Raw genomic sequence first — 144,179 nt, forward strand, 5'->3', positions numbered from 1 at the left:
GGGTTCCATGACCACCACTCCCAAGAGAGGGAAGTGGGTGGTGGTGGTCGGGGACTCTCTCCTCAAGGGGACTGAGTCATCTATCTGCCGCCCCGACCGGGAAAACTGAGAAGTCTGCTGCTTGCCCGGAGCTAAGATTTGCAATGTGACGGAGAGACTGCCGAGACTCATCAAGCCCTCGGATCGCTACCCCTTCCTGCTTCTCCACGTGGGCACCAATGATACTGCCAAGAATGACCTTGAGCGGATCACCGCAGACTACGTGGCTCTGGGAAGAAGGATAAAGGAGTTTGAGGCGCAAGTGGTGTTCTCGTCCATCCTCCCCTTGGAAGGAAAAGGCCTGGGTAGAGACCGTCGAATTGTGGAAGTCAACGAATGGCTACACAGGTGGTGTAGGAGAGAAGGCCTTGGATTCTTTGACCATGGGATATTGTTCCAAGAAGGAGGAGTGCTAGGCAAAGACGGGCTCCACCTAACGAAGAGAGGGAAGAGCATCTTCGCAAGCAGGCTGGCTAACCTAGTGAGGAGGGCTTTAAACTAGGTTTTAAACTGCTCAGAGCTCCGGTATGAAACAGCAGAAAAACCTGAGAGTCTCTGGATTAAGTTTAGAAGTGTGAGCACCAAGGGTGATGTCGTGGTGGGAGTCTGCTATGGACCACCGGACCAGGGGGATGAGGTGGACGAGGCTTTCTTCCGGCAACTCGCAGAAGCTACTAGATCGCAGGCCCTGGTTCTCATGGGAGACTTCAATCACCCTGATATCTGCTGGGAGAGCAATACAGCGGTGCACAGACAATCCAGGAAGTTTTTGGAAAATGTAGGGGACAATTTCCTGGTGCAAGTGCTGGAGGAACCAACTAGGGGCAGAGCTCTTCTTGACCTGCTGCTCACAAACCGGGAAGAATTAGTAGGGGAAGCAAAAGTGGATGGGAACCTGGGAGGCAGTGACCATGAGATGGTCGAGTTCAGGATCCTGACACAAGGAGGAAAGGAAAGTAGCAGAATACGGACCCTGGACTTCAGAAAAGCAGACTTTGACTCCCTCAGGGAACTGATGGGCAAGATCCCCTGGGAGAATAACATGAGGGGGAAAGGAGTCCAGGAGAGCTGGCTGTATTTTAAAGAATCCTTATTGAGGTTACAGGGGCAAACCATCCCGATGTGTAGAAAGAATAGTAAATATGGCAGGCGGCCAGCTTGGCTTAACAGTGAAATCCTTGCTGATCTTAAACACAAAAAAGAAGCTTACAAGAAGTGGAAAATTGGACAAATGACCAGGGATGAGTATAAAAATATTGCTCCGGCATGCAGGAGTGAAATCAGGAAGGCCAAATCACACCTGGAGTTGCAGGTAGCAAGAGATGTTAAAAGTAACAAGAAGGGTTTCTTCAGGTATGTTGGCAACAAGAAGAAAGTCAAGGAAAGTGTGGGCCCCTTACTGAATGAGGGAGGCAACCTAGTGACAGAGGATGTGGAAAAAGCTAATGTACTCAATGCTTTTTTTGCCTCTGTCTTCACGAACAAGGTCAGCTCCCAGACTACTGCACTGGGCAGCACAGCATGGGGAGAAGGTGACCAACCCTCTGTGGAGAAATAAGTGGTTTGGAACTATTTAGAAAAGCTGGACGTGCACAAGTCCATGGGGCTGGATGCGTTGCATCCGAGAGTGCTAAAGGAGTTGGCGGATGTGATTGCAGAGCCATTGGCCATTATCTTTGAAAACTCATGGCAATCGGGAGAAGTCCCGGACGACTGGAAAAAGTCTAATGTAGTGCCCATCTTTAAAAAAGGGAAGAAGGAGGATCCTGGGAACTACAGGCCAGTCAGCCTCACCTCAGTCCCTGGAAAAATCATGGAGCAGGTCCTCAAGGAGTCAATTCTAAAGCACTTAGAGGAGAGGAAAGTGATCAGGAACAGTCAGCATGGATTCACCAAGGGCAAGTCATGCCTGACTAATCTAATTGCCTTCTATGACGAGATAACTGGTTCTGTGGATGAAGGGAAAGCAGTGGACATGTTGTTCCTTGACTTTAGCAAAGCTTTTGACACTGTCTCCCACAGTATTCTTGTCAGCAAGTTAAAGAAGTATGGGCTGGATGAATGCACTATAAGGTGGGTAGAAAATTGGCTAGATTTTCAGGCTCAACGGGTAGTGATCAATGGCTCCATGTCTAGTTGGCAGCCAGTATCAAGCAGAGTGCCCCAAGGGTCGGTCCTGGGGCCGGTTTTGTTCAATATGTTCATTAATGATCTGGAGGATGGTGTGGATTGCACCCTCAGCAAGTTTGCAGAAGACACTAAACTGGGAGGAGTGGTAGATATGCTGGAGGGTAGGGATAGGATACAGAGGGACCTTGACAAATTGGAGGATTGGGCCAAAAGAAATCTGATGAGGTTCCACAAGGACAAGTGCAGAGTCCTGCACTTAGGAAGGAAGAATCCAATGCACTGCTACAGACTAGGGACCGAATGGCTCAGCAGCAGTTCTGCAGAAAAGGACCTAGGGGTTACAGTGGACGAGAAGCTGGATATGAGTCAACAGTGTGCCCTTATTGCCAAGAAGGCCAATGGCATTTTGGGATGTATAAGTAGGGGCATTGCCAGCAGATTGAGGGACGTGATCGTTCCCCTCTATTCGACATTGGTGAGGCCTCATCTGGAGTACTGTGTCCAGTTTTGGGCCCCACACTACAAGAAGGATGTGGATAAATTGGAGAGAGTCCAGCGAAGGGCAACAAAAATGATTAGGGGTCTAGAACACATGACTTATGAGGAGAGGCTGAGGGAGCTGAGATTGTTTAGCCTGCAGAAGAGAAGAATGAGGGGGGATTTGATAGCTGCTTTCAACTACCTGAAAGGGGGTTCCAAAGAGGATGGCTCTAGACTGTTCTCAATGGTAGCAGATGACAGAACGAGGAGTAATGGTCTCAAGTTGCAGTGGGGGAGGTTTAGATTGGATATTAGGAAAAACTTTTTCACTAGGAGGGTGGTGAAACACTGGAATGCGTTACCTAGGGAGGTGGTAGAATCTCCTTCCTTAGAGGTTTTTAAGGTCAGGCTTGACAAAGCCCTGGCTGGGATGATTTAACTGGGAATTGGTCCTGCTTCGAGCAGGGGGTTGGACTAGATGACCTTCAGGGGTCCCTTCCAACCCTGATATTCTATGATTCTATGATTCTATGATTCAGCTCGAGGGACGTGATCGTTCCTCTCTATTCAATATTGGTGAGGCCTCATCTGGAGTACTGTGTCCAGTTTTGAGCCCCACACTACAAGAAGGATGTGGAAAAATTGGAGAGAGTCCAGCGGAGGGCAACAAAAATGATTAGGGGACTGGAACACATGACTTATGAGGAGCGGCTGAGGGAACTGGGATTGGTTAGTCTACAGAAGAGAAGAATGAGGGGAGATTTGATAGCTGCTTTCAACTACCTGAAAGGTGGTTCCGAAGAGGATGGATCTCGACTATTCTCAGTGGTAGCGGATGACAGGACAAGGAGTAATGGTCTCAAGTTGCAGTGAGGGAGGTTTAGGTTGGATACTAGGAAAAACTTTTTCACTAGGAGGGTGGTGAAACACTGGAATGCGTTACTTAGGGAGGTGGTGGAATCTCCTTAGAAGTTTTTAAGGTCAGGCTTGACAAAGCCCTGGCTGGGATGATTTAATTGGGGATCAGTCCTGTTTTGAGCAGGGGGTTGGAGTAGATGACCTCCTGAGGTCCCTTCCAACCCTGATATTCTATGATTCTATGATAAACCCAGCTGGTGATGAAGGGGCTAAAAATCTGCTGTGGGCAAGGCTGGCCCCACCCCTCAGGCATGGACTGGTGGAATAAGGGCTTAAACGGAAGTAGTTCCCAGCAGTTGCTGTACAGCTCCCAAAGGAGACTCCAGGAAGCCTTGAGCAGAACTGCCCTCTTGAAGGCCACTTATCACACACCCCACCCCACCTCTCTAAAAGGAGACAGTGACCCTGGTATACTAGCTGGGTATGATAGGTTTGGCCAGCCTTAAGTTGAATCATTAGGCAGAGCGTACCACTAACCTATACCCATTTAGGGGTTAGGGAATATGGGGCTATACAAAAGGGACTAGGGGAATGGGAGTCAAGAACCCCATCTCCTTCAGCAGCCCGAGAAGTGTGACAGGGGCACAGAGACACGCTTGGGAGTGTGTGTAAGGGGCAGTTGGAGATGCAAGGGGTTGGGGAGGGAAAGAGAGAAAGGCATGCAGAAAGTGTGCATGGGAGAGAGAAGTGCAGAAAGGGTCAGAGCCCCATCCCTCTGGTGGGGAGGAGAAGAGTTTCTCCAATAAATCAGCTATTGACCCCTTTGAATCATATTGGCTCTGGCCTTCCCCTCCCACAAATAGTCATTTCTCCCTCATCTCACTGAGGCTCACTCTGTTCCCTTTTTGTTCCACCTCCCCAGTCTTTGGCAGCTCTCCCTGGTCTTCATCTCCCTTTTTCTTATTCCCTTCTGAATCTGTCTCTTATCCCCTCCTCCATCTTCACTGGCAATTATGCAATATATTTTGCACAATATTGGAAGGGGCAAAAATTATGCAAATTTTAGATCCGCTAGTTATTATTCTGGTGATGTTCCCCTATATGCTACCATAATAATTTGAATGTGGGTGCCATGAACAGGCTGGAGTCCATTATGGCTTTGAATTAGCATGGTACAGAAGTTGTCGTATGCCAATGAATAACAAGGAGTGTGGAACCTTATGCCATTCTGCTGCCACTAGTGTCAATGATAAAGCTCCCATTAACTTCAGTGGGAGCAGATTCTGGCTCAAAAGCTTTATTCTATTGTTTTAATATAAAAAAATAAAATTCAGGGTTACTTTGAAAAAAGAAATGAAAAGGTTAGGAGCCGAACTGACAGCACTGTGCCTTCAAGAGCACCAGGTGACCGTGAGGGTGCCCACATACTTTTCAAGAGCAGAATAGGTTGCTATAAGGGTGCAGGTCCATTGACTTAAAAGGATCTGGCCCCATGTGTCTAATGAGGCCAATGTCCTCTTCATCTTTTGTCTGCACCTGAATTTCTTTTCAGAGGTTTGTGAACAGAGATGACCATAGCAGACTGGTGATGCCAAATGAATTCCTGCAGCCCTGGAACTCCACAAGACCCAGCTAATATGTACCTGCTTATAACTACATAGGTGGGTGATTTCAGACAATAGAACTGCTTTCCTAAGAACATACGTGTCATCCCATACGGCAGTCTGTGGGATCAGAACAAGCCGGTGAGCGTCAGGCACTGATGGCAGTAAAACTTGAAGTACAAGGAGGGTAAATGGTGAATGACAACCTATTCCATGGTGCTGGGACAGTGACTCCGAACTGGCCTAATCCCTGTTGTGTGTCTGTGTAGCAGATCGCTCACGGCACCTCCTGCTGGTCAGTCTCAGAGCGCCCTCTGCGGCCAGTGTCTCAGCTGCCGCAGGCCCCCTGTCCCTCCCGGACCCTGGTGCCCTCTCACCCTGTGGTGCTGCCTCACAGCAGTGCCCCCACACTCCTCCCAGGGGAACCCCAACCCCCGATACCCACCTTGCCTCAGTGGCTACTGCCAGCCATCATCTAGCCTCCTACCGTCACTTAAAGTCACATAGAATTGTGCATATGCGGCCATGGTGATTTGCATGTCAAATGACCTGCCTGACTAATTGCATATGCAATTACAGTGTCAGCCTGTGCAGCTGTTACTGCACATGTAAATTATGTGTCGGTTTTTATGTACACTGTTATAAAAATATAGGCTCAGCTTTTTAGCTGTTATAAATCAGCATTGCTCCACTAAGGTCATTGAGTCTCTAGCCCCTGGTCCTGAGGCTGGAGGTGCTCGGGCAGCCAGGGGCCATGGGGGGATGGGGAGGAGGGGCTGGCAGCCATGGGGGGATGACTTTGGGCTTCCACGGGGGAAGTAGGCAGGAGGCGCAGGACTTCAGGGGGAAGGGGTGGGCTGGGCCGGGAGCTAGCCTCCCCAAGCCTGTGGTTCATCCACCACCCATGCACGGAAGACTGTGCTAAGAGAATGGTTCCCATTGGAGATGGATGTAACAGAGAATAAGGAATTTATTAGGAGCTATGTACCAATTCTACCTTTTTCCTTAGTTGGAGTAACCAACTAACATGCCTTGAAATCCACACACTTCACAGTCTCTCCAAGATACAAGGTCCTAATGCATTTCAATACCTACGGATGTCGTATACAGCCACCATTTTAAATGGCCACCATTTTTGATTGCACACATCATTTATTCCAGACACAGGCACATTTATACAAGATTTCTGTTGAACTTCTGTCAGTACTCTTACAACAAATTACAATAAAACAGCTGGATCTCAACTGCCACGTGAAAGAGGGAGGCATATGGCTCAGACACTGAAGAGCTTTACAGATCACAACCTACATCTAGCACTGTACCCAGGTATCTACTGGAAGCCAATGTCATCTGTGGTATAAGGTGCTCCCTCTGAGAACTGTATTCTGTCCCAGCTAATGCTTCCAGGCTGGCCCCATGTAGAGGGCACCAAGACAATTTTAGAGATAACAGAGGCATGGATCTTGGGCAGAGGAGGAGGATAGTCCCTGTGCCTCTTTGCATTCTCCCCCCACAATGAAAATATTTACAGAACTGTGGAAGAAGGGTTGAGGGGTGGCATGTGGTAAATGCTTGGACTCCCACAGTTCTGTGGTGAATAGAGGCCTTCTCTCCCCAGTGCTGCCAGTCTGACCACTTTGTGGATTATAGAGCTGGTTGAAAATAGTCCATCAAAACTTCTTTTTTTAAAATGGAAAATTTGATTTGTAATGAAAAAAATGTTCACAGAAAGTGTCTGCTTCCCTCTATGCTTTTTTTTTTTTTTCCCAAGGGAAACCTGTAAACTGAGGGTTTGGGTTTGGGCAGTTTGCAGTTTTGGTTGCCAAAAGCGAAACAATTTTTGTTTTTTTGAAGAAAAGGTGATACTTTACCCTGAAAATTTTGATGAAAACAAAAATGTTTGGTATTATCAAAATGCTCCCAGGGAAAAATACCCATTTTCTGACCCTCTCTAGTGATCTATCCATTCAGGCTGCAGACCTGTGAGCATCCAATCAGTGATGCCTCCATTCTTAGCAGCCAGGTTTTTCCTTATGCCAGAATGGGGACTGGAGAGTACGTGGAATGGAAAAAAAGAGTGAGCTTATCCTGAAGAATTTGGAGCACTATTAAATAACCCTCTTTGGCTCTGATTACTACAAAGGTTCATAAAATTAGGGATGGTTATGAAATGAGAAGGCAGCTTAACCAGTAAGTTGGTTTATGGCTGCATCTGATACAACAAGAACCCAATTTTCTGTACAAAGTGCAGTACTTTTGAAGTTTACTAGTGTTTTCTGAGACCATCATTGACAGCGTGGTATACCAGCGTATACAAAACCAGCTGATCTTTTACAATGGATTCCTTTAGGCTGTTGTGTCTGGCAGTTGTGGCTACCTGCACCTCCATCTTTATGGTATTCTTATCCTTTTGTCTATTTTCAGGCTCAAGGTCAGGGCAAGATTTCACTGTTGTCCGTGATTTTGAAATTGACTTTTTATGTTGCAGATCAGAAACTTCACTGAAGATAAGGGTAATAATGAAATGGTTATGCATCTAGGCCTAAAGGAAAATGGATGAGTTTTACTTACTAGGCTGGGAGTAGTGCAAGCAGTATCATACTGCAAAGGTTCACTGACATCTTGATAGTAACATACATATGTTGATTCATTTGCAACACAGCTGAAAGGCAATATCCCGGAAATAAATGCAGGTAAGCAAAAAAGAGGGGTGTTGCCGGCACCCAGTGCCGAGAGGCAAAACAACAGCAGAGGTTCGTTACCCGGCGTGTTTCACTCAATAATCACAACAGGGTGGAGAAGCAGAAAAGTTTATTTGAAGCTTCAAAAAAAAGGTACAGGGAGAATAAAATCTCAAATCCTGCACACCAGAGCAGGTCATTACACACACTTTTATATTCCTTAATGCTACTGCACTACACATCAGCCAATTAAAACTTTGCACAAATACTCTGCCTTCCTTATATGGGTTACAACAATGTTTATTTCCTGCAACCTCTTACAAGCATTCCTAGCAACTTAAACAACCAGCACATCCTGCCTGGCCTTGTAACTATCTCCTATTATTTTTAACTTGGAGTCAGCAAACCTTACACTATAAGGCATTATCTGCAGCTGCAACATTGTTTTAAGAGCAAAAGAGCTTACTCAAACCAGCCAGGCCTGAATTCTATTAAGGGGGGTTAAGAAGAAGCCCTTAGGCCTTCAGCAGGGAGACTTCCTCAACCCTTATGGCCTTCCAGCCCCTCGACTTAACTAGTGGCCATGCCCTGGGGTCTCCAACAGGGGGAAATAAAAATAATACGGCAGTGTGATGAAAACTAACATTAGATCAGAGCTTGCTTTTGGGACCTGCAAAACCTGCAGCCAGGAGGAGGACAGACAGCTCCTCCAATATGTTGGAAAATCCCACATTTAACACAGATGAAGTAGGTCCTGCAAAGGAGATGAAAATGTGTGTGATGTTTATTGGCTGCTTCCGTGGAGAAAGGAGAAGATCTGACCTTTCAGTCATGGTAAAGGAGAGCCAGTAAGGACGATGTAGAGCTAAGAGAAGAGGAGGAAGGAGAGGTTGACAGGGAGACGTTGGTTTAAAGGCAATCGGAAGCCCTCCAAGGATAACCATGCAGGGAGCCCATCACATCGTAAAGTTTGCTTCTCTAAGAGTACTCCTGGGCAATTAGTGGTCTGCAGAGCCTGTTCATAGATGTCCACAGAATGAAACCGCAGCCTGAGGATTGGAGAAATAGTCATGTGGGTAGTCCAAGCATGGGGTCTGTTCTAAAGTGTCCTGCAGAATGAAATGGTAGGGGAACCTTGTGGGGTGAATCTAATTTAACATCTATTTAGTTCATGAATTTTACACTTACATGTATCTTAAGTAAGTTACTTGGTATTGGACTCTCCTTTGACAGAGATATAGGCATGAATCTTTCTGCAGCTTAAATATCTTCAGCCCTGCACTGGGACTTTGCTCACACTCTTATTGTGAGAGAGATTTTCCATTTCCTGCCATCGCTTACTATCTATCTTTTGTGGTGTGCCTGGCTTCCTTACTGATGGAGGATGTTGTGCTAGTTCTTACAGTCTTCTCTTGTGATATTTTGTTTATCAATGTGAACATTTTAAAAGTAGGGCTGTTAACTAAGAACATAAGAATGGCCATACTGGGTCAGACCAAAGGTCCATCCAGCCCAGTATCCTGTCTACCGACAGTGGCCAATGCCGGGTGCCCCAGAGGGAGTGAACCTAACAGGTAATGATCAAGTGATCTCTCTCCTGCCATCCGTCTCCACCCTCTGACAAACAGAGCCTAGGGACACCATTCCGTACCCATCATGGCTAATAGCCATTAATGGACTTAACTTCCATGAATTTATCCAGTTCTCCTTTAAACCCTGTTATAGTCCTAGCCTTCACAACCTCCTCAGGCAAGGAGTTCCACAGGTTGACTGTGCGCTGTGTTAAGAACTTCCTTTTATTTGTTTTAAACCTGCTACCCATTAATTTCATTTGGTGGCCCCTAGTTCTTATATTATGGGAACAAGGAAATAACTTTTCCCTATTCACTTTTTCCACACCACTCATGTTTTTATATACCTCTATCATATCCCCCCTTAGTTTCCTCTTTTCCAAGCTGAAAAGTTCTAGCCTCTTTAATCTCTCCTCATATAGGACCCATTCCAAACCCCTAATCATTTTAGTTGCCCTTTTCTGAACCTTTTCTAATGCCAGTATCTTTTTTGAGATGAGGGGACCACATCTGTAAGCAGTATTCAAGGTGTGGGCATACCCTGGATTCATATAAGGGCAATAAGATATTCTCCATCTTTTTCTCTATCCCTTTCTTAATGATTCCTAACATCCTGCTTGCTTTTATGATTGCTGCTGCACACTGCGTGAACTATCCACGATGACTCCAAGATCTTTCTCCTGATTAGTTGTAGCTAAATTAGCCCCCATCATATTGTATGTATAGTTGGGGTTATTTTTTCTAATGTGCATTACTTTACATTTATCCACATTAAATTTCATTTGCCATTTTGTTTTCCAATCACTTAGTTTTGTGAAATCTTTTTGAAGTTCTTCACAGTCTGCTTTGGTCTTAACTATCTTGAGCAGTTAAGTATCATCTGCAAACTTTGCCACCTCGTTGTTTACCCCTTTCTCCAGATCATTTATGAATAAGTTGAATAGGATTGGTCCTAGGACTGACCTTTTGGGAACACCACTAGTTACCCCTCTCCATTCTGAAAATTTACCATTTATTCCTACCCTTTGTTCCCTGTCTTTAACCAGTTCTCAATCCATGAAAGGATCTTCCCTCTTATCCCATGACAACTTAATTTACATAAGAGCCTTTGGTGAGGGATCTTGTCAAAGGCTTTCTGGAAATCTTAGTACACTATGTCCACTGGATCCCCCTTGTCCACATGTTTGTTGACCCCTTCAAAGAACTCTAATAGATTAGTAAGACTAAGACATGATTTCCCTTTACAGAAACCATGCTGACTTTTGCCCAACTATTTATGTTCTTCTATGTGTCTGACAATTTTATTCTTTACTATTGTTTCAACTAATTTGCCCGATACTGACGTTAGACTTACCGGTCTGTAATTGCTGGGGTCACCTCTAGAGCCCCTTTTAAATATTGGTGTTACATTAGCTATCTTCCAGTCATTGGGTACAGAAGCTGATTTAAAGACAGGTTACAAACCATAGTTAATAGTTCCGCAATTTCACATTTGAGTTCTTTCAGAACTCTTGGGTGAATGCCATCTGGTCCCAGTGACATGTTACTGTTAAGTTTCTCAATTAATTCCAAAACCTGTTATAGTTACCTCTTGGACCAGATCCTGCGCCCCACTCAGGACTAAATCGAGAGTTGCCTCTCCCCTTGTGGGTTCCTGTATCAGCTGCTCCAAGAAGCAGTCATTTAAAGTATTGAGAAATTTTGTCTCTGCATTTCGCCCTGAGGTGACATGTACCCAGTCAATATGGGGATAATTGAAATCCCCAGAGTTCTTTATTTTGATAGCCTCTTAATCTCCCTTAGCATTTCATAGTTACTATCACTGTCCTGGTCAGGTGGTCAATAATAGTTATACTTATAAGAAGCACACGGGATCTTTATAGGGGAGAAGGCAGCATGCTGCATTTATTGAGAATACAACAGTTAGCATATGCTTTTCAACCACACACACACACACACACAATGCACACAGTCCTGCCAACTGATGTTTATAGTTACCAGTCCAGAGTCTGGATCAATCTAATGGCCAGCCAGAATGGTCGCAGGGGGGAGCAGGGCTCTGTCAGTCACGATCCGATGCTCCTGGAGTGTGGCAAGATGAACCCAAAGTCCCATGGCCAAGCATCCTGTTCTTATAGTCTTTTTTCTCTGTTGAAGTCTATGGATTTTGCTGTGTCAGTTTGTTACCGGTTACTTCTTAATTGGTGTTTCTTTTGATGTTAACATTCCAAAACACCTCTGAGAGGGTCATCCTGTCCTGGTTTCAATTTAATCAATTGTCTTGTCTTTAGGGGTGCCAGCTTCCACCTCAGGGTCGTCAATCTGCCCTTCCTTCATTATGGATGCATGTTGATGGTTCTCTGATGTCAAGTCTCTTCACTCCTTCTTCCTTGACCATCTAGCTATAACAATGACCTTCACGCCTTATCTTTTCCTGATGCATGCATTCCTCATTCACACAAACAGTCTTTTACAGAGACCTTTGAGAATACAAACAGTGTCAGTTTATACTGAGCAAAAGACATTGTAAATTAAGCCTTCCTAAATCTTATAATCAAAACAATTCACATTGGGGCCCAGGCCTTCAATGTTCCTCTAAGCTCCTTAATATAGACACAATATAAGATCCTGTCTCTTACTTACTAAATCTTAAAACAAAGAAATGTATATTTAACTAGAGTGCCTAATTTATAATACATGTAGGAAACCATAGTAGACATTATAACTTATCCTAAAACAAAAGGGTGACCATAATCAGTCATAAGGATTGTTCTGGTCTGTCCCTGCCTTAACATCAGTACAGACACTGGCAGTCTGTCAGAAGCATTTCTACCAATGTCCCAGAGGGTCATTCCTTTCTGCTATTCAAAAAAGGTGGCTGGCAGGATGATCAAATCATACATTAATTCTTATAGTACAAATATAAAATCCTGCTCCTACATATATCCCTACTGTTATATTGTTGTACCAATAAATTAAAAACCAGCAGGATCTTATTAAAGGGAAAAAGGCAAAATACCACATTTATTGTGAATACAGAAAGAATCATAGTAAGCAGTTAGTTATAGCTAGAACATTCCATTCAATCTCATATTTATTCACACATTCATTCATACACACACACACACACACACACACACACACACACACACACACACACACACACACACATACAGGTTCTGCAAGGTTGTTATCATAGTTACCAGCCTTAAAGTTGCTCATGCCAAGCCACTGGCCAGGTGGCCTGGACATGAGGAGGGAGCAGGGCCTTGTCAGATGCTCATCTGATGCTCCTGGAAGTTGATTTGCAGAATCAGACCCCAAAATTCTCACTTTTTAGAGTCTCTTTTTATAGGAATTTCTTCCTATGCCAGTCTATGAATCAATCAGCAGATAGCACATTCCTGACGGCTCCATGCAGCTAGATGTTATCTTGTTCTTTGGTTCTCCCATTCTTGAGGCTGTTGGGTGGATTCCAGTCTGCCCTCTGGGGGGGGGGGGTCCTCTGGTTATTTCCACTTGACGCCTTCTTCAGCCGATGGACACTGGATTCTTAGGCTGGCACCTCCCTGATCATTCAGTTATTATCCACACCAAGCATCCATCCACATACATCCTCTATTTCTATTTTAATCACAATTGTTAATACAACAAAAGGGCGGGGAGTCTCTGGGTGCTGTTTCTGTTGTTAGAGTATTGCTTTGAGTCTCTCTCTCTGTGAATTGCTTTGAGAACAGACTCTGTCTTGGAATGTACTAACACAATTAGCAGCTTGCAAGTTTCACACAGAGAGGGAGAGAAACAGCACCCAAAACCAAGAGACCTCTTAATTAGTAATAGCCTGGAATTGAAACTCTGGGGAATCAAACTCATTTGTGATTTTAATACAGAACTTCTTTAATATGATCCAACAACAACGGATTTCGATTTCACTGTAAAAAGTGCACAGAGCAAGAAGTGGCCAGTGTGGCTTCTTCAGGGACTTGCTCCAAGATTTTGTTTGAAATATTTTTTATTGGTTTTCAGTAAAAAGGAAACTTTTAACCAAGTTTAAATAAATGTGTTTGCCAGGCCCTAAGACAAGTTTGCCAGACCCTTAAATTCCATAAGAAGTCAACACATAAAGAGAACCTCACGGAACCTGAGTCTCCGTTCACTTACCCCAATTCTATACCATCTAACACCACTGATTTAAACTGAGTTGTTTTTGGCTCAGTGTGAATGACAGGAGAATCAGAGAAACCTGAAGAAGAGCTCTGTGAAGGTTGGTCCTTTCCACCAACAGAAGTTAGTGCCATAAAAAATATTACCTCACCCACCTGCTCTCTCTTAGGAGAATCAGACACATTTATTTCAATTCACCCTCACTCGGAAATCAGACCTGGAAAAATTCAATTCGGAAGGTTGAAAGCTTCAGAAAGCCGTGAGAAAATGAAAAAGTGTTAGAATGTACACATTTAGGGAACCTTAACTATAGCTATCACTGATTCTTTGGCTATAATAGACACATTAATTGACAAGTACAGAGCAAAGAGTCTGCAAGAAGAAGAAAGAGGTAGCTTGGGAAGCTAACCACTGTTGTATGAAGTTTGAGCCAGGAGCTCATCATACATACATTTTCCACTGTTTGTGTGCAGACTGTCTGAAAACAAGGCTGTTGTTATGTTACAGGTATATTATATCATCCAGTGGTAAAACCTATAGGGAGAGACAGAAGGACCCTATAGGGGAGGGATAGCTCAGTGGTTTGAGCATTGGCCTGCTAAACCCAGGGTGGTGAGTTCAATCCTTGAGGGGGCCATTTGGGGCAAAAACTGGGGATTGGTCCTGCTTTGAGCAGGCGGTTGGACTAGATGACCTCCTGAGGTCCTTTCCAACCCTAGCATTCTATGACCAGGAAATGCCACAAAGTTCACCTTGCCGAGTTTACAGTGCATGTTTCTTGAGCATAAAGCAAATGGAGCTAAACTGGATTTTTGCTAGAGTAACTGAGATTAGAATTGGTCCATAATGTTGACAGAGTGAACTGCAGTCAGCAACGAGATAACTTCCTTAATCTCTGGGCTGAATTCAGACCTGGAAGCCGTACTTGAGATCGGAGTCTGGCCCTTCAGCTTTTGGAATGAAGACAGAAAGATATCAGGCTGCTCAGTTACGTGTTCTTGCAAATAGACTTAGGTGAACAATGATCATGACACCATCTCATGTCACTGAAAAAATCTTTACTATTTTAATAATTCTCCTGGTGAAAAGGATGGGTTCAAAGTTTCTTTCCTGATGATAAGTGCAAAGTTCAAGGAACTGCTCTATAAAATGTGAGAGTTGTAAATTGTAAATACTCTGTTTTCTCTCTCTGCTGCAAGAATGGTTTCCACTTACTTTTCCTCATGCCTATGTCTCATATTATGCTTTGCCTATTGCAGTACATTCTCGGTAAGTCTAACTCTTGTATTGCCAGATCCTCTCTTTCAGCACATGTTACACAACTTCTACAACATGTACTTTACTCTCTTTCAGGTTAGACACCTTCCGAAGGGAGAAGGTAAGGACTCGGTAAACTATTTCTAGGGTTGAGATATTTTCTTTTATTTTTTGTGGGTGGAGCGGGGGATGCATAATGTTTTCTTCTTAATTTGCTTTTCTTACAGCACGCGATGCTGATGCTGGTGAACTGAGGGAGGACATTCCAGCAATAAACTTAGGTGGGTTGCATTTCTAATTCCTATGCAGTCCTTTTGAGATGGTTGTAAGCAAAATGCTGGTGCAACCTTCTAATATTTAGAAGCTTTAATTTTTTTTTAGTCTTTTTTTTTTTAAACTGGGTGACATGGTCAGGCAGGGCAGGCAGTCAGATCAATGGACATAAACAGACATAATGAGGGCAGGATGGGACTGACCATCCTCCTGCACACCAGTGTTCCTGCATCTTAGCCTTGCCACAATCCTGCTGTCCAAACCTTGGGCTTCTCCTGCACGAAAACCAGAGGTCATACTGACCTGTGTGGTAATTCTGTGATGTTAATGAACAGCCACTAGGGCTGAGAGCCTTTCTCTCCTGAAGACTCAGAGCTATTGGGCCAGATCTATAGCTGAGGGGAATTTACATTGAAGTGAATGATACTATTCCAATTAACAGTATAGCCCAGAGTGGGGTGCCAATTAGGAATGGCTTTAGAAGCCAGTTAGCACTCCCCCCCACCCGCCATAACAGCTGGTTCTAGAGAGTCAGCAGTAATTTAGTGGTTTACTGTGTTTCTGTCTGAACTGTATAGAAATTACATGGAAAAACACGTAGCAAAATGAACCCACCTCATTTAATTTTCTATTTTTTGTAATCTGATTTTGATTATATATATATAAAATCTATTCTATTCTTATCATTGCAGCAGCTTACCGAAGGACATAGTGGATTCTCCATCATTTAAAGTCTTTATATCAGAACTGGATCTCTTTCTAAAAGAGATGCTCTAGCTCAGACACAAGTTCTGAGCTTGATGCAGGAATCAGGGGGTGAAATCCTATGGCCAGTGTTATGAAGGAGGTCAGACTTGATGATCGGAATAATTAGAATAGTTTCCTCTAAACTTAAAATCTATGAAGCTATGATTATAGTGAAGCAAAGACATTGGAGCATAGACAGCCATAAGGCAGAGTAAACCTCTCGTAACATGTTTTTTAGAAACCTGTCAAATCAGGTAGCAGCATCTGCTGTTAATTTAGGGACAGAGCCATTACTTCAGTGAGACTAGAAACAGGCCCTTCATAATTATCCATAAATGTCACTTGTGGACTTCAAACTTCCATGATTCTATAAACTCAGCATTTTTCGGGATATAAGATACAGTATTTGAGATTCCATTTAAATAATCTGTTCCTAAATTGCTTTTCAGCTGCTGGCCTGAACCTATTTCAGGGGGATATCTTACTGCCAGTAAGTATTTTGTAAATGCATGGATGTAATTCGTACGCATCATATTTGCAGTACTACTATTATCCCTCTTCCCTATTCCAAGGGATGCACCACTGACTGTTAATCTTTCCCTCTTGTTTCAACAGAATGAGCGTAATGCACTGAGAAATGAGGCCTACAGATGGAAGTTCCCCATTCCCTATATTCTGGGTGATGACTTAGGTAAAGCAGACTATATTTTATTCTTCAAATTTTACGGCCAAATGCTGGTCTCATTGGAGTTAACATGATACCAGAATTTGACCCTAAGAGAAATGACATTATGACATTCAAAGCTTTAAAAAATACACTAATAAGCAGGCCCATCAATTACACTTAAGATCAAATTCCACAGCATCACAAAGATATAGCAAAAAATGTAATTTAAAGTGTTTGTCTCTGACTGCGATATAGCATAATTCAGTGGCTTTCAAATTGTGGGTCGCGACCCAGTACTGGGTTGCGGAATGTAAGGCTCTGGTCAGCACCGCTGACTGGGCACTTAAAAGTCCTGTCAGCCGTGCTGCCCAGCTAAGGGAGGCTAGTTCCTACCTCTTCTGATACCGGAAGCAGCCAGCAGCAGGTCCGGCTCTTAGGCAGGGGCCGATAGGGGGGCTCCACACGCTACTCCCACCCTGAGCACCGGCTCCACACTCCCATTGGCCGGTTCCTGGACAATGGGAACTGGTGGGAGGATGGGGGGGTCTGTGCCTGTGGGCGAGAGCCACGCGGAGCTTCTTGCACGCCTCCGCTTAGGATCCAGACCTGCTGCTGGCTGCTTCCAGGGTGCAGTGCGGTCCGCGGTGCTAGGACAGACAAGAAGCCTGTCTTAGCATCCCGGCTGTGCTGCTGACTGGGAGCTGCCAGAGGTAACCCTCCGCCCCAACCCTGTGCCCCAATCCCCTGTCCCAGCCCTGAGCCCCTCCCCAAACCGAGAGCCCCTTCCTGCACCCCAAACCTCTCATCCATGGCCCCACCCTAGATCCTGCACCCCGAACCCAGAGCCCTGACCCCCTCACACCCTCACCCCTGCACCCCAACCCTCTGCCCTATCCCTGAGCCCCTCCCACACCCCAGACCCCTCATCCCCAGATCCATTGGGTCACAGGCATCAAGAATTTTCTTCTACTGGGTCACCAGAAAAAAAGTTTGAAAACCACTGGCATAATGTATGTACAGCATATAGCTTATCTCCACAGACAAGTGATCTACAATATATTAACGGTACTTTTTGAAATATATTTTCCAGATCTGAATGCCAAGGGTGTCATACTTGAAGTGTTTGAAATGTTCCGTCTTAAGTCTTGTGTGGATTTCAAGCCATATGAAGGAGAGCGCTCCTATATACGATTTCAAAAATCTAATGGGCAAGTATTATGATAACCTCCTAGATTCTTGTTTAATTTTCTTTGGGTAGATTTGCTGCACACCCTTAAACAGTCGCCACCTTCTTCCCCAGAGATGTTTTCATTTCAGTGCTGGGTGAAGTGACCCCTATGTACGCTCCTTACCTATTTTGCAGGGGTGTTGGGAGGCAGAATTTGGGCTTTGAAATCTTTAGAAGAAAAGATGCCATGAAAGCTCAAGTTATTGAAACACAGTTTTTATTTCCTGTGTATAAACTATCTCCAGATCACTGAGTACAAAGGAGGCAGCTAGAAAAAGATAAGAATCTTATCCAGTATATCACTTATGTATGTTTCTTTTATCTCATGGTTTCTTAAAGGACTTTTCAGAGTCAAAAAGATTATTATATTTTCCCCTGTCCTCCACTCTGCCTTGGCTCATTTATCCTCCAGACTGAAGAGACTTTTTCTGGATCCCATCAGGGCCAATTCTGAGTCATCCAGAGAAGTCACCAGTGAATGACATAAAGTGTTCCCTTCCCTTAAATGCTGAGCATGCTGCCTCTGCAACACTCTTAACTCCTGCTGGCCCAATCAATAGCTCAGATCCCAGCACATTACATACTCCCTCATAAGATGCCTAAGTGCCTCTCATCCTAAATCCCACTAGTGACAAATTCTTTAGCACAAGAGGTGGAAGGTTCAGTTTTCACTGATGAGGATGGTGTCTGTATGTGTAATCCAGTCTGGCCATGTGTTTCATGGCAAAATGGCACCCATAATGGGACTATAGGAGGAGAGATTAAAAAGATTCAGACTGTTCATTTTAGGAAGGAGACAACTAAGCATTATGTGTGTGTGTGTGTGGGGGTATGATAGAGGCCTATACAATCAGGAATGGTGTGGAGAAAGTGAATAGGAGAGCGTCATTTACACCTTTGTCATAACACAAGAACTAGGGGTCACTTGATTAAATTAATAGGCAGTAGCAATAAAACAAACATAAGGAAGTACTTCTTCACACAGCACACAGCCAACCTGTGGATCTCGTTGCCAGGGGATGTTGTGAAGGCCAAAAGCATAACTGGGTTAAAAAAAGAATTAGATAAGTTCATGGAGGATACATCCATCAGTGGGTAGTAGCCAAGGTGGTCAGTGACACAACCCTATTCTCAGGGTGTCCTTAAACTTTCAACTGCTAGAAGCACCTGGCATTGGCCACTATTGGAAGACAGGACACTGGGATAGATGGACCATTGGTCTGACCTAGTATGTCCGTTCTTATGTTTTTAACTCTCGTAGACCTAAGACAGGTTTCAGAGTAACAGCCGTGTTAGTCTGTATTCGCAAAAAGAAAAGGAGTACTTGTGGCACCTTAGAGACTAACCAATTTATTTGAGCATAAGCTTTCGTGAGCTAAAGCTCACTTCATCAGATGCATACTGTGGAAAGTGTAGAAGATCTTTTTATATACACACAAAGCATGAAAAAATACCTCCTCCCACCCCATTCTCCTGCTGGTAATAGCTTATCTAAAGTGATCACTCTCCTTACAATGTGTATGATAATCAAGGTGGGCCATTTCCAGCACAAATCCAGGGTTTAACAAGAACATCTGAGGGGGGGGGGGTAGGAAAAAACAAGGGGAAATAGTAAGGAGAGTGGTCACTTTAGATAAGCTATTATCAGCAGGAGAGTGGGTTTGTGTGTGGCGGGGGGGGGGTGAGAAAACCTGGATTTGTGCTGGAAATGGCCCAACTTGATTATCATACACATTGTAAGGAGAGTGATCACTTTAGATAAGCTATTACCAGCAGGAGAGTGGGGTGGGAGGAGGTATTTTTTCATGCTTTATGTGTATATAAAAAGATCTTCTACACTTTCGACAGTATGCATCCGATGAAGTGAGCTGTAGCTCACGAAAGCTTATGCTCAAATAAATTGGTTAGTCTCTAAGGTGCCACAAGTAGACCTAAGACATTGTGAATGAGCTTGTCTAACAGGCATAACTTGTCATATACTGGCCTCCTGTGATAATGTCTTCAGAGCCAGGGACTGCCTTTATTCTGTGTGTTGGTCAACACTGAGCACATTGTCAGCACTGTAACAAATAATAAATAATAACATTGGTTATTTAGTTTATTTGAGCATAAGCTTTCATGAGCTACAGCTCACTTCATCGGATGCAGTCAGTGAATGCATCCACTAAATGCATCCGATGAAGTGAGCTGTAGCTCACAAAAGCTTATGCTCAAATAAATTGGTTAGTCTCTAAGATGCCACAAGTCCTCCTTTTCTTTTTGCGAATACAGACTAACACGGCTTCTACTCTGAAACCTGTCATTAGTTATTTAAATATTTATGTGAACATTTTTTTCAACATCATTTTGGATAAAGTAAGTAAATTGAGTCCTTAAATACAGACCTCCAAACTCTTCTCAAGTGACAGCAACAAAAATGATTAAAGGTCTAGAAAACATTACCTGTGAGGAAAGATTGAGAAAATTGGGTTTGTTTAGTCTGGAGGAGAGAAGACTGCAGCAGGACTTGATAACAGTTTTCAAGTACATAAAAGGTTGTTACAAGGAGGAGGGTGAAAAATTGTTCTTCTTAACCTCTGAGGATAGGACAAGAAGCAATGGACTTAAATTGTAGAAAGGGTAGTTTAGGTTGGACATTATGAAAAACTTCCTAATTGTCACGGTAGTTAAGCACTGGAACAAATTACCCAGGCAGGTTATGGAATCTTCATCATTGGAGGTTTTTAAGAGCAGGTTAGACAAACACCTGTCAGGAATGGTCTAGTTATTACTTAGTCCTGCCTTGAGTGCAGGGACTGGACTATATGACCTCTTGAGGTGCCTTCCAGTCTTACACTTCTATGGTTATATGACTGTGCACTCTCTCTCTTTCTCAGGTGCTGGTCTATGGTCGGTGATCGGCAGACAGGACAAAACCTTTCCATTGGGCAGTGGTGTGACCATAAAGCTATTGTAGAACACGAGCTCTTACATGCGATGGGATTTTATCATGAACAGTCGAGGACAGATCGGGATGATTACGTGAACATCTGGTGGGATGAAATTCTTTCAGGTCAGTTTTAAATATCAATACAGATTTTGGGAAGTACAGAGAGTATTTTATTTTTCTCACTAATACACTAAGATTTTAAAGCCTCTTGACATGGAATTTTAGAGCCAGATGAGAGTCAAGGGTGCAGCATCAGACATCTCTAAAAGCTGATACTCGTGCAAGTTTAGATGTAGTAGATAGTCCGACATCATTTTATCTCAGCTCTGCTTCCCCCCCACCCCCGAGGGATAACACAGATCAGAGAGGCAGCATTGCCTAGTGGATAGGGGACTGGCCTAGATGTCAGGAGTCTTGGGTTCTGCTCCTGGCTCTGCCAGTAACCTGCTGTGTGACCTTAAGCAAGTCATTTTACCTCTGTTTTCCCTCTCCCTATTTCTCTGTATTCTCTTTTTGAATTAGAAGCTCTTTGGGGCCGGGGCAGTGTTTTACTATGGAGTTATACAGTACTTAGCACATTGTGGTCCTAGTGCTAGAGGTTAATGTGATATAAATAATAATAAGGAAAGGAGAACGCACACATAAAAGTAGAAGAATGGAAGAATTGAGGTTCAACAATAACCTGTCCCATGTGACCATGTAACAAATATCACCTCCATTGGCATCCTTATTGCTAGTCTCAGCATCAAGACCATGAGCCACTCTTTTACTCTTAGAGGAGGTTCTTTTTGCTCAGTGTTGAGGTACATTGGTGGGACTGTATAGGGAAGCTTGCGGTGTTGTTGCCCATGGTATATGTGATAAACAGATGACTTCAATGTTCAGGGCTATCCACTCACCACCTTTCACAAACACTAAATAAATGCAAGACAAACAGAAAGAAAATGTACCAAAATAATTCAGTTATCTAATTAACTGATGGTAAAAATACTCTCTTCTGTCCTCCAAACCGAATAGCTGTCATTTTGTACTAAACGGATAACAGTAGTATATGCATGCTCTCTCAGCTCTGCCCCAACATGTGTCTGACCCGTGTGGTGGCAGAAGGGTCTCTAGAAGCGAGAGAGGAGTTGAACATCCATGCCAATTCCTTCCTTAATGTCTGTGTTGGGACTGCCAACATGGCATGACTGGGATGGGCAACTCTTGATGTGGGCTTTACATACCATGTTTTTCATCATTAAACTGAACTAGGAACAACTCGCCTCACTTAGATCACCAGTCAGTCATCAGATGGCAATAATTTTCAGACGATATTAACTTGAGCTGGATTTAAATATAAAATACAATAATAATATTAAATGTAGGGCCTACATGCCTCAGCTGAGTTTGGGGTTCCACTGTGCCAGGTGCTGAACAAATACATAGTAAGAAACAGTCTCTGGTCCTTACAATAGATAAGACAGACCAGAGAGTATAATTATCCCCATTTTTCAGATGTGTTGAAAGGCTCCACAACCCATTACCAATAGTAGAATCATAGAAAGGCTGGGCTGGAAGGGACCTTGAGAAGTCCTTTAGTGCAGTCCCCTGTGCTGAGGCAGGACCAGGTCCTAGACCATCCCTGGCAGGTGTTTGTTAAACCTGTTCTTAAACACCGCAAGTGATGGGAATTCCACAGCCTGCCTTGGAATTCCACAGCCTCCCTATTTCAAACTGAAATATCCTTATAGTTAGAAAGTTTTTCCTAATATCTAACCTAAATATTTCTTGGTGCAGATTAAGCCCATTGCTTCTTGTCCTACCATTAGTGAACATGGAGAACAACTGATCACCATCCTTTTTATAACAGACTTTAACATATTTGAACCTTAGTCTTCTTTTCTCAAGAGTAAACATGCCCAGTTCTTTTACTCTTTCCTCATAGGTCAGGTTTTCTAAACCTTTTATCATTTTTGTTGCTGTTCTCTGGATTTTTCCAATTTATCCACATCTTTCCTAAAGTGTGGCACTCAGAATTGGACCCTACTCCACCTGAGGCCTCACCAGTGTCACACAGAGCAGGACAATTACTTCCCTTGTCTTACATATGACCCTTCTGTTAATAGACCCCGGAATGATATTAGCCTTTTTGACAACTGCATTACACTGACTCACATTCATAGAATCATAGAACCATAGAAGATTAGGGTTGGAAGAGACCTCAGGAGGTCATCTAGTCCAACCCCCTGCCCAAAGCAATTTGAAATCCACTATAACCTCCAGATCCTTTTCATCAGTACTGACATCTGTGTACCATTTTGTGCATGTGCATAACAATATCCTAGTTATTTCTCATTTTGTAGTTTACATTTGAATTTTCCTTCCTAAGTGTAGTACTTTGCACTTGTCTTTATTGAATTTCATCTTGTTTCATTCAGACCAATTCTCCAATTTGTCAAGGTCATTTTGAATTCTAATCCTGTCCTTTAAAGTGTGTGCAACCCCTCCCATCTTGGTGTCAGCCACAAATTTTATAAGCATACTCTCCACTCCATTATCCAAGTCATTAAAGAAAATATTGAACCACACAGGACCCAGGACTGAATCCTGTGGGACCCCACTAGATATGCCCTCCCAGTTTGACAGCACACCAGAGATAGCTCACTTTGACTATGGTCTTCAATTGGTTGTGCACCCATTTTATGCTAATTTAATCTAGATCACATTTCCCTATTTTGTTTATGAGAATATCATGTGGGATTGTGTCAAAAACCTTTCTAAAATCAAGAGATGTCATAGCTACTGCTTCCCCCCTAGGCCAGTAACCCCATCAAAGAAGGAAATTAGGTTGGTTTGGCATGATTTATTTTTGAGAAATCCATTATGGCTATCCCTTATAACCCTATTCTTCTCCAGGTGCTTACAAATTTATTGATTAATAATTTGTTCCAGTATCTTTCCAGGTATCAAAGTTAGGCCGACTAGTCCATAATTTCCTGGGTCCTCTTTGTTCCCCTTTTTAAAGACAAATGCTGTGTTTGCCCTTCTCCAGTCCTCTGGGACCTCATCAATTCATGAGCTCTTGAAGGTAATTGCTAATGGTTCTGAGACGGCTTCAGCCAATTCCTTAAGTACTTTAGGGTGAGTGTCATAAGTCCCTGCTTACTTGAATACATCTGATTTATCTGATATTATTAACCTGTTCTTTCCCTAATTTGGCTTGCATTCCTTCCCTCTTGTTGTCACTATTAATTGTGTTGAGTATCTGAATGCCATTAACCTTTTTAGTGAAGACTGAAGCAAAATAGACATTAAACACATCAGCCTTCTTGATCCCTGGAGCCAGCCAGTCATCAGTTTTCTTTATTCTTTTCACATGATCAATAACACCCCTCTCTGCCTCCTCTCAGCCCAAATATGACACATGCAATAAAATGGTAATTGACTGGGAGCATTATAACATTCTCCTGCCTAACGCAAAAAAGGAAAAAATATAGCAAGTGCATGTTAGCGTAACTTTACTGCAGGTACGATGTTCTGCAGGTGTCATTACAAGCTATAGATCCCACTTCCCGCTGGGATAAATCCTGCAGGCCTTACTGAGGGAAAACACTTCTTAAAGTTTCTTAGGGGAGTTGAGAGACTGCAACTCTAGCTGGGCACTGCATGGGGGATACAGTGGAAGGTTCTGCATGCCCTCCTCATATCTTGCATCTGCATAAAGACTGGATAATCTCTGGCTCTGAATCACTGGCAATATTTGTGCAACCTGCCAGCTGCTTCTTCTATTGGCAGCTAGTGCCATGCTCGTCTTAGAACGGATCTTCATCTAAAAGTTAGAACTGATCTTCTCGTAGACTACCTGCCTCCAAGCTATAAGAAGCTATAGTGCTACCCTGGGAGGAGTGACATCCTTTCTGATAATTAATCCAGTCAAAGTCTCAATTCAAATCTCTAAAAGGAAATAAACATAAACTTTCAGATAATCCTCAGCCTTGAATCACAGACCATTGTGTTGAGCATGTAGCTGCTTACCCCAGTAAGCTACACTGGGAAATAGTACAACTGAGGCTATTTAGTAATAATTGTTCATTCAGTGCGGCCACATGCTATTTCTAATTAAGAAGAATAAGAAATTTCATAGCAGTGAGAAGCAGCCAAAACATTCACAGTATAGTTTGAAATGTTAATTTTTTCCCTCTCTTTCCCTCAAACTCTGCAAGCTTGAAACTGGTCCCTTTTGTGAATTATTTGCACTAAATAGAGACTATTTTCATTGAAAAAATAGGTCTTTCCTTTTTTTATAGCAACATTGTTTTTAGGAAAATGATGGAAATGTTACGATTTCATGTGCTTCTGCAGCCAAATTAACGTTTTAGTGTCATAGGGATGTGAAAATGGATAAAATTGCAGCAAATGTTATATCTAGTGTGGCAAAACTGCATTTTCACTCAGCTCTAAATGGAAGATGTAATTTGTCCCACAGGCTAGCGGGGGCTGGGAGCACTCTACAGACTAAGGGTGCATGTTGCATCCATCCCCCTCCTGAGAAGAAGTACCCCTGGTTGTTCTACAGTGAACCGAATACCCAGGCAAACATTTGCATCAGTAATTAAAGACTCCAGAATGAGGCATGCTCATCATTCCTTAGGGCTTAATCCTGCGAGGTGCTGAGCACTCTGGCCCCAATTCTCGCAAAGCACTTAAGCTTGGGCTTAACTTTTAAGTGTGTGAGTAGTCCCACTGAGGTCAACAGATTTACTCACATGAGTAAAATGGAGCAGTTACCTGCATGCTTTGCTGGATTGAAGCCAGAGAGTTTCACACTTTGCAGGGTCAAGGCCATAGCTAGAAGAAGACTAGCTGTAATGTGAGGCATAAAGGAGGCAGAGAAGGGAAGCAAATTAGACAGAAACAAGGAGATGCCTGAGGACCTTCAGAAAAGGAAAAAACATTCAGAACCACTTTTTCAAAATGTGGCCTTATATATACGTGCACCATTTCTGAGCACTGTTACTAGTGCATGCCATCTCATGTGCACAAGTCCAGACTCTGCTCTCACTGAACTAGTTTACATAAGTGTGAGTTAGGGAGAAGTTGGCTCTTACGATCTATTTACAGGTGCAAGCTGAGTGACCGTCAAGCACAAATATAGTTCGTGCATGAAAATTCCATCATTTGCCTTCACAAGTGAAAGCTCTCAAAAGCTGAATCTGGCAGTTATTTAAATGTGCACAAGCAGAAGACACGTGAAATGAAAATTGGGATCTAAAATATGAGGACTTTGTTGTCAAAATTGCTTCATAAACCAATAATGTAAGATTCTAATTCTAACCATATGGTATTTGTCTTTGAATCCACCATATCTGCTCTGCATTAATATGTTGTAACTTTTGAGCTTTAGTATGTCCATCCCAGGGACATTTTTGCCTTGGGAAAGATTCTGACCATTTTAAAAATGAATCACTCATTTGTTCTTTCACCAGGCCAATCTCACAACTTTGTGAAGTACGACGACATGTTAATCTCCGACTTGAACACCCCCTACGATTATGACTCAGTAATGCATTATGAGCCGTTATCCTTTAACAAAAACGAGAGTGTCCCAACAATCACTGCGAAGATACCAGCATTTAATGACATTATTGGGCAGCGCTTGGATTTCAGCCCCATTGACTTAGAAAGACTCAATCGCATGTACAACTGCAGTAAGTCCATACTGAGCCATTATCAAGTGCTCCACATTTTTGGACTTTAACAGGATTTCTTTGCTCCCCCTTCATTTTTATGTCTAAATAAATAAATAAAAAGACGAGAGAGCCAAATTGGGAGGAGCTATAGAAAACTTGTCCTCAGTTTACCTTACTGTGGGGATGAGTGATGTGTGGAGCAGGTTATTTTCCCCATCCCAATCCCTTTCTAGGTCTCTGCTAGCCATTACTGCTTTTGAAGCAGTCCAGCAAGTGAATGAAAGACTTACACTCATCCAATTCTATGCCTCCTTTCATGTGTGCTTTATTCAGGGATCCCCCTCAATGAATTAACCTCTTCCTCCTTCAGATCCTTGCAGTTGTGATAACTCCAAGAAATCAGCCAATTGTCAGGCTGTGCATCAGTCAGGGATAGCTGATTTTATTTGCTACCTTCAGGAACCAACAAGTTGTGTAATAGCTCCCTAAGGAATGATTTTGACTACTCAGGGAGGGTAAAGGTTGCAGGATTGTATATGGGCCGTATGATGTGTTGCATAGAAATGTATCCCTCAGGAAAAGCGTACAGAAGGGAAAAATAATTTGAACAGCATTATCCCAGTCTTCCTTAAAACACATTTTATTTACTAGAGTCTTCTTTGGATTTCACCATATGCATGTTCTTTCAGCTTCAACTCACACCCTTTTGGACCAGTGTGCTTTTGAGTTTGCCAATATCTGTGGCATGGTTCAGGGCACCGGAGATGATGCAGACTGGGTCCATAAGAAGAGCAGCCTCATGGGACAAGAAGACCACACGCTCCTCGGACGCTGCAAAGGTAAAATAAAAAATAAATACAGACCTGAGTACAAGTTAGGGACCCCAAAGGTCACTTTGTTCATGCCTTAGCGAGGGTGACAGCTGTGTTTTAAAGACAGCTTCAGACTGATGGTAACATTGCAGCCAACACTTGGAAAAACTTCGCAGCTGATCAAACTGAAAGGTACTTCAAAGCCAGGAAAAGCATGACTATCTTGGAGGATCCTGTTCTAAAGAAGGCTTGTTTGTTATGACCCTGGCCATGCTAGCACCCTTTTCCCAGCACCTTGGCAATGTGCTTCCTTTTGATAATGAGGAACAAAGGTGCTGATATTACCAGTGCCAAATCAGAAGCTTTTTGCAACATACACTGCATTCTCTAGACCATATCAGCAATATCAAAGAGGACAAAGAACACGTATTATGGTTTATGGTATTAGAGGCATAATAAATATATGCTGGAATGTGACCTACACTATCTACCTCTGTTTGATTAACAGTGATTTTAGCACAACATAAGAGTGAAGAGTTGCACGCAAATCTCTGATAACTGTTACATTTGAAACATAAACGAAGTGTGAGGTGTGTTGAGGCTGGTACAGTCTCAGGTCAATATTTGGTTTCCTAAAGAATCAAACAACAATGATTTTTAAGGTCCTTCTATTCATGTGTTGAATGACAATTTTACACAAAATCCCCAGTTTTCTGTTTTTCAAACGAGTGGCATCACAAAAAAATGCAAAGTCAGTCCCTAGCATGAGCCAGTCACAGAGCCCAGCAGTGTCAGTCCAGGAAGAATTTGCTCACACATTAAAGTAAAGAAAAATTCTCAAAGGCTTGTTTGACAACTAAGGACCTGATTTTCCACTACGTAGTCAGGCAGAACTCCCTCAGACTTTGGGAAAATATGACTTCAGCGGGAATTTTGCCTAAGTAAGAAGTGCAGGTGTAATGACCCTAAGCATGAGCCGCTATCATTTGAGCTAAAGGAGCAATTCCATTTGCTGGCAGCTGTGGTACACTCTTATCCCCTAATGTGGACCAGCCACAAAAGTGAAGAAGACACGGAGACTCACACTCTCTCAGGAATGGTTACACAGGATCAGATACAATTTAAACAAGGAATGGGAAATGATACTTGGAAGCAATCTAAGGGTCACCAATAAAACAGCCTGCAGGCTTTCTTTGAATTCTTTCCCCTCCTGTGACAATCAATGTCCAGACACCCCCAGGAGAGAACAGGGGGCTCTGAACCCCAAGGGATAAGCAATTGAATCAGCGGGTTCTACACAATGTTACAGAGTAGAACTGTAGGTTAAGTAAGGTCTTTCATGAAAAGCATGTAATGTCCGAAACTTGATGGTCATTAGGAGGTCAGCGAGGAGTCCAGTGGCACCTTAAAGACTAACAGATTTATTTGGGCATAAGCTTTCACGGGTAAAAAACCCGCTTCTTCAGATGTGAGAGGTGTAGCCATGTTAGTCTGGATCTGTAAAAGCGGCAAAGAGTCCTGTGGCACCTTAGAGACTAACGGATGTATTGGAGCATGAGCTTTCATGGGTGAATACCCACTTTGTTGGATGCCACAAGTACTCCTTTTCTTTTTCCGACCAACTGGTTATTCACCCAGGAAAGCTTATGCTCCCGTACGTCTGTTAGTCTATGAGGTGCCACAGGACTCTTTGCCACTTCTTCAGATGGTTATGAATGTATGCGTGGATATATGTGTAGAACATTGTCCTAGTAACGAGGGTGCAGCTGCCGTGTCGCCTCCCACCAGGCAGGCAGGCAGGGCACCTCCCAGGCTAGCTGTTTACATTAAACTAACTCCAAGATGATGGTTGGTGGACTAAGGCAACCTGGAGGGAGTTTCCCCACTCTCTGTAACCATGAATTCTCATAGCCTGAAAGGAAGAGGAAAAAACTGCAAACCCCCCAGTTAAAAGGGAAGGAGTTTGAAGTGCAGGCTATGCAGAAACTCAGGGCCAGCATCTCAGCAGGGTGCTGTTCCTTAAAAACTGGATCCCCTCTAGGACAGAGAGCATGCTGGGAAACTGTTCAGCGGCAATAGGTAACTTGTGTTAGAGAAGGGGATTTCGCTAATATTGAAGTGTAAAGTCTGAGGTTGTGTCTCTATGGTTAAGTTCTGTGTAACTCGTTATGTGTTTTCTTTTCCTTGTGATTTCATCTCTGAATCTGTGATTTTTCTATTAAATAAACTTTTTATTTATTTTTACCCTGAGCAGTTATCTGTTGACTGGGTCAGGTTGCGCTCCTTCTGGGATGATGATCCCAATGGAAAAAGTCCAAGTGTCTGGTTGTTAAGAACTCAGGGGATGGATATGGGGAGGCTCGGGAGCAGACGGGCTATTGGGGTCACCCTACAAGGAGTAACTAGGTGCGTGGAAGCCCTTTATGCTTGAAGGCTGGCTGCTGGTATCGGAGTGCTGAGCTATTGCAGCATAGCATTAAGGCACCCAAAGTTATAAGGCAGGCAGTGACAGAACCCTTTTCCTGTCTGTGTGATCCCCAAAATGTCACACCCCTATTTTTTATTTCACAGGTGTAACTAAAGGGACTTTGGCTGTGTGACAGTACAGTCTAGTGACTAGAGAAAGTATCCAGGGGCTTGACCCCAGTCTATTCCTGGGTCTTCTGTGTAGCCTCTCTGTGCCTCAGTTTCCCTGTTGGTGACATGGGGATATGAGATAATACCTAAAAAGATGATGGCACTGTGAGGCTTAAGAAAAGCACCACTAACTGTACATGCAGCTGTTTTATCTGCACTGCACGTACATTTATGCAATCACAAGTCATATGCAGCAGGCAGAAAGATTAAGAAGAGGCAATAATTAATAATTAATTTATTATGATTATGTGTTAATTAATAACTAATTAATTAATAATTAATAATACTTAATACTCACTTTCTCTGTAGATGCTGGTTCTTTCATGTACTTCAGCACTAGCTCTGGCCAGGCAGAAGATATGGCTCTCCTAGAATCCCGGATCCTTTACCCAAAGAGAACTCAGCAGTGTCTCCAGTTCTTCTATAAGATCTCCGGAAGCCCCTTGGACAAGCTTGTCATCTGGGTTAGAAAGGATAATGGCACCGGGACTGTTAACATGCTGGTTAAAGTCAAAACATTTCAAGGTATTTTTGAAAATATTAGACTACAAAAAATTGGGGTGGGTGAGGGATACCATAGTGTGTTCAGAAATGAGACAAACTGGTTCAGAAACACAAGAGTTTTCCTAAACCAATCAGGTCAGCATCTTGCTATCCAGGTAGGTATTCTGGTATCTGAGCACAACATACCTACTACGTGGATGGCTGTATGTAAGCCCTGGATGGTGAAATTCTGATGGTCCCAAACAATATAGGACACCATTTTAATGCTTTGGGTAAGAGCAAAGCAGGACTGTAAAAGATTTACATTTGCACCATGAGGGGTAATTAATCACTGTTCTCATGCAAATAGGAGCAATGATCCTCGGCATTGTTAATGCAAATAAGACCTTTCATTCCTGACAAGTTGCACATGTATTTGCTTCTAGAGCATTTTCCATGCAGAAAATTCATTAACTCCTTATTGCTTGCCAGTAGAACATGGTTCCAATGATTCACTGAATTTAAGTGGTTTCAGAGTAGCAGCCGTGTTAGCCTGTATTCGCAAAAAGAAAAGGAGGACTTGTGGCACCTTAGAGACTAACTAAGTTATTTGAGCATAAGCTTTTGTGAGCTACAGCTCACTTCATCGGATGCAGTGAGCTGTAGCTCATGAAAGCTTATGCTCAAATAAATTTGTTAGTCTCTAAGGTGCCACAAGTCCTCCTTTTCTCTTTGTGAATTTAAGTGGCACCATCTAATACAAGTGCTTTGACATCAAACTTTAAACTTGTGTCTGAACAGAGAACACTTAGAGCATCCTGGGGTCAGCCTGGAATAATAGGGAAGGGTGAAGGGTTAGCTAACGAATGGTCTCAGAATGGACCACACAAAGTCAGAGACCTAGTAGTCCATATTCTGATAGTATGTCAGTCATACTAAATAACACCTGACTTCATGAGCAATCCTGCTGATTTCAATGCACCTGACACGTAGAATTGGACTTCCCAAGGAGTCTTGTGCTTCTCAGTGTGAGTAAAGGTATCAGAATCCGGCTTTCCTACAACAGAAAGGGCAACATTCAGCCCTTGTGTCACTCTAACGACTGCCATAGAGTCACCTTGAGAAAGGATCTGACCCTGATGGTTTATTTTGAGATCACTTTAGACCAAGTTAAAAAAATGCAAACCCAAACATTGTTGAGAGTTGCCACTTTTTGTGAGTTTGCTCAACAGCACAAACTCAGCTATCGTGAAATGGTGCTGTTGTGGTGGCAATACCCAGGGAGTTTGGGGGACCTAGGAATATCCTGCAGGTGGGATTTTCAGGATGAAGGATTGTACCTTGGCAAAATCAGGGTGATATTGGGACAGCTGGTGCCAGCCTCCCTGAGCCTCTTGTTTGTCTCATTGACTTCTTATCTCTTGTCTTTCAAAGTGTAAGCTCTTTGGGTTAGAGACTACCATTTACTAAATATTTGTATGGCACCTAGCACAATGGGCCCCTGGCCTAGCTGAGCTCTGGTGATACTGAAATATAAATGTATAATAGCAACAACCTGAGATCTCCACCCTGAGGGGTTATGGGGGAATCCACATGTCTTAGTATGCGGTTTAAATAAGTGGTTGGAGAACAATAAATGTGCTACTAAAGACTTGTCCATGCTACAAAATTAAGTCGACTCAAATCACTGTATAGATACCACTGTAATTCACGTCCACACTTCTTCTGTCGGTGGTGCGCGTCCTCACCAGGAGCGTCCACTGACTGAAGTGGGGCATTGTGGAACACTGTCAGCTGGAGTCTGGCAGCCCCGCATGGGGATAATATCTGTTCCCTGCCCCCCACATCACCTTGGTGCTGATAGCCCAAGCTGTCAGCTGGATGCCAGGCTCACAGCTGGGTCCCCTCCCTCACTCCAGCACTGACAGCTGCCTTGGCACTGACAGCCCGAGTTGTTAGCCGGGGACCAGGTGAGCCACGTGCTTGGCTGACAGCTCAGGCTGTCACGCCAGGGTGTGGGAGGAGGCGACTGACACTTTGGGCGGTCAGTGGTAGGGCAGGGGTGGGGCCCTAACTACATCGACATAAGCACTGTGCCTCTTCTGGAGGTGGAGTCATGATGTTGGCATAGTGGGCCACTTACTTTGGCGGAAGCAGCATTCTAGTGTAGACACTGACATTAGTAGGTCAATGTAAGCCACCTTGTGCTGACCTAACTCTTTAATGTAGACCACGCCTAAGGTATATTGTTATTAATTGTGTCCCTTTTTCTCATTTCTTCCGGTAGGAGATAGCGACTACAATTGGAAAATTGCCCATGTGACCCTCAATGTTCAAGAGAAGTTTAGATACGTCTTCCAAGGACTCAGGGGCAATCCCAGCAACTCATCTGGTGGAATTTTTATTGATGATGTCACCCTAACTGAGACACCATGCCCCCATGCCGTGTGGCTCATTCGGAACTTCACCCATATTCTCCAGACTTCTGTTTCAGGCTCTGTGATGCGTAGTCCCCGGTTTTATAGCCCTGAGGGTTATGGTTATGGTATATCTTTGTATCCTCGTGGCACATCTAATTCCTACTTTCCAGATTACACCCGCATTTCTTTTCACTTGTGCAGTGGAGAGAATGATGATGCTCTGCAATGGCCTGCTGAGAACAGACAAGCTATTTTAACGGTGCTAGACCAGTACCCTGACATCAGGAACAGGATGTCCTCAAGCAGGACCTTCACAACAGACAAGAGCCAAGTTTTGCCAGGTAAGTGGCTTTTGCATGAAAATGACTGAAACAGCATGCACAAGAGAAAGGGAGTGTGATTCAGTGGAGAGGGCATGGGACTTGGAGTCAGGAGGCCTACTTTCAATTCCCAGCTGTTCTATTACTTGGTCAGGTGACCTTGGGCAAGTCCCTTCCCCTTTTCTGAGCCTCAGACTCCTTATCTGTAAAATGGGAATAGTGATACAAGCTCACCTGGGATAACAATGTGCTCTATAAGTGTTAGGTGTTTATTAATAATTATTATTTATTATTATAGGGGCGAATGAGCCCAGAGATATATGAGTTTGACTCTAAATATAAAGTTCTTCAAAGCCAAGTCAAGACCCAGAATTCTGCCTGTGTTCTTAGAATGGGCTCAGGGAGATCAGAATACTTCCAAGCTAGTGACAGGATCTGATGAGTGGTGTGTCAAAATGTGACATTGCAACACCACAAGAGCATCACCTTCCCGCGATGCACCTGACCAACTGAACATGCAGATTTTGCGGTTTGGCAAACTTGAATACAGACAGCTTGGTTGCATTTAGATTGTCATCCAAAAACCGTCATGCAAAGCATCCAAAACATTTTATTTAACGAATAAAGTAGTTGGAAATCTGTGGGAGTTCTGAGTTACCATCATCCAGAGCACATCCAGTAATCCCCCGCCCCATCCATATCTCTGTCTCCATCAATTGCCTCTTGCCTTACACTTAGATTATAAACTCTTTGGGGAAGAGTAACAGCCGTGTTAGTCTGTATTCGCAAAAAGAAAAGGAGTACTTGTGTACTCCACAAGTACTCCTTTTCTTTGGGGAAGAGGCAGTCTTTCTGTTCTATGTTTGTACAACACCCAGCTGGTCCATGACTAGAACGTCTATGTGATATTGTAATAAAATTAATAATAAGAACAATAAAGAGTTTGATGGTAAAGTAAAACCGCAACAGCTGAGTCCCCATCTCTCCATACCTTTCTCAGTATGATCTTTTCTATATTAATGTTTTTAATTACAAAGATTTTTCACAGAACAATAATGATGGATAAAATCCAGAACCTCTAAACTCTCACACCTCTAAACCTCTAAACTTTCAAAATCTGAATCTTACTTTGTGGCATGACTTCACCACTAGTTTTTTAATGCAGAAAAAGTCCTTGTAATGCTTTAACATCTATCGCTGAATAACATTTGGTTCTAGGCTTTTTGCTGATTAAAAACAAGTCATGCATAATTCTATTATTTTGCAGATAAAAATGATACTTCAATGTGGGATAAACCATCTGTTGTCGGAACATTCGACCCTTCATGCAACTGTAATAGAAGCTTAGACTGGGGGTGGAGTAATTTCATCTCTCACAAACATCTGAGACAGAGGAATTTCCTGAAAAATGATGATCTCATTATTTTTGCAGAATTTAAAGGTGCAGAATCTTTTCTTTCTCTTTATAGAATCATAGAATATCAGGGTTGGAAGAGACCTCAGGAGGTTATCTAGTCCAACCCCCTGCTCAAAGTAGGACCAACCCCAACTAAATCAAACTGAACAGGCTCTTCCTTCAATGTCAGTTCAGATGGCTATTCCAATAATGATTGTCATCAATCTCTGAGCCCCTTCTATTTTGCAGGGCCAGATTTTTAATGGTGTTTAGGTACCTAAAGATGCAGGTAGGCACCTTGTGTGATTTTTCAAGAGCTCCTAGGTGTCTAACTCCCATTGATTTCAATAAGAGTTAGGCACCTAGGCATTTTTGAAAATCCCAGTGGGTGCTTATCTGCATCTTTAGGTGCCTAAATACCTTTAAAAATCTGGCCTGCTGTGTCTGTTTGGAAAAGGATGTCTGGAATTGAACACAGTATTCCAAGTAAGGATGTATAATTGATTGATGTAATGAGCTAGTATATTTTCAATAATCACCCCTGCTCCTAATTTCCGTTTTATGTCTTGATTGCTTATTTTTGGCTTGGGTGTCCATTTTTGGAAGGATATCTCTTTGATTGAATAACCTCTTGAACTTTGCCATTTAATCTTCTGGGGTAACATTTTCAGAATAGCTTAAGTGATTTAGGAGTCTAAATTTCATTTTCGAAAGTGACGGCATTTTAGATCCAAAGTCCCATTGACTTTCAATGGAAAGGAAATCAAAATCCTTAGAAGACAAAATCATTGACTTTCAATGGGACGTAGGCTCCTAGGCCCCGGATCCTCAAAGGTATTTAGGCACCTAATGCCTACCAATTTCTGTGGGAGTTGGGTGTCTAAATGCCTTTGAGGTTCTGGGCCCAAGAGTTCTAATTTTCTTGAAAATGAGATTTAGTCTCCTATTTTGCTTGGACACTTGAAAATTTCATCCCCAATCTTCTCTTACATGCCTGCATGCTTCCTTTTCTGTTGAGGGGTATGCTTTCCTTCTGGGACACTCTGCGCAGGTTGCTTGAATAGCCTCCATCATGAGTCTAAAGTTTTTAATTTCCATTCTTTTGTCTTGGGGGTCAGCTAACTTCTTTACCCATCTCCAGTGTATTACTAAGGGCTTGTCTACACTTGAACGCTACAGTGCACCGCTGCAGTGTTTTAAGTGTAGACACACCCTAAGATGAAACTAGCCTATCCGCCTCTGTTCTTGTCCATTCTCTTTCCAAGAAGCAATCATTTAATATGTCGAGAAATTGCCACTCTAAACCTTGTTCCATCAGGACATTTGATCTGTTTATACCCAGCTAACTGAAAACACCATTGATTACTGTTTATTAGAATTCATTGCTTCTGTGACCTCCCTCAGCATTGTGCACTCCATTATAACCTTTCCCGCATCTGGAAGTTGGTAGAACAATTCTGTTAATATCTTTCTATTGTTATTACGTGGGACTTGTATCCATACAGATTTGATGTTTGTCACTCCACCCTGTTTCAGCAAAGCCCTTTATATTCTAATTCACCTATTTCTGCTTTAAGATCTTCCTTTAAAACTTCATCAACTTTCTGTGCCAGCAGTCTGGTTACACTTTGGTTAATGTGGAGCCTGAAAATTCCCCAGTGCCTAATAAAATGAAACTCCTCCTGCTTATGCCATCTTGGCATCCATGTATTAAAACCTTGAAGTTTCCCCCTTTTAGCTAGCCCCATGTGAGGGCATTTCAGAGAAAGCTACCATAGCAGCCTTGCACTGAAGTCATTTGCCAAGTAATCTCTATTATTGGTGAAGTGATTCCTATATGTGTTAGTGGTGGGTTCAGACTGTAAAATGTGGATCTGGATTTCAAGCATCCCAGGCTGTAAGGTTTTAGTTTGGTCCATTCTATAATATATATATACAAATATACATATAGAAAGTATATGTATATATACATGGATATATATTATACGTATTAATGTATATAGCAGGGGCATGTTCTCCTCTTTTTATACATGCAGAGCTTCCTCCAATACAAGTGAGAGCTCCCTGTGTGGAGCAAGGAGAGATAATATGCCATTGCTGAGATCCTTTCGGATGAAAAGTGCAATGTATAATAATGTCAGTCGCTATTAATCACTGTCTCTCTTTTTTTCCTTTTCAAAAGATCTCACCTATCTCAAAAAGACTGAAGTCCCTATTAAACCTGCTCAATCCATCACCAAAGACCTTATTCTTGAAAGGCAAAGGAGATCAGCTCTGAACACTGGCTCCCTTGAAGACTGGCCATCCTACATGAGAGACCCGTGTGACCCAAATCCTTGCCAAAATGATGGCGTCTGTGTGAATGTGAAAGGGAAAGCAAGCTGCAGGTACCACAGGCCCCTTTCATGCCAGCCGCAGATTTCTCATGCACTAGCTGATGCATCTAATAGACATTCAGCTCATGAGAAGATAAGACTCTCCGTTCACTGCTACAGACATTAGTATCAAATCCTCCACATTGTCAGGCACAGTGATAGGAACACAGCACTCCTTTGCTCAGCTTTTGGGAATTCTCTTACTAGCAGTCCTCAGGGCAGTGCAGGGACTGCTCCCTTTGTGGGTGCTCCCAGGGGACATAAATTACCCTAAAGGAAGTGGGGATGATGTGGGAGACTTGGCCTGAACCCCTCTACTGGGAACTGCCCCATGCAACCCAGCCATCTTGATGGGGAAGGAGCCTCCTTGAGCTCCCTCTCCTTCTCAGCTCTGGGAGGGGATGGTTCCCCATAGGACCCTGCTCAAGGCTGTGTCTAGATGGAACATCCTCTCTCAAACCAAACAGTCCTCAATCCACAGCAGACAGGCCCCTTAGTTCTTTCAGGAGTTCTGAATGTAGATGGATGATCTTGCAATGTCCCTGCAGGGCAGGAAAATACACACCAAGCCTTTACATTTGTTGCCTTTTATTCCCAGGTGTCCCTCAGGCAACACCTTCTTCTATACAGGTGAGAGATGCCAGGCTGCACAGGTCCATGGGAATCTCCTTGGAATGATGGTTGGTGGAGCCGCCGGAACAATAGTATTAATTATCGTAATTGTTTCCATGCTAACTAGAAGATAAATGCTTCAGCGTGATTTTTTTCCTGGAGCTTGAGAGCATTTGGTTTTTAATTAAAACAGATGCAGGAATAAAATATGTAGAAACTCTCAAGATATGGATATAGAAATGTTCAACTAAAATCTCAGTGACAATGCGTTTGCTCTGCAGGGCATAGCATTTAAAGATCCTTCACCTAGAACTTCTGTTTAATAAAGGTTTATAACATGAGAACAACCTGGAGAATCTTTTCTGCATGTTCTTTTATCAGATTGTTGTTTCTTCTCAGACAAGCAGGAATGAGGAGATCCCATGTATTTGATCTACCCAGTGGAAAATAGCCAATGTTCAAACTCAGGTAAAGTAACTGGAAGAACTTTTGAAATGACTGAGATAAATTCCCTTGTGGAAAAAGCCCATAGAATTCAACAGGAACAGACCCAATGGGCTTCTTTAGAAATATAATGAACCTCTATAGCAATTACTCTAAAAACTTATTGGCCTAAATCCTCAGCTGATGTAGCTCCACTGATTTCTATGGAGCTATGCTGCTTGAAACCAGCTGAGAAGCTGGCAAACAGCATGTAATACAACATAAGCTCCTTTCTATGAATCTTTGAACCATTCTATGGATTCTATATCAGGGATGTAATTTTATATTAAATTCTATAGGACCCTTCCATATGGAGTTATCAAATATTTCAGTGCTGGTCTGCTCTGTGGGCCCAATCCAATGCCCCTTGAAGGCAAAGGAAAACTCTCAATGACTTCAGGGGGCATGGGATCAGGCCTTAACGAGCAAAACACAGCATTAAAACATCAACAGAATGGCAATAGGGATGGATTTGGCCAGGGTCTCCAGCAGGGGGCCTCAAAGGGTCAGGTATACCCCATCACATTTCCCCTTAGCTACAGTTACTCTGTCGGGTGTCCGATAAATATTAGGTGGTGTCATTCCGATTGCTGTTGTCTGAGCTTCCATTGTCTTCAAAAGTTCTGTATTCTGCCTACATGAAATTGCTCTCGGATGAAACTCGGGAAATAAAGTCTCAGATGTAGAAAATAACTGGAACCCCGCCTGATAATATATGATCCTAGTTGTTACTGAACACTTCCTACCACCATCAATAGGAACTAAGGGTGCTCAGCATTCACCAGATTCACTCAGCACCTCCCAATATCAGGACCCACAGTCTCCTTTATAAAACATTCCCACCCCTCTTCCATGAGTTCCATGAGACAGTGACTTTGTTGTGTATTTCCATGTGCATTTGAATTTAGCACTAAGCGTTGAAAGGCCAAATCCATCCCTATTGCCATTCTGTTGATGTTTTAATGCTGTGTTTTGCTCGTTAAGGCCTGATCCAATGCCCACTGAAGTCATTGAGTGATGTTGCTCTAGGGATCCTCTTCCTCCGCAAAGATCTCTTTTCTCTTGTTATTCCCTCACTTTCTCCTACCTCCCTGATCAATACACTCAGGTGAAATTCACCCCATGCAGAGAGCCAGCATAAAGGCCTATGAAGTACCACTAGTGATGTTCCACCAAAGTAAGGCCATGAGTATGATTTCATTGGTACCTTGGCCTTATGCTGGGCTTCTACACAGGGAGGAATTTCACCCTCAGTCAGTAACAGGCACCAAGTTTCCATATTGGAAAGCACTGTCATTGGCTGATTACACACAGAGGGCATGATGCTGCTGCTAGCTATGGGTGGGAGCCACAGCCTTACAAAAATTAATCCTTTCAAGGATGTTATGTGTACCATAACTTACAAAATTCCCAGTACGATGATGTGACCAAAAGGGCTAACCCCGTGATCATTGGATGTACAAACAGGGGAATCACTAGTAGGAATGGAGAGGTTATTTTACTTCTGTATTTGGCACTGGTGAGACTACTAGTGGAATACTGTGAGTTCTGCTGGCCACAATTCAAGAAGGATGTTGATTAAATTGGAGAGGGTTCAGAGAAGAACCATGAGAATGACTAAAGGGTTGGAAAGCCTGTCTCAGTTATAGACTCAAGAAGCTTAATTTATTTAGCTTATCAAAGAGAAAGTTAAAGGGTGACTTGACCACAGTCTGTAAGTACCTACATGGGAAGAAAAAATTGACAATAGAGGGCTCTTCAAACTAGCAGACAAAGATCCAGTGGCTAGTAGTTGAAAGCTAGACAAATTAAGACAAGAAATAAGTGCAGATTTTTAATAGTGAGGGAAATTAACCATTGAAACAACCTACCAAGGGTTATGGTGGATTCTCTATCACTGAACATTTTAAAATCAAGTTTGGATTTTTTTTAAAGTTATACTCTGGTTCAACCACAGCTACTGGACTTGAAACACGAATTAATTTCGGGGAGCTGTGTTAAACAGGATGTAAGACTAGATGATCACAGTGGGCCCCTTCTGGCCTTAAAACTCTATGAATCTATGAAAAATGGACTTGTAACTTAGCACTGGCAGATAACAATCAGTTACTTCGCTATGATGGGTTAAGTGGGAAACAGTAAACAGGGACTAGTGCACATCAAGTTGTCAATTTCATGCCATCAGCATTCCTGTCGGAACATCCTTTTTTAAAATGAAATTCATGCTGTAGGGCAGAAACTCTCCTGTGGACCATATGGAATTTTATGGCTCCCTCACTGTATGTACAGGAGGAATTTCAGATCTGTGCCTTATTGGTTGACTTAGGGTGAGTTGACTAAACAAAAAATAACCTATGGTGCTGAGCAGCTAGGAATGGGTTCAATAGATAGAGGAAAAGAAATTAACATTGTAGACTAGGGGAAGGAATGTGTTTCGAGGGAGGGGGTGAGAACTGCTCTGCCAGTCCGGGGCTGAGGAGCAGTAACATGAGAATTTTGTTCTCAGTCCATAGAAATTTAGTGCTGGCATGACAGAGCTGGAGGCCAAAGTCTTCTACTGAGCCAGAAACTGACTAAAGCAGAGAGGGGGGGTCACACTGGTTTTCCCCACAAAGTCCCTGATTGCAGGGACTACCTCTAGGAAAGAGACTGTAGTTCAGTCTCCAAATACTGATACCTAGTTGTTATATAGTTCTTTTAATCAGTAGATCTCAATGTGTGTTACAAAGGAAGGTCACCATCATTGCCCCCATTTTACAGATGGGGAAACTGAGGCACAGAGAGGGAAAGTGACTTGCCCAAGGTCACCCAGCAGAGCAGCGGCCAAGGCAGGAATAGAATCAGGTCTCCTAAGTTCCCGTACAGCATGATCAGCCCTGCTGAGTCTGCCAACAATCGCGCCCAGTCATTGTGGAGGCTTCTGTGATATTGCCATGTGTCCATTGGGAACTGGACGGAGACCACTACGCTGGTTGGAGTTGGAAGGAGGCAGTGCGGCAGGCTTGCTTGCTTGTTTTCTCTGGTAGGCAAAGTGTAATTTGACTGGTAACCATAGAAGGAAATGTGAGGCTCCCCTATGCTTTGCATTCTGTCCCATTTTCGTAAGAGGGGAGGTGAAATGTGTCAGGTCACACTCCAGGCCTGCAATACCCTTTGGAATCACTCTGGCAATGCAGAGGTGCTCTAACTTATTCAGCACTGCACCACCCTCTTCCAGGCTCCTCATCTAGGGAGCAAGTGAGGGATATGTTGGGGTGGGAACTTGGCCAGACTGCACTGTGTTCCAGCAGTTCCTTGAGGGCCATTACAAGATGGAGTCAGAGCAGCCTGTGGAGGGTTTGATTTAAATTATAGATCAATAAGCCATCAGATGACTCAGCTCAATCAGTTTATTAACGCCAAATAGATCAGCACTATACAGAAAGGGATAATACTTGACCTAATCTGGGAACAGGTTTGCAGCTTACATTTTCACTGTTCCAAAGGTATGAGCTCATTTTGGCTCATGTTTATACCAGATTTCACTGTCTTATTACAGACCTTTATTTTCCTTTCTCTTATCTAGTTCCCCAATGATTTCTAGTACCTGCACCAATTGTTTGTTTCCTACAGAAACCAGGAACAGAGGTCATGCACAGTTTACTATAAGCCTGGCATGCGTTCAAAACACACTGGGAGTTTGGTTTATAGTTAGCATAAAGCCTTCTAGAAATTTGGATAACAAGCCCCAAGGATGCTTGTGACATACCAAGGTACGATCCAGCTTAATGAGCAGCTGTGTCACTCCTGCCCTGCAACGTTGGGTGCTTTACAGTGCCTTGCTGAAGTAGCTCCCACCTGGGCTGCTCACAAACAGCCTTCCAGCATGCCAGCCACTCCCAGAGTTCTGTGGGTAATGGCAACCTGCCAGCCACACACAGGTTACACTCTGTTCTCACCAGGTTCTCACCAGCCTGGGTTATACTGCAGGGTGACCCCAACACAAACCCAGTCCTAGATCCCCCCCCCCCCCAAAGAAATGTATGTCCTGCAATGCCCAGCTCTCTCCTGGACAGTACAAAATATTTTGAGTCCGTTATTCTTTAAAGGGAATAATATGCCATTTTATCTCAAATAACTATTGAGATGCTTCAATTTAAATACACTGGATTAGATAAAACAGTAAATCAAGTTTATTAACCATGAAGAGATTTTAAATGAGTACAAGGAATGAGGCCTAAGTCAGAAATGATTACAAGAAAAAAAAGGACAAGACATTTACTAATACCTAACTTAAACTACAGTGGAGCTGATCCATTTATCTGATCAAACTGGGACCAGGGCCAGATCGGATCATCAAAAATGTGGATAATCAGGAGAATGGGTGGGGCTCAGGCTGTCAGTCTGAGCCCGGCTGCCTGGTTCGGTTAATAGGGAGAGCTGGATAATGAAGGCTCAGATAAACTAGGTTCTACCGTATATTAGAGTCAAGCAAAGGTTCTCCCCACATGCTTTGAGCAGTCTTACTAACCAAACCCTCTAGGTTAGGACCCAACCCCTAAAGTCCAATGAATGCTTCCTTTGCCACATCATGAGCAGTGAATGCGATGGGCGTGATGTGGGGGAGAGGGATACCTGGGGTGCTTGTCCTGCTTTTTTATAGTTTCTTTCCCTCTCTTGGAAAGACATTTCCAGCTGGGCACTAGGAATCTATGTGAAAGGACGTTTCCTGCTGGATTTTTCTCACCTGTTTGGCTTTTGTTTGTTTCCCTTCATGCTTGATGACTCTGTCTAGTGATTAAATGCCAATAAGCAGAGCGCACATTCCTTTGTTTAGGACAGACCTGTTTGCCAGCCTCTGTTTGGACAGGGCTGTGGGGTTTGGAATGTGTGTTACTAACACCAGACATTGGCATGTTATAACTTCACATATAATGTTGCCACACACATTTTGCCAGGACAGTACCAGCAAATTATGTGTTTTCCAATTATACTTTACAAGGCATACTTTGTACAAAGATTATTATAATAGTGTGTAGGGTGAGGATCCAGGGGTACATTCTGTCACAGTGCTCTAATTTATACTGGGGGCCAAATTATCCCCTGATATCCGAAGAGCTCATGGGGAGGACAAAAGTGGCATTCAGCCACCTTTGCCACCCCTCTTCAGGTCCTACATCAAGAGCAGCTCAGCCCCACTTGAGGATCAGGACCTGTGCTGTGAACTCTGCCTTTTGATTCAGCTGCTGAACTGGGAGGCACTTGTTACCATCAACATTCAGAGCCCCAAAGTGAAATGTTTAGTGCGGAGCAATGTGCATGAACTAATAACCATTTGGCTAAGAGCAAGGGCATTTCATGACATTAACCTGCTTTATTCTGGTACCCTTATGTTAATGAATATATCCATGGACACTCCCTTGAGAAAGGGCCTGGAAACCTAATGAGGAGCCTATAACCAAGGTGATTTGGCCTCTGTTTTCATTCCTTTTAACTGTTTCTTCCACACTGATACAAGTCACGGTAAAGTCAAAAGTTCCCCCCGTTGCTATCAATGGCTCTGCTGCAGTGGGGGAAGCATTTTTATAGGTAAGCTTTTTAACCAGTATGTCATGTAGACCTGCTCTGAGGCTTACGATGCCGGTGGCTGCCTGGAGACTTGTTTACGTGGGTGCTCCCACTGTTGCTAGCACCAATGCAGTGATAGCTGTGGTGGGAAATTTTTGCTGTGTAAGCCAAATACAGAGACCCCCCCGATAGTATGCAGTCCTGGTGGTTAGCCTGAGATAGAATTTTGGGTTTGATTTTTTTTTATACTCGTACATCCTTACTAATATGTGTGAGCAAAGAACAAAGACACTGTGTGTTGCTTCTGGCCAAGCAGATGGGTTTGTTAGTATAATCAGAAAAGAGAAGGACTAGAGCTAAAGTGTTGCTGGGTAGAGTGGGAGTTTAATAGACGAGAGTATACCTGAAGGACGGTCCTGTCTCAACTCCTCTCCCACGATAAGGTCAAGCAACCAGTCGGGAGGGGTGAGGAGGATGTGGGGGAAGGCATAAGAAACACCAAAAGCCAAAGAAAGGCCAGTCCCTGACCAAAGCACAATCTCACTCATTATCCCTCCCGTGGGATACAAAAGAGGTGGTACCAAAGGATCCAGACTCGCGAGCCTCCAAAATGGAGCATGACCATAAATGGTTAGGGGTGGGACCGGGGCATGCATTACAGGTATAGTTATGCCTGCTAAGAAGGAGGAGGTGGGAACGGGGACCCCGATAAAGACTCTGTGGCATCAGAGCTATGGATAGGCTTGCTTGAAACTAACCCAGTAAACATCACATTGCCTGCACTTTGCAGTTCCAGGCTTCTGATCTCTGTCTGCGTGACAAGAACCAGGGGAGGGGTGAAGAGAAAGCCCCTAACAAGGATCTGATCCCCTGAAGTTTAGGAAGGCTAAGGCAAAAATTAACACACAGGGAAGTGAGACAGAGAACTACTGCTTCAGACCAATAGTTCACCGAGTTGTGGGAAGACACTCTTCAGTAATGTTGCTAAATCTTGTTTAATTGAAATGGTGATGGGAAAAATCATAGAATCATAGAATCATAGAATATCAGGGTTGGAAGGGACCCCAGAAGGTCATCTAGTCCAACCCCCTGCTCGAAGCAGGACCAATTCCCAGTTAAATCATCCCAGCCAGGGCTTTGTCAAGCCTGACCTTAAAAACCTCTAAGGAAGGAGATTCTACCACCTCCCTAGGTAACGCATTCCAGTGTTTCACCACCCTCTTAGTGAAAAAGTTTTTCCTAATATCCAATCTAAACCTCCCCCACTGCAACTTGAGACCATTACTCCTCGTTCTGTCATCTGCTACCATTGAGAACAGTCTAGAGCCATCCTCTTTGGAACCCCCTTTCAGGTAGTTGAAAGCAGCTATCAAATCCCCCCTCATTCTTCTCTTCTGCAGGCTAAACAATCCCAGCTCCCTCAGCCTCTCCTCATAACTCATGTGTTCCAGACCCCTAATCATTTTTGTTGCCCTTCGCTGGACTCTCTCCAATTTATCCACATCCTTCTTGAAGTGTGGGGCCCAAAACTGCACACAGTACTCCAGATGAGGCCTCACCAATGTCGAATAGAGGGGAACGATCACGTCCCTCGATCTGCTCGCTATGCCCCTACTTATACATCCCAAAATGCCATTGGCCTTCTTGGCAACAAGGGCACACTGCTGACTCATATCCAGCTTCTCGTCCACTGTCACCCCTAGGTCCTTTTCTGCAGAACTGCTGCCTAGCCATTCGGTCCCTAGTCTGTAGCTGTGCATTGGGTTCTTCCGTCCTAAGTGCAGGACCCTGCACTTATCCTTATTGAACCTCATCAGATTCATTTTGGCCCAATCTTCCAATTGGTCTAGGTCCTTCTGTATCCTATCCCTCCCCTCCAGCGTATCTACCACTCCTCCCAGTTTAGTATCATCCGCAAATTTGCTGACAGTGCAATCCACACCATCCTCCAGATCATTTATGAAGATATTGAATAAAACCGGCCCCAAGACCGACCCTTGGGGCACTCCACTTGATACCGGCTGCCAACTAGACATGGAGCCATTGATCACTACCCGTTGAGCCCGACAATTTAGCCAGCTTTCTACCCACCTTATAGTGCATTCATCCAGCCCATACTTCCTTAACTTGCTGACAAGAATACTATGGGAGACCGTGTCAAAAGCTTTGCTAAAGTCAAGAAACAATACATCCACTGCTTTCCCTTCATCCACAGAACCAGTAATCTCATCATAAAAGGCGATTAGATTAGTCAGGCATGACCTTCCCTTGGTGAATCCATGCTGGCTGTTCCTGATCACTTTCCTCTCATGCAAGTGCTTCAGGATTGATTCTTTGAGGACCTGCTCCATGATTTTTCCAGGGACTGAGGTGAGTTCTTGCTGTTACACTATCAGCCTTAATAATGCAGGTGTGACCTATGATAACTTTTAAAGCAGCTGAAGGAGATAAGCTATGTAGAAAGTTCTACTGTGGACAAAGTCTACGTGATCAGTCACTTCCTGATATCTCACATACAGCTGCTGATCAGACAGGATATTACATGTGGCTCAGAGAGATAGGATCCCAGCTGTAACCTGATTTAGCACCTACTTGGTCTTAGGTCATGGCTACACTACAAATCAAGGCTGACACAAGTTATATGGGAATATAGCTGCCACTTGGGCACATGCATACTTGGTGGCTTCAGTTGGAACCACATACTCACCAGGTGTCAATTTAAAGCATGGTGCACCACACCTAGGTATCTCAGTGGGCCACACACCAGCTTCGGGTGCAATACCTTTTGGGACACTTTCACAGTGTTTTATGGGACAGTAATGACTCGCCCTGGGATCTCTGAGAGCTAGGAGTCAAGTTCCCAGTATGTAACTTTGTCCATCCCATAAAACCATCCATATCCCATAACTGTCATGCCATTTTTTAAAAACACCCATAAACCCGCATGGTGCTTTTCAGTCTCTGTCACATCTGGCAGAAGCATGGCGTATGCAGAGGTATGCACTGTTCTCATGAATGTTGCAAACACAGGACACATGATTCTCCTGTATTTGCAGACCCTCAAGAAGAACTGCAACAACTAGGGCCATGAGGATATCTTCGAGGACAGTTTGCTGAGAGGCATAGTGGAAAAACAACTCAAGGTTGTTAGTGGTGTTCACGGAACAGTTGCAGCTGGTTGAGCGCTGCTTCTGGGCCTGAGAAGTGAGCACTGACTGGTAGCCTTGCATCGCAATGCAGGTTTGGGATGACGAGCAGTGGCTGCAGACATTTCAGATGCAAAAGGCCTCATTCCTGGACCTGTGTGTTGAGCTTGCTCCAACCCTCCAGCGCAGGGACACCAGAATGAGATCTGCATTGATGGGAGAAGTGCGTGGTGACTGCACTCTAGAAGCTTACAATGCCAGATTGCTTCTGGTTAGTGGGAAATCATTTTGGAGTTGGAAGGAAGAGCCATATTGGGGGCTGTTGTCATGCAAATACAGGGCCATTAATTGTCTTCTTCTATGGAAAACTGTGACTCTTGGCAATGGGCAAGTAATAGTGGATGGATTTGCAGCAATGGAATTCTCATACAGCATTGCGGTGACAGCTGGCACACACCTTTTGGCACCAGCCCACCTTATCATGGAGTATATTAACAGAAAGGGCTAGTTTTCTATGAGAGCGACAAGGTAGGTGAGGTAATATCTTTTACTGGACCAACATCTGCTGGTGGAAGGTACAAGCTTTGGAACTACACAGAGCTCTTCTTCAGGTCTGGGGAAGGAAGCAGAGTGTCTCTTCTAAATGGAAGTAGAGACAGATTGTTAAGCAGAAAGGGTATTACATGTTGGAGGTGGTCAACTGAAACAAAGTGGGCAACTGGGGACAGATTGTTATGCATAAAGGGTTTGAAGTTGGTAAATATAGGTAGCAGGCAGTGTGATGTGTTAAATTGTTGTAATGAGCCAGAAAACCAGTGTCTCTGTGAAGTCCATTGGTTTGTTATGTTATGAATGTAAGTTCCCAAGCTCACCTTTGAAAGCTGCACAACACCTGTTCTCCCTCCTCTTCCTGCTCTTTGTTGTTCATCCAGGCATTTCTGTCTCAGGTGCCTCCGAGACACTCATGGTGGTCTGCATAGGCAGCGTGTGAGTCTTCTGTTTGGAGAGGCTTACACGCGAGTGCCAGAAGCTCCCTAGAAGTAGGGGGGCACCAGTACCTGGACCATAGCCCCATCCCCTGGACCATGGCTCCATCTCCTCCCCTGAGACCCCCCACTGCCGCCGCTCCGCCTCTTCCCCTGAGGTGGAGAGGAGCGAGTGGTGGGTGGAGGGTGCCTCGGGGGAAGATGCCGAGCAGGAGGGGGGGCCTCGGGGTGGAGCACGGGCGGGGCTGGTATCCTCCTCACTTCTGGGGAGCTTCGCTTCCTGCGCTCCAAAGGGAGGTCACACATACATAAATAGGTCGATGTGAGGTACCTTGCATCAACCTAACCTTGTAGTGCTTTGTAGACCAGGCCTTACTTTGTAGACCAGGCCTTAGTTACAGCCTTTGCTGTTTTCTCACAGTAGCTATTTCTGCATCTACCGGCTCACAGAAGCACAAGTCTGTTCCATCAATCCGTTCAGGGGCCAGATTTTCAAGTGCTCAGCACCCACCACTGGGACGTGTTCAAAAGAGCTAAGCTCCCATTTCAAAACCTAAGCAATGTTCAGCATTTTTGATTGTCTTCCCTGTTCTCTACTTTCATTTTCCCACAAGGTGGCAGTAGAAAGCCACAGCTGAAATATTCAGGTCATGTGTCTGAGATCCTAGGCTTGTTCCAGATGCTCCCTGAGATGCTCATCCATCTGGCTTTCACTGCCATATATTTCTGCACTGCAATATATAGTGAAGAGATATTAACAGGCTGAGACCCTAACCGCTGCCTCTTGCATAGTTTTCTGTTTTTGTCAGAACTGACCTGGAATAGGGTGACCAGATGTCCTGATTTTATAGGGACAGTCCCAATATTTGCGGCTTTTTGTTATATAGGCGCCTATTACCCCTTACACTCTTTCCTGATTTTTCATACTTGCTATCTGGGCACCCTAACCTGAAACCACTAGAATCCTGCATCCAAACCCCTTTATTATGAAGTATTAATATTGCCCTAGAGCGCCGGGATCCATTCCTTCTCCTGTGGTTCTGAGTCCAGCTCAGATCCAAGACTCAGAAGGATCCGATTGTCCAGTTTATTTTGGAGGGGGCAGAATCTTTTGAGCTAGCTGTGCTGTTGGATCTGAACTGCAGCCCTGATTCAGGACCCGCAACCTCATTTTAACCCTATTCCAGAGCTGAAAGCTTCCTTTACAGCCCATCTCTAGAGGAAGCTGCTCTGTGCAAACTCAGATGCCCCTCCCCCAATCCGCCAGGCAAGCATTATGGTATCAGCCCAAACAATTCTGGGGCAGGGTGGTTCTTACGAGCCACGCGCTATACCTGTTGTTATGTACACTAGCATCAGTCATTAACCACCCACACTGGAAAGGCTCCAACGTGGTCTCAATTTAATATGCCTTTGTCAGAGGGTACAGGAGTGATACAAAGTCTCCAGTAAACAAAGGGTTAACTCTGGCTGCCATCCCCTTGCTTAGGATCAGGCTGCTGTGAGAGGGAGAGGCAAAATGGCTGTGGGACAGCAGGGTCCACGCACAGGTCCTCCCAGTATGGATTAATCTCAGGCTTGGAAGGGGTTTCTTGGTTATATTTGTCTGGCTTAAGGTAGACCCTGCTGCAAACTGCTGAGTTATCTCATCAGCTTACATCACTCTGCGGAGCTGGATTTATAGCCTGTCTTCGTAGAGAGACCGATTCAAAGATCTCTGTGTGTTTCCCATCCCTACCTACTAGGATCCTACCTATGCAGCATGAGGAATAGGACTCAAGCCTTCCATCAAACCCCTAGAAAGGGCCCTGGGTCAAAACCCTGGATCCAGACTCCCCTGCACTGTATATTTCAGTATTGTGGACCAGGAACGTTAGACACAGTGGTGGAGAATGAGGGCGTTATATGTAGTATTTTTGATAAGGTGTCTATGCCCTTCAGGTTATGTTTCATACTCACCTGCCTGAATGCCAGGAGTTAAATCACAGGAGACTGTTGAGTGAGAAGCCCACTGAAAAGGAAACAATGACACAGATGGGTGTCCTGGAGGAAACAACGGAAGAACAGTTTACTGGGCAATATCCCCCATCCAGCTCCATCCAGGCTGGTGTGATCTGCGCTTTCCAAGGCTGAGTTTGGGATCAAAGGACCCTAAATCTACAAAATGCTGGCCTTGAGGAGGAGGAGAGGAAGGTGAGGTATCAGTAAATGAAAGCTGACACCTTCCTTGAAACACGGGGAGCATGTTGTGAGCAGGAGAGGCTGGCTCTCCCAGCTCAGAGATGGGAATAAACTGGACCTCCCTGAGCTATGGATAGAGAGAGGCTAAGCTTAGGAAAGGAAATCTGTGTCTAAGCCTTTTCTTGAATTGACCCAATTTCCTAAATGCTTTGTACCTTTGAGGAATGAATAAATAATGCTTTGGTTTGATTATGCTGTTTCATTGTCACTGCAAATGGATGTTGTAGCGGACTCCTGAAGGGAAACTCTTACAGGGGCCAAAACTGAGTTGGGCCTGGTTCATTAACAGGGTTGGGAACCAGAGGGGCTGCAGCCCAGAGATCCAGTCTGAGAGTGATTGGACAGTGTGGTTCCACCCAGAGAGAGATACAGGGAGCCAAGTCTGTCACCTATGGGGCACACTCAAGAGGGACTAAAAGGGGTCTAAGGCACAGTTCACCTAGTAGCCCTGACAGCTGTCATCTTTAAATAACACCCATCTTTCCTTGAGTTACAAACATGGGACCAGTGCTTTCCTGACACTAGTTTACTTTTATGATGCTGAACGTTCCAAGACAACACACGCCAGTCTCCTTTGAGCTATATGCAAACAGATTTTATTAACAATTAACAGTGAAAGATATAGATGTGCACAGTAAGCATGCATGCTTTTGCGTTCTTTCACACTTTTGAGATATAAACTGTAAACAGTAACGCCTCGCTTAACACTGTAGTTATTATAAAACAGTGTAAGTTTTAAACAATCTAATACTGTACACAGCAGTGATGATTGTGAAGCTTGGTTGAGGTGGTGAAGTCAGAGGGTGGGATGAACTAGCCCTCAAAGGTGAACATGTTAATGTAGCCTGACACTCTACAATGCGTTGCCTAGGGAGGTGGTGGAATCTCCTTCCTTAGAGGTTTTTAAGGTCAGGATTGACAAAGCCCTGGCTGGGATGATTTAATTGGGGATGGGTCCTGCTTTTGAGCAGGGGGTTGGACTACATGACCTCCTGAGGTCCCTTCCAACCCTGATAGTCTATGATTCTAAGGCAGCACGAATGGAGGGAGGGGAGACAGCATGGCAGAGAGAGACAGAGACGCGCATTGCCCCTTTAAGTATGCTGACCCCAAGCTAAGTACATTGCCTTTTTAAGTAGATTATCAAATTGAGACAGCAGCTGCTGCCAGCAAGCACCCTCCGTCCTGAGCCCTGTAGAGTCGTGTCCCCTCCCCGCCCCCCAGGGGAGATACGGTACAGAAGATGGGGGTACAGGAGTGAAGGAAGGGGGGCCACCCTGACATTAGTATCCCTCTTCATCCTCACTCTGCAAGAAAGCAGGAGGCTCCGGGGAGCAGCTCCAAGGCAGAGGGCAGGAGCAGCACATGGCAGTGGGGGGCAGGGACAGCTGAATTGCCCCGCAATTAATAGCCTGCTGGGTGGGGAGCTGATAGGGGGGCTGCCAGTCCACCCTGGTTCCAAGCCCCACCAGCTAGCTCCAACCGGCTGCTCTTTCTGTAAGCAGTGGACAAAGCAGGCGGCTGCCAAATGACGTTAAAAGGGAGCATTGTGCAACTTTAAACAAGCATGTTCCCTAATTGATCAGCAACATAACAACGAAACAATGTTAACCGGGACGACTTTAAGTGAGGAGTTACTGTATTAGGAAGAAAATCATAGTACAAAAATAAAGTGCTTTCATTTGTAAAGTACTATAGACGTTATCCTACAAATGGAAGACATTAACAATCACTTCTTCTAAAAAGGAAGGGTTGTAAAATAACACTGAAAGAAGCTGCATAGAAATTATCAGAATTTGCCCCAAAGAAAAATCTTTTAAGCAATAGAATGGGAAGTGGTTAAGGGAAATTCCCCTAGATTTTGAATACACTTTATTGTACGTTTTTGAATTCCGAATCCCCATCTAGGGAAAGAAGACTGGATTATCCAGACAGATGTCAGATAATTTTGTTTAGATAACCCGTTAGCTTATGTCAATCCTTAAGAGACTGTGTGACTGTTAAACATGGGGTTTATTTTTCTTGACAAACTTACCTTTCTAAAATGCAGCTGTTGCATAAATGTATCTTCCTTGGGGCAATGTAACAAGCCTACTCTAAGCTGTGATGGCTAGCACATGACAGAGTCATGAAAAAATCATGGCACAACAGTTTTCGTAGTTCACAGAAATGAAATGTGAATTTTACAGTGTATAAACTCCAGAATTGTTGAGCAATTACTAATTCTGCAAGTCAATTCTATGTAGGGAAATGTCAGCAATCACAGTTATAAGGCTTACATTTATCATATGTGATGTAGCGCCTTTGGAGGATCTCAAAGCATTTTACAGATATAGGCTAAATCTGCACTTTAGGCATACGCAGGTAGCACTGGGGAACACAAAGGATACCCCTCTGAGTCACAATTCCCTCCTTTGCCACCCTTCATGTGCTGGCTCTGCTACTGTGGCCAGCAAGTTGGAGCGGTAGAACCAAGGCTCTGAGCATTCGAGGCCACCTGCTCCAGAAAAGGAGGGAGAGTGTAATACTGCTTGCGCTTATGCATTTGGACCCAGACTGCAATCAGCCCATGTGCAGGCCAAAGGGAGTTCTCACGACCCCTTTCTCCCTTGCACAGCCATGTAGTGCAAATCAGAATTGTTCCCTCCACTCCACCTTCCCAAAGGTCCTGGACCATTAATCAGTGAAAAAGCATTTTGATCCCATGCTTAACCAGGCACATGCAGCTGCTCTTGCACACTCAGATTGATGAGGGCATCGGGATCTGCTATAAAGTCCCATTCCCAGTGGACAGAAAACCCGTATTACACAATCCACCTTGCAGAGAGGCTGCGGGGGAACTGGCGAGGGGCACATCTCGAGGTGGATGTGGTTATTGACAGCCGTTCAGTGTCAAAAATTTAGCACCACAGGGCAGGGTTGATGCTTTCACTAGGGCCACACCTTGGCACTGCTCTTGCATAGGGCAAGTGCTCAGCTGCCCGTTTGAGACAGCTTTAGGGAACTTAGGCAGGGCTGAGAATCTTGACTGCAGTCTTATCGCACATCCTTGTGCTGGGTGTTAGGATATAGATTGTCAGGCCTGTCTGTAAAGGCCTATACTCTAAGAATTTAGGTGTATTCTTATCACTTAGCTAGTTATAGAGGTATAAAAAAAAGAATCAAAATCACTGTCTGCCGGTGTAAGGGCCTTCTCTTACTGTGACAGACTGAGGCCCTGTTTTTAGGCTAAGCAGCAGAGGCAGCCCTAAGCTGGGAAGCGACCAGTCACATCCTCACATTTCAAACTAGTCACATTGAAATCAGGTGCTATTGGGCTGCTAGGACTACAATCCTGTCCTGATACTGCCTATCACCTCCAGAGAAAGGGAAGAGCCTAGAAGATGTAAAAGGAAACTTAGTTTGATAGCATCCTGTCTGGCAAGAACTCACTTATCAATAGCTGGGATGTGAAATCCTCACTTCTGTATTGTTTTGTCATTATAATTCCCACTTTGCTGTTGTTTATTTGCATGGTCTCTGTCTGGTTCTGTGATTGTTTCTGTCTGCTGTATAATTAATTTTGCTGGGTGTAAACTAATTAAGGTGGTGGGATATAATTGGTTAGCTAATCATGTTACAATATGTTAGGATTGGTTAGTTAAATTTCAGGAAAATGATTGGTTAAGGTATAGCTAAGCAGAACTCAAGTTTTACTATATAGTCTGCAGTCAATCAGGAAGTAAGGGGGGGAAATGGGAACAGGGAATGGGGGTGGGGAAATTGGAATCATGTTTTGCTAAGGGGGAGAATGGGAACAGGGACATAGGTAAGGCTCTGCGTTGGAAAGGGGGACACTAAGGAAGGAAACTGGAATCATGCTTGCTGGAAGTTCACCCCAATAAACATCAAATTGTTTGCACCTTTGGACTTCGGGTATTGTTGCTCTCTGTTCACGTGAGAAGGACCAGGGAAGTAAGTGGGTGAAGGAAAAAGCCCCCTAACACTGGGGATGTGCTTGTTACGTATTCCCCATTAGGTCTCTTTTCAGCAAAGCACTTAAGCACGTATTTAAATCTGTCCCTGCTCAGCAAAGTCCTGAAACACTTTGATATCAATGAGACTGAAGAAAGCCCCTGAAATGAAGCACATGCTTTGTGCTTTAGCAGCATAGGGATGGACTCCTCTGAAGTAGGATCTTTGTCCTCATTCTGAGGCCGGAGTCATTCGGCAAGCACACCACAGTGCTCTCATTACTGCAGGATCCATTTCCTGTTAGCCATTGAAGCTACAACCCATTTACAATATCTCACACCTATCCTAAGCTCTGAGAATAAGGAGGTCATTTCAAAGAAGAACTTTCACACTGGAGGAGACTTTAAAGCAAAAATAAATTGCTGGCGGTATAAAGAATTTGCTTGACCAATACTTCTCTATTTCCCTTCTGCTACCATCCCACACCCTTGTAACAGTGACATCTCTCTCCCCACAACACAGGTTTCATCCTACAGTGCAGTCACAGGACCAAATTTGCCCCATGCACACGTGGGCCTAATTCCACTGAGGCCAAATGGAGTTGCACCCATTGATAATGGTGGTGAATCTGGCCCCTAATCCAGAACTGGGTGAATTTGTGAAATACCTTATGCCAAATTTTGCATGAAGAGTTCCTTTGATTGCAAACAATGTTGTCTTTGGCCATGACTGTTTTGCAGGCAACTCTCATAATCCTGTGCTTAAGACATCAAAATCTGCAGCCCTGGAAACAATTGTGAAGCTACAAATTCAGCACTGTAATAATAATTTACAAACCTTTCATCCTGCCTGGCACTCAAAGTGTTTGATGGTAGTACTGATCCTGCAAGCCCTCCGAGTTTGGGCCTACCATTGTTGTCAATGGAAGATCTCTGAGCGCTTACATGATGGGACCTTATATACATAAACCACAGGAATGCAGCCACCTGTAGGGTGGAGTGCAGCAACCAACCATCTCTAATACATAATATACCAGTGAGAAAGGGGGAATTTTAGCTAAGGATATAAGGTAAGCCATCATGTTCTTACAAAAGTCCCATAGAGGCCCTTCAGTGTTAAACCAGAGCAAGAAACACTTAGGTTGTTAAGTCACATCTGACAGACCTCCCTGTAGTAATCATCAGGGTACTCCAGGTCTCAGAAGGTCAGCACTCTGAGCTAACCCATCTGGGGTTTGAACCTGTCATTCCAGGAAGTCTAGATAGCTCAAGCAAGAAATGTAAACTACTAAACCATCTGCCCCCTACACGAGCAAGTAAGAGAGAGAGGGCTTGGATGTATATATGCATGCATTTGACATCATTCAGAAAATTGGCAAAGCGAAACTATTAAGACCATGTGAAGTTTAGTGTAGTCTTATGGCTCAATCCTGTACAGTGCCAAGCACCTCCTCGTTGATGCTGACCGCCTTCAACTGTCACTGAGATTAGGGGGAGCCCATCATAGAATTGGACCCTATGTGGAATATTTTTAAATTTCTTTTAGCATTAGTGGTCTCTTTAACATTCCACATCATGAACTTTCCATACATGTTAAATAGAAGGGATGCTTGTTAAAAAACACGCCAAGGCACAGTGCAATCTGGGTGATGTCCACTTCTCTATGATTCAGAGTATTTTTTCATTCTTTTGATGTATGGCTTGCAAAAAGACGCAGGTCCTTTCTCACATTCTTGGTTCAACATTTGCAACACATCAGTGAAGCAGAGAATATGTGTTGGAGGTGGGTTCACTAAATGAACCTGTTGTTTCTGTGGAAGAAATTTTGTATTTTCCTGAAAAGAAAAAAAACATGTTTTGGAGCTGAACACACAATAGCCTTGAACTGGTTGATTCCATCTGGACTGTGGCTACATCACGGACCACAAAAACAACATGACTTGTGATTTGTATCACATGCTAACACATATAGATTATGTTGACTTGCATTAGATTAGATTGTTTGACAGTGACCCCTGACTTCCATTACAGAGTTCCAGATGCTGATGTAAATTCTGTTCTCCGTTATGCCTCTGCAAACCAACTGAGGCCTGGATTCTAAAGTCCGTGCTCAATGATAAACTCGTACATTCATATTCAGGTAGGTCTAGATGATCTAATTGTTCCGTCTGGCCTTAAAATATATGAATACTTAGGTAGCTAAAGAAGTGACTCGATTTTCAACGTGCTGAGCACCCAGCAGCTCCCATAGCAAGCAATCAGGCTACTTATTGAGGGGCCTGAATACGAATGTGGGAGTATGACTTTAAACACCCATTTGGGAAAATCACGGCCTGGCTTTTTAAAAATATCGGACAAATTCTTTTCGGTTGTCCTGATGCAATCTTTTTGGTTTCAGTAGGTTCTGGCACTAGATTTTGCCCCAATATGTGGTTAAAAAGACACTTTTAAAGCATAATTGTTTGCTATCTATTAAGATCCCTCATTTGCTGCTTTCAGCCCAAACCTTTCCTCATCTCCTCTGAGCTATAGTTGGATTAAAAAGACCACAGTTATAGGGACCAATTTATTCTGAGTTTAATTTAGAATGATACCTCCCTAAGTATCAATTAATAAGTTAGCCTTAGTAAAACAGCTACCCTGTGCCAACAGGTGCTGCTTTCAAGCAACAGCTCAGATCTTCTCACTCCTAGGTGGTACAGTGTAGCTCAGAACTATACTAATTGTGCCATGTCATGAGCATAAGAATGGCCATGCTGGGTCAGACCAATGGTCCATCTAGCCCCATATCCTGTCGATGATTTTGTGTCATCTACAAACTTTGCCACCTCAGTGTTCAGCCCTTTTTCCAGATCATTTATGAATATGTTGAACAGCACTGGTTCCAGTACAGATCTTTGGGGGGCCCTGTTATTTACCTATCTCCACTGTGAAAACTAACGATTTATTCCCACTCTTTGTTTCCTGTCTTTTAATCAGTTACTGATCCATGAGAGGACCTTCCCTCTTATCCCATGACTGCTTACTTTGCTTAAGAGCCTTTGGTGAGGGACCTTGTCAAAGGGTTTCTCAAAGTCCAAGAACACTCTGTCCACTGGATCATCCATGTCCACTTTTGTTGACCCGCAAAAGAATTGTAATAGATCGGTGAGGCATGATTCCCTTTACAAAAGTTGTGTTGACTTTTCCCCAACATATCGTATTCATCTATGACTGATAATTCTGTTCTTAACTATAGTTTCAACCCATTTGCCTGGTACTGAAGTTAGGCTTACTGGCCTGTAATTGCCAGGATCACCTTTTTTAAAAATTCAGTGTCACATTAGCTATCCACCATCATCTGTTGCAGAGGCTGATTTAAGCAATAGGTTACATACCACAATTAGTAGTTCTGCAATTTCAGATTAGAGTTCCTTCAGAACTCTTGGGTGAATACCATCTAGTCCTGGTGAATTATTACTGTTTAATTTATCAGTTTGTTCATGTATTGACACCTGAATCTGGCACAGTTCCTCAGATTTGTCACCTAAAAAGAATGGTTTAGGTGTGGGAATCTCCCTCACATCCTCTGCAGTGAAGACCGATGCAAAGAATTCATTTAACTTCTCTGCAATGGCCTTGTCTTCCTTGAGTGCTCCTTTAGCACTTCGATTATCCAGTGGCTGTATTGACCGTTTGGCAGGCTGTTATCATGTACTTAAAAAAATTCTTGCGGTTAGTGTTCGTGTCCTTTGCTTGTTGCTCTCAAATTGTTTTTTGGTCTACCTAATTATATTTTTACACTTGACTTGCCGGAGTTTATGCTCCTTTCCAGTTTCTTCAGTAGGGTTTGACTTCCAACTTTTTTAAAGGATGTCTTTTTGTCTCTAACCACCTCTTTTACTCTCTTGTTTACACATGGTGACATTTTTTGGTACTCTTACTGTTTGTTTTTTTATTTGGGGTAATAAATTTAATTTAAGTCTCTATTATGGTGTTTTTTAAAAGTTTCCATGCAGCTTGCAGGTATTTCACTCTTGCAACTGTTCCTTTTAATATCTGTTTAACTAACCTCCTTGTTTTTGTGTAATTCCCCTTTTTGAAGTAAGATACTACTGTGGTGGTTTTCTTTGGTATTTCCCTCCTATAAGGAGGTTAAATTTAATGACATTAGGGTTGATATTACCAAACAGTTCAGCTACATTCACCTCTTGGATCAGATACTGTGAGTCATGTAGGACTAAATCAAGAATTGCCTCTCCCCTTGTGTGTTCCTGGAATAGATGCTTGAAGAAGCAGTCATTAACGGTGTCTAGAAATTTTATCTCTGCATCCCATGCTGAGGTAACACACACAGTGTGACATTATCTGATTACAATATGATCATATAGATCATTGTTGCAACCACCGTTATATATTTGCAGTAACTATTGTACAAAGTTTGTCAAGTAAGGTGACTGTGAAAAGGTTCTGATTTGCTGGTTATGATTATGCTATCTGTATGCACGCATCATTTTTGTATGTGAAGTTATAAGTATTGGCTCTATACTTGGATTTCAAATATTTGCCCCTGGGGTAACACCCATGAAGTAATTAGCCAGCAATTCTTGGAGGAACTATTCAAATTGACAGGTTTCAGAGTAGCAGCCGTGTTAGTCTGTATTCGCAAAAAGCAAAGGAGTGTTTGTGGCACCTTAGAGACTAACAAATTTATTTGAGCATAAGCTTTCGTGAGCTACAGCTCACTTCATCAGATGCAAAAACCTTTAACTGACAATGACCATGGAAGATGCCTTTCTACAGGTAATGGAATTCCCTGCTGTGACTAGGCGAAATGCATGAACATGTGACTTGCCCATGTGACTCTGAACTCCATCTTGTTGTTGTAATTTTTCACAGTAAGAACAACGGGGTGCCCTTCACAGGGCAAAAGCCATAAAAGGCCCTGGAAACACCTCCATTTTGTCTTCAATACTGCTTCTGACCTCTAGAGGAATTTTGCTACAAACTGAAACTCTGAACAATGGACTGAATGACCCATCCAAGCTGTGGATGTATTCCAGAGGCTTGACTTACGCCAGCAGTTTATTCCATCACTTTTATAAGCCTAAACCAAGAACTTTGCCATTACTGTATGTAATTGATTCCTTTAACCAATTTTAACTCTCATCTTTCTTTCTTTCTTTTTATGAATAAACCTTCAGATTTTAGATACTAAAGGATTGGCACAAACGTGATTTTCGGGACAATCTAAGTTATATATTGACCTGGGTGTGTGGCTGATCCTTTGGGATCAGAAGAACCTATTATTTGATGAGACTGGTTGAAAAGACCCACTCATCTCTGAATCCAGTGTTTCTAGTGGTGATATAAGAACTGGACTGCCTGAGGAAACTGCCTTTATGTTTTCTTGTTAGCCAGTGTGGTGAAATAGGAGTTTAATTTTGTGGCTGGTTTGGCATATCTTATAAAAGAATAGCCACCAGTTCTGGGTTGTGTTTGCCCTATTCCTCAGAAGTTTGCCCTGAATTTGGCTTTCTCAGTTATGATCCACTAAGGCACGGTTACACACAGACAAATGGGAATAGTTGAAATCCTCAATATTATTGGGTTTTCTGTTTTTGTAGCCTCTCTAATCTCCCTGAGCACTTCACAATCACTATCACCATCCTGGTTAGGTGGTTGGTAGTACATTCCTACTGCTATACTCTTATTATTCAAGCATGGAATTTCTATCCATAGAGATTCTATGATACTGTTTGGTTCATTTAAAATTTTTACTATGTTTGACTCTGTTTTTTCACATATAGTGCCACTCCCCCAGCAGTGCAACCTACTCTGTCATTCCTAAATATTTTGTACCTTGGTATTACCATATCCCATTGATTATCATCATTCCTCCAAGTTTCTGTGATGCCTGTTTATATCAATATCCTCATTTAATACCAGGCACTCAAGTTTACTCATCTTAGTATTTAGACTTCTTGCATATGTACACAAGCACTTATAAAATTTAGCAGTAGTTAGTTGTCGGGCTTCATGTGATGTAATTGAATGAGACTGTTTTTCATTTGACTGTTTCTCTTCAGTTTCTACCTTTATTTTATCAACTTCTATCCTCTCCTCTTATCTAGGATATAGAGCATCCCCTTTAATAAATCCTCCCCTAAGGGATGTGTCTGTCTGAACCATGTGCTTCTCTGCACCTGTCGGCTTTCCCTCAGGCCTTACTGTAAAAACTTCTCTATGACCTTTTTAATTTTACATGCCAGCAATTGGTTTGAGTGGAGCCCATCATTCCTGTATGGGCTCCTCCTTTCCCAAAAGGTTCTCCAGTTCCTAATAAACCTAAATTCCTTCTCCAAACAATTGAGACCCTGCAGTTCTGCCTGTCTAAGTGGCCTTATGCATAGAACTGGAAGCATTTCAGAGAATGTTTCCATGGAAGATCTAGACTTTAATCTCTTACCTAGCAGCCTAAATTTGTCCCCATTACCTTTCTCTTACTTTCCCTATATCATTTGTACCTACCTTTTCCACAGCCACGGGCTCCTCCCCAGCACTGCACATAAGTCTGTCTATACGTGTTGAGAGGACTGCAACCTTCACACCTGGCAGGCAATTCACCATGAGGTTCTCCCAGTCACCACATACCCAACTACCTATATTTCTAAAATCAAATCCCCCATTACTATTGCCTGTCTCTTCCTAATAACGGAGGTCCCCTCCCCGGAAGGGGTATCCTCGGTGTGAGAGGATACCATGGCTTCATCTGGAAGGATGGTCCCAGCTACAGGATCAATTCTCTCTTCTGCAGCTTGATGTTCTCCTTCCATAAGAATTTCATTCTCCTTAACAGCATAGACACTGTCAGACTGGGGGTGGGACTGTTCTACTGTCTCCCACAAAGTCTCCTCTATGTACTTCTCTGTTTCCTTAACTTCTCGAGTTCAGTCACTCTGGTTTCAAGAGCCCGTACTCGGTCTCTGAGGGCCACGAACTGCTTGAGATGACTGAGTTTTTTAGAAAAACCTAATCTAATGAATTTTTAAACAAACTTAATAGGCCAGCTCTAGCTCCCAGTTATACTGCTGTAAATCTAGTCATTCCACTGCCTTCAGCTACTGGAAAATGGAACTACCATTTTAGAGAGAGAGACACTATTTGAAAAGGATTTGAAAGGACACAAAAATCCTGTCTGTTGTCCTTGATATCATGTAGCCATTGTCACATACCTGTTTTGCCAAATAAGTTGTTTAGTGCTCCTGAGACTTGAGAGCTCATGGAGAACACGGGGGCAGAATCACCCAGGGACATTGACTGTAAGATAGAAACTGGTTTTAGTTAAAAGTCAGGAACATTTTCTGCAGCTACATTTTAAAAGAGATTGTGTGAACAGAATGCTGTTCAGTGGAGCACACAGGAGGCATATAAATGGGGTGTTGGGCAGGCTAGATAAAGGAGCTTTTTAAATCAGTGGTTCTCAACCAAGGGTACACTATCCCTATGGGTTCACAGGGGTCTTCTAGGGTTTACAGCAATTCATCTAGATACTTGCCTAGCTTGACACCAGGCTACATAAAAAGTACTAGCGAAGTCAGTACAAACTAAAATTTTGTACAGACACTGACTTGTTTATACTGTTTTACATGTTATACACTGAAATGTAAGTATAATATTTATATTCCAATCAATTTATTTTACAATTATTTTGGTAAAATGAGAAAGTCAGCAGTTTGTCAGTTACAGTGTGCTGTGACACTTTTGTATTTTTATGTTTGATTTTGTAAGCAAGTCGTTTTTAAGTGAGGTGAAGCTCGGGGGTACGCAAGACAAATCAGGCTCCTGAAATGGGTACAGTAGTCTGGAAAAGTTGAGAACCACTGCTTTAAAGCAATCTATTGCAGAGGGAATAATGATGCTATTGAGGCATCCAGTAGCATTCAACCTATCAGCGCAAATTAGAGCCTTCACTTCTCTCTGCGTGTGCTTTCTTGTGGCTTGCTCTGTTTGGACTGGATTGTGGTTTTAGATTGAATTTTTTTTATGTGTGCTGTCACTCTATTACTTGTCTGGCATATTCTCCAGCCAGGAATATGTACATTTATGGTAATGATCGTGGACAAGAGAGAAGCAGACAGATTAAACTTAAAATAAAGTACAAGACACAGCCACAAACAGCCTCTGCTTAAATAGCGCATATGATATATGGGGTTAGACTACAGGACCTTTCACTCCAGACAGCACAGGGCTTCTGCCACTTGTGCTCAAGGAGAATTCCCATTAGCATGGCCAGTAACACTAAGGCTGACATCCTCTTTAGGTTTCAGAGTAACAGCCGTGTTAGTCTGTATTCGCAAAAAGAAAAGGAGGACTTGTGGCACCTTAGAGACTAACCAATTTATTTGAGCATGAGCTTTCGTGAGCTACAGCTCACTTCATCGGATGCTCTTTAGGTCAGTCCTCAGCAGATGAGATTACACAAGCATTTCAGCAAATCTGATTCCATCCACCAGAGGGTAGGTGGAACACAAACTATAAAATGATGATGTAGCTCACGAAAGCTCATGCTCAAATAAATTGGTTAGTCTCTAAGGTGCCACAAGTACTCCTTTTCTTTTTGCCAATACAGACTAACACGGCTGCTACTCTGAAACCTATAAAGCAATTGGTACTTTACACAGGGGCAGGGAGAGAATGAGTTTATCTTGCTGGAGACGAAGGAAATTTCCTTTATGGAAAAGTCCCATAGAATTCTATAGGGCTGGAACCAACAGGGTTCTCCAGAAATAAAGAGGGGTTCAATAGAAATACTTTAAAAGCCTATAGAATTTAATGAGATCTCTGCAATAGATCGGTTTAAACTTTCTATAGCAGGGTCCTCATTCCCTATTAAATGTGATAGTGTTTTTATAAGGTTTGTCAGACTGAGTCACTATGGAAAAAAGGGTGCAATTTAATAGATGTGAAACACAAGTTCATAAAGTGATCAAGGAAGAAGATGAACGTGAATTAATTATTTTTAAGAAGGATGATCACACAGGGCCCGATCTGCTCTGCTTACTCTCTGCTTACTAGGCAAAACTCCCTTTGAAAGAGGCCAAAATCTTGAAGGGTGCAACTTCCACTGATGTTGCTGGGCATTTGTGTTGGCCCAATGGGGGCTTTACCTGAATAAGGAGTGAGTAAGGAGTGTATAATTTTAGTTAGGCTAGTCATTTCTGATTGGAGTGGCTCACTGGATGAGTTTCAGATCGAACGCTATTACCCAGTCGTAACAACAACCCAACCAGAGGCTGCAGATTAGCAGGCACCAGATGAACAATGACATATTTTCATGGAAATGTTCCCAGTCTGACAGGAGGCTGACAAACGCTGTTTGCAAAGAGTCTGTAGTGAAGGTGTGTTGGTGAAGTCCTCTGTCAAGCCACGGAATAAGTCCAGCACAGGGAGGCACAGCACAAGCTTTCCTGTACTGTCTGGACAAAGTGCCTTAACCCTTTATGTGGCGGCATCAGCTCTGGGACGGCAAGTGTATTTCATCCTGGGATTCTAACGTGCCCGCCAGTAAGGGTGCTAATCTGTATCAATTGCAGCAGTGGCTTCACGACAGATATAAATCATTCTTCTGTGCATAAACTCCATTGTCTCTCATAGGCCCATATTTCTATGAATTTAACCATTTAAAAACATCAGGGCCACAGGAATGGCCATACTGGATCAGACCCATGGTCCGTCTAGCCCAGTATCCAGATGGTACAGAGAGAAGTGGAGGAAACCCTGCAGTAGGACATTATGGGATAAACCTGCCTCCAGAGGAAGTCCCTCCCGACCCCCAATAGTCAGGGCATGTCTACATTGCATCTGGGAGTGAGCCTCCCAGCCCAGGCACACAGATTCATGCTAGTGGGGTTCTCATAGTTCTGTAGACCTCACAGCTTGGGCTGGAGCAAAGGCTCTCAAGCTTGAAGGGGAGGAGGTTGGAAGGGGTGGGCACGAGAACCTGAGCTCCAGCCTGAGCTGCACTGTCAAAGCAACATCTACACAGCTGTTTTTAGCATGCTAATGCGAGCCCCGCTAACACGTGCCCTTCGAAGCTGTCTTATGCCCAGAAGCACGTGGCTTTCTATCCCTTCCTGTTTGTAGTCAGTGGGCACTCCCCCCAGAATCAGGCAACCCATTTGTTTCTGTGGTCCTGTGTGTGTCAATAGTAGAGCTGGTTGAAATGTTTTGAATTTCAAAAATATCAACCAAATTTCAAAGTTTCAAAGAAATTTTGAATATAATTTTTAAAAGTAAAAATATTGATTAAATTTACGTAACTCCACCTCCCACATTTTTGACCAACTATAGATCAAAATATTTTGAATTTTGAAAAAAGGAGGAGATTTAAAAAAAATAATAATTAATTTCTCCCAGCTCTTTTCTTTTTTGAGTAGTTCTAGTAAATAAGTAGGAATATAAAATATGATTAATGATTAACATTGATTAAAAATACATCTGAGGCACTGCAGAGTATTAATAAAGTAACTATGAAATCCGTTCTTAGAGAGGATTAACCTTTGTTTGCTGCATACTCCATCTTGTAAATGAATATTTGTTCAGCAAGGCTTCTAATACCTGTGGTTTGCAAACAAAGTAAATCAGTAAATCCATGCAGTCAATTCAAATAATAAGCATATCTTTGTATCAGGTGTAAGACATTATCTGAATTCTTACCTTCTTGTCCCGGAGAGTTCCAAACACCAGAATGAATAATCCCTATAAAAATATGATATTTAAATATAAACAATATATGCATTTGTCCACATTCAACCACACTAGAGCATTCCCCTACACCATTTGTCTGTCTTGACTATTTAAATCATAAGCTCTTTAGGGCAGGAACCGTTTCTTGCTATATGTTTGTAAAGAACCTAGCACAATGAGGTCTTGATCTTGTTTGAGGTCTCTAGGCATTGCTGTAATATAGATAGCAATAATAGTTCAGCTCACAGAGGTGACACAAACCAACACAGACAAGGAATTTCCAGGTTATGGATGTCATTGTGTCTTTAAATCATCCCATTGTTCCTTGGTACTGCATGAGAAGATGGCGAGCAGTTAAATGCCCTGTTCTATAATGCAGTAGTGCTTATTCAGTGTTTCCACAATATTAACTACCATTCTTTTCCAGGCTGTTACCGTGTGGTTAACATGTTGCTATCAAAAAGTAATATGCAAAGTGACTAGGCATGTACAATTTAGAAGACGGGGGGAAAAAAAGCATTTTTTTCTCTTTTTGTTTCAGAAAAGAAATGAAATTTTGTGAAAAATTGAAATATCTGCAGTAGTTACTTGCTTATCAAAACTAAACTTGATTGACTTCTTTAAGAATGAGAAACGTATTATGTATACTTTAGTTAGCCTATAAAAAGTACTGTTTGGTATACTGATGAAATAAAGAAGTATACAGTTTATTGTTTTGATTCAGATAATAAGAACAAATACATCTAGCATTAAGGATGAGCTGCAGCTGTACACTTAGGTACTTAGGTGCATTTTTTTGCCTAGAGAAACATTTTGTTAATGTAAAATACTTATTAGTTATTATTAGAAAATATTTTGAAGGCAAGAAAGGCAGCAGTAACATTATTTTAACATTACTCTACAAATTATTTCACTGAAATGTTTCATATAACAGTTCCTTTTCAATTGTCCCCCCAAAATTGACAATTTTTCCATACCGGGCAAAAAAATGGACCCTCCTCCCTCAAATATCTTTTCCAAATGTTTCCTTTCCCTCCCAGACCTGCACCTTAGTGACACAATAATTCTGATAGTTATTTTCAATTTTATAAAGCATTTCACCCAGGAAACCTGAGTGGTTTACACATGTGAATTATTATTTGTTAACAGAGCTGGGTAGAGAAAGGTAATTCCATTTTATGGAGAATTTGATATTTCAGAATTTGTTGGGTGTTTTTCTCAACTGCAAAGAAACCAAAAATTTCAACATTCTCAGTGAAAGGGAATATGGTTCCAGCTCTAGAGCCGTCTGCCTGATGGGATGCCATGGAGCTATAGAACCTGAAAGCCCTGGGCAGAATGAAAAGCAGAGAGAGGACTAGAACCCAGGAGTCCATACTGCCAGGTTACTTCATTAACTGTTAGAACTCATTCTGCAAGTAAAAATCTTAGCTCATGATTGGCAGAAAACAGGGTTGGTCCATTTCAGTTGTTTACTTCCCACTTATTATTATTATAAATTGATGAGCAATTATTAGTATTGCTCATCAATGTATTGTGTCTTTGATGCCTTAGACCTGGACTGCTGTCCTACAATCCCTAATTATTTGGAAGTGATAACCTGCTAAAATAACACTGGAGGAGACAGAATCTGATGGTATCTCAGGCTGTGTAATAAATGGGAATACATCCTTCACCATAGTGAATCTTGATTCCATGCACAAAGTACAGCTGTTTGCGCAATTTGGGGAAAGAATTGCCTCACAACTTATTGGCAGAGACGTTGGGAGTAGGGGTGTCACCTGCATCTGTGACCAGTCAGTAAGAAACACAATCTATTTCCTGTAACTTCGGGAGCATGAGCATCTTTAGTCCTTCCTGTCTTCTTTTTCTATGAGTCTGTGTTAAGTGGTCATGAAAAATAAAGCAGTGCATACATGATACTCACTTGGAAAGCATTGAGGAGAGTAAATAGTATATGGAATACTATTGAGCTGTCTTTGCTAAGGGTTGCGAGTCCAAATCCCCAGGTAAGGCCTAATAGTGGCGTCAGAGTGGCAACATTTTTGATGGCTTGAATCAAGGAGCTCCTCTCCTGCTTGCTTGGCTTCTCTCCAATGGCAGGCCTTAGTATTCTGACTAGGATTACAACCGCAATGATTGAATTCACAGCCACAATGATCAGCGCGGGTACAACGAAGGCAAGGAGAGCTTTGCTTTTCTCCCAGTTGAGCCAGCAGGCATTTTCCCTTCTGTAAGCATCATGCGGCTGAGTGACAGCTATGGTGATGACTGATATAATAAGAGGGGACCCATATCCCAAAGAGAATGCTACAGCTTTCTGGATGGTCTTGCTAGTGTCATGTAAAATGAAGACCAGGCGATAGAAGATCATGAGGCCCAGGGCAAGCATCCAGAAAAAGACACTGAGGTAGAACAAGTGGATGAAAAAGGTGGCAGCTATGCAGACATTCCCATTCACTAGCTTCTTTGTGTCTTGTAGGGAGGCAGTGACAATGAACCAGATGTCTGCAATCAGAAGAGACACAGCTATGTTCAATATACAGATGTGACGCATGTAGGAGGTTCTGTTTTTGGTCACATATTTCCATACCAGGGATTCAATTAATATGCAGATCATCAAGCTCGCTATGGAAATGCTCAGGCCGATGTAGGTAATGTAATCTAGTGGGGTTCCAGGATGGGTCAGCTTCAGGTTGGGCGACATCAGAATTGAGAACGAAGTCAAGTGACTGCAGGTGCAAATGATATTGTCTCCTTCATCCTTCAGGTGACAACCGGTGTCATCCCATCCTCCTGCATTACCAGAGAGAGAGAAGTTCCAAAAGACACACTGGGGCTTTTCCAGGGAAGAATTGCTTTTGGCAAATGTCAGAGAGATCTGGAAGTCCGGAGAGAGCGTGCTGTTCATTGTTGTTGTCATCATCACCAAACCATTCACAACCTTACCTGTCTCGTTGGGTTTGGGCAGAATATCTTTGAGGGTTGAGAAAGCCACGGTGATGATGGTCGAGTTTGGTTTCAAGTTCTCAGTTTCATTTCTTCTAATTAGCACATTACCGCTGAGGTTTGCTGAACTGGGGAAAGTAAAGTTCTTATTATAGTCCAACATGCTATTTTCTGTGATAATGATACCTTGCAGCTGAAGGTTGGTGTTGGTGATAGAAGGAATGATATTATTAGCTGGCTGGAGGGACTGGGAAAATCTCTCCACTGATTTCAGTAACAGAGAACTTTTCTCTGTCTGCTGATTGTTCAGATCTTTCCAGGCAGGTATTGTGGAACTGTTGACAATAATGTCCACTGTAGAGAGGAAATTCTGTAATAAAGACAAACATCTGGTATTAAGTTCTTTACGATCATTGCTACTATCAATAATAACATCTGAAATTTATCTTTCTAGCCTGGCCTCTCTCCTTTTGCCCAGTCTCAAGCAATCCCTCAGACCTTTCCCCCAGGATGTCCCGTCTCCAGTCAGGGTCACTGAAAGCAGAGGTGCTCATCTTTCCTTCTAATACTGCTACACTTTTGCCTGGCTCCAGTCCTGGCTCCCAGGTTTGCATCCTCTGTGTTATCTCTGACTCCAGTCTGCCTGCTGCTCAAACATCCAGTCCATTTAGCTCGTGTAAATCAGCAAGTCTCTTGTTGAAACTTGCCATTTCTTCCAGCTAGATCTATTACTAAAAATCAGCCCTGTCCTCTCTAACTCCACTTCCTGACTATTCCTTGTTCATCTCTTGCACTTCACCTGTTTTATTGCCAATTCGTTTCCCTTGCCTGATCACAACCCCTCCACATTTATCTGCTTCATTTTTCTCGTACCTGCTCCTAACCTGTCATTCCTCAACACCCACCTCTGCCATTCACACATGCTCTTCACCTCAGCTGCCTCCCCCGTTTCCATCATCTCGGTTTCACTCACGCCCCAGATAACTCATAACCTCTCTATAAACACCATAATTTATTAAAGAAACAATATCCCAAGTCCTTCCTTTATAAATCTAGGGGAACCATCTTGATTTGAGTAACTCTGTGACCATACCACCGTAACCTCTGTACTCCTCCTTTTCTCCACTATCCCTACTATTTATCAGACTCACTTGTGTATCATGTCTAAAATGAAGACCAGAAGCTCTGTGGCAGAGACTGTCTTCTATGTTCTGTAAAGTTCCTAGCACACTTCTAGATGCTGTACAGATAATAATCTGTTGTTCCAAACATGTCACCCTTTCATGAATCCTTTCATGTAAAAGCAAAGCTCCTGGTCCTCACCTTCAAGGCCTTTCATAATCTTGCCTTCATCTGTATCTTTGTTCTTATTTCTTCTTACCTTATCATTCCCTCAACTCCTCCCTAATCCACGTACTAACCAATCAGGGAGTATATTCCCATCTGATGCAAAGGCCAAAGAGCCAATCAGCTTCTATACGGCTTAACTGTAACTTACTGTCATTGTGTGTGGATCTGCATCTGTTGGGATGGTTGAAACCAAATCCAGAATGGTAATTACTGCCCCCAGGTTTGCAGATGAATTGTTTATTTCTTGTTGTTCCTTTATTGTAATATTATGAAGAGTCTCAAGATATGTGGCTAGCTGTTCTGCTGGCTGGGGACCAGACACCAAAGACTAGAAGGGAAATTAAACACGATGTTACATATATGCAATGCACCTTCAGTCAAGATACACAATGAGTCCATGGGGAAAGACGTGTAACTCCTGCACTGGTCTAGTTGAACGAGGAATATGGTGACTGCAGGTGATTTCTAGAAGGGAAGACAAAGGATGCAGCAGCAGGACTGTTGTTGTATCCAATGGACAGTGCAGATTAGAAAGGGGGTTATGACAAAAGCAAAAATGGGAGTGGTCCTACCAACCGCTCAGCCAGGCACCATGCTGTGGGAATTATTCCAAGCTGGGGACTAGCTGACAGCAAGGGATGGCTTGTGCTCTGGAGCTACCTGTGAAGCGATGCCATATGCGTGGGGTGTGTCTGCAAATAGAGGGCCACCGTTATTGAGCAGTGTAAAGGCTATGGCAGGACAGAGTCGTGGTCACCATCCGGCCATTGAAATATGAACAGGGGGCAGGAGCATGCTCATGGGAGTTGCAAGCCAACGATGCTCACCGGCAGCGCTACAGGAGAACCAGAGGCAAGAAGCAAATGTTGTGCTAGTATTGGACAGCTCTGGAGAGAGGCTTGACTTGGTCCTCATTTCCCTCCTCGCTTCCTGTGAAGGCTCTGTGTTGTGGTGACCCTCCCTCTGGCTGTGGAGTGCCATGAATGCTCCCTTCAGAGCTAGTCATGGTATGTGTACTATATACACTCACCTACGGCAGACAAAAGCCCTACTACGTCTAACAGCTAAGGGTTATTCACCTTTAAGGCAAGTGGTAGAAGCCTGTGCTTATGGTCCCAAGGTTGGTTATGTGTGATATAGCACACACATTGTGATGATGAGCATGGGATAAAGCCTTGATTCAGGACAGCACTTAAACACATGCTTACCTCTAAGGATGTGCTTAAGTCTCATTGACTTCAGTGGGACTTAAACACATGCATACTTTTAAGCACACACTTAAGTGCTGTCCTGAGTGAGGAATGCTAGTGAGAGAGCTGGACAGTAATGTCTGCACAGTAGGTAAGTATCATGCAGACTAAGCCAATGTTTTCAGGTTGGTGACCCCTTATTCAGCATCACATATTTGCACTACCCCCTTATATTTACTAGGGAAACAAGCACAAAAAGTGCATCTACAATAACAGCGCTCAGACTCTATAATTTATTTGTGTGTGTGTTTCGAGAGGTTGTCAGAGAACAGTGGACCCTGCAAGCTAAGGGTGTGTGGAGAGTGGGGGAGTGAGATTTTCTTTGCTTTAGACTGTAATAGAATTTTCAGTGCCTCACAACCCTGTTCCTTCGGTTGGCTTGATAAGCACTGCAATTACTCTGCCGCACTCATAACTCCCCGTAGCCCATGGAACAGGGGGTTTATTACCTAGCTTTAAAAGAACTTTTAATTGAACAGTTGCATTTTTCCAGTATTGAATGTCTTTTTAAATGGGTAAAGCATTTTGAGCAATAGAAACAAGTTTTGAAAGCACCTTCTAGTCTTTATTTAAAACTACTGAAAAAACATGAGAGGAACACAAAGTTGTTACCTCAGCACTACTGAGCAGTGTGTTTATTCGGTCAGATATGCAGCTCTTTCTAGCAACTTCCCAGTTGGAGTTGTTACACACATAGATTATAGTCCCTCTGACAGGGCTGCTCGTGCCATTCACATCTTTAGAGTCTGGGCATGGTTTTATTATCTGTGCTCCTTGCTGTCCCACACCAATGCTGTTTGAGCACGTAACTTTATTTTCTGTATTAAGAAAAAGAAATAAATGGATGACAGGGAATAGAATTCTCTAATTTCTCTGTATTTTCCTTATTACAGATAATTTTCCTTCTGGATACATATATATATTTTATATATATGGATGTACATACATATTTCCCTAGCATTCCTCACTGTAGTGTTGTATCTGCATGCCTCACAAGCATTAATGAATGAAACCTTGCAACGCTTGAGAGGCAGAAAAGTTGTCTTATCTCCAGGATGGAAAAATCAGCATTGAGTAATTTACCCAAGGTAATTTACAAGACTCCTGTGGCAAAAATGAAAATAGAGCCAAGATCTTCAACCTAGACCTAGGACCTTAACCACAAGATCATCCTTCTTCCTAAAACAATCACACAATTTTCAAAGCACTGTGCAAGCAAGGACAAATTTATTAGCAGACATGGGCTCAGGTTTGAAATGTTTGTATCCACAGCTGACCTATCCCAACTTAAGAGGTGTTTGGATGCAGCATTTTGGTTTGGGTTTATCCTTAATTATAACCCACCCTTAGATATAAGTTTTGGGCAGCTGTTTGCCTGCAAAAGCATGCAAAGATTTGCTGTTGTAGTGGATAAGAATAAATCACAAGGATGGGTGAATCTCTCCAACCTTTCTTCTGAAGCCTGAACAGAAGTTTTTCTGAGGTTCAGCAAGATTTGGTTTAGGACCCGATCCACTCATGTTATTAATTTATTTTATTTTCATTTTCATCTACCTCAGCACTTGTGGGTTCCAGGTGGGAGCAGAAATGGAAGAGCTGAAATTCAACAGTTCTCATAGATTTCAAGGCCAGAAGCGACAATCGTGATCATCTAGTCTGGCCTCCTGTAGAACACTGGCCACAGAACTTTCTCAAAATAATTCCTGGAGTATATCTTTTAGAAAAACATCTGATTTTGATCTAAAAATTGTCAGTGATGGAGGATCCACCGGGACCCTTGCTCAGTTCTTCCAGTGGTTAATTATTCTCACAGTTAAAAATTTACACCTTATTTCCAGTCTGAATTTGTCTAGCTGCACCTTCCCGCCATTGGGTCATGTTATACTTTTCTCTGCTACATTATATTTGAACCCCATGTAGGTTCTGATAGACTGTAATCAAGTCACCCCTTAGCCTTCTCTTTGTTAAACTAAATAGACTGAGCTTCTGGAATCTGTCCAGAACTATAAGGCATGTGTTACAATCCCTCAATCATTCTCGTGGCTCTTCTCTGAACCCTCTCCAATTTATCAACATCCTTCCTGAATAGTGGACACCAGAACCGGACTCAGTATTCCAGCAGCTGTTGCACCAGTGCCAAATACAGAGGTAAAATAACCTCTCTACTCCTACTCATGAGTCCCCTGTTTATGCATTCAAGGATTGCATTAACCCTTTTGGCTACAGCATTTCACTGGGAGCTCATGTTCAGCTGATTATCCACTGTGACTGCACACATCTTTTTCAGAGTCTCTGCTTGCCATCATGCAAACTTGGCCTATATTCTTTGTTGCAAGATCACATTTAGCCATGTTAAAATGCACATTGTTTGCTTGTGCCCAGTTTACCAAGAGATCCAGATCACGAGTCTATATCAGTGACCTGTCCTCTTCATTATTTACCACTCCCCAATTTTTGTGTCAGCTGCAAACTTTACTGGTGATGAAGTATTTCTAGCTCAAATGAAAGTAGGAAGTACCAAAAGTCTTATGGAAAAACACATCTTTTGAATTTCCAGCCCAATTTTGCAGACTCCTGAAAGTTTAGAAGGTTTGAATAATCATCCAAGCCCCCAATTTTTAAAATTTGTCTGGGGAGGAGAACATCTCTGAATATGTGTTTGTACAACATCTAGCTGATGATGGTGTCTAAATGCTACCGGAACACAAACCGTAAATAGTAATAAGGGCTTGATTGTGAACCTTTTACTCGCACTGGGAAGCAGTTACTCTCACAAATAGTCTCATTGACTTTGATAGGATCACTTGTGTGAGTAACTATTCACCAGTGTGAGTCAGAGTTCACAGTCTTCCTCGAAAGCTGTTTAAATACATGCTATATTAACAGAAGAAGAGGGGACTGAAATTTCTACTGTAATGCACAGGTTTAGTGGTAGGCAGTGCAGCTACAGCTGATCAAACAATGGAATTTCCATCCCAGGGGAAAGTCCATATGTCAACATTTGCTTACGTTCCAAATGAGAATAAAAATTCAAAATATCAAAACTTTCTGTCAAACAAAAAATTGCATAAAAACTCGATTTGGAAATGTTGAAAGTTTAATTTCAGGTTAACATTAATCTGTGTCTGCCTGACCTGCTGCGAGTTGTAATTTTGGTATCTCAAGTCACCATTCTCCTGTATAGGCTGGGCTCCTAGGCCAGACTACATTTCCTACCTGTGTCCTTCTGGGTGAGCTGCTGTGGTGCATCATGGGAGTCCCATGACCATGATGCATCACGGGTGATGTAGTCTAGCCAGGGAGTCCCGCCTGTGGGGAATATTGGGGGCATGAAGCACCGGAGCTATAATTCCTATGAGGCACCAAGGCAGCTCAGATGGCTGCAGAGATCAATGTGAAACTGAGCCAAAACAAAACACCTTGTTTTGGTTTTCAAAATTTCAGCAAAATTGACATTTTCTTATGACAACCATATTTTCTATCAAAAAACATTTAGATAGAAAATTACCAACCAGATTTAACCAAAGCACATGCTGCTGCATTTAAGCAACCTCACTGATACAATACATGTCCTTTGATTTGGCAAATACGTCAGGATTATACATGCAATTGCTGTATATAATTACCAAGATTTCTTCTTACCTGGTATAATACTTAGGTTCATAGGTAAACTTTCGACCTTATCTTGAATGCGGTTGACAAAGGTACAATATGCTACGACATCTGACGGCGGGTTGCACCTTTCTGTGTAATTGTATGTGTAGCACACTTGGTTTCCTTGTGTTTTTCTCACTACAAAGAAAGATTTTAGGTGTGTTAATGTAATCATGGGCAGCACGTATTGAAGGCCAGTGGAGGCTAAGCCTCCCCTAACCCAGGCCATGGCCCCACCCATGCTCCATCCCGAGACCCTGATCTCACTTCCCCCTCTCCCCTGAAGCTGGCGGGGGTTCAGTTCCAGTTGGTGGCCTGGAGCTCGGGGATCAGGCTGGTGGCCAAGGGCTGTGGTGGCCAGAGATGGCTCGGGCCAGCCCGGGGGTTGGGCCAGCTGGGGCTCCTCCAGCCCCATGTGGGGGTGGAGGCACGTGTGTGGTCAGGGCTCTGGCAGGTGGGGCTTCGGGCAGAAAGGGCAGGGCCTGGGGACTAGCCTCCCTGAAGGGGGGGCAGGTTCACCCACTTCCCGTGAATGCAATAGTTTGGTTCTGTAGCTAGAGTAGAACAGGAAGTGCTTGTGAAAACCTCCTTTCTCAGCCTCTTAAAGAACAGCTCTCTCAGCCCTTCTAAGGATTGTCTCCTACTGTTGGAGCTCATGATCTTCTGCTGCTTATGCTCATTCCTTGCTACCTTCTTATGCTGTCTCTTCTGTTTACAGACTGAGACATATAGTTTAAGCATCCTTCTGGGCTTCCACTATGAGAGCAACTTTCCCCCAAAGTCCTTTATGGTGCAGCAACAGTGGCAGGGGTAGCCACTTTAGTGCACCTCTTTCATTTCTGCTCTCCCTGCTTCTGCTGAAGCCTTTCAGTTTAGGTTAGGATTTTTAACTCTTCATCTGGTGACTCTCAGGTTCTGCACTGTTCTCAGTTTATCTTTCAGTCATCCCAAGGGTCTTCAACAGTAACCTCTCCTGTGTTGTTCTCTGCATCCTACTCACAAGCCTAATGATCCCCCACCCACAGTCTCCTCCTGCTTTACATGCCCTCCCAGAAACCTCAGGCCAGCACATTGTATCCTTTAGCAGTCTTCTAGTCAAGGAAGGTTAGATGCAATTCCCCTCAGAGCCTATCCACAGCGATGCTAAATTAATCTAAATGTCAGTCTCCAATAACTGTTTAGCTGAATTGCTGAGGGTGTATGTAATTTCTGGGAATATTTTTAGTCAAATTAATTAAACCTTTGACTTTATTACATTTCTGTTCTTGCTTATTTTAGCTACAAGCAGAGTACAAATTCATGGCAATTGCTGACTGATGCAAACAGGATGCTCTGTATCTGCATAATTAGATGGTTATTCCTCTCTCTTTTCTAATCTCATGATATTTGTTAATTTTTTGAGCCACTCGGGAACTTCGACTGTACACAATGTGCTAAATAATTGGTAGAATGTATAACTGCACTAAATTCAAAGACCTAGAACCACAGACATTTACACTGGAAAAGTCCTTTCGTCCATATGCTTGGTGAATATGGGATAGTTCCTTACATTGTATTCTTGAAAGTTTTGTCCCATTTGGTTTGGTTTGCGGAGTTTTCACCACTAGCTTTGAGAGGCTGTTCCATCGTCTAGTAGACATTACTAACAGGAAATGTTTCCTCTTACTCATCTTAAATATGCTTTTGCTTAGTTTCATGGCTATTACCCCTACACACTTGAGCCACCCTTAACGATGTCTCTTTCCTTGGAGTTTATGCATTTTAAATGCTTGGGGATGGCTATCATATCAACCTGAATCATAGCTATGCATCCAGTTACATGGACCCACATGAAAAATATGATCCTAAATTTTGAATGTAAAATAAAATAAATGGCTAGAAAATGTTGGCAAACTGATGAAACCTGATATGAAAGTCACTGGTACAGAGTAAAGGCAGAATCCCTGTGGCCCGCCACTTCCCGCAGCTCCCATTGGCCAGGAACGGTGAACTGCGACCACTGGGAGCTGCGGCGGGGGGCAGGGCCTGTGGACAGTCTATGTAAACAAAATGTCTCGTGGCCCACCAGCGGATTACCCTGATGAGCTGCGTGCCAAAGGTTGCCGATTCCTGCTGTAGGACTTTAACATAACCACATTTTTGATTTGATCCTACACTCATGGAAGTAAATGGCAAAACTTCCATTAACTCCAATAGAATCAGGGTCAGACCTTTTCAGACTAAATTATGAGAGTGTGCGACCTGTACTATGGCATGAACAGAGAAATCTTGGGTTCAAAATGGTGACAATCCCAAATTAGACATGATGTAATGATTAAGGGGAACAAAGCACAAGGATAAGAAGAGGCCAGATTACAGTAATGAGACTGCACATTTTAAAAAAATACTTATAATTATTTGCTCACTAATTGTGGGCATCATAGAAGAAATGAATCTTAAGGGGGGATGTCCACAATTATCCACACATTCAATACTATTTTCAGAGTAAAGTGTCAACTTCCTTACCACCCTTAAATTCCATTTGTCGGACTGTGAACATAACAACATAGTTTTCCATTCCATCTATGCAGCACTTTAGGATCTGAGGTACATTGCATTGGATAAATCCTTGAATGGGATCCCGTACAATATTCTGGCTCAGAGGCAGAGGAACAATCTCAACTGTTGTACTAGCAGAACTTGACAAAAACTTCTGAAAGAACGTGCAAGTGTAGGTGCCTGAAAGCAATGAAACAAAACTAGGCCTCAGTTGAAAGCCACGGAATGCAGACTGTGATGTGATGAATGGTAAAATAGCTGCATGACATTTTTATGAATATGGTATATGTCTCTGTGTGGTTGTTTATGGAGGCTTACTTGCTATGGAGATAGATCAAAAAGGATTGCTAAAGACACCGAGCAGGAAAGGTAAAACAACGACCCAGATCAGGAGCATCCCTGCAAACACTCAAGCACAACAGCCAGGTTAGTAGATGCCTACTGGATTGTGCACTGCTCAAAACACAGCTGGAGAAGGAGCTGATGGTGCTCCCTTTATATGCAATAGCTGGAGTACTCATGAAGGATGTGAAAGACAGATTCTAATCCCCACTCTGCCTGCTTTGGAGGAGGAACTTGGACCCAGGTCTCCTACCTCTCAGTTGAGCATCCTAACCTCTGGGGTTGGTTCTCTCCATCTCTCTCCTTGAAGCTGTTCCACTTTGTATGAAATACTTAAATATTAATTGTGCCGGAGACAGACCATGAGACTGACAATATAGCCTGCTGGTTAAGGCATCCACCTGGGAGATGCCAAGTTCTAGCCCTTGTTCCATTGATTTCAATGGGAGCACTTGTGTGATCAAAGCTGTGCACGTGTTTAAGTGTCTTGCAGGATGGGGACTTAGGTGAAGTTCTAATTTTCAAATGATTGGTAATGTCACCTATCTTGTCATTCTGACCGAAACACACAGTGATGTGACGCCTTCACTTACCATTCCAGGCCTGAGTGGCAGCCTTCACTGTGAGCACGGACCTCACATTGCTTGGGGATTCCAAGTTACAGAGGTACAGCCCCGAGTCTATAATTTGAGACTGGATTTGCCAGGTGACATTATTGCAATTGCTCACTTTGCTGGTGCATGTTAGAGAAAAACTGTGTCCCTGAGAAACTTGAGCTTTTGTGTTTGAAGATATTTCTACATTTGCTGAAAAATATAAGATAAATGACACATTATTGTTATTTGTCATTTGCATGTGGCCCAATAGGTAGGCAGGGTGCCGTATGGAGAGAACAGAGATACAGTCCCTGCCCAAGGCACTTACACTCAGCAATGTGCAATCAGATTCTATCAGCATTCTGCAAAGGCTCCTTACCTCCTCGTAAATATGTCACTTTGATGGCTTTGCTTCTGAGGGCGCCATGCCCTGTGCTCAGATCACATGTGTACGTTATCTCAGGGTCAGACTTGTTTGGGCACTGAGACTGATTGGCTTGGAGAGTGTACTCAGCACAGTTTGGAGTGAAACTGATGGTTCCTGTATTGAAATAAACAATCCCAGAGCTGTCAGTCTACCTCAACCACAAGTAAAGCCTGTAGATACAGGACTTGTCCTACCTATACAAACCCTAGGTGTAGGCACAAGTTTTGACAGTGAGACATTTTAAACTCACCCACCCTGAAGTCCACATTCAGCCTTTACTTGGGCAAAACTCACAGTGGCCTCGTAAGGACTTCAGGATTGGGCCAAAGTGCCCATATGGAAGTGGCTCTTAATACTTGCCAATTACCTAAGACACCCATTGGCCCAGTTCTACAATCCTTACTCATGCTGAGCAGCACATACTCCCACGAGTAATCCCACTGAGTCCAATAGCACTGTTTGGGTGAGTGAGGACAAGTCACTGTGAATAACGGTTTCAGATTCAGGCCTGAGAGAAGTATTTGGAGTCAGATACTCTCAGTATTGGCAGATTCAAGGTGTTTCTTACAGTAAGCAGTGGAAAGTACAAAGAGATACTGCAAATATTAAACTCATCTATTTATCTTAGGGGAAACTAACATTTTTAAGGGCCACCCTGTAACTGTATTTTGGATGTCAAGAGAAGAGGGTTAGACATAATGGGGCAAATTTACCAAAACTGCCTGTCTAAATCACATGCACAGAATCTGAGTGCGTATCTATTGTGCAGGCAAAACTCATGGTCGAAATGTCCCATTGACTTCAGTGGGCCAGGATTTCACTCTGTATGTCTGAGTAATTCACAAGCGCATAAATCCCTGGGTCCAAGTGCAATTCTTTGAGGAGGTCAACAAGCATGTGGACAAGGGGATCCAGTGGATATAGTGTATTTAGATTTTCAGAAAGCCTTTGACAAGGTCCCTCACCAAAGGCTATTAAGCAAAGTAAGCAGTCATGAGATAAGAGGGAAGGACCTCTCATGGATTTGGAACTGGTTAAAAGATAGGAAACAAAGGGTAGGAATAAACGGTCAGTTTTCAGAATGGAGAGAGGTAAATAGTGGTCTCCCCCTGGGGTCTGTACTGGGCCCAGTCTTATTCAACATATTCATAAATGATCTGGAAAAAGGGGTAAACAGTGAGGTGGCAAAATTTGCAGATGATACAAAACTACTCAAGATAGTTAAGTCCCAGGCAGACTGCAAAAAGCTACAAAAGGATCTCTCAAAACTGGGTGACTGGGCAACAAAATGGCAGATGAAATTTCATGTTGATAAATGCAAAGTAAAACTTTGGAAAACATAATCCCAACTATACATATAAAATGACAGGGTCTAAATTAGCTGTTACCATTCAAGAAAGAGATCTTGGAATCACTGTGGATAGTTCTCTGAAAACATCCACTCAATGTGCAGCAGCAGTCAAAAAAGCTAACAGAATGTTGGGAATCATTACGAAAGGGATGGATAATAAGTCAGAATATATCATATTGCCTCTATATAAATCCATGGTATGCCCACATCTTGAATAGTGCATGGAGATGTGGTCACCCCATCTCAAAAAAGATACATTGGAATTGGAAAAGGTTCAGAAAATTGCAACCAACAATGAGTAGGGGTATGGACCATCTGCCATATGAGGAGAGATTAATAAGACTGGGACTTTTCAGCTTGGAAAAAAGACGACTAAGGGAGGAGATGATAGATGTCTATAAAATCATGACTGGTGTGGAGAAAGTAAATAAGGAAGTGTTATTTAGTCCTTCTCATAACACAAGAACTAGGGGTCACCAAATGAAATTAATAGGCAGCAGGTTTAAAACAAACAAAAGGAAGTATTTTTCATACAATACATAGTCAACCGGTGGAACTCCTTGCCAGAGGATGTTGTGAAGGCCAAGACTATAACAGGGTTCAAAAAAGAACTAGTTTAGTTCATGGAGGATAGGTTCATCAGTGGCTATTAGGCAGGATGGACAGGGATGGTGTCCCTAGTCTCTGTTTGCCAGAAGCTGGGAATGGGCGACAGGGAATGGATCACTTGATGATCACTGTTCTGTTCATTCCCTCTGGGGCACCTGGCATTAGCCACTGTCAGAAGACAGGATACTGGGTCAGATGGACCTTTGGTCTGACCCAGTATGGATGTTCTTATGTACCTTTGTGCATTTACAGTTACTTAGTTTGCCGTCATACTTCATATTAAAGTTCCATTTCTATACAGTTACTAAAAGGCTAGTAAATGATTAATAGGTGTTTTAATAAATGGTTACTCCTTTGCTATAGGTTGTTATAGAGTCCAAAAGGGCAACTGGTTGCTTAAGACTTACAACCATTTATAACACCACCTACTGATGTGCTTATAAAAATCTATACCATGTTCTGCTGGTGTCTGTAGCATGTTTATGCTATACACGTCTATTCATTATTTATAAATCCATTTGAAATGGAACTTTAATATCAAGCATGATTCATTTTGCACAGGACAGTTCACACTTGCATGTGGGGTTTTGGCCCCAATCTTTAGCTGTGCTGCAGCTGTTTTGTGCCACACCGTTTGCTTGCCAAAGCTGAGTACATGGCCCATGGAAGGTACTCTCAGTATAAGGGTGACCCTGAAGTTGTGGACAACCAATAAAGGGACTTCTACACCTCATACCCACCTTGCTGTCAACAAAGCAGGAAAAGGGGGAGATGCACTTTCTGAAAGATGACTAGATATCAGCAGGCTGCACTGTCCTGGGATAGGTTTCCAGCCCTCTGTGGCAGTTATGGGGTGGCAGAAGTTAGAGCAGCCCTCACGCGGCTCTAACAGTGCACAGCAATGGCTACAGTGGCACTAAGACAATGCAAGTGGGAACTTCATCTTGGCTTGGCACAGCACCCACTGACTTGTGGTCTAAGCATCTGGGGAGTCCCCGAGGATATGGCCCTTCTGTGCATGAAACAGCTGCATGTGCCTCTTTTTAGCTGCAAATTAGGAGGAGAGATTTAGGAAAAAACTGGCCTATAGTATGTGAGACTGAATATTTTCTGTCTTACCCAAAATATTTGTTGCTCTATTTGGTCTCCAGTTAGTAGTAAAGTATTGTATATTTCCATCAACGCAGCAGCTCAGCGTTACTTTGGTACCGTCACATACAACTTCAGTGTCTCCTGATTGTACAACGTTTATTGGAGCTACTGTTATATTTTGTGTTTCTTTAAATGACAATGTGTAGTCCGCACTGCTGCTCATGAAAACACAAGTATAAGGACCTGTAAAGGAAATACAATATTACTGCTGAGAACTCATTCTGCCTTAATCCCCTAAAGCAATGAAAAATAGATTCAGCTATTCACCCACTAGACCTAACCTCCCAGTCCAGTCCATGTTACCTGGCTCCTTAATACTGAGCTCTAATATATCACCTCTTTTCAAAGGGGTCTCCAAACATTAACAATTTAATTTGCTATGGAACTCTAAGCTGTTACTTTTTATTATAATATAATAAATGCACTATGCTGGCATCACCATTCAGAAGCTAATTCATTAAAGAAAGTCATAGGAAAATGATGGGGGGAAAGGTGCATTTGCCCTTCTGTTTTAAATAAATAGAATCATTGCATTCTTCTTTGTTCCTTTGCCTATTGCAAACAATACACTTCCATATACAGATTTTGCAAGAGGGACACAATCGTACCAGTATCATGCTGTGTAACACTGGTAATTTCCAGAACTGACTTTGTAATTTCTTCTATAGTTATTGTACGTATTGAATGCCGGATGCTATTCAAGATTTCATGTCCAGAATGATACCAGGTCACGTTCCCTGTATCCACCCATGTCTTACAATTCATTATTACTGTATCCCCCTGGAAAATGTCCTCAGGGGACACAGAGATGTTGGTTTGACCTGGAAAGGCAAAGAGAAACCTGTAGTAGTATTTATTTATTTATTTTATTACTTCAGCTGACATTTACCTAGTGCCTCCCATCTCAAAGCATTTCACAAATTATACACATTCGGTGTCAATGATATGCAGCCACCTCTGGGGTGCAGGGCATCAGCTATGCCGATGACTGGTGCATAACACGCTGCCCAATAGCAGAGTGGAAATTCTAGCCAAGAACACTAGTGCAAACCTCAGCTCTCATTACAGGAGCTGTGAGATTTGCAATGTGCAAAGAGTGGACAGGTGCTTGGGGCCTGAGATGTTGAGCAGCCTCAATTCCGATGGGCCTTGGTTTGTAACGTCTTGCCTCATTGATCCCTTGCAATGAACAATACAATGTTCAATTTATCTCTCTGGGAGAGGCTAGCTTGGGCTTCATTGCTGTGGTGACAGGGTTCTTGTTGTCAATAGGAGATGCGGTGCAGCACAATGTAGGACAACTGGCTCGTTCATTTCCTCCATGGGAGCTGAGCTGTTTTGAAAGTCTGGTCTCAAGTGTTCAGTAGTGTTAGGCAGCTCTACAAATGGTTGTTACTGTTATTGTTTGTATTACAAACGATTGTTCACAAACTTTAAAGCAAATTCATAGCATGCATAATAGAGCTTAAATCTTACCTGTTATTTCTAATGAATCAGGGATTAACATATATGATGCATCTAGCGAGTGTTGAATGTTTCTGCTGGCACTTTTGATTTGGGAGACTGTTGCTGGGGCAGCTTTGATCTCATAGTCCACAGTAACACTTCCAGCCCTAAACAGAGCCAAGAATTTAAAAAAGAGTTTTGATTCAAGAATGTACTAATACCTGGCACTGTATGGATGAATTTGGCCCTATTTTGAGAGCTAAAAGTGCTGCACAGACATACGCACAGGGATGAATTTCACCCACATGCTTCATATTCACACTCATTTAGGGGAATTCCATTTGTTTGTGTTTTAGTGGGCCTGTCATACTATTATCCCAATGCTGTGTATGGATTCCAACCACAGTAACTGTGGGCCATCTCATTCCTATGCCTCGTTTTGTGTCTCCTGAAAGGGGGAAAAACAACAAGAAGAAAGAAGGGCTCACATCTTCTGAAAAAGAAAAACAACCCAAAGGCGGTTTCCTTACCTGAAACTGGTGACTCTTGCTGATACGAAGCCAGGCAAAGATCTGTAGCTAGCTGTAAACTGAAAAGGAAGAAATATATTGTGCCATGTGAACCCTCTGGACATTTTTGCTGGAAGTCATTTGTTGGTAACTGAAGAGCGGGCTTGATTTCAGCAAATAGGAACGCGGAATATAAGCTCTGACACAGTGGGCCCGAGACTCTTTTCACTTACACTCTGTGATGGAGATTAGCATGAGGACAAATAATCTGACATTTTTAGTCCCCGTTATCCTGAAAGATCCCTATAACCACTTTACTGTAGATCTGCATAAATGAAGTCGATAGGAATTTTGCCATAGATTCCCAATGGGAGCAGGAACTGGCCTTCTCTATCTGCCTTATGTGTTTATGCGGCCTGCATTACTGTCGTATCAGAGTCTTTAATGTATTTATCCTCAGAGCAACCCCAGGAGGTAGCAAGGGCTATTATCTCCATTGGACAGACAGGAAACTGAGGCACAGAGAAGCTAAAGGCCAGACCTTTACAGGTATTTAGGTTCCTCAAGGTGCAGATAGGTGCCTAATGGTCTTTCCAAAAGCACTGATTTCAATGGGAATTGGGCACCTAAGTGCTTCTGAAAATCACACCAGGTGCCTAGCTGCATTTTTAGGAGCCTAAATACCTTTAAAAAATCAGGTGCTAAGTGACTTGCCCAAGGTCACACAGGCAGTCTGTGGAAGAGCAGGGACTTGAAGCCCGGTTCAGGATAGCGCCCTAATCACTGGGCCGTGCTTCCTGGCCCTATACGAATAATTTGACATTCTATTAAATGCCATCACTTGGCACCAGCAACACTATACCAAGCTTTTCAGGAGGAGAAGGGAAGAGCAACTTCTCCAACTGAAACTGTCGGCCACCATTGTAGGTAGGCTGAAGGTACCTGCCCAGACTGGAATTTGACTCGAATTAATAGTTCTACTCTTGTGAAAAGTTTCATTAGACCTTTCATTCACTGGGACCTCCATTTTATCTCTCTTCTGGAAGGTGGCACCTCTGGCTGTGCAGTGTTTCCTCGCACCATGCCGGGGCACTGGCTCAGTGCTGACTTCGGATATTTCTACACGGCAATCCGAGACATGACTGCAGCTTTGGTAGGCACACCTGCTAGCTTTACCAGAAGTGCTGTCTTTCTAAGCTGCGGGGAGGGGGAGGGGTGGGGGGTTCTCAACCCCCCGCACTGCCCCAGCCCCTGCACTCCACCCCTTCCCACAAGCCCCCACCTGGCCCCACCTCTTCCCAGCCCTGCTTTGCCCCATTCCGTCCCCTCCCCTGAGAGCGCCCCACTCTCACGCCTCCTTCTCCCCCCAGCGCCTCCTGCATGCCACTGAACAGCTGACAGCAGCGGGCGAGAGGCACTGGGAGGGAGGGGGGAGTGCTGATCAGCAGGGCCGCTGGTGGGTGGGAGGCACTGGAGGGAGGAGCTGATCGGGGGACTGCTGGTGTGTGCTGAGCACCCACTGTTTTTTTCCATGGGTGCTCCAGCCCCAGAGCACCCACAGAGTCGGTGCCTATGAGCTTTACCCATGCTGCCATGCCTAAAACTAGCAGCACAGAGGTGGAGACATGGGCCTCCCCGATGAGAGACCATTAACTGACTTCTATAAGCCACTAAACAACATTCAGTCCCTGCACCAAATAAAACTCTGGATCCAAACACACCCAAACCATTGGGCTGTTTGAAATGCAAATGCGGATTTGGAGCTGAATGTTTCAAATGGCCTTTGTCTTCATAAGGGGTTGGAAGAAAGCCCTGGCTCTGAACTCTTTCAAACTTTGTGTTATTCTGGATTGGGACATTGGGACTTGGCCCTCGTCTCTGCCACTGGACCAAGCTAGGGATCATCCAAACCAGCAGAATACATCAAATGTGAAAGGCGCTGTCATCCATTACCAGTCACCATGCATATGTCAAGGGCAGATAGAGTGGCTTAGCTGATAGAACACTGGACTAGGTTTCAGGAGACCTAATTTCTATTCCTAGCTCTGCTTCAGTGTGACTTTGGCCAAGACGCCTCATCTCTCTATGCTTCACTTTCCCTATCTGTAAAATGGTCATAATGACTCTGACCTCCTTTGTGAAGTGCTCTGAGATCTACAGATGAAAAGGGTCGGATAAGAGCTAGGTTTCACTATTATTATGTCTGACCAAAGCCAGAGTATGTTCCCTGATTGCTGGTCTTTTGTACATCTTACAGATTTGTTGTGAACTCCCTTAGCATCAACCAGTGCAGTAGTGTCTTCCTTCTTTCCCACCTACCTACGAAAGATGTTCCCATCACTCATCCCACAAGCAACCCACACTCATTTGGACATGAACAGCCCACAGATTGTATAGACAATGGTTCTGCAAATTAGATTGTTTTTAAAAGCCAAAGACGTACTGCATTCTCCAAGTCTTGTTCGTATGTCTTATACAGTTCAGAAGAGGAATTCTTGAGAGCATCCTGGAAAACTACACCAAGTCTGACTGATAATTTTAATGTGATGGTAGCAATGCCTGCAGCAAGAAAACAAAACTACTTTGAACAAGAAAATATTCACAATCAAATTCTTTCAAAGTGAGGTCTGCCCCAAACAGAACTCTGGATCCAGACACATCTGAACCTTTGGAATGTTTGAAATTCAGACCTATGGATTGTCTACATGGGATGTTTCCGCATAGCAAGCTTGGGTGTGAAGCTACCGCACATTAGCTTGCTGTATAGCAATGTCTTGTGTGGACACTGCTACAGTGCACTGAGATGCACTTTGGCTACTACGACGTGTAAAGCATAGTAAGTCAACGTGTCCTCCAGGGTTTGTAGTGTGCTGTAGCAGTATACACATGAGAAGTAGGGCAAGCTGGCACACCGTAGATTTACACCTTGGCTTGCAGTACAGTAATGTCCCACATAGACAAGCCCTTAGATATAGCTCCATATATCTCAAATAGCTCCTGTTTTCATAAGGGATTGAACCACACCCTGGATCTGAACATTTCCAAACTTTGGGGTTATTCTGGATCTGGAGATGAGATTGGCTTACAAATCATGAAATTGAAAAAGATTCATAGATTCATAGATATTTAGGTCAGAAGGGACCATTATGATCATCTAGTCTGACCTCCTGCACAACGCAGGCCACAGAATCTCACCCACCCACTCCTGCGAAAAACCTCTCACCTATGTCTGAACTACTGAAGTCCTCAAGTCGTGGTTTAAAGACTTCAAGGAGCAGAGAATCCTCCAGCAAGTGACCCGTGCCCATGCTACAGAGGAAGGCGAAAAACCTCCAGGGTCTCTTCCAATCTGCCCTGGAGGAAAATTCCTTCCCGACCCCAAATGTGGCGATCAGGTGAATCCTAAGCATATGGCAAGATTCACCAGCCAGATACCAAAGAAAGAATTTTCTGTAGTAACTCAGATCCCGCCCCATCTAACATCCCATCACAGGCCATTGGGCCTATTTACCATGAATATTTAAAGATCAGTTAATTGCCAAAATCATGTTATCCCATCATACCATCTCCTCCATAAACTTATTGAGTTTAATCTTAAAGCCAGATAGGTCTTTTGCCCCCACTGCTTCCCTTGGAAGGCTATTCCAGAACTTCACTCCTCTGATGGTTAGAAATGTTTGTCTAATTTCAAGTCTAAACTTCCCGATGGCCAGTTTATATCCATTTGTTCGTGTCCACATTGGTACTGAGCTTAAATAATTCCTCTCCCTCTCCGGTATTTATCCCGCTGATATATTTATAGATAAACATTGGGTTCTTCTTGTTTGCCTTCTGGGTTTTTTGAGCATTTAGGGCACACTCTGGTCTCATTTTCAAGCTTTCCTCTGTAACCACAAGGACTACAAATTTACTTTTTGTAATGAAAGCTGACATTACCACATAATCTACCTGCTGCAAGAAGTTGGAACTATAAGAAAAACACTAAATAGCCTAAAAAGAATGAAGAGTCCTTGTGGCACCTTAGAGACTAGCAAATTTATTTGGGCATAAGCTCTCATGGGATATAACCCGCTTCATGCTCAAATAAATGTGTTAGTCTCTAAGGTGCCACAAGAAGTCCTTGTTGTTTTTACTGATACAGACTAACATGGCTACCCCTCTAAAATCTGTCACTAAAGAGCCTGAGATTCATGATAAAATCATGAGTGTTGGCAAGATTGCACCATGATCTGAATGGGGCCACTTGGAGCTTTGCATGCTAGGAGATGTAATTCGCAGGAAACACTTTCCTATTAAAAATAACAGCTACAGTAGTCCCCAAAGTATTGTGCTTGGTCCATGAGTCACATTTTAGCCAGCCCCACTGATGTGTAAAGATCACTCTCTCTCCTGATTAAATTTCATACCATATGCTACTAAGCGCAACTTACCTCCAGGCTGAAGCTGACAATAGGGTCCTTGAGAAGGCAACTCTGTGATACAGTCACAGATCTCCTCTTGTGTTGGGACGGTACCAGGACAGATTGACTTGGCACTGCACACTGCAGCTGGCCATCCGTACCCACTTTCACAAGAACAATGGGCCTCATTATTACTGATGAGACTGCATACTAGTATAAAATAGAAAGTCTGTGGTAATGATGCATTATTCATAATATTTTTCACAATATTTTTCCCTTAAGTATATTTATCCTACTGGATGTGTATGCAAAAGTTTATACAATATGCTGTGCATCTTAGATGTTCACTAGCAAGATAGAAGCCTGAGTATCTAATGCCCTGAGAATCCTGTTATATGAATCATGAGCAGCTAAATAAGAGGTGGTGATACTCTCATTAGGGGCTAAGTTTGATTCATTACTCTAAGGGCTTGTCTATACTACCCGCTGGATTGGCAGGCAGCGATCGATCCAGCAGGGGTTGATTTATTGTGTCTAGTCTAGACATGATAAATTGACCGCCGAGCTCTCTCCTGTCGACTCCGGTACTCCACCGGAGCGAGAGGCGCAGGCGGAGTCGACGGGAGAGCATCAGCTCTCGACTCACTGCAGTGAAGACACCACGGTGAGTAGATCTAAGAACATTGACTTCAGCTACGTTATTCACGTGGCTGAATTTGCATAACTTAGATCGCTCCTCCCCTCTAGTGTAGACCAGGCCTAAGAGTTTTCTTTTAAATATAGAGCATGGACTGAAAATTACCCTGTTCCAATCTCTTGGGTTTCTTGTGTTTAGTCTTGGATCAGAGTGTTGAAATAGCCCTGCTGATCTATGATAGCAAGGATATTGCAGTCAGAGATTTCATAAACTACTGGGCTAAAAGCAAACACCGCATAGCGTCCAAACTGGTTTCAATTACATGTTGTAGTGTTTGTTTCGAGTGAGATTAAACCATAAAATAACCCCATTCTGATTGCTATCTTGAACTTTAGAATGCAATGTCATTTCAAAGGGCACTATCAGAAAAATGCTGTTGACACATATACTTCATATCATCTAAAATCTTAAGTCCTAGTTTTCAAACAGCATAAACCCATTTTCTTACTGTTTATGAGACACTGGCTGCTAAATCAAAGTTAACTTTCAATGACATAGCATGAAGTATTGACAAAATGTTTTGAATAAACTAGCTCACAGACAAGAAACACTTGGCAAGATGAACACACGTGTTTAGAACCAGTACGCACATCCTTCCACTGCTCCTGGATCAGCGATTTAAATTAAAAAAAAAAACAGGTCCTGAACTTTTGTAAATACATGTGGTGTTTATATATTGTTTCATATTTTAACTATTCAGAATACTATATAGCTGCAATTTTGTATAACAACAAGTGGAAAAATAAAGGTTCTTCAATTCTTTGCCCTTTAATAATGTCCTTTGGAATTACATCAGAAAGAAAATTAGCCCATGAAGTGTGTGTCCACATGCTAGGGACAAAGCATAGCCTCTTAAAGTGATTTACATTCCAAATGTCATTAGAGGAAAGTAAACACTTTGAAAATCAGCGCTGCAGCTTCCTGAAACATAAAAGTAAATCAGACTGCTATTATTATTGTGGTAATAAAGCCATAGCAGAACGTTTTAGCAGAGGGTTTCTCAGGCTCCCTCCCTTCCTTCGGCACAGAGAAGCATTCAGGCCTCTCCTAATATCAGTGTTTTGTAAGAAGGAGAGGTGTGGAATGCAAAGACCAGAAAGTGCTGTTATCTATGAATTTTTCTGTCTTGCTGGGTCCTTCCCACTCAGTAGGTAACAGAGACAGCTCTGGATTTGTAAGCTAGGCTCTGTCCCCCTCTAGTGGCACCTAGCCCTGCTAGAGATTGATGAGTCTACTACAGCCTTAGCTAGCTAAGAGCCATATGGCTTTTAGTTCATGCAGTAGAGGCTCATATGCTAAGCTTCAACGGTCTCAGGTTTAATCCTGCCCGCTGACAAGTGGAGTCTGTCGGCGTTACGTGTTCACTGATCGCTATGTGAAAATGTGAAGGCAACAGAATTATTGACAAGCCACTGCATCGTGCAGGACATCAAAAGAGCGACCTACTCACCTGTAGTAATATTGAGGCTTGAAATGTTCATTGCTGCATCTGAGGTGTTTATTATGACTGGAAAACTAAGATTCTTGAAATAATCTTTGAGGGATTCCAAGAGAGATGAATCTGTAGAAATGATCTCAATGTCAACCTTGTAGTCCACAGGAGAAAAGCCAAGTGCAGCTACTGAAAAGAAAAAGGATGGATGTGTTAGGGTTTATGATAATAACTGAAGACTTCCAGACTAGCACCTGTGCTGTCTATTCAACAAGAGCTCATGAGAGGTTTCACTGAGCCAAGAGCCAAGGTGGCAGCTGGGCTTCAGGCGAGGAGCTACATGAAGAGCTCTCAGTCCCCCCACACTGCCTCTCTTCAGTTGGTGGATGCGCTCCTGATGTGGACACGCCCACCGACATGAGGAGGGGAATGTGGATATAAATTAATTAGTGTGGTGGCTGAAAGTTAACCGAACATAGGTCGACTTAGGGCTGTAGCGTAGACATGCCCTTAGTGTGCAGTGGAGATATACACCAAGTGACCAAGGATAGAAAAGGCAGGTGGCATAAGCCATTCCGCAGGGGAGGAGCTACATAGTAAAATGTGTTCAGACACTTTCATCTTTGATTGGCCACAGGTTTGCACCACAGTGATTCACATGCTTGATCATTGCCACTCGCTATGTCTAGGAATGACCCAAGAGACCTGTTCCCCTGCTACCTAAAGGAAACCTGCTGTAACGCCAGTGTTAACATACCCCGTCGCTTCTGCCTGTGCAGGTCTGTTGGGATGTTCTCTTCTATTCCATTTTTGCTGCCAGGCTGAAAAAAGAAGGCAGTTGTATGAGCTTTATTTTATTTTATTTATTATACCTGAGCTGGTGAAAACTGAGAGGACAATTGAACTCTGCCAGTTTGTACTAGCTAAGAGTTTGGTCCATCATCTTTTGTACATGCTTACACAGGTCAAAAGCAGCCAGTGATTTCATGCTAATGCACTTACATCTCCTTATTTTCTTCTTGTTATTACTGATTACTTGTACACTCCCCATAAGTGTGTCCCAGGGTGAAATTCACTCCTCTGCAGAGGCCCAGCACAAGGCTTCTAAGATGCTTGAGTCCAAAGACTTTATACATACATACTTTATAGAATGGATACATGGAAATTATCCCTGTCTCAAAGAGTTCACTATCTAATTTTAAACGTGACATGACCAATGACAGTACCACACAATCAGGGGGATGGGGCAAGGAGTGACAAGGGTTACAGTAATAAGATCATGCTGTTACTCACTATGTGATTATATTGAAGGGTCCATTCATTTTACTCTCATGATAATTTAACCCATTTTTTGTAGGTAAATCTTAGATCATTTTTGGTCATCATGATTTCTGATAGCAAAGTAATACTATGTATTAAAAGGTCAATGTGAGTAGGCTTGCTCCTGCTCTCATTAAAATTGATGGCAAAACTCATTGGCCTCACTACAAGGAGGACTGGGCTCATAATTATATGTGCACTATCAATGGAAATGTTTATTAAAGGGATATTGCAACTATGAGCAACCATGCAAGAGTTGTTGTTTTGTAACCTGAGAGCCTCCAGACTGTCAGACAATGAGAGACAACCCAACACACAGAATCCCATCTCATTTTTATTACAGATCAGCTCAAACCAGCTCCTGTCCATCACCTGGAAGCTTTGTGAAAGCAGAACAGTAGGGAAGGCTGTACCCGCACTCTAGGGACAAAATTGGGTGAAAGATGTCAACTTAGGGTTACAGAACTTCAAAATAAGCCTCCCCACTTATTTTTCTAAGGTTTTTCTACAGTTCTGGTATCTGAGCACCTCCCAATCTTTAATGGATTTCTCCTTACAACAGCCCATGAGGTACCAGCATTTTACCAGTGGGGAGTTGAGGCACAGAGACACTAAGTGACTTAAACAAGGTCACACTGGAAGCCTCCGGTAGAGGAGGCAATTGAATACAGGGTCGCCAAAGTCCCAGGCTAGTGTCCTAACCACTGCACTATCCTACCTCTTGCCACTTTAACATTTGGCCATGAGAGTTTGAAACGCAAACAGTCATTTGTCTAAGCTGCTAGGGGAGCATGTGGATCAAGCAAGAAGACGCTGCCTATGAGATCCTCCCACCGAGTCTCCCTTGGGCTATGGATTCAGAAGATGTGTTAGGACTGATCCTGCTGTAGGGCCTTTGAGGCCTGGTCTACACTACAGAGTTAGGGCAATGTAAGGTAGCCTACGTTGACCTAATAATGTCAGTGTCTACATTACAAGGTCCCTCCTGCTGTCGTAACTTGCCTGCTATGTCAACTGAGGGCTGATCTACACTACACAGTTAGATCAACATAAGGCAGTTTATGTCGACCTAATTATTTCAGTGTCTACATTATAGCCTTGCTCCTGCCCATGTAAGTGCCCTCCTACACTGACATAATAACTCCACCTCCATGAGGCGTAAGCCTTATGTTGGTGTAGTTAGGGCGATGCAATGTCTGTTAGACACTGTGTCCCTTACATTGGCTGTTGGCTGTCTTGTCAATTTCACGGTGGGAGCCCCACTGGTTTCTCTACCACCCCCCACAACCTCCCGCCAGCTGGGCAGCCTTGTCAATTTCATGGCTCACCAAGCTGTGAAATTGCTGATGCTGCCCTGCTCCCCAGGGAGAAGGCTGGGTGGTGGGAGGAGCCAGAGCAGCTGGACCATGCTTTCTGGGGGTGAGAAGCCCCGGGTGGCTTTCCCCACTCCCAGCAAGGAATGGGGAGTGGAAGGGGGGCAGCCCACTGGGAGCCTGGGAGCCTGTGGGGCTGCAGGGCTCCTGGCAGGGAGCTGCCAACAGAGCTGAGAGACCCACCTCTCAGGTCCACACACTGCCCCTCTTAGGTCAGCGGAAGCGCCCCTGGTGAGGATGTGCACCACTGACCCAAGGAGGGCAGTTTGGACATGCACCACGGCAGTAATTATTGCAGTGGCTTTAAGTCAACCTAATATAGGTCAACTTACATTTCTAGTGTAGACATACCCTTAATAACTCCACCTTTGTGAGAGGCATAGCGGCACAGGAGCTAGCAAACAGAGCTGTAAACAGGGGAGTTTCAGTGGGAATTTGTAAGGGGAGTTTGTCTTGTGGTGCTTGTTTGGGGTTTGAGTTTGCTGTGGGTGGTGGTGTTTTGGTGTGGTTTGTGTTTCCCAGATTAACAGGATTTAGGTGGGAAGGCTATGACAGATACAGAGGCAGAAGTAGGAGTGACTCATGTAGTGGAAGACACAATGAAGATGACTGGATGTGGAAGCTGCGATATGTACATGATCCTGGAGGGGGTACCTGGTAAGAGTTTTGTCTGCACGAAATGCAATCTGATAGAGCTGATGGAGGAAAAGATCCGAGGTTTGGAAATGCAGGTGCAAAGTCTGGTTGAGTTTAGAAAGGGGTTTGAGCAGATTATGGAGCAAAGACATGAGGTTTCGGAAGGGAAAAGCTCAGACTTGCAGATGGAAGCAGGACTGAGGAATTCTGAGGGGAAACTGGGTGAGGAAAGTGGTCAGTGGTCAGTGGAAGTGACTAAAAGAACCATGCAGAGGAAAAGACGGGCTAGTGAAGGAGAAAAAGAGCTTAAGAACAGGTTTGCAGAGTTGGAAAATGAAGAAGGGGCTCAGCAGGTAGTCACTGAAGGTGGAAAGGCAAGAAAGACGAGAAGAGCGGCTAGTCCTATAGGAAAAGGGGAAGAGTCAATGGAGACTACACCAAATATGAACCCCAGAAGGATACAGGATGGGTTGAAGAGGATTACAAGGGAGAATAGGAATGGAAAGAACTTGCAGCCAGAGGGAACAGGGGATAGACTGGAGAATAGCACCGTCACCAGGAAAAGGTAGGTCTATATGATCGGGGACTCTTTGTTGAGAAGAATAGACAGGCCTGTAACCAGAGCTAATCCAGAGTATAGAAGGGTGTGCTGTCTTCCAGGTGCTAAGATACGGGATGTAGACCTGAGGTTGAAAAGGATCCTAAAGGGAGCAGGAAAGAATCCCCTAATTATCCTTCATGTCGGAACAAATGATATGGCTAGATTCTCGCTGGAAAGTATTAAGGGAGACTATGCTAGGCTGGGGAAGACGCTTAAGGAAATTGAGGCTCAGGTGATCTTTAGTGGGATTCTGCCTGTTCCTAGAGAAGGGCAACAAAGGTGTGACAAGATTATGACTATCAACAGATGGCTTAGGCAGTGGTGCTATAAGGAGGGCTTTGGGATGTATGGCCACTGGGAGGCATTCATGGACAGAGGACAGTTCTCTCGGGATGGAGGCTGGCACAACTGATTAAGAGAGCTTTAAACTAGGAATTTGCGGGAGATGATTGGGAGATGTCCAGGTAACCTCCACGCTGGATTTTAGCATTGTGAGGGAAGAAAACGAAATAAGAAAGGATACACCCGTGGGTAGGAGAATGTATACAAGGAGGAAGGGCAGTGTGGATTTCAGTCTAATAGGTTATACTGGCTGTAGAATGACCATGCCTAATAGGGTACAGAATGTGAGGGAGGCCAAACAGCAAAAATTAAGATGTTTGTACACCAATGCAAGGAACCTAGGCCCTGGTCTACACTAGGACTTTAGGTTGAATTTAGCAGCGTTAAATCGATGTAAACCTGCACCCGTCCACACGATGAAGCCCTTTATTTCGACTTAAAGGGCTCTTAAAATCGATTTCCTTACTCCACCCCTGACAAGTGGATTAGCGCTTAAATCGGCCTTGCCGGCTCGAATTTGGGGTACTGTGGACACAATTCGACGGTATTGGCCCCTGGGAGCTATCCCAGAGTGCTCCATTTTGACCGCTCTGGACAGCACTCTCAACTCAGATGCACTGGCCAGGTAGACAGGAAAAGAACCACGAACTTTTGAATCTCATTTCCTGTTTGGCCAGCATGGCAAGCTGCAGGTGACCATGCAGAGCTCATCAGCAGAGGTGACCATGATGGAGTCCCAGAATCGCAAAAGAGCTCCAGCATGGACCGAACGGGAGGTACGGGATCTGATTGCTGTTTGGGGAGAGGAATCCGTGCTATCAGAACTCCGTTCCAGTTTTCAAAATGCCAAAACCTTTGTCAAAATCTCCCAGGGCATAAAGGACAGAGGCCATAACAGGGACCCAAAGCAGTGCTGCGTGAAACTTAAGGAGCTGAGGAAAGCCTACCAGAAAACCAGAGAGGCAAACGGCCACTCCGGGTCAGAGCCCCAAACGTGCCGCTTCTATGATGAGCTGCATGCCATTTTAGGGGGTTCAGCCACCACTACCCCAGCGTGTTGTTTGACTCCTTCGATGGAGATGGAGGCAACACGGAAGCAGGTTTTGGGGACGAAGAAGATGATGATGATGATGATGAGGTTGTAGATAGCTCACAGCAAGCAAGCGGAGAAACCGGTTTTCCCGACAGCCAGGAACTGTTTCTCACCCTGGACCTGGAGCCAGTACCCCCTGAACCCACCCAAGGCTGCTTCCTGGACCCGGCAGGCAGAGAAGGGACCTCCGGTGAGTGTATCTTTTAAAATACTATACATGGTTTAAAAGCAAGCATGTGAAAGGATTACTTTGCCCTGGCATTCGCGATTCTCCTGGATGTACTCCCAAAGCCTTTGCAAAAGGTTTCTGGGGAGGGCAGCCTTATTGCGTCCTTCATGGTAGGACACTTTACCACTCCAGGCCAGTAACACGTACTCGGGAATCATTGTACAACAAAGCATTGCAGTGTATGTTTGCTGGCGTACAAACAACATCCGTTCTTTATCTCTCTGTGTTATCCTCAGGAGAGTGAGATATCATTCATGGTCACCTGGTTGAAATAGGGTGACACACAGAGGAGTCCGTTCCTGCTGGACTGTTTGCCTGTGGCTGAACAGAAATGTTCCCCGCTGTTAGCCACGGGTGGGGGGGGGGTTGAGGGGGTAGCCACGTGGTGGGGGGAGGCAAAATGCGACCTTTTAACGAAAGCACATGTGCTATGTATGTAATGTTAACAGCAAGGTTTACCCTGAAAGAGTGTAGCCACTATTTTATAAAATGTGTCTTTTTAAATACCGCTGTCCCTTTTTTTTTCTCCACCAGCTGCATGTGTTTCAATGATCACAAGATCTTCTCCTTCGCAGAGGCTAGTGAAGATTAGAAAGAAAAAAAAATACACTCGAGATGAAATGTTCTCCGAGCTCATGCTGTCCTCCCGCACTGACAGAGCACAGACAAATGCGTGGAGGCAAATAATGTCAGAGTGCAGGAAAGCACAAAATGACCGGGAGGAGAGGTGGCGGGCTGAAAAGAGTAAGTGGCAGGCTGAAGAGAGTAAGTGGCGGGCTGAAGAAGCTCAAATGTGGCGGCAGCGTAATGAGAGGAGGCAGGATTCAATGCTGAGGCTGCTGGAGGACCAAACCAGTATGCTCCAGTGTATGGCTGAGCTGCAGCAAAGGCAGCTGGAGCACAGACTGCCACTACAGCCCCTGTGTAACCAACCGCCCTCCTCCCCAAGTTCCATAGCCTCCACACCCAGACACCCAAGAACGCGGTGGGGGGGCCACCGGCCAACCAGCCACTCCACCACAGAGGATTGCCCAAAAAAAAGAAGGCTAGCATTCAATAAATTTTAAAGTTGTAAACTTTTAAAGTGCTGTGTGGCATTTTCCTTCCCTCCTCCACCACCCCTCCTGGGCTACCTTGGTAGTTATCCCCCTATTTGTGTGATGAATGAATAAAGAATGCATGAATGTGAAGCAACAATGACTTTATTGCCTCTGCAAGCGGTGATCGAAGGGAGGAGGGGAGGGTGGTTAGCTTACAGGAAAGTAGAGTGAACCAAGGGGTGGGGGGTTTCATCAAAGAGAAACAAACAGAACTTTCACACCATAGCCTGGCCGGTCATGAAACTGGTTTTCAAAGCTTCTCTGATGCGTACCGCGCCCTCCTGTGCTCTTCTAACTGCCCTGGTGTCTGGCTGCACGTAACCAGCAGCCAGGCGATTTGCCTCAACCTCCCACCCCGCCATAAACATCTCCCCCTTACTCTCACAGATATTGTGGAGCACACAGCAAGCAGTAATAACAGTGGGAATATTGGTTTCGCTGAGGTCTAAGCGAGTCAGTAAACTGCGCCAGCGCGCCTTTAAACCTCCAAATGCACATTCTACCACCATTCTGCACTTGCTCAGCCTGTAGTTGAACAGCTCCTGACTACTGTCCAGGCTGCCTGTGTACGGCTTCATGAGCCATGGCATTAAGGGGTAGGCTGGGTCCCCAAGGATACATATAGGCATTTCAACATCCCCAACAGTTATTTTCTGGTCTGGGAATAAAGTCCCTTCCTGCAGCTTTTGAAACAGACCAGAGTTCCTGAAGATGCGAGCGTCATGTACCTTTCCCGGCCATCCCACGTTGATGTTGGTGAAACGTCCCTTGTGATCTACCAGACCTTGCAGCACTATTGAAAAGTACCCCTTGCGGTTTATGTACTCGGCAGCTTGGTGCTCCGGTGCCAAGATAGGGATATGGGTTCCGTCTATGGCCCCACCACAGTTAGGGAATCCCATTGCAGCAAAGCCATCCACTATGACCTGCACATTTCCCAGGGTCACTACCCTTGATATCAGCAGATCTTTGATTGCGTGGGCTACTTGCATCACAGCAGCCCCAACAGTAGATTTGCCCACTCCAAATTGATTCCCAACTGACCGGTAGCTGTCTGGCGTTGCAAGCTTTCACAGGGCAATTACCACTCGCTTCTCAACTGTGAGGGCTGCTCTCATCTTGGTATTCATGCGCTTCAGGGCAGGGGAAAGCAAGTCACAAAGTTCCATGAAAGTGCCCTTACGCATGCGAAAGTTTTGCAGCCACTGGGAATCGTCCCAGACCTGCAACACTATGCGGTCCCACCAGTCTGTGCTTGTTTCTGGAGCCCAGAATCGGCGTTCCACAGCATGAACCTGCCCCATTAGCACCATGATGCATGCATTGGCAGGGCCCATGCTTTCAGAGAAATCTGTGTCCATGCCCTGATCACTCACGTGACCGCGCTGACGTCGCCTCCTCGCCCGGTATCGCTTTACCACGTTCTGGTGCTGCATATACTGCTGGATAATGCGTGTGGTGTTTAATGTGCTCCTAATTGCCAAAGTGAGCTGAGCGGCCTCCATGCTTGCCTTGGTATGGCGTCCGCACAAAAAAAAGGCGCGGAACGATTGTCTGCCTTTGTTTTCACGGAGGGAGGGAGGGAAGGGGGGCCTGACCATGTGTACCCAGAACCACCCACGACAATGTTTTAGCCCCATCAGAGTGCTCCATTGTGACTGCTCTGGACAGCACTCTCAACTCAGATGCACGATTGTTTGCCGTTGCTCTGACGCAGGGAGGGGCGACTGACGATACGGCTTACAGGATTGGCTTCAGGGAGCTAAAATCAACAAAAGGGGTGGCTTTACATCAAGGAGTATTTCAGGCAGGAGTTCACGGAGGGTTCCAATAAGAAATGGTGCACCTAAGTTATTTTTCTTATTGGAACAAGGAAGTTAGCCTGGCCTCTGATTGATACATGGCTAGATTTACCTTACTGCACCTTCTCTGTGAGTGACTGCAGTGTGACCTAGAGGAATGAGTCCCCTAGACAGGGGAGGAGGCAAATGAGTACAAAACAAATCTGGTCTATTTCTTGTTTTGATCCACTCCATCTATCTTTTACATCTTTGGCTGGCAGCAGACGATGCAGAAGGACTGCATGCCATCCACATCTCATGGCTGCTCGGCAGAAGATGGTACAGTACGACTGCTAGCCATCCTCATCTCTTGCCTGCCCGGCAGAAGATGGTACAATACGACTGCTAGCCATCCTCATCTCTTGCCTGCCCAGCAGAAGATGGTACAGTACGACTGCTAGCAATCCGTATCGCCTGCCTGCTCACCATAAGACAGTTCAATAGGACTGACTGCAGGACTAAAGAGAATGACCTGGTCAAGTCACTCCAAATTTAGTCCCTGCGCCCATGTCTGCCCAGGCGCTCCCAGCCGACGTGGCCAGGAGCACCTCGGACACGACGATGACAGCTACCAGTTGTATTGCACCGTCTGAAGGCAATGGGTTGCTGCTACTGTGTAGCAATGCCATACCGCGTCTGCCAGCACCCAGGAGACATATACGTGACGGTTACCTGAGCGGGCTCCATGCTTGCCGTGGTATGGCATCTGCACAGGTAACTCAGGAAAAAAGGCGCGAAACGATTGTCTGCCCTTGCTTTCACGGAGGGAGTGAGGGAACGGGGGCCTGACGATATGTACCCAGAACCACCCGCGACAATGTTTTAGCCCCATCAGGCATTGGGATCTCAACCCAGAATTCCAATGGGCAGCGGAGACTGCGGGAACTGTGTGATAGCTACCCACAGTGCAATGCTCCGGAAGTCGACTCTAGCTTCGGTACTGTGGAAGCACTCCGCCGAGTTAATGCACTTAATGCACTTAGAGCATTTTCTGTGGGGACACACACACTCGAATATATAAAACCGATTTCTAAAAAAACGACTTCTATAAATTCGACCTTATTCCGTAGTGTAGACATACCCTAGGTAACAAAATGGAGGAACTAGAGCTACTGGTGCAGGAAGTGAAACCAGAGATTCTAGGGATAACAGAAACATGGTGGAATAGTCGTCATGACTGGACTACAGGTATTGAAGGGTCTGTGCTGTTTAGGAAAGACCGAAATAAAGGTAAAGGTGGTGGAGTAGCATTGTATATCAATGATGAGGTAGAATGTAAAGAAATAAGAAGCGATGGAATGGATAAGACAGAGTCTGTCTGGGTAAAAATTACATTGGGGAAGAAAACTATTAGAGCTTCCCCTGGGATAGTACTTGGGGTGTTCTATAGACTGCCGGGATCTAATTTGGATATGGATAGAGCCCTCTTTAATGTTTTTAATGAAGTAAATATTAAAGAAAACTGCGTGATCATGGGAGACTTTAACTTCCCAGATGGAGGACAAGTGCTAGTAATAAAAATAGGGCTCAGATTTTCCTAGATGCCATAGCTGATGGATTCCTTCATCAAATAGTTGCTGAACCGACTAGAGGGGATGCCATTTTAGATTTGGTTTTAGTGAGTAGTGAAGACCTCATAGAAGAAATGATTGTAGGGGACAATCTTGGTTCGAGTGATCATGAACTAATTCAGTTCAAACTGAATGGAAGGATTAACAAAAGTAAATCTGCAACTAGGGTTTTTGATTTCAAAAGGGCTGACTTTCAAAAATTAAGGAAATTAGTTAGGGAGGTGGATTGGACTGAAGAATTTATGGATCTAAAGGCAGAGGAGGCCTGGGATTACTTTAAATCAAAGCTGCAGAACCTATCGGAAGCCTGCATCCCAAGAAAGAGGGAAAAATTCATAGGCAGGAGTTGTAGACCAAGCTGGATGAGCAAGCAACTCAGAAAGGTGATTAAGAGAAAGCATACAGGGAGTGGAAGATGGGAGGGATCAGCAAGGAAAGCTACCTTATTGAGGTCAGAACATGGAGGGATAAAGTGAGAAAGGCTAAAAGTCAAGTAGAGCTGGACTTGCAGAGGGAATTAAAACCAATAGTAAAAGGTTCTATAGCCATATAAATAAGAAGAAAACAAAGAAAGAAGAAGTGCGACCGCTAAACACTGAGGATGGAGTGGAGATCAAGGATAATCTAGGCATGGCCCAATATCTAAACAAATACTTTGCCTCAGTCTTTAATAAGGCTAAAGAGGATCTTAGGGATAATGGTAGCATGACAAATGGGAATGAGGATATGGAGATAGATATTACCATATTTGAGGTAGAAGCGAAACTCAAACATCTTAATGGGACTAAATGGGGGGGCCCAGATAATCTTCATCCAAGAATATTAAAGGAATTGGCACATGAAATTGTAAGCCCATTAGCAAGAATTTTTAATGAATCTGTAAACTCAGGGGTTGTACCGTATGATTGGAGAATTGCTAACATAGTTCCTATTTTTAAGAAAGGGAAAAAAAAGTGATCTGGGTAACTACAGGCCTGTTAGTTTGACATCTGTAGTATGCAAGGTCTTGAAAAAATTTTTGAAGGAGTAAGTAGTTAAGGACATTGAGGTCAGTGGTAAATGGGACAAAATACAACATGGTTTTACAAAAGGTAGATTGTGCCAGACCAACCTGATCTCCTTCTTTGAGAAAGTAACAGATTTTTTAGACAAAGGAAACGCAGTGGATTTAATTTACCTAGACTTCAGTAAGGCATTTGATACTGTGCCACATAGGGAATTACTAGTTAAATTGGAAAAGATGGGGATCAATATGAAAATTGAAAGGTGGATAAGGAATTAGTTAAAAGGAAGACTACAGCGGGTCCTAGTGAAAGGTGAACTGTCAGGCTGGAGGGAGGTTACCAGTGGAGTTCCTCAGCGATCGGTTTTGGGACCAATCTTATTTAATCTTTTTATTACTGACCTTGGCACAAAAAGTGGGAGTGTGCTAATAAAGTTTGCGGATGATACAAAGCTGGGAGGCATTGCCAATTTAGAGAAGGACCAGGAAATCATACAGGAAGATTTGGATGACCTTGTAAACTGGAGTAATAGTAATAGGATGAAATTTAATAGTGAGAAGTGTAACGTTATACATTTAGGGATTAATAATAAGAATTTTAGTTATAAGCTGGGGACGCATCAATTAGAAGTAACGGAGGAGGAGAAGGACCTTGGAGTATTGGTTGATCATAGGATGACTATGAGCCGCCAATGTGATATGACCGTGAAAAAAGCTAATGCGGTCTTGGGATGCATCAGGCAAGGTATTTCCAGTAGAGATAAGGAGGTGTTAGTACTGTTATACAAGGCACTGGTGAGACCTCACCTGGAATACCGTGTGTAGTTCTGGTCTCCTGTGTTTAAGAAGGATGAATTCAAACTGGAACAGGTACAGAGAAGGGCTACTAGGATGATCCAAGGAATGGAAAACTTGTCTTGTGAAAGGAGACTCAAGGAGCTTGGCTTGTTTAGCCTAACTAAAAGAAGGTTGAGGGGAGATATGATTGCTCCCTATAAATATATCAGAGAGATAAATACTAGGGAGGGAGAGGAATTATTTAAGATCAGTACCGATGTGGACACAAGAACAAATGGATATAAACTGGTCATTGGGAAGTTTAGACTTGAAATTAGACAAAGGTTTTTAACCATCAGAGGAGTGAAGTTTTGGAATAGCCTTCCAAGGGAAGCAGTGGGGGCAAAAGACCTATCTGGCTTTAAGATTAAAGTCAGTAAGTTTATGGAGGAGATGGTATGATGGGATAACATGATTTTGGCAATTAACTGATCTTTAAATATTCATGGTAAATAGGCCCAATGGCCTGTGACGGAATGTTAGATGGGGTGGGATCTGAGTTACTACAGAAAATTCTTTCCTGGGTGTCTGGCTGGTGAATCTTGCCCATATGCTCAGGGTTTAGCTGATCGCCATATTTGGGGTCGGGAAGGAATTTTCCTCCAGGGCAGATTGGAAGAGGCCCTGGAGGTTTTTCGCCTTCCTCTGTAGCATGCCCCACGGGTCACTTGCTGGAGGATTCTCTGCTCCTTGAGGTCTTTAAACCACGATTTGAGGACTTCAGTAGTTCAGACATAGGTGAGAGGTTTTTCGCAGGAGTGGGTGGGTGAGATTCTGTGGCCTGCATTGTGCAGGAGGTCAGACTAGATGATTATAATGGTCCCTTCTGACCTTAGTATCCATGAATCTATGTTGACATAGCTAGGTTGATGCAGTGGCAGAGTAGACACTGTGTTGCTTGTGTCGACTTAAGTGGTCTCCAGGAGGCAACCCACAATGACCCACTGTGACTGCTCTAGTTGCTATTTTCAACTCCTCTGCCCAGCAGCTAGGTACACAGGAACAAGCTCCTCCCCCCTTACAGGACTGCTAATTTTTTAATTTTCATTTCCTGTTTGGTCAGTGTGGAGAGCTCACCTAGCAACTGCCCAACTGAGCATGCCAGGCCCATGCTCCAAATGCACTCCAGCCTAGAGTACACAGGAGTTGGTGGATCGCCCGGGTCTGTGCGGAGAAGAGCCTGAGCAGACTCAGCTCAGATCTAGCTGTAGGAATGTGGACATTCACAAGCAGATCTCTTGGGCTGTAGGGGGAGAAGGGCTACTAGGGCTACTCGCAGCAGTGCCGAGTGAAAGCCAAGGAGCTGCGTCAGGCCAGAGGAGACCAGCACTGAGCACCCAGAGGCCGCAATTCAGCAGCATGCAGCATCTCCAATGCGAGCCCTCTCCCGCCGCCCGCTCATGCTGCTGGGGGACAGAGACTCATCAGGCTCTGGCAAGGGAGTGGGGCCGAATGGATGGAGCCGGGGCTGGGAGTCTGGACTCCTGTGTTCTCTCCCTAGCTCTGGGAGGGGAGTGGGGTGTAGGGGTTGGGAGGGGGGGTATATCATTCAGAGATCATAGAAAGAGGTGCATTTTCAATGCTACATTACTTCATTCACAGCATGGTTCAGACCAGGTTGCCAAAAACACAGTGACAGGCACAACACAGGAAAGCAGCATACATCGCTGAGGGGTCATTATTAAAACAGTCTTTCAAAGCCTTCCTGAGCCGTATAGCTCCCTGCTGAGTTCCTCTTATAGCCCTGGTATCTGGCTGCTCAAAATCAGCAGACAGCTGATCCACTTCCACCCTTCATGCGGCAGAAACTTCTCTCCCTTTGTTTCACAGATATTATGAAGCATGCAGCAGGCAACTATAACCATGAGAATATCTTTTTTCACTGAGGTCTAACCTAGTGAGTAGACTGCTCCAGCGCCCCTTCAAACGGCCAAAGGCACATCAACCATCATTCTGCACCTGCTGAGCTGATTGTTGAAGTGCTTCTTGCTGCTGTGTAGGTGTCTGGTGTCCAGCTTCATGAGCTGCGGGAGTAAGGGATAGGCTGGTTCTCTCAGGATCACTATGGGCATTTCAACATTTCCAGTGGTGATTTTTGTGGTCCGGAAAGAAAATCTCTGCTTGCAGATTTCTGAACAGGACTGTGTTTTTAAAGATATGCGCATCACGCACCTTCCCGGCCCATTCCATGTTGATGTTGGTAAAAACATCCCCAGTGAGCCACCAGTGCTTGCTACACCATAGAAAAGTATTCCTTTCTGTTTATGTATTCTGTGGCAAGGTGGTCTGGTGCCAAGATAGGGCTATGCATGTCCTCTATCGCCCCACTGCAGTTAAGTAACCCCATTGCAGCAAAACCATCCAGTGTCTCCTGCACATTGCCCAGAGTCAGAGTCCTTCTTAGAATCATAGAATGATTGCAGAAGGCAATCTTAGCAGAAGGCAATCAATGGTCCTGCAGACCTGGATCATAGCAACCCCCAAGGTGGATTTCCCAACTCCAGATTGATTCACAACTCAACGGTAGCAGTCTGGTGTTGCCAGCTTCCACATAGCGATCACCACTCGCTTCTCCACTATCAATGCAACTCTTATTTTGGTGTCGCTGCACTGAAGGACTAAGGAGAGCTCCTCACAAAGTTGCTGGAAAGTGGCCTAGTGCATACAAAAGTTCTGCAGCCACTGCTCATCAGCCCATACCTGGATAATGATGTGATCCCACCAGTCAGTGCTTGTTTCTCAGGACCAGAAACAGCACTCCACTCTGTTCATCTGCTCTGCGACTGCCAACAGCAACCAGGAATTGTTTGTTTCCATGACTTCCAGCTACTTGAAAGGAAATTGCCATATTCCAAGCAGCAGCTCCTCTGGTTGCTCTGGAAATACTGCAGGATCAGGTGTGTTGTGTTCACCACGCTCACCACAATGGTGCAGAGCTGTGCAGGATCCATGCTTGTCTAGAGATGGCAGATACATGGCTATGCTAGGTTTTTGAAAACAGGCATGAAATATTATGGGATGTAGAGAAAACTGCATCATGGGACGTTCACGCCATGTTCCCAGTCACCCCTGAGAGAATGTTTTGCCCCCATGAGACATTGCAAGCCCTTCCCATAACACCTGGTACTAGATTCTGGCAAGTTGCACCGTGGGATAGCTACCCATGATGCACTTCTCTCTGCATTGATGGAAGTGCTACTAGTGAGGACACACTCCGCTGACACAAGAAGTATAGTGTGGACATGCACAACTGACTTAGGGTATGTCTACACTATGAAATTAGGTCGATTTTATAGAAGTCAATCTTTAGAAACTGATTTTATAGAGTCGATTGTGTATGTCCACACTAAGTGCATTAAGTCGGCGGAGTGTGTCCTCACTACCATGGGTAGCATCGACTTACAGAGCGGTCCACTGTGGGTAGCTATCCCACAGTTCCTGCAGTCTCCACTGCCCATTGGAATTCTGGGTTAAGCTCCCAATGCCTGATGGGGCAAAAACATTGTTGTGGGTGGTTTTGGGTACATGTCATCAGGCCCCCCTCCCTCCCTCCATGGAAGCAATGGCAGACAATTGTTTTGCGCCTTTTTTCCTGGGTTACCTGTGCAGACACTATACCACAGCAAGCATGGAGCCTGCTCAGCTCACCGTCACTGTACATCTCCTGCATGCTGCAGATGCGATACTGCATTGCTATACAGCAGCAGCTCCTTGCCTTCACGGCGGACGGTGCAGTAGGACTGATAGCTGTCGTACATCTCCTGGGTGCTCCTGGCAGACCTTGGTTAGGTCGATCAGGGGGCCTGGACAGACATGGATATTCTCCTTTTAGAGCACCAATGGGAGCCAGAGACTCCAGGTCATTCTCTTGGAGATTTAGTCCTGCCTGGAATGTCATGCGAGCTGGAGGCTTCTGCCTCAGGCTGCTCTCCCAGCCAGCAGCATCATGCGGTTGCACCTACTCCAGCCTATCCCTTGCTCCCATGGCTCATGAAGCCTGAACAGTAGTAAGAAGCAGTTCAACTATAGGCTGAGCAAGTGCAGAATGGTGGTAAAATGTGCCTTTGGACGTTTAAAAGCTCGCTGGCGCTGTTTGCTGACTAGGTCAGACCTCAGCGCAACCAACATTCCCATTGTTATTGCTGCTTGCTGGGTGCTCCATAATATCTGTGAGAGTAAGGGGGAGACATTTATGGCGGGGTGGGAGATTGACACAAATTGCCTGGCATTCAATTTTGAGCAGCCAGACACCAGGGTGATTAGAAGAGCACAGCAAGGCGTGCTGCGCATCAGAGAGGCTTTGAAAACCAGTTTCATGACTCACCAGGCTTCGGTGTGACAGTTGTGTGTTTGTCCTTGATGCAAACCAGACCCCTTTGTTGATTTTAATTCCCTGTAAGCCAACCACCCTCCCCTCTTTGAAATAAAGTAACTATTGTTTTGAAACCATGCATTCTTTATTAATTAAAAAAACGAGATAACGGACAAGGTAGCCTGCATGGGGTGGGGGAGGAGGGAAGGACAAGGCCACATTGCTTATTGTAGCCACACTAAAAATAAAACTGTTTGAATGACAGACTTCTGTTGATTGGGCCATCCTCTGGAGTGGAGTGGCTGGGTGCCTGGAGCCTCCCCCTCCATGTTCTTGAACGTCTGGGTGAGGAGGCTATGGAACATGGGGAGGAGGGTAGGTGGTTATGCAGTGGGGGTCTGTGCTCTTGTTGGCTTTCCTGCAGCTCCAACGGACGCTTCATCATATCCATTTGCTCCCCCAACAGATGCTTCATCATGTCCGTTTGCTCCCCCATTAAGCTCAACATCGCATCCTGCCTCCGCTCTTCGTGCTCACTTAATTCTTTCCTGGCCTCTGCAACTGAATGCCTCCATGTATTAAGCTGTGTCCTATCAGTGCGGGACGACTGCATGAGCTTGGAAAACATGTCATCGCGAGTGCGTTTTTTTCACCTTCTAATCTGCAATAACCTCAGGGACGGAGATGATAGGGGGAGTGTAGAAACATTTTATGCTCTACGATTCTGGGGGGACTTCATGGTCACCTGTGCTGCTGAGTTCACCACGCTGATCAAACAGGAAATGAAATTCAAAAGTTCCTGGGCCTTTACTTTTGTAGCTGGCTGGTGCATCAGAGTTAGAATCATAGAATCATAGAATCATAGAATATCAGGGTTGGAAGGGACCCCAGAAGGTCATCTAGTCCAACCCCCTGCTCGAAGCAGGACCAATTCCCAGTTAAACCATCCCAGCCAGGGCTTTGTCAAGCCTGACTTTAAAAACCTCTAAGGAAGGAGATTCTACCACCTCCCTAGGTAACGCATTCCAGTGTTTCACCACCCTCTTAGTGAAAAAGTTTTTCCTAATATCCAATCTAAACCTCCCCCACTGCAACTTGAGACCATTACTCCTCGTTCTGTCATCTGCTACCATTGAGAACAGTCTAGAGCCATCCTCTTTGGAACCCCCTTTCAGGTAGTTGAAAGCAGCTATCAAATCCCCCCTCATTCTTCTCTTCTGCAGGCTAAACAATCCCAGCTCCCTCAGCCTCTCCTCATAACTCATGTGTTCCAGACCCCTAATCATTTTTGTTGCCCTTCGCTGGACTCTCTCCAATTTTTCCACATCCTTCTTGAAGTGTGGGGCCCAAAACTGGACACAGTATTCCAGATGAGGCCTCACCAATGTCGAATAGAGGGGAACGATCACGTCCCTCGATCTGCTCGCTATGCCCCTACTTATACATCCCAAAATGCCATTGGCCTTCTTGGCAACAAGGGCACACTGCTGACTTGACACTGCAAAAGTCGACATAATTTTGTAGTGTAGACATACCCTGGAACAGGAATGCCAGCCAAGGTCTGAGGAGCCCAGTGGGGGACAGGGAGAGGGAACTGGAGCTGAGGATATGGGCACTTAGCTGAATTTTTTTAAAAACCTTGGGGTCTAGTTTCCCCCACCGAATAGCAGGAGTGCAGGGTTTTATCAGCTCTATCTGGATCCCCTTCAGGGGAAGGACTGGTAGCATCCCAGTCAATTGAAAACTCAGCCACCTATTTCTCAGGCCATCACTAGCATGCTTTAGGCAGGGGCATGATGGCACAAGGGACACAGAGTAGCCGAGTTCATGCAGGGGTCTGCCAAGTAGAGTACAGCATGTGTTATTTTTAGATCAACCCTAGAATGCACTGGCACCGTTCCTAGTGATGGGCCAAAAAACACAAGTGGCGACACAGAGGCAGGAAGTTTGCATCTTCGTCGGTTTGTGGAACTTAATTCAAACCTTTATTTACAGTGCTGGTGAATAGCTTGGCACCCCTTAAGACACCTCATCACACAAAGGAGCCACACGGAGTGTGATTAGAGCTGCTTCCTCCTCAGATTACATCAGTCCTGATTGTAAAGATTCCCAAAGCATATTTTGCTGCACAAATAGGGATGCAAGCCTTTCTCCTGGCCAAATTTCAGCTTGAAGAGTTACATGATGCTTACAAGTATCAGAGAGGTAGCCATGTTAGTCTGGATCTGTAAAAGTGACAGAGTCTTGTGGCACCTTATAGACTAACAGATGTATTAGAGCATAAGCTTTCGTGGGTGAATACCCACTTCGTTGGATGCATGTAGTGGAAATTTCCAGAGGCAGGTATAAATATGCAAGCAAGAATCAGGCTAGGGATAATGAGGTTAGTTCAATCAGGGAGGATGAGGACCTCTTCTAGCAGTTGAGGTGTGAACACCAAGGGAGGAGAAACTGATTTTGAGCTTTTGATGCTTACCTAAGTCCACTTCCTCCCTCAGTTTGAAGCTGTAGAAAGAAGTCTTAAGTTCCTCTCCTAACTGATTGAGGTTTTGCTGTTCACTGTTAAACAACTGCCACGTTGCGCCAAGAAGTGGCTGCAATTCAAGACCTGGTGAAGTTGGCTTGTTTGCAAAGCATTTTGGGACCCTTCTGGATTGCAGATGCTATATAAATATTAGGTGTGGTGTATTGAAAAGTGGGTAAAAATTGCAAGCTGTCACATTAAATCCTAGTCCTACTTGCCCCTAAGGAAAGTGTGTGATCTATGTCCTCCGCAGAAAGCCAGCCTAGAGCAAGGTGCGGTGAGTTGGGCCTCTCTGCTTTAGGGAGCAGGTGGCTTTGTCTCTCGCTGTTTTGAGGTTCTTGTCTTAGGGTTCTGGATTCTAAAAAGTAAAGCAGTGTTACATCACAACCTTCCTGAAAGAGCACTTTATGGTTTTTATCTATCTTTTTTGTGTGTATGCTGTGAACTTAACCTAGGATATCAGATATTTTTGTTCAATATATGCTCTCCACCCAAAGCTCTGTGGTTAAGGAACGGCTTGCAAAAACAAAACAAAAAGAGACACTTTCTCCCTCTTAGTCATCAGCTGTAGGAAGTGATGTGCTGATGGAACCAGAGAGCTGATGCTTTTAGCTCCTGATCTTGGACAACCTATTAACTCAGTAAAGCCGCTAGAACAGAAGGGGGGGAAAATCACTCCTCATCACACTAAGGTAATCAGGTTTAGTGTGGGGAAATATGTAGGGTTCAGGGGGAGAAAAACAATGCCCCAACCCAGTCCACCAACAGCTGTCTATGATAACCCCTCTATGCAGAGATTCCCAAACACTAGTTCCAGCCATTGGCTCCTTGTCATAAATATAAAGGGAAGGGTAAACCCCTTTGAAATCCCTCCTGGCCAGGGGAAAGCTCCTCTCACCTGTAAAGGGTTAAGAAGCTAAAGGTAACCTCGCTGGCACCTGACCAAAATGACCAATGAGGAGACAAGATACTTTCAAAATCTGGGAGGAGGGAGAGAAACAAAGGGTCTGTGGGTCTGTCTATATGCTGGTCTTTGTCGGGGATAGACCAGGAATGGAGTCTTAGAACTTTTAGTAAGTAATCTAGCTAGGTATGTGTTAGATTATGATTTCTTTAAATGGCTGAGAAAAGAATTGTGCTGAATAGAATAACTATTTCTGTCTGTGTATCTTTTTTGTAACTTAAGGTTTTGCCTAGAGGGGTTCTCTATGTTTTTGAATCTAATTACCCTGTAAGATATCTACCATCCTGATTTTACAGGAGGGATTTCTTCATTTCTATTTACTTCTATTTTTATTAAAAGTCTTCTTGTAAGAAACTGAATGCTTTTTCATTGTTCTCAGATCCAAGGGTTTGGGTCTGTAGTCACCTAGGCAAATTGGTGAGGCTTTTTATCCAACATTTCCCAGGAAAGGGGGGGTGCAAGTGTTGGGAGGATTGTTCATTGTTCTTAAGATCCAAGGGTCTGGGTCTGTAGTCACCTAGGCAAATTGGTGAGGCTTTTTACCAAACCTTGTCCAGGAAGTGGGGTGCAAGGTTTTGGGACGTATTTTGGGGGGAAGGATGCGTCCAAACAGCTCTTCCCCAGTAACCAGTATTAGTTTGGTGGTGGTAGCGGCCAGTCCAAGGACAATGGGTGGAATATTTTGTACCTTGGGGAAGTTTTGACCTAAGCTGGTAAAGATAAGCTTAGGAGGTTTTTCATGCAGGTCCCCACATCTGTACCCTAGAGTTCAGAGTGGGGGAGGAACCTTGACACTCCTCCTCCATCTTGTTCCCTAGGTTCCTCTCTGCTCCATTGTATTCAGTAACTGGTGCATAGTCCATCTCAGTGGTGCAAAGGGGGTGGAGAGGTCGGTCTTGCTCTCTCTCTTTCTCTCTCTCCTTAAAACTGCTCCAGTGAAAAACAAACCCTCTCTCTAGGCACTCTTTCTCCAAAACACAGTGGGAAAGGCAGGTTCCCATTGCACATAGGTGATCTGGAAGTTACAGGCTGACACAAGGGGCTTCTGTGCCCTGTGTGTGGTGCTGAATCAGATGAGGATCTGCACAAGAATGTGTGCTGCGGGGTGTGTGTGTGTGTGGGGGGGGGTCTATTGGCCGAGAACCCTACAGTGGGGTCACAACTGGCCACAACTACTTCTCCCTGTGGGCTATCTTCATCTTATTATTTATTTCTAGTGCAGCTGTATGTTGAGGCCCCACTGGAGATCAGGACCCCATTGTTCCAGGCCCTGTAGATACACAGACAAAGCAAAAGGCAGCATCTGCCTTAAAGAGCTTATAGTCTAAAGAAAGGAAGTATTATGTGGTCTAATCATTAGCATACTGGATTGGCAGACATGGGTTATAGTCCTTCTCCCTACCCTGACCAGTTGTGTGACCTGGGGCAAGTCATTTCACTTCACTGTTTCTCCTCCCACCCTTTGTCTTGTCTATTTAGACTGTAAGCCCTTCAGGGAAGGGGCTGCCTGCTACCATGTGTATGTCCAACACCTAGCACACTGGGGGCCTGTAGGTGCTGCCATAATAAATATTATCCCTATTCGCCAGGTGGGAAATGAGACACAGTAAAAAGACATTTTGTACAGGAAGACAATGGAAGAGGTGAAAATTGAACCCAGATCTGAGTCCCAGCTCTGTTTTAAACAGGAGACACCATTATCACAGCAGCTGATGCTTTTGTCCAGAGATTGCCCCAGGGCCTGCTTTCAGGGTACCAGGAACCGGATTTTTGTTCACACAACTATTGACACAATTCCCACCCAAGCATAGCTCACGGAGCGAGCATTTAAACCAAGCTATCTAAGCCGCTGATAGCCTAACATGGTAAGAAGGTAGGAAATATGACATCTTGCTCAGTTTACACTGAACGTGTTGAGTTAGGGCTTCACTTACTGGTCGCAGTGGGTTATTTCTGCAGTCAGTGGAGCAGGCCATTTAGCTGTCTATGCATTTATAAAGGATGGCTACATTGCAAAATCCAGCAGCTCCTCAAGTTGTTCTCATTTGACCCAGTGGACAGGGCACTATAGGAGACCTATGTTCAGATCCTGGGTCTCCTGGCTGACCTTGGGCAAGTCTTTATGGGGATAATGACACTGATCTCCTTTGAGGCTGATGGAAGGAAAAGTGCTATATAAGAGTTAGGCATTATTATAAACCAACTGAAAACCACCATAAAAGTTACTTACTGAGTGATGGATGAATGGATCAAAATTAAGTTCAAAATTAACTTCCATCGAAGCGTGGGTAGATGTGGTGACAATTAGAAGTAGGAAGCAGAAGACTTTAATGCCCAGGGACAGCATTTCACCCAATACTTTATTGCAGAATCTGAATGAAAAATATAGCAAAAGGTTAGGAATTTTTCTATCTCCTACCACATGACTTTGTCCTTCAACTCCCTTTCCCAGGGTATCCTAGCCCTAAAAGGCTCCCCAGCTTTTTTTGTGCTTGTAATACTTCTCCCTAAAATGTGCCCAGCTCTGAGAGCTCTGCTTCCTGCCAAGGGAGAGAAAGGGAATCCTTTCATTGTTGTTATGCATACTGGGGAGCACCTAGAGGTGCTGTTCAGGGATTGGCAGGTGCTGTACACAATGGATAAAGGAAAAAATGGTCCCTGCCCCAAAGAGGTTACAGTCCCAGGACAAGACGGAGCGTCTGGTTTTTACCAGCAAAGTGCTATGAGTGCCATTCTCATGATCAGCATAGCAGTTACTAGCTTGTTGAGACAGTGTGGTCTCATGGCTAGAGAAGTTGAGTGGGACTCAGGACTGCTGGGTTCTATTTCTGACTCTGCTGTGCACCCTTGTCTGAGTCACCTCACCTCTTGCTTTGCTTCTGTTTCATCTGCCACTCTTTGGATATGTCTATATCCGGATTGGTGGGCAGCGATCGGTCCAGTGGGGGTCGATTTATCATGTCTAGTCTAGACGCGATAAATCGACCCCCAAGTGCTCTCCCATCAACTCCTGTACTCCACCACCACGAGAGGTGCAGCCAGAGTCGACCAGAGAGCGGCAGCAGTCAACTCACCGCAGTGAAGACACTGCAGTGAATAGGTGTAAGTACGTCGACTTCAACTACGTTATTCACGTAGCTGAAGTTGCATAACTTAGATCGATTTCCCCCCACCATGAGTTTAGACTGGCCAAGTCTTGTTTATTTAGACTGTAAGTTCTTCAGGACAGAGACTGTTTCTTACTGTGTGTGTGTGTGTGTTTGTACAGCACCTCGCACAATGGAGCCTCTAGGCATTACTGTAATAACAACAATAATGTTCAGGAACAGTGAGGAGTTTCAAAAAGGTCTCAGCTTCAAGCTAGAGTTTATATTCACCCCTACGTACAGGATGAACATAAGGCCGATGCACCACTTTCAACGCGGTATGTGTCCGGATCTTCTTCCTGGACAAGGAGGAAATGAGCCAGCTTTCCTAGAGAAGCCATTTGTAAAATAGAGAAGGATGGCATTGTGAGGGGCAGGAACAAAACTCACTCCCAGTACAAAGGGACAGGATGTGAATGAAGATACAAAAATTAAAACCCAGCAATTTTTCAGATTTCTAACACCAAGTATGTTGGGTTCATTTAATCAAAAAATTGGAAAAACGTTGAGGAATTTTTTTTTGTACAAACATTTGTTTCCTTCTAAAGGCTCTTTTCATGGGGGTGGGGGCAAAGCTTTTCTATGAAAAAAATGAGCAACTTATTTTCTTGCTTACACCAGTTTACATCTATACTAACTCCACTGACTTCAATGGCCTTACTCCTGCTCTACACTGGAGTAAGCAAGAGGAGAATCAGTGTAATTGTAATGAGTTTGGAGCTATTGGGCCAAATTCTGCTCTTTTGTTGTTGTTGTTTACTATTTGCATTACTGTTGTACCTATGAAGCCCAGTCAGGGACCAGGGACCCATTGTGCAAAGTCATGTACAAACACAGAAAAAAAGACAGTCCCTGCTCCAAGGGACCTATTATCTAGGTATAAGAAAAGAGACAACAAATACACCTCTACCCCGATATAATGTGACCCGATATAACACGAATCCGGATATAATGCGGTAAAGCAGCGCTCCGGTGGATCAAAGCAAGTTTGATATAACATGGTTTCACCTATAACGCGGTAAGATTTTTTTGACTCCTGAGGACCACGTTATATCAGGGTAGAGGTGTAGATAGAGCCTGATGGGGGAGCCCAAGGAAACAATGACAGGCAGTGATCTCTGCACACCAGCAGCCTAGCAGTTGTTAGCATCAAGGCAAAAGAGATTTCTGAGGAGAGAATTGAGGGTGGATAATGAGGTCGCTTTGCAAACGTTTACGGGGCACCTCTCCCAAGTGCGAGGATCAGTGTGGGATAAAGTACGAAGGCACTTGTTTGATAATTTAATAAGTGGGCAATGGACATTGGCATCATGGGCCAATTGGCAGCAGGAGCTGACATTTCCATAGTAAATGAGAGATGGTAGGTAGGTTAAGGATAAGTGTGAAGGGGGGGCCCTGAAAGTGAAGTCAAGTAGCTTATGTCTGACCCAATAGAAAAGGCCACCCAGCAGAAGGATGCAAGAGAGGGGAGACACGGTCAATGTGTCAGGCTACAAAAATGATCCTTGTAGCAGCCTTCTGAGTGGATGTGAGAGGGGCAAGATTGCATTTGGCAAGGCCAGAGGGAAGGATGTGGCACTAATTGCAGTGTCAGATGACGAGAGCCTGGAGGACAGTTTGAGCTGTGTGGATGTATAGAAAAGGCTGTATCTTGGTGGTGTTCTGCAGAAAGAAGATTTAGACGTAGCCTGGTATCATGACAGAGATCTGAGCTGAAGATGTGGCCCAGGTGATGGGCCTGAGTGACAGGCAGGATGGTGGTGCTTTCCATAGGGCTTGAGAAAGGAGGATGAGGGAGGGTTTGGGGAGAAAGATTACAAGCTCTGTTTTAGCCATGTTGAGCTTGAACTGACATCCCGGAGGAGAAGTCAGCGAGACAGGCTGAGGTTTTAGTTTAGATAGAAGGAGGCAGGCCTGCAGTACAGAGGTAGATCTGTGAGTTGTCAGCACAGAGAGGGCAGTTCAATTTGTGTTTGTGGATGACATTGCTCAGAGATAAGCTGTAGATGGAGAAGAGAAGGGACCAAGGGCAGAGCCCTGAGGAATCCCTACAGAAAGCTGGAGGTGGGGATAAGGAGGATCCTCTGAAGCATTTGATGAAGAAGTGATTAGAGAGGTAAGAGGAGAACCAGGAGAGGATTGAGCCACAAAAGCAAAAGGAGAACAAGATTTCAAGAATAAGACCATGGCTGGCTGTGTTGAAGTGACTGACAGGTCAAGGAGGATGAGGGTGGAGAACGAGTTCTGAGCTTTAGCTAGGAAGAGATCATTACAGCCTTTGGTGAGAGTGGTTTCAGTGGAGTGCTAGGGTTAACAGCTGCATTAGAGAGGGTCTAAGATGGCACTGGAGGAGAACTCCAGACAGTGATTGTACGTAGTGCAGTCCATGAGCTTAGAGATAGAAGGGAGATGGAGAAGTGGTTGGCGAAGCAAATGGGGGCCAAGGGAGGTTAAGATGGGAGGACTACAGCATGTTTGTATGGGGAGGGGAAAAGCCAGGGGAGAACGAGAGGTTCGGAAAAGAGTATGGGAGCGGATGCGAGTGGGCATGCGGGAGACCAGGAGACAGGATGGGGTCACAGGGGCACATGGACAGATTACAGTAGGAGAGCAGCCAAGAAACTTCTGTGTCTGTGACAGGGAAGAAGGAGGAGAGAGTTGTAGGAGGCGAAGGAGGAAGGCGGGCAAGTGAGGGGAGGGGGAGATTGTGTCCTGTTTTGCCCATTTTCTCTTGGAACAAATTGGCGAGATCCTGTGTGGAGAGAAAGTGGAGACAGGAGGAGCAGGGGGTTTGAGGAGTGAGTCAAAGGTGGTAAAAAGACAGCTGGGATAAAGAAGTGGACTTGTTTAGCCAGGAAGAGAGCAGAACTGAAGGAGGAGAGAATGAATTTCTAGAGTAGGAAGTCAGGCTGGTCATGGGATTTCTGCTTGAGATGCTCCTCGGTGTGAGGGCAGGAGCAGAGGAAATGGATGCTGGAGGAGAGCCAGTCACATTGATGTAAATCCAGAGTAACTCCACTGGAACAACTCATAATGGGGTTACTTTGGTAAAACAGAGGTGGGGCCAGTGATGCTCAACTATATGGACCCACTTGCCATTCTGTCCTATGGATGGCGAGGAGCTGCTCTCCCAAGTGAGACAGTACAGTGAGGTGTTCATTTTAATTATACAGTATATCTAAAAAGAAAAGGAGTACTTGTGGCACCTTAGAGACTAACCAATTTATTTGAGCATGAGCTTTCGTGAGCTACAGCTCACTTCATCAGATGTTAAAGTCTGCTGCAGTTTCCACGGTAAACATCTGATGAAGTGAGCTGTAGCTCACGAAAGCTCATGCTCAAATAAATTGGTTAGTCTCTAAGGTGCCACAAGTACTCCTTTTCTTTTTGCGAATACAGACTAACACGGCTGTTCCTCTGAAACCTGTCAGTATATCTAAACAGGTTTCTAAATTTATCTTTTAATTAAACAAATTGTTTCAGTGCAGGATGGTACAAAGAGCTTTCATATGCTTTCTTGCTTGCATATGAAAGTGTAGTAAGAAAGATTATTTTCCTGCTCAACAAGTGCATTGTTTTGATATTCTCTATTATAATGTTTCCTTCCAATACATTACATTTTACAGCATGCCATTAATAACCATAGATAGAAAATTCCCGGGATTACACCAAATCTGAAATTAAGCAAAAATTAAGGCAATGGTATACAAGCAAGTTAATAGTGCTATTGGTTATCACAGCAAAAGTTGCCTGTCACATCATATCTTTTGTGCTGGGATAGCATGAAATGAAACTTAGCACAAAAGTATTATTTCTGCAAAACATGAAGCTTCTCTCTCAAGCAGCCTGTTGGGTCTGTGGTAATGCCTCTGTAGGTTTGTGTTTCAAGGTAGCTTTTAAGTGATCTCAGCACTGATGGTGTTTTATATGTGCATTGTAAAAAAACAGTGGATAGAGGTAATAAAACTTTTCTGAGCCACTGTGTCAGCATGACACATATAATGAAAGAGACTAATGCCCTTGGAGACTGAGAGCATGATGGGAGAACATAGTAAACTTCAGTAATTTCTTTCTTTCTTCTTTCCCCTACCCCAGACATTCCTTGACCCCCGGAGTTGTTTAGATCTAACTCTGCTTAGTCTTGTCCCAAGGCAATTAAAACAAGGTCTAAACAATCTCTAACTCCTTTAATTTTGGGTTCCCTAGTCCTTCCTACTTCCACTCACAAACTTTATTTCTGTGTTTCTCGTATTGTGAAGGCAGGCAACGAAAGTCCTAACAGAGTTGGGCAGAAAGTGATTTCTTGAACAAAATTTCTGCAAAACCAGAAAGTTGCATCTGTCAGAATTTCCAGCAAAACATGGCAGCTGTTCACTGCAAAACCGGGAACTAGAAACATGAGCTCCTTTTTGATTTTCAGCAACCAACACTGATAATCCAACAACACACAGCCAACATTTTCAAGAAAAGCCAGACAGTTTCCACCCATTAGAACAAACCCCCAATTTTAGGTTGAAAAAAATTTTGGTGGGAAATATTCAACCAGCCCTCACTCCAAGGTTGATGCAGATGCCTTGGCTGGAAAGGTGTCTGTACTCTTTCATCCACACCATCTGTAAGCTGCAACAGCTCATAAAGCAAGAAAGACCCAACGTTGCTGCTAGCTCTGTCTCCTGCACTACAGCATAGAAGTTTGCTGTCAAGTCACTGGCTGAAAACAAATTTGGCTTGAGGATACAAAATAACCGTAGAAATCATACACCAGGGAACCAACCTGAGCTGGGAGAGGATAGTCTGACTTTCCATGAGCTGAGAGCCGCTCTTCTTCATTCCCAACTTCGGAGAGTTTGTCAGAAGCGTCGCTGAGTCTTTAAAGTGCCTCTTACAAACCCAGCCTAATGTTTCTTTCAGATAAAAAGGCTGTAAATGAAACCCAGGTGTGTAATCTGCTTTACCTGTCCGGTTTTCCCTGTGGAAAGCTCCCTGAATTCAACTCACGCTTCCACTAGCTGTCTGCCTGCTCCCAATGCAGGATGTTCAATGAACTGGCCGGGTTGTCATTACTGCATGGAGCATGGCTGGGGTTTGTGCCTGGGACTCCTTTCGAAGCAACCTGAGTGGCATTGTTATAGTAGACAACACACCAGGCATTTTAAGGCGTTGTTTCCTGGTACCTCTTACCAAGTAATTATTATTTTTTTCCCTACATGTGACCCAAGTCTCCAGCCCCTTTTCTGCACATTGCTCCAGCAAGTGGCCTAACTTGTTCTGCCAGCATTACTCATACTGTTTGTTTGGATTAAACAGTGTCATGAAAGTGGTAACTAACCTGACAAACATGAGGGCTGGCCAGCTGCCCTTGGGTGCTCTTCTTTATGAAATTGCAATGGAATGATATTTACCACCTTTGATTTAATCGCCAAGGGGAAAGAATATGAATGTTACTCTGATATGCCAGCAGGCTGGTTGCTTTTCAGAGATTCACAGAGTTCGAGCAGCCCCATATGTAACAGGAATATTTACAGGTACCTGATACATAACAGCATAATTGCAGGCTGCGATGCACTACTGTCAGCAAAGCCTATGTTTAACAATGGCCTAACCCCAGACTTCTCAGGGGCTCATGCTTTTAGGGAACAGGTTGCCAGGTGCTTACAAAGCTCTGCCTAATGTATACACAAAATGCAACTTTGTAACTGGACTCCAAGTTCATTTCATAAGCACCTGTGAAAAAAACTGCACCATTAAATCCAAAGTCAAAGCATCGGGTACGTACTCAACAGGAGATGCCAGGGCTGGTGGCCAGTCACGCCTCCTAATCAGACTGCTAAGTGGTTTTTTCCTCGCCTCATTCATAATTTACAGTCACACCGCCGGAGGCTGTTATCATGCCAGATTTTACAACTTCAGACAGATCTGGCTGGGTCACTATTTGGATGGGGGAAGCCAACAGAAATTTCATGCGCTGCAGGAAGGGTTGTTAATGAGTCAGTAGGTGATAACCTGGTCTCTGACTCAGCTGGTATTATTTGTAAGCATTTCTGTAACAGTCACAGGGCCAAAGATTATAACTGGTCGTGCTGGGTGCTGCACAAACAGAGATAAAGTGACAGTCTCAGCCTTAGAGAGCCTAAACTGAAAAAGTGCAAGCACAGAGGAAAGGCTGGGGCTGCGACATACCAGCAAGTGAGCATGGAGTGGGTTAGCCCAGCTTTGTTAGTTTCACGGTGTGCTGGTGTTGGGAATTAATAGTGAACGGAATGCTCAGCATGGCATTTGGGAACACAGCGCTGCCGACAGCCCCTACCTTCACCACTGTGCAAACCTGGGGCAGTTTCACTGTCGGGAGCAATAGTAACCTGCCCTCCATGCTCTGTGAGCCCAGTCAGAAGGGTCAGGTGGGCAAATTGAAGCATGGCCGCTGTGACTGCAGGGTTGCCAGGGGTGGAGGAGGTTAAGGAACTGGTCTAGAAGGGCAGCCAAAGTGGTTGCTTGGAGAGCTGTAAGGTTGGGAATGGCTTTCCCCATGAACATTTGGGTACCATACATGGGCGAGAGGCCCCGTTGCTTGCCCCCAAGGGTGGTGCTAACGGAGGCTGAGAGAGGCTAAGCCTCCACAAACCTCATATTGCTGGGAGGGGGGGCAGTGGAGGATTTGGGGCCCCTGGAAAAATCTCCTGCTTCTGCCGTGGACCCAGGGCTGCAGTGGGGTCACAGAGCTTTTCTGATCTCGGGGCTGCAGCACTGGAGCAGGGGGAAGGAGTGAGCAAGGAGCAGGGCCTCGGCGGGAAGAGGCAGAGTGAGGGCGGAACAGGGATCAGAACAGAAGCAGGGCCGTGGGGGAAGGGGTAGAATGGGGGAGGGACTCCGGGCTCGGCACTCCACTTTCTGAGGGGGAAGCAAAGGGAAGCCACAAAGGCAGTCATGTAACCCTCCCCAGCAGTATGTTTTGGGTGCCCAGGGCAGCCAGCAGAGAGGTCAATCTCTGTGAGGGAGCGGGCGGGAGTGGGGAAGACCTGGCTGGTGGCTCTACCCTGTGCTGGGCTCAGCTGCTAGTTGCAGCTGGGCTGGGGAGGATGGGACTTCCTCTTCCCCTGCAAGGCATCTAGGGCGGGGTCAGACCCACCCCCAGATTTCTCCCCCAGCTGCAGGAAGCTCTTCAAAGTCCCCCACCACCACCATCCCCGCATGCTTCCTGCACCCATCGTTCCTCAGCTGCAGGGGGAGGGATCCCCGTACAGGGAGCTGCTCCTGCATCTGCTCAGTCCCCATGCATCCAGATCATAGAATCATAGAATCATAGAATATCAGGGTTGGAAGGGACCCCAGAAGGTCATCTAGTCCAACCCCCTGCTCAAAGCAGGACCCAATTAAATCCCCAATTAAATCATCCCAGCCAAGGCTTTGTCAAGCCTGACCTTAAAAACTTCTAAGGAAGGAGATTCCACCACCTCCCTAGGTAACGCATTCCAGTGTTTCACCACCCTCCTAGTGAAAAAGTTTTTCCTAATATCCAATCTAAACCTCCCCCACTGCAACTTGAGACCATTACTCCTCGTTCTGTCATCTGCTACCACTGAGAACAGGCTAGAGCCATCCTCTTTGGAACACCCTTCTAGGTAGTTGAAAGCAGCTATCAAATCCCCCCTCATTCTTCTCTTCCGTAGACTAAACATCCCCAGTTCCCTCCGCCTCTCCTCATAACTCATGTGTTCCAGTCCCCTAATCATTTTTGTTGCCCTCCTCTGGACTCTTTCCAATTTTTCCACATCCTTCTTGTAGTGTGGGGCCCAAAACTGGACACAGTACTCCAGATGAGGCCTCACCAGTGTCGAATAGAGGGGAACGATCACATCCCTCGATCTGCTGGCAATGCCCCTTCTTATACATCCCAAAATGCCATTGGCCTTCTTGGCAACAAGGGCACACTGTTGACTCATATCCAGCTTCTCGTCCACTGTAACCCCTAGGTCCTTTTCTGCAGAACTGCTGCCTAGCCATTCGGTCCCTAGTCTGTAGCGGTGCATTGGATTCTTCCGTCCTAAGTGCAGGACTCTGCACTTGTCCTTGTTGAACCTCATCAGATTTCTTTTGGCCCAATCCTCCAATTTGTCTAGGTCTCTCTGTATCCTATCTCTACCCTCCAGCGTATCTACCTCTCCTCCCAGTTTAGTGTCATCTGCAAACTTGCTGAGGGTGCAATCCACACCATCCTCCAGCTCATTTATGAAGATATTGAACAAAACCGGCCCCAGGACCGACCCTTGGGGCACTCCACTTGATACCGGCTGCCAACTAGACATGGAGCCATTGATCACTACCCGTTGAGCCCGACAATCTAACCAGCTTTCTATCCACCTTATAGTCCATTCATCCAGCCCATACTTCTTTAACTTGCTGTCAAGAATACTGTGGGAGACAGTGTCAAAAGCTTTGCTAAAGTCAAGGAACAACACGTCCACTGCTTTCCCTTCATCCACAGAGCCAGTTATCTCGTCATAGAAGGCAATTAGATTAGTCAGGCATGACTTGCCCTTGGTGAATCCATGCTGACTGTTCCTGATCACTTTCCTCATACTCAGCCCCTCCCATCGTGCCTCACCTCCCCCTGCACTCAGACACCCCCTCCAATAAGCCCCACTCCCCCTGCACCTCGACCACCCTGACAAGCCACCCACACGCAGATCCCCACCCCACTGAGCCCCAACCAGCTGAACCTGGATCCCCACTCCACTGAGCCCCACTCCACCAGCATCTGGAATCCCCACTGAGGTCCCCCCCCAGACCCCATCCTGCTAAGCTCTATCCCCCCCACACACACACACGTGGTGCATCTGCCACAGAAGGGCATGGCCCTGGGGTGTTTCTCGGGCAGGCCTGGTCCTTGCACTGTGTCAGGGTTGGGTGCAGCATCACCATTGAGTCTGTGTCCCGGGGCGGGAGGAGCTGCACAGTGATCTCCCACCTCTGTGCAGCCAGTGGCCTGTGCTCCCCAATACCATGCTGGAGCCTCCACATTTATTTGACTAATAAATTTTGCAAAATTTTGCAGAATTTTAAAATATTGTGAGCAGAATTTTTAATTTTTTTTGGTGCAGAATGCCCTCAGGAGTACTCCATGCAGTCCTTGCACCCAGAAGAATGCAAGAACTATGATTGTGATGGGCCCTTACATGGAGGTTGTATGGCGAGCGACTGTTTCATGCACCTCTCCAAGTATACCCCACATCCCCACAGTGGATCATCATAATCTGATAAAGTGAGGGTATAGCCCACTGACTCACCCTACTCCTTCTTCCTCACTGAGAACACTTCAATCTCCCTGGACACTCAAAAACAGACTCCAATAAGAAACTGCAGAACTGGAATTAATTTGCAAACTGGACACCATCAAATTAGGCCTGAATAAAGACTGGGAGTGGATGGGTCACCACAAAAAGTAATTTTTCCTCTGCTGATAGTCACACCTTCTTGTCAACTGTTGGAAATGGGCCACCTTGATTGCATTCGCCTTGTTAGCACTACAAAAGTAATTTTCCCTCCCTTGGTATTCACCCCTTCTTGTCAATTGTTGAAAACAGGCCACTTCCACCTTAATTGAATTGGCTCGTTATCACTGACCCCCCACTTGGTAAGGCAACTCTCATCTTTTCATGGGCTAGAATATATATTCTGCTTACTGTTTTTTTCACTCCATGCATCTGATGAAGTGGGTTTTAGCCCACGAAAGCTTATGCCCAAATAAATTCCTTAGTTTCTAACATGCCACAAGGACTCCTCGTTGTTTTTAGTGTTGTCTGAGTAGCCCTGGAACATTATGAGCTCATTCCTACAAGCGCCGAGTGCCCTCATCTCCCATCAGCCTCAATAGGGATTGCCAGCATTCTGCACCTATGCCAGCAGTCTCAGCTATGCGAACAGTGGCCAATGTTCTGATTTCAATGAGGCTGTCCATTCATTATCGGAGATGCCCATCACCACGTATCTGGGCCCCTCTCGACTACCATGCTTCTTGCCCCAGCAGTTATTGAGCTATTTTCCCTCTCAGACACCTATGGGGAAAAGTCTATGGTGCCAGCACCTGAGGGGAAAGAAAAGCAGGGAGAAAGGAATTAGGAGAAGCTGGAGACGTAAGGCCAGATTTTTAAAGGCATGGCAGTACCTAAACATGCAGATAGGTACCTACAAGGTTTTTCAACAATGTCTCTGTACCTAACTCTCCAAGAAATTGAAAAATTAAAATAATCACACTAGGCGCCTAAATGCCTTTAAAATCTGGCCCTTACTACACAAAGGGTTGTGACGGGGGGAGAGGGGGGTGGGGGCAAAAAATTTTAGCTGAAGCTTTTCTCTTGCCTAAAAATGCAGGTTTGGGTTGACTGCAACATTTCACGTAGAGGTGCCAGGTTGGGGAAATTGGCTTAGTTAAAAACCAACACACCAAAAGTTTTCGAAATATCAGAATGACCCAGTTTGATGTTTCTAAAATGAAATGTTTTGATTTTCCAGGCTAGCATCATAAGGGGACGTAGGCACCCTCCACAAAAGCAATGAGGTGAAGAGTGGATCCCCTCTTATCGTCAATAACACTGCAGTTAGGACACTCAGGGGATGTGGGAGATCCCGGTTCAAGTCTGTGCCCTAGAGTGTGGGTTTAACCCTTTGTCTCCCACATCCCAGCTGAATGCCCTACCCACCGGGCTCTTGGGTACAAGGAGCACATGGGCATCACTTCCTCCTTAATTTCCTTTCTTTTTCTTTTTTTTTTTAAGCTAAAAATGCCTGAAATTGACATTACATGTTTCATTTTGGAACGAATGAAACCTTACTTTTGTGCTGAAATGAATTTTGTTCCTACTTTCTGAGTCACTGAAAAAATTTAAAAAGAAGGCCTTGTGGCACCTTAGAGACTAACAAATTTATTTGAGCATAAGCTTTCATGAGCTACAGCTCACTTCATGCTCAAATAAATTTGTTAGTGTCTAAGGTGCCACAAGTCCTCCTTTTCTTTTTGCGGATACAGACTAACACGGCTGCTACTCTGAAACCTGAAAATTTTTTAAAAATGTTAGTTTGGGGTTGACCCAAAACTTTTCTTTTTTAATATAAAGTTTGGAATTGCCCGTGAACTGAAAGATCGGTTAGTCACTCAGCGCTTGCTGTAACTGGCCATTGGATATAGAGATCGGATTTACAGCTGGTATAATTCTGCGTAGCTCATTTGGTGTCAGTGGAGGTACACTAGGATCTGGCCCAAGGTCTTTAAATCTACCAGCGTCAACTTTGCATTTGTTCTAAGAGACCAGATTTCCGGAGCCTAAAGCCATAATTTAAGTGCTAACTTTCTTTAGTTGTCCACAGTTCTTTCCTGTCTGCCAGTATGGAGTGGCTTTGCCTCCATACTATTATTCATTGCCCAAAACATGACTTTTGACATGGGTAGAATATGACTGGTGAGCAGATGTTTGTTTCAAACAGAAAACACACAATGACCGTAAGAAACACACGCCCATGTGCAACAATAATTCATGGGAGAATTTGCTGCAAGGGTAGGTGGGGGAAATTGCACTGACTTTAGATAACGCATCTCAGTGAGACTAACATAATATAAACAAATATTAATCAAGGATTCCAGACTCAACCACTTGATGCTAAGGATTCAGGGGGTAAAAAACAGGCTGTGACTCACTTTTCTGCTCTGACTTTTTGCAAATGAGCACACGGGAAAAGGAGTACTTGTGGCACCTTAGAGACTAACCAATTATTCCAGTTTTATGCCAGTGTAATGACAGTTGCCTGCACAGCCCTGTAGTGCAATGCTGTGGCGAAAAGGGCTAATGCGATCCTTGGATGTACAGAAAGGGGACAGTCAAGTAGAATCATAGAATATTAGGGTTGGAAGGGACCTCAGGAGGTCATCTAGTCCAACCCCCTGCTCAAAGCAGGACTGATCCCCAGCTAAATCATCCCAGCCAGGGCTTTGTCAAGCCTTACCTTAAAAACCTCTAAGGATGGAGATTCCACCACCTCCCTAGGTAACCCAAGTAGGGAAGTGATCTTTGCCTCTGAACATATCATGGATAAGCTGCTAGTGTGTCCAGCTCTGGTGTCCACAATTCAAGAAGGATGTGGAAATACTAAAGAAAGTTCAAAGGAGGGCCACAATAATGACCCAGGGGCTGGAAAACAAGGCTTATCATGTGAGGCTTTAGGAGTTTAAGCCATTCAGCTCATCAATGAGAAGCCTGAGATGTGACTTGATCACTGTATGTAGGTCCTTACACATAGAAAAGAGATCTGATAGCAGGGCCACGGTGGGGTGACAGAGGAGAGTGTCTCAACCTTGTTGACAAAGGCATAACAAGATCCAGTGGCTGGAAGCTGAAGTTAAATAAATTCAACCTTGAAATAAGACAGTTTCTTAGCAGTGGGAGCAATTAAACATTTGAACAAGGAGAAACTGAAGTCATCATTTGGAGGTGTTAAGATGAGATTAGATATCATTTACTTTAATGCAGTTTCTGGAAGAAATTCAACAGCCTATGTGTGTGGGCTAGGATAGGAGGGGGTTTGGGCTGGATTTGTTTTCACCTCCATTTAAAGCACCAGAGCTGCCCCAGTTGGAGTTGTGACACTGGTCAGGGTGGGCCAGTGCTCTGTGGTGGTATAGAGAATTCTCTTTCTAGATGCTTGGCTGGTGCATCTTGCTCACATGCTCAGGGTCTGACAGATTGCCAGCAGTCTGAACAAATTTCCACCCAGGTCAGATTGGCAGGGACCTTAGGGTTTTTTTCACCTTTCTCTGCAGCATGGAGCATAGTTCTTCTGCTGGGATCATCTGGGCATAGCTCACCTAAACAATTCCCAGGCATTGCAGGGATTATGGACACTGACAACACCTCAGTCTCTCCCTGTGGCACAGTATAGTTTTGTCTCTGGAGGTCTGGAATGCTTTAGTCTATCGAAAGTCATTGGACTTAATAGGCATGTACCTGTGTAAAATGTAATGGCCTGTGAAGTCAGATTACACGACGTAAGGCTGCTTCTGGCCTTAAACTCTGTGGAACTATAAATTATTGAGTTATTTAGTTAATTATGCCAGTGGAACAGCAGCAATTTAGACAACGGACTTAGTTTGAGAAGTTATGCTGTCATAAACCTAGTGGTGAATCAGGCCCCAGTGTTTTAGGAATATGCATGGTGAGTATTAAAGAAGACCATGACGACCACGCATGGTGCTGCCCAGACCCAGTATTCATAGTGCTACTCAGCAGGGACAGGCAGTTGAATTTGCCTAATTCTCAACTCAGCATGTACGCTGTGGCTTAGAAAGTTTCTCTTCAACTTGCATATGGAGCTGGGTAGGAAATGATTTTAGAGATTTTTGCAAAAATTTCCCATTCCAGATCAGGCAAAAAAGTCAAATTCATAAAAATGTTAGTGAGCCGATATCGAAAAAAACCAGCAGTCAGATTGGGGCCATTAAACCATTTCATTTTGCTGTCAAAACATTTTGTTTTGATAATTTTTTTAACTATAAATTAGTTTCCTTAAATTTCTAAACTAAAAGAGTAGTTTTGACCCAAAACCCAACACTTTTTCATTTAGAAAATGTCAAAATTTTCCATCTAGGCAATTTTGAAGCTTTTTTCTCAATTTCTCCAAAGAGGAAATTCATCAGAGTTGACCTTTTCCCACAGACCATTTTGATTTTGACAACTTGGCACTTCTGGATGAAAAAACAATAAGTTGAAAAGTTCCCAGTCAGCTCTACTTGCGAGTTATTGGGCTTATTTTCCATTGAAGTAGACTGTGAAAAAAAGAGCAGGGAGAGGAAAAAACCAAACAAAAATAGGATGAGAAATGGCAGGCATTATTCTATCCTATTTAGGTTCTTACACCTTGCCCCTCACCATGGTATCTGAACACAACGTGTTTGGGAGCGCTCTAGAAGAGCACGTCATCCTACTTTGGCACAGGCTCTTCTCTGCTGGCTATTGTGATTGGAGAGATGTAACTTTCTCTTCCCCTCCTTGTAACATTCTGGGGTTTCTAGAGGTGTTGGCTGGCCCGGCATCTCTCAGTCCTTGTGCTCAGGGAATGTAAAGACTGGGAGCATCATGGCCCACGTGCATGAGCACAAAGAAGTTTGAGAACCTCTCATTCTCTCTCCCCTCATGTGCACACTGAGGGCCCTAATCTAATAATATCCACTGAAGTCAAACTTCCATTGACTTCAATGTGTGTTGGCTCATGTCCCTGCAGTGAGCAAGGCACAAGCTACTCCTACACACTGGAGTCCTAGAAAGCCCAATGACTGGATGCTTCCTGCTTGTTGAGCCTTTTTAACCGTCTGTTTATTTTCCTGTTATCCCCATGGGAGGAGCTGAAATGATACAAATGCAGCTGGCTCTGGCTAGCTTTGTAGGAAGTGGCTGAATTGGCTTGATTTTTACATAACCTACTCTGAAGGGTGGAGGAGTTTCCTGCACAAAAGAGCAGCCTGTTACTCCTAGCAACCAGAATTAAAAGTCCAAAACATTGTCCAGTGCCTTCCACATACTCAAGTTCTGCCTGAAATAGTACAGAGTAGCTTGGATATGTTGAATACGGTCACAGCATTTCCAATGGGTTAAGCCAAGGCTGTTGTATTCTCATGATCTTTTTATGCTATCAAAGCTGTTGGTTCCATTTAAGTCATTGGCCTTTGGTACATAGTTAGCTAGTGATTCACCACTGTGTTACTGTAGTTTTATGCCAACGTAACACCACTGAGAATAAGCCTGGTTCTGGAACATAAGGCATGTCTACACAGTATGTCAGTGAGGGCTACTGTGGTGGGATTTCTAAAGTGCACTCACATATTGGGCACTAGTTGAGCTGCTGGTGTGCACTAAACATTCACTAGTGCTCTTTAACGTAGTACTGTTTGAAAAGGAATGACATTAAGGAGTGCTAGGGAATATTTAGTGCACACCAACAGGGTTTCGGTGGAGCAATTAGTGCCCAGTATGTTAGTGCGTGTTAAAAATCACACTCCTGTAGTGCACATTACTGCACCATGTAGACAAGCCCCCAGGCTCCCGTGGAGTAAAAGTGCAGGAGTTTAAAAGGCAACATCTTTGTGTGAAGACCACCATCTTGGCCATCACACCATTGACCCAGGCACCTCCAGAGCTAAAAGCATGAGCTGCTTCAGCTGTACCTGGGGCTAGACCAATTCATGACCTCTGTGGACTGGGGATCTCTAACACACACTCACCAGTGGGTTACATTTGCTCTTTATAAAGGGTTTGAGTCAGCAGAGTCCTTGGAATCTGAACAGAGCAAGCCAATGACATTACTCTGTTGTAAAACTGGAATAACACAGTAGTGACCGAACTGCTCATTTCATTTATGTGGGGCTAGATCTTCTGCTGGTGTAAAGGGATATCACTCCAGTCAGGCTGCCTGCTGCTAAGACTGGTGCAACTCCACCTGCGTTAGTGATATTGGAAGCCCTAGCACAGACATCTGGCTGTAGGCACTACTTAAAGCCTGGTGGCAATTAGACTGGCTATGAGCAGGATTAGAGATCAGGGTGCTTAAAACAGTTCTGGGAGCCAGTAGTCCATCAACACTAGGGGTCCTAGCATTGCCCATCACTTTGACCATCTCAACCCTCTCTTTGCATCCCTCCGCTGGCTCCCCCTCCTCCAGAACATCAAACATTAGCTACTTGTCTTCATTTTAAGGCCCCTCATGACTAGAGTTCTACCAAATTCACAGCTGTAAAAAATGGACTGTGAAATCTGGTCTCCCCTGTGAAATCAGGTGGTTTGGGGGCTTTTACCCTATATAGAATCATAGAATATCAGGGTTGGAAGGGACCTCAGGAGGTCATCTAGTCCAACCCCCTGCTCAAAGCAGGACCAATCCCCAATTTTTGCCCCAAATGGCCACCTCAAGGATTGAACTCACAACCCTGGGTTTAGCAGGCCAATGCTCAAACCACTGAGCTATCCCTCCCCCCTCATATACTATGAGGTAAAGTATACAAAACTACTTGGGCTGTCAGGCGATTAAAAAACTTCATCATGATTAATCGCAGTTTTAATCGCATGGTTAAACTATATTCAAATACCATTTATTTAAATATTTTGGGGTTTTCTATATTTTCAAATATAGGGTCAGAGCTGGGGGCTCCAGCGCCCATCGGGGCGAGGGCCTCCAGCCACTCTCGGGATTTAGGGCATGGGGCTCTATCCCCTCTGCCACCTCCAGATCTGGGGCTCCCCCCCACCTCCCTGCTGCCAATACCTCCTGCCCCACCATTCATTTTGATTTCAGTTAATCGCAGGTGTTAACTGCAATTAATTGACAGCCCTGAAAAGTACACAGCGTTTCTCAAACTCAACTCAGAAGGGGGTCACAAGCCTATTGTAGGGGGGTCATGGTATTGCCACCCTTACTTCTGCGCTGCCTTCAGAGCTGCATGACCAGAAAGTGGCAGCGGCTGGCAGGGTGCCCAGCTCTGAAGACGCAAGGGTGGCATGGTGGGGGGGCGGTCATCACTTTTTGGGGGACGGTTGTCACAGCCTGAAATATTTTCAAAGGGGATCCCAGCAAAAAAAAAAGTTTGAGAACCCCTGATTTAGCAGACTCCCTTATCCAGGGCGACTTACAAATGTAACCGCAGTAGTAATATGCTGTATGCATACAGTATGATCACATCTGTGCAATTTGTTATTTATGCCATGACTAACTCACGAAAAATGTGTGATTGCTCTGTCATTTAAGTAGATCCCAACTCACGACCTATCTCCACCCTAGTTATCATCTCTTATTCTCTACTGAGAGGTCTGCTCCCGCCTCTGATTGGCAGGACCGGCTCTAGGCACCAGCAAAGCAAGCTTGGGGTGGCACAATTCCAGGGGCGGCATTCCGGCCATCTTTTTTTTTGATTGGGCAGTTTGAGGTGGCAATTTTTTTCCTTGAGCCTGCAAAAAGCCTAGAGCCAGCCCTGTCCCTATGCTGTCCCTATTGTAGAATTTTCAGCCAAACACCATTGTGCTTTCTCCCAGGCTGCCCTTCACGCGCCGCAAAAATATCTGCCAAGCTAGTGCATTATCCTCCTCCAAAAGCCTCCTTAAAACTCTCCTTTGCTGGGATTCCTCTAAAAACTTGACACCAGTCAGGCTGCTGCTGTGTTGAGATCCAGCCTCTCATGCTGTCCAAGAGTGTCCAATTTTTTCCTTGTCCCCCATGGGTCACCAGCTGTTGTCTCTTGTCTTATACTTAGATTGTAATGTCCTTGGATCAGGGACCATCGTCTTACAAGAAGTGGAAGGTTGGACATATAACCAGGGAAGAGTATAAAAATATTGCTCGGGCATGTAGGAATGAAATCAGGAGGGCCAAATCGCACCTGGAGCTGCAGCTAGCAAGAGATGTCAAGAGTAACAAGAAGGGTTTCTTCAGGTATGTTGGCAACAAGAAGAAAGCCAAGGAAAGTGTGGGCCCCTTACTGAATGAGGGAGGCAACCTAGTGACAGAGGATGTGGAAAAAGCTAATGTACTCAATGCTTTTTTTGCCTCTGTCTTCACGAACAAGGTCAGCTCCCAGACTGCTGCGCTGGGAATCACAGCATGGGGAGTAGATGGCCAGCCCTCTGTGGAGAAAGAGGTGGTTAGGGACTATTTAGAAAAGCTGGACGTGCACAAGTCCATGGGGCTGGACAAGTTGTATCCGAGAGTGCTAAAGGAATTGGCGGCTGTGATTGCAGAGCCATTGGCCATTATCTTTGAAAACTCGTGGCGAACGGGGGAAGTCCCAGATGACTGGAAAAAGGCTAATGTAGTGCCCATCTTTAAAAAAGGGAAGAAGGAGGATCCTGGGAACTACAGGCCAGTCAGCCTCAACTCAGTCCCTGGAAAAATCAGGGAGCAGGTCCTCAAGGAATCAATTCTGAAGCACTTAGAGGAGTGGAAAGTGATCAGGAACAGTCAGCATGGATTCACCAAGGGAAGGTCATGCCTGACTAATCTAATTGCCTTTTATGATGAGATTACTGGTTCTGTGGATGAAGGGAAAGCAGTGGATGTATTGTTTCTTGACTTTAGCAAAGCTTTTGACACGGTCTCCCACAGTATTCTTGTCAGCAAGTTAAAGTATGGGCTGGATGAATGCACTATAAGGTGGGTAGAAAGTTGGCTAGATTGTCAGGCTCAACGGGTAGTGATCAATGGCTCCATGTCTAGTTGGCAGCCGGTGTCAAGTGGAGTGCCCCAGGGGTCGGTCCTGGGGCCGGTTTTGTTCAATATCTTCATAAATGATTTGGAGGATGGTGTGGATTGCACTCTCAGCAAATTTGCGGATGATACTAAACTAGGAGGAGTGGTAGATACGCTGGAGGGCAGGGATAGGATACAGAGGGACCTAGACAAATTGGAGGATTGGGCCAAAAGAAATTTGATGAGGTTCAATAAGGATAAGTGCAGGGTCCTGCACTTAGGAAGGAAGAACCCAATGCACCGCTACAGACTAGGGACCGAATGGCTAGGCAACAGTTCTGCAGAAAAGGACCTAGGGGTGACAGTGGACGAGAAGCTGGATATGAGTCAGCAGTGTGCCCTTGTTGCCAAGAAGGCCAATGGCATTTCGGGATGCATAAGTAGGGGCATAGCGAGCAGATCGAGGGACGTGATCGTCCCCCTCTATTCAGCATTGGTGAGGCCTCATCTGGAGTACTGTGTCCAGTTTTGGGCCCCACACTACAAGAAGGATGTGGATAAATTGGAGAGAGTCCAGCAAAGGGCAACAAAAATGATTAGGGGTCTGGAACACGTGACTTATGAGGAGAGGCTGAGGGAGCTGGGATTGTTTAGTCTGCAGAAGAGAAGAATGAGGGGGGATTTGATAGCTGCTTTCAACTATCTGAGAGGTGGTTCCAGAGAGGATGGTTCTAGACTATTCTCAGTGGTAGAAGAGGACAGAACAAGGAGTAATGGTCTCAAGTTGCAGTGGGGGAGGTTTAGGTTGGATATTAGGAAAAACTTTTTCACTAGGAGGGTGGTGAAACACTGGAATGCGTTACCTAGGGAGGTGGTAGAATCTCCTTCCTTAGAGGTTTTTAAGGTCAGGTTTGACAAAGCCCTGGCTGGGATGATTTAATTGGGGATGGGTCCTGCTTTGAGCAGGGGCTTGGACTAGATGACCTCCTGGGGTCCCTTCCAATCCTGATATTCTGTGATTCTCTGATTCTTCAGTGTTAGTACAGCACATAGCACAATGGGACTGGGGCTCCTAAGTGCTACAGTAATCATGATAATTAAGGCTACATTTTAGTCACGGGTATTTTTAGTAAAAGTCACGGACAGGTCACGGGCAGTAAACAAAAATTCATGGCTCATGACCTGTCCGTGACTTGTACTATATACCCCTGATTAAATCTTGAGGACGAGGATGGCCCAGGGGTGCCGCTGGTGCTCAGGAGGGGCAGCCTAGGGATGCTGCAGAGACTGGGGGGGCAGTCCAGGACCTCTGCTGGTGTGGTAGGGGCAGGCGGTGGCGCGCAGCCCGGGACCCCCGCTGGTGCTGGGAGGTGGGGCATTGGCAGGTCTGGCAGGCTCCCTACCTGTCTCTGCGCCTCCCCGGAAGTGGTGACATCCCACTCCCTCAGCTGCTAGGCAGAGGCGTGACCAGGCAGCTCTGCGCACTGCCTCCACCAAGAGCGCCGGCTCCACAGCTCCCATTGGCCACAGTTCCCAGGCAGAGCTGCCTGGCCACGCCTCCGCCTAGGAGCTGAGGGGAGAGATGTCGTCACTTCCAGGGAGCCCCCAAAGGTAAGTGCCACCCAGAGCCCACCTCACCCTGTCCCATGTCCCAACCCACTGCTCTCTCTCACACCCAAACTCCTGCTGCTGCTGCTGGGTGTGGGTGGGGGGGACAACGGCATGGTGGCCCGAGACTGCCCCAGTAGCAGCCGGTGCCACTGGCCCAGGGGCTGCCTGAGCTGCTCAGGCAACCCCCGGGCCAGGTGCACAGGCCACTGCAGAAGTCACGGAGGTCACGGAAAGTCACAGATTCCATGATTTCCGTGACCTCTGTAACAAACTTGGAGCCTTAATGATAATTAATAATAGCTAACACAGGTGGAGCTCAGCCAGTGTCACCAAGAGTGGGACATAGTTGATACATTTCCCTAATCATGATTCTTTCCTGTATTACAGATGCATGTGAAGGCTCCACACTGAGATCAGGACCATGGCATGTTAGGTGCTGTAAAAACACACAGTAAGAGACAGTCCCTTCCCCAAATAGCTAAGACAGGACGGATGGGAAAGAAAGCACTATTGGCCCCATTTCACAGAAGGGGAACTGAGGCATACAGGGATTCCTGACTTGCCCAAGGTCACCCAGGAAGGTTGTGGGAGAGCCAGGAATGGAATCCAAATCTCTGGCATCATAGTCCAATGGCTTAACCCCAAGACCCTCCTTTGCCCTGAAAGGACATGTACGCCAATTTCAGAAGCAAGAGAGAGCTGTATGAAGAACCTGTAATAAAGCATGTAGGGAAGCTTTGTGAAATATTATTATTGTATTTAGTGCCATAGGAATGAGATAAAGCAGGAACTCCAGTAAAGCTTTTCCTTTCTATTTTAACAATGGGAGGAAGCCCTGCTTTATACGAGGAATTTCTCAGGGTACTAAATTGGACACTAGAATTCCACTCTATTAAACTTCTCTGGCAGGTATTTTAAGATAAGTGCTCTGCAGTAACATTTAAATGAGGATCAATGGAGCTCAGACATTGCCGGGCTTCAGCAAACCCAAAGTGCCACAAGATCTTCTCCAGTCTTGAAGCTCTGGATATGTTCGAGTGGTTAAGCAGAATTGTCCCTCCCTGAACAGAGAAGTTTTAGCACCAGGGGCAGATTGGGAAATAAGATCTGTTCCTGGCACCTGTCTTGCACCCCTACCACCTTCCATAGCCCTCTTATAAGATGATTGACAGGTCTGGCAACGTCATCTGCAACTAGAAAAATTAAGCAAAACCATCCAGCTAGCCAGAGGTTCTGTGGAGAAGGTACTTATGCAGCTCTCCCCAGCAAAGGAACAGAGCACCTCCCAAACAGGAATTCATTCATCTTCCCACCACCAGCTATGTGTGTCAGGAAGGAAACTTTATTGCGGTAAAGAAAGGGGAGCTGAGGCAAAGAAATGGGAAATGACATGCCCAAGGGCACCCAGGAAATCTGTGGCAGAGGCAAAAATGGAACTTGGCTCTCCTGAGTCACAGCTCAGGGCTTTCATCACCAGCCCATCCACTGACTGGTCTGGTGCAGCTGCACTAGTGGCAGAAGGGAGGACAGGAGGCCCTTTTACCCCATCTGCCTCCATCATGCAGTACGTTGCCAATTTGGGTGCAGCACGCAGGGATGTGGAGCTAGTTGGTGCTGCTGGCAGTGGTTACCAGCTCAGAGGGGTGTACTAGCTCAGGGGCAAGGCAATGGCCCTTGTTCTCTCCTGCACATCAGCTGGCAGCTGCAAGCATGCAGTGGTGGGGACCGCACTTTTTGAAAGGTATAGCAAGACTTGCTTCTTCCCCCGCTTCCCCAGGGCCCCAGAGAGTGCATCCCTCTAGTGCCATGGCTGGGACATGACTTAGCACAAAGGTGTTTGCAAAAAGAGCAGGCGTCTTCCTGAGGTTCTTCCCCTCCCTCCCCCCAGCAGTTCCAATTACTGCCCGGTGAGACAGGAAAGAGGCAAAGAATAAGCAGCGCAGAGCTGTTGTGTCAGAGCTGGTGTTCGTCACCTCTGCGGGGAGCTAGGTTAGCAGAAGGGAAGACACAGGGTCTTGTGGTTAAGCACTAGATGGGGGCTCAGGGCACCTAGCTTCAATTCTCAGCTCCACCACAGCCTCCCTGCAGGACCGTGGGCAGGCGACCTACTCTCTCGGTGTCCCTCAGTTCCCCATCCGAAATGTGGGTACTGGGATGTCCCCACCTCACAGGGTGTGCCGGGAGGATAATCCCTCAATGTTTGGACGCCCACAAACTGTGATGCTGCAGGGGCCATATAAGCGCCGGACTGACAGGAACTCAATGCGCTACAGCTTCAGTGCCACACAGAGCCGAGCAAGAGAATGCTGAGAACTGCCAGCTCCAGGTGACCTTTGAGCTCCACCTAACAGGAACGTTCATTAATATACTAAAGTGAAACAGGGAAGCAACAAGCTGAGCCTGGGAGTGGAAGAAACCACTTCTCCTTATTCAACAGCAGCCCAGCACGACTCTGGGATCTAGCCCTCCAGCTGGTAAGATGGTGGCTGTGATGAGCCGGGGAAAGGCTTCGAGGAGGAATTAGTTACAGATGTTGGTGGGTCAGCTGTAGCTCAAACAGAAGTGATGGGCTTGATGCAGAGATAACCGGGTAAAGTTCTATGGCCTGTGCTATACAGAAGGTCATACCAGATGATCATAATGGGCCCTTATATCTCTGTGCTGAGGTCTCCTAAGGCCAAAGAATTACCTTCATCATAGAATCATAGAATATCAGGGTTGGAAGGGACCTCAGGAGGTCATCTAGTCCAACCCCTGCTCAAAGCAGGACCGATCCCCAATTAAATCATCCCAGCCAGGGCTTTGTCAAGCCTGACCTTAAAAACTTCTAAGGAAGGAGATTCCACCAACTACCTAGGTAACGCATTCCAGTGTTTCACCACCCTCCTAGTGAAAAAGTTTTTCCTAATATCCAACCTAAATCTCCCCCACTGCAACTTGAGACCATTACTCCTTGTTTTGTCATCTGCTACCACTGAGAACAGTCTAGAGCCATCCTCTTTGAAACCCCCTTTCAGGTAGTTGAAAGCAGCTATCAAATCCCCCCTCATTCTTCTCTTCCATAGACTAAACATCCCCAGTTCCCTCAGCTTCTCCTCATAACTCATGTGTTCCAGTCCCCTAATCATTTTTGTTGCCCTCTGCTGGACTCTCTCCAATTTTTCCACATCCTTCTTGTAGTGTGGGGCCCAAAACTGGACACAGTACTCCAGATGAGGCCTCACCAATGTCGAATAGAGGGAAACGATCACATCCCTCGATCTGCTGGCAATGCCCCTACTTATACATCCCAAAATGCCATTGGCCTTCTTGGCATCAAGGGCACACGGTTGACTCATATCCAGCTTCTCGTCCACTGTAACCCCTAGGTCCTTTTCTGCAGAACTGCTGCCTAGCCATTCGGTCCCTAGTCTGTAGCGGTGCATTGGATTCTTCCGTCCTAGGTGCAGGACTCTGCACTTGTCCTTGTTGAACCTCATCATAGATTCACAGATTCATAGATATTTAGGTCAGAAGGGACCATTATGATCATCTAGTCTGACCTCCTGCACAACGCAGGCCACAGAATTTCACCCACCACTCCTGCAAAAAACCTCACACCTATATCTGTGCTAGTGAAGTCCTCAAATCGTAGTTTAAAGACTTCAAGGAGCAGAGAATCCTCCAGCTAGTGACTCGTGCCCCATGCTACAGAGGAAGGTGAAAAACCTCCAGAGCCTCTTCCAATCTGCCCTGGAGGAAAATTCCTTCCCGACCCCAAATATGGAGATCAGCTAAACCCTGAGCATATGGGCAAGATTCATCAGCCAGATACTACAGAAAATTCTTTCCTGAGTAACTCGGATCCCACCCAATCTAATATCCCATCACAGGCCATTGGGACTATTTACCATGAATATTTAATTACCAAAACCATGTTATCCCATCATACCATCTCCTCCATAAACTTATCGAGTTTCATCTTAAAGCCAGATAGATCTTTTGCCCCCACTGCTTCCCTTGGAAGGCTATTCCAAAACTTCACTCCTCTGACGGTTAGAAACTTTTGTCTAATTTCTAGTCTAAATTTCCTGGTGGCCAGTTTATATCCATTTGTTCTTGTGTCCACATTGGTACTGAGCTTAAATAATTCCTCTCCCTCTCCGGTATTTATCCCTCTGATATATTTATAGAGAGCAATTATATCTCCCCTCAACCTTCTTTTCGTTAGGCTAAACAAGCCAAGCTCCTTGAGTCTCCTTTCACAAGACAAGTTTTCCATTCCTCGGATCATCCTAGTAGCCATTCTTTGTACCTGTTCCAGTTTGAATTTATCCTTCTTAAACACAGGAGACCAGAACTGCACACAGTATTCCAGGTGAGGACTCACCAGTGCCTTGTATAACGGCACTAAAACCTCCTTATCCCTACTGGAAATACCTCTCCTGATGCATCCCAAGACCGCATTAGCTTTTTTCATGGTCATATCACATTGGCGGCTCATAGTCATCCTATGATCAACCAATACTCCAAGGTCCTTTTCCTCCTCCGTTACTTCTAATTGATGTGTCCCTAGCTTATAACTAAAATTCTTGTTATTAATCCCTAAATGCATGACCCTACACTTCTCACTATTAAATTTCATACTATTACTATTACTCCAGTTTACAAGGTCATCCAGATCCTACTGTGGGATATCCCTGTCCTTCTCTAAATTGGCAATACCTCCCAGCTTTGTATTATCCGCAAACTTTATTAGCACACTCCCACTTTTTGTGCCAAGGTCAGTAATAAAAAGATTAAATAAGATTGGTCCCAAAACCAATCCCTGATGAACTCCACTGGTAACCTCCCTCCAGGCTGACAGTTCACCTTTCAGTAGGACCTGCTGTAGTCTCCCTTTTACCAATTCTTTATCCACCTTTCAATTTTCCTATTGATCCCCATCTTTTCCAATTTAACTAATAATTCCCTATGTGGCACAGTATCAAATGCCTTACTGAAGTCTAGGTAAATTAAATCCACTGCGTTTCCTTTGTCTAAAAAATCTGTTACTTTCTCAAAGAAGGAGATCAGGTTGGTCTGGCACAATCTACCTTTTGTAAAACCATGTTGTATTTTGTCCCATTTACCATTGACTTCAATGTCCTTAACTACTTACTCCTTCAAAATTTTTTCCAAGACCTTGCATACTACAGATGTCAAACTAACAGGCCTATAATTACCCTGATCACTTTTTTTCCCTTTCTTAAAAATAGGAACTACATTAGCAATTCTCCAATCATACAGTACAACCCCTGAGTTTACAGATACATTAAAAATTCTTGCTAATGGGCTTGCAATTTCATGGGCCAATTCCTTTAATATTCTTGGATGAAGATTATCTGGGCCCCCCCATTTAGTCCCATTAAGATGTTTGAGTTTCGCTTCTACCTCAAATATGGTAATGTCTACCTCCATATCCTCATTCCCATTTGTCATGCTACCATTATCCCTAAGATCCTCTTTAGCCTTATTAAAGACTGAGGCAAAGTATTTGTTTAGATATTGGGCCATGCCTAGATTATCCTTGACCTCCACTCCATCCTCAGTGTTTAGCAATCCCACTTCTTCTTTCTTTGTTTTCTTCTTATTTATATGACTTTAGAACCTTTTACTATTGGTTTTAATTCCCTTTGCAAGGTCCAACTCTACTTGACTTTTAGCCTGTCTCACTTTATCCCTCCATGTTCTGACCTCAATAAGGTAGCTTTCCTTGCTGATCCCTCCCTTCTTCCACTCCCTGTATGCTTTCTGCTTTTTCTTAATCACCTTTCTGAGATGCTTGCTCATCCAGCTTGGTCTACAACTCCTGCCTATGAATTTTTTCCCCTTTCTTGGGATGCAGGCTTCCGATAGCTTCTGCAGCTTTGATTTAAAATAATCCCAGGCCTCCTCTACCTTTAGATCTATAAATTCTTCAGTCCAATCCACTTCCCTAACTAATTTCCTTAATTTTTGAAAGTCAGCCCTTTAGAAATCAAAAACCCTAGTTGCAGATTTATTTTTGTTAATCCTTCCATTCAGTTTGAACTGAATTAGCTCATGATCACTTGAGCCAAGACTATCCCCTACAACCATTTCTTCTATGAGGTCCTCACTAGTCACCAAAACCAAATCTAAAACCTCAGATTTCTTTTGGCCCAATCCTCCAATTTGTCGAGGTCCCTCTGTATCCTATCCCTACCCTCCAGGATATCTACCTCTCCTCCCAGTTTAGTGTCATCTGCAAACTTGCTGAGGGTGCAATCCACACCATCCTCCAGATCATTTATGAAGATATTGAACAAAACCGGCCCCAGGACCAACCCTTGGGGCACTCCACTTGATACCGGCTGCCAACTAGACATGGAGCCATTGATCACTACCCATTGAGCCCGACAATCTAGCCAGCTTTCTATCCACCTTATAGTCCATTTTAATTATGCACTGCAAAGAGAAATATAGTTCCAGATACTGGTGTGGCTTTGACAGAAATGATTCACATCCATGTTCCCTCATTACAATCCCGCCTTACTCACAGCACGCCAGAGATGTCATCCACAGGCAGAGATGCTGGGGCCGCTTTTCTCGCTCTAGGTGACTGGGTTAAAGAGTGCAGAGACTCTAGTAAAGCTTCAGGCTTTTTAACAATCAGAGGAAGCTCTGCCTTGATTGAGGAATTTCCCACGCCTCTAGTTCAGACATTAGAAAACTGATCTTTTCAGCTAGGAAGAGATAAAACAATAAGCAAATGTAAGGGGACCAGAGTAAACATATTTAGTTACAGCTCAGCCATTTCAAGAAGGGGGTTTTTATTTGTTATCAAAATCACAGGAGCCAAACTCAGGCGATAAGATCTGGGGAAGTTTGATAACAACAAATGCCAGATTCACAGTAAGTTGTACTCCTAGGATCAGGTCCTCTGCTAAATCAGCTTTGCTCCATCCACTTCAATGGAGCTTCATTGTTTTGCACCAGCTGATGATCTGGCCCTAATTTCTTCATTTCACTTTTCATTCAAGGGCTTGGTACAAAACATTGCAAGATAATGGAAGTGAACAAAATGTTGAAAAAGTTTCTTGGTAAGCAGGAAATCTGTGGATTGAAAAATGCACCTTCTAGGGTATAATAGCAACAGATAACTCATTAGAAAAAGAAACTCTAGCCTTCCACAAATTAATACTGATCTCCTTTATAGTTCTGATCCACTGCTTTCCATAGTTACAGACTTGTTTTTCCTGATAAAACGATGATAAAAACAGAATTCATAATAATATTTTTCATTTATATAGCACCTTTCTTCCCAAAATTGAAACGCTCTTTACAAACATACCTGAACATTATTGTCTCGCTGATGGGGAAACTGAAGCACAGAGGTGAAGTGACATGCCCAGGGTCACATAGCAGCCCAGTAGCAGAATCAGGAATAAAATCCATGTTTTTTGACTTCCAGTCCCCTGGGCTAACCACTAGATAATGCTGCCGCATAAATGTAATAGCGCTTGGAGGGTTTCATCTTTGCTAAATCAATGCTTACATGAGACTACAGTGTTGGAGTCAGGATCATCAGATCCTTCCACAAGGGGCATGTCAAAGGAAGGTGATCTACCCTGAAAGCATCTGTGCTTTCCCACTGACTCACAACTTGATACTGATGAAAAGCCAACACAGGATGATGGCTGCTTTTCCAGGATACAAATTAACAGCAGATAAACGAGTTACTAAAAACCCAGAGAGAGTAGAAAAAGTGATGGAAAATAAAGATAACTGTGAAACCCAAAGGACGTCCCATGCTAAGGTCTCCTGTGCTGCACTTTGTATCCAAGGTCCTGCGTATCCAAGGTCCTTTAAAACCTTGCTTGGTCTAATGTGAAAGTGGCAGAGCCAGACTGCAAGAGATCATGCTTAAAATAAATGATTATGGCATAATCTGAATGGAATATGTCACATTTATCTACACTGCAAACCCCAGCCGAAGGAGAGATTTAGCAAGGGGAACGTTATTTTGTCATCACCTGGCTGAACAATCAAGTTCTTTTTATAGTTCTTGCAATTTCTCAGAGGTTGATAAGTAACTGTAGGAACATGTTTAATTTTGTTTTCTACATAAAACCAGTGCCTCCTTAATACAGCACCTCCTATCATCTCTGATGCACTGAATTTTATCTAGCTTAGTCATAGTTGCAGTTAAAATCTACCCAAAAGGACATAGCAGAAGGTTACTTAGTTTAGTCCCCACTGCCACAAGCTGAAAATATCATGCTGGGAGCTGTCATCTTATCACCTTAAAATGAAACATTTCTTTTGACAATTATGCTAGTGTAAATCTGCACAGGGTCCCATGGACTCTGACTGAGTTATTCTAGGTTTGCACCATGAGCTTAGAGTCAGGTCCTGAAAACTTTCCTGATTCAAATGATTTCACGGGATGAGGGGAAATTACTGTTGTTACAGTCAACATGCTTAGTTCTTACCTGAAGGAAAGCAAGTGCCTGGCTTCTCTGAGCAATCTTTCTCCTGCAATGGGTAGGACACTTCCTGGCCAAGTGTGAGCTTCAGTCTCAATCTCTGTCCTTTGTTTTCCCAAAGAATCCTCTATAGCTCAGTGACATCAGGAAGACACACCTGTTTTTTAACCATTTGGGAAAAATAGTAGAACAGCCTGAGAGCAATTTTCAGAGACACAGACAGAGTGAGAAAAAGCCTTTAGATTTAAGTGAACAAACCAAACTAACATCCAACAAAGATCCCAACTTCCACTTTCTGTTGCCAATAAGGATCTATCCTATCATTCACAGTTCAGGGTGGAACGCCAGTAAATACCACATGGAACTGAATGGCTCTCTGCCATATGGGCAGGGCCGATTTTCCCCACAGTCTCAGTTCTCACAGTGTCTAGAGAGCAGAGGTGTGTTGCCTTCTCCTCTGCTGTTGGTCTGAAACACTAAGCTAGCATTTGGTTGGAGAGAGGGAGAAAGCCCAGGGAAATGTAAGAGTGAAAACCTTTTCCATGGGATTTCCTGTGCTTGGGGGAAAGTGAGGCAGTGCGTGGGGCAGGAGGGGGAGTTGCCTATGGAAGTGATGGAGAGTTTAATTTCAACACAAGGCAAACCCTATTTTACCTGTTGCTTCATTTTTTGACAGTTTGTGGCGCTGAAAGTTTTTGGAAAATATAGGGGACAATTTCCTAGTGCAAGTGCTGGAGGAACCAACTAGGGGCAGAGCTCATCTTGACCTGCTGCTCACAAACCGGGAAGAATTAGTAGGGGAAGCAAAAGTGGATGGGAACCTGGGAGGCAGTGACCATGAGATGGTCGAGTTCAGGATCCTGACGCAAGGAGGAAAGGAAAGCAGCAGAATACGGACCCTGAACTTCAGAAAAGCAGACTTTGACTCCCTCAGGGAACTGATGGGCAAGATCCCCTGGGAGAATAACGTGAGGGGGAAAGGAGTCCAGGAGAGCTGGCTTTATTTTAAAAAATCCTTATTGAGGTTACAGGGACAAACCATCCCGATGTGTAGAAAGAATAGTAAATATGGCAGGCGACCAGCTTGGCTTAACAGTGAAATCCTTGTGATCTTAAACGCAAAAAAGAAGCTTACAAGAAGTGGAAGATTGGACAAATGACCAGGGAGGACTACAAAAATACTGCTCACGCATGCAGGAGTGAAATCAGGAAGGCCAAATCACACTTGGAGTTGCAGGTAGCAAGAGATGTTAAGAGTAACAAGAAGGGTTTCTTCAGGTATGTTGGCAACAAGAAGAAAGTCAAGGAAAGTGTGGGCCCCTTATTGAATGAGGGAGGCAACCTAGTGACAGAGGATGTGGAAAAAGCTGATGTACTCAATACTTTTTTTGCCTCTGTCTTCACGAACAAGGTCAGCTCCCAGACTACTGCACTGGGCAGCATAGCATGGGGAGGAGGTGACCAGCCCTCTGTGGAGAAAGAAGTGGTTCGGGACTATTTAGAAAAGCTGGACGTGCACAAGTCCATGGGGCCAGATGCGTTGCATCCGAGAGTGCTAAAGGACTTGGCGGATGTGATTGCGGAGCCATTGGCCATTATCTTTGAAAACTCGTGGTGATCTGGGGATGTCCCGGACAACTGGAAAAAGGCTAATGTAGTGCTCATCTTTAAAAAAGGGAAGAAGGAGGATCCTGGGAACTACAGGCCAGTCAGCCTCACCTCAGTCCCCGGAAAAATCATGGAGCAGGTCCTCAAGGAATCAATTCTGACGCACTTAGAGGAGAGGAAAGTGATCAGGAACAGTCAGCATGGATTCACCAAAGGCAAGTCATGCCTGACTAATCTAATTGCCTTCTATGACAAGATAACTGGTTCTGTGGATGAAGGGAAAGCAGTGGACGTGTTGATCCTTGACTTTAGCAAAGCTTTTGACACAGTCTCCCACAGTATTCTTGCCAGCAAGTTAAAGACGTATGGGCTGGATGAATGCACTATAAGGTGGATAGAAAGCTGGCTAGATTGTCGGGCTCAACGGGTAGTGATTAATGGCTCCAAGTCTAGTTGGCAGCCAGTATCAAGCGGAGTGCCCCAAGGGTCAGTCCTGGGGCCGGTTTTGTTCAATATCTTCATAAATGATCTGGAGGATGTTGTGGATTGCACCCTCAGCAAGTTTGCAGATGACACTAAACTGGGAGGAGAGGTAGATACCCTGGAGGGTAGGAATAGGATACAGAGGGACCTAGACAAATGGGAGGATTGGGCCAAAAGAAATCTGATGAGGTTCAACAAGGACAAGTGCAGAGTCCTGCACTTAGGACAGAAAAATCCAATGAACCGCTACAGACTGGGGACCGAATGGCTCGGCAGCAGTTCTGTAGAAAAGGACCTAGGGGTTACAGTGGATGAGAAGCTAGATATGAATCAACAGTGTGCCCTTGTTGCCAAGAAGGATGATTTAATTGGGAATTGGTCCTGCTTTGAGCAGGGGGTTGGACTAGATGACCTCTTGAGGGTCCCTTCCACCCCTGATATTCTGTGATTCTATGAAACAGAAAAGGCGACTGGCTTAAGAGCCGAAGTCCCATTGTCAGATGTGACCTGGACTCTTTTGGGGATGGGGGGGCTCGATCCACAAAGGAGACTTACACTCAGTGTTGCAACATCAAATGTTCGGGCACCCTGCTGCCTCTTGGAATGCCCAGCTCCCGGGTTGGGCACCCCCTAGAATGCCTGGGGAGAGATAGACACCTATGAGCAGGAGAGGGTGAGTGGCGTAATCCCTACCCCTCTACTGAGATCGGTGACCAGCTGTCAGTCAGGGGCAGATGCTTCCCTCCACTCAGATTTCACAGAAGGTAACCTCTGCCTGGAGGCAAGCACCTAAGTCAGGTCAGCTCTTTAGCCACTAGTGGTGCCCTGCTTATATCCAAAATCCCAGTGGCTGAACACTCACCCAGGATGTGGTAGACCTGGGTTCAAATCCCTATTCTATCTGATATGCACTAGGGACTTGAACCAAGCTCACCTGCTTCCTAAGCGAGTGCCCTAACCACCCGGCGGTAAACTATTTGGGACTGGGGAGGTGAGAGAAGCTCTCAAACTTTCCTGTTGAAGTTGTTCTACTCTCTTACCAGGTCAAGAGGAACTGACCACAGAACTATAAATTAATGGTAGCTTAGGTACAAGAGATCATAACTTGATCACATCTATAATTTGCAAACAGAGTAAAGTCCAAACCAGCTATATGGATACACGTGGTGCTTGAATAGGGCCAATTGCACAAAGCTGAAAACAATTATAAGCCAAATCAGCTGGGAGGAAGAATATAATCACAAAATGTGAATGATAATTGGGAATCATTTAAGAACACTTTATTAGATTCTCCAAAAGCCACATTCAAGGAAGAAGGCTGTACTGGCTTAAAAATAAATGACCTGGTTTAGAGGGGAAGTGAAGGCAGCTATAAAAAAATAAAAACATAATATATAACAAATGAAAGAAAGGGGAAATTGATAGTGATGAATATAAATCAGCAGCTCAGTGTTGCAGAAAATTGATAAGTGAAGCAAAGGGACACAATTTATGGCCAGAAGAGTCAAGGACAATAGGAAGCAGTTTTTTGAATGAGCTCTCCCCTGACATCTAGTGATGAGCAAGGAGGGAAGACTTCAGGACTAGACTGTATTTACATGAACACACCTACTCTGCCTAGGTATCCAGCAAACACAGCTGTGTTGCCAAAGTGACCCATTTTGGCAGGTATTGGGTTACAAATCCCTTTAGTTCTCAACACCAGGAGGAGGAAAAGCGGCAACAGGCCAATTCCTCAGCAGTTTTACAGCCTGAACCTGTGG

At 44.4% G+C, this 144,179-nt stretch overlaps 2 protein-coding genes across 5 annotated transcripts; one reads left to right on the forward strand and one right to left on the reverse strand.

The window, feature by feature from the left end:
- The first annotated feature begins 14,720 nt into the window (after nt 1-14,720).
- Nucleotides 14,721-37,692, forward strand: MEP1A (meprin A subunit alpha). The gene is made up of 14 exons (XM_073335089.1): nt 14,721-14,796; nt 14,881-14,905; nt 15,012-15,065; nt 16,254-16,294; nt 16,420-16,495; nt 17,562-17,679; nt 20,576-20,751; nt 26,097-26,318; nt 26,990-27,139; nt 30,059-30,274; nt 32,520-32,993; nt 34,240-34,413; nt 36,551-36,755; nt 37,342-37,692. The coding sequence occupies exons 1-14, from the start codon at nt 14,728-14,730 to the stop codon at nt 37,487-37,489; spliced, it is 2,148 nt and encodes a 715-aa protein (XP_073191190.1). The 5' UTR covers nt 14,721-14,727; the 3' UTR covers nt 37,490-37,692.
- A 12,684-nt stretch (nt 37,693-50,376) lies between these two features.
- ADGRF5 (adhesion G protein-coupled receptor F5) lies at nt 50,377-117,158 on the reverse strand. Of its 4 annotated transcripts, XM_073335807.1 has the most exons (21): nt 116,808-117,158; nt 111,118-111,259; nt 89,899-89,962; nt 89,160-89,330; nt 87,043-87,222; nt 85,056-85,171; nt 82,634-82,692; nt 82,134-82,270; nt 81,266-81,478; nt 80,625-80,840; nt 77,498-77,659; nt 77,116-77,328; nt 76,148-76,360; nt 73,631-73,780; nt 70,601-70,806; nt 68,887-69,066; nt 66,367-67,758; nt 64,410-64,451; nt 64,251-64,310; nt 60,926-61,010; nt 55,384-55,546 (listed from the first exon to the last, which is right to left on the reverse strand). In XM_073335807.1, the coding sequence occupies exons 1-21, from the start codon at nt 116,861-116,863 to the stop codon at nt 55,467-55,469; spliced, it is 4,137 nt and encodes a 1,378-aa protein (XP_073191908.1). In that variant the 5' UTR covers nt 116,864-117,158; the 3' UTR covers nt 55,384-55,466. The 4 variants fall into 4 exon arrangements, with proteins under 4 accessions (XP_073191909.1, XP_073191907.1, XP_073191906.1 ...); XM_073335808.1 differs by lacking the exon at nt 60,926-61,010 and having other exon boundaries at nt 50,377-55,546; nt 116,989-117,158; XM_073335806.1 differs by lacking the exon at nt 60,926-61,010 and having other exon boundaries at nt 50,377-55,546; nt 89,160-89,327.
- Nucleotides 117,159-144,179: the final 27,021 nt, after the last annotated feature.

This window comes from Lepidochelys kempii, chromosome 3, assembly GCF_965140265.1.
Source record: "Lepidochelys kempii isolate rLepKem1 chromosome 3, rLepKem1.hap2, whole genome shotgun sequence".
In the NCBI taxonomy this organism is placed as follows: domain Eukaryota; kingdom Metazoa; phylum Chordata; order Testudines; family Cheloniidae; genus Lepidochelys; species Lepidochelys kempii.

Excerpts from the sequence above, each read along its gene's own strand:
- MEP1A (XM_073335089.1), top strand. The coding sequence starts at position 14,728 with ATGGTTTCCACTTACTTTTCCTCATGCCTATGTCTCATATTATGCTTT. Across the intron at positions 16,496-17,561 it reads TATTCTGGGTGATGACTTAG|ATCTGAATGCCAAGGGTGTC; the intron begins GTAAAGCAGACT and ends TATATTTTCCAG. Across the intron at positions 30,275-32,519 it reads TAAAGTCAAAACATTTCAAG|GAGATAGCGACTACAATTGG; the intron begins GTATTTTTGAAA and ends TTCTTCCGGTAG.
- ADGRF5 (XM_073335805.1), bottom strand. The coding sequence starts at position 116,863 with ATGAAGAAGAGCGGCTCTCAGCTCATGGAAAGTCAGACTATCCTCTCC. Across the intron at positions 82,693-85,055 it reads AACAAGACTTGGAGAATGCA|TTTACAGCTAGCTACAGATC; the intron begins GTACGTCTTTGG and ends CTTCCTTTTCAG. Across the intron at positions 70,807-73,630 it reads GAACCTAAGTATTATACCAG|AAAATAAAGTTACGTGCTCA; the intron begins GTAAGAAGAAAT and ends TTCTTAATACAG.